This window comes from Ovis canadensis, chromosome 2 (assembly GCF_042477335.2).
Source record: "Ovis canadensis isolate MfBH-ARS-UI-01 breed Bighorn chromosome 2, ARS-UI_OviCan_v2, whole genome shotgun sequence".
NCBI classification, from domain to species: Eukaryota; Metazoa; Chordata; class Mammalia; order Artiodactyla; family Bovidae; genus Ovis; species Ovis canadensis.
In genome coordinates, this window is record NC_091246.1 from 12696164 (window position 1) to 12840342 (window position 144179).

Below are 144179 nucleotides of genomic sequence, written 5' to 3' on the forward strand. Positions count from 1 at the left end.
CAAAAGCCTGGGGGAATGCACCCTTCCGTGACTAGGACTCAGTGGAAGCATTCTTGTAGGAAAGAAGTCCAATGAATGGGCTAAATATATGCTATTAGTATTGCACAGAGAAAATGTGCAGTAGGCAGTTTCTATCTCATTCATTTGGTAGCCCGCTAAGGTTGAATTTGGAACATTCATTCTTTCTCCTCAAGTTCAGCTGGTGCTTCAGCAAGAAGGGAGGGCTGGATCCTGAACCATCTTAAAAGATAGATTGTGTTACCAGGATTTATGTCACACCCACTAGCAGTATGAGGGGAAGTGTTCAACATAAAAGGTTAATGTGTCATGATCCTTAAACAAGATTGCATCCACCACTTCCCAGTGTGGCCAAGGGCAGCTTCTAGCCCAACACTGATCAAAGCACAGGTTTAAGAGTACATTACCTTTACCACTGGGTAGGCCAACCTCTTGGGCTTCCCTGATAGCTCAGTTGCTAAAAAATCCACCTATAATGCAGGAGACCCCGGTTCAATTCCTGAGTCAGAAAGATCTGCTGGAGAAGGGATAGGCTACACACTCCAGCATTCCTGGGCTTCCCTTGTGGCTCAGCTGGTAAAGACTCTGCCTGCAATGTGGGAGACCTGGGTTCACTCCCTGGGTTGGGAAGATCCCCTGGAGAAGGGAAAGGCTACCCACACCAGTATTCTGGCCTGGAGAATTCCATGGACTGTATAGTCCATGGGGTTGCAAAGAGTCAGACAAGACTGAGCAACTTTCACTCACTTCACAGGACAACCTCTGGGATATATTTCATGCTCCACAGCTCCCAGTGAGGTCAAGCTGAGTCACACTTTAGCTGAAACCACCCCATTTGCCCAGTTCCTTTGCTGCCGAATTCTGCTTCTTTCCCTCCCTAAGAATTCCCTCCTTGCCCCCCACCCCACCCCGAACATTTCCTTAAAAAATCAGTGGCACAGGAATCCTCATCTTCGGTGTGACTATTATGGAACCTGACCTAAAACAGTGGCCTGGAAGTGGTACCAGGAAGCATCTCTAGGAATGGGAATCTAGAGTTGCACCACTTGCTAATGGTGTTGAGATCTCCATCACTTGGGGTAGGTGTTCTATACACCAGGGGGGCTCCAATCTCTGGGATTTACTGTCTGATAACCTGAGGTGGAGCTGATGTAATAATAATAAAGTGCACAATAAATATAATGCACTTGAATCATCCTGAAACCATCCTCTGCCACCCAGTCCATGGAAAAATTGTCTTCCATGCAACCAGTGCCTGGTGCCAAAAAGGTTGGGGACCATTGGTACAAACAGCCCTTGGAATGCTATTATATATATAGTTAATACATTTATAATATATATATATAATTAGTATATTTATAATATATAGTTAATATATTTATAATATATATGTATAGTTAATATATTTTAATACATATATATAGTTAATACATTTATTTGTGATGTATGCACAAATTCTCTACCTTCATTGTGCTTACTGCTATTTGAAATGACCACCTTTATGTCTGTCTTTTCACATTTACTGTTTTCCATTACGATGGAAACTACCACCTCCGAGACCTTGCACATTTATTTGTTTCCCCAGCATCTACAACAGTGCCTAGCATTTAGTAGCCAATCAGTGACTCTTAGTCATATGAATGAAATAACAAATTAGTGGGTGGGTTGGAGGAGGAAGGAATGGCTGGAGATTTGTTATTAGGTGTGGTGGTCAAAATATTTACTTATAGGGCCCAGGTACTGACAATAGAAAGATCACCATTCATACAGCCTGAATTACCCCCTTTGCAAGGTGATAACACTTTAGTTAGTAGATCTAGGGAAATAGCCACAAGGGGTTAGCCAAGAAGAATGCTTCCCATGTCTACTCCATCCTTCTTTTATTTCCTATGTTCTGTTTTCTGTCAGCGTGACTCCATCTGCTTTCTGTCTTCCAGAAATGTATCAAAATCTATAGTCCGCTGAGACCCCAGGTGGTGAGGCAAAGACATGTGTTCCGTCTCCCATCTTGAGCAGGAAGCCCGTGCAAACATTGAAAATCCCACAATAATTGCACTTCATATAATTATTAACATGTTAGGGCTCAAGTCTGCCATTTTGTTTGTTACTTTCTGTTCTATTTTTTCTTTCTCTTTTCTTTTCTCACTTCCTGTGGGTTACTTGAACCATTTTTAGAATTCCGTTTTGATTTACCAGCAGTGTTTTTAAGTATATCACTTCATATAATTTGGTTAGTGGTCGCTCCAGATATTCCATTATATGTTTGTATGTAACCTGTCACAGTCTATTGGGGTTGACATTCTACCAGTTCAAATGAAGCATAGAAACTTTGCTTCCCTTCACATTCTTCTAACCTCCCCAGTTTATAGTTTACTTGCCTCAAATGCTTCCTCTGCACACATTTAGTATCCAGTGGGGATAAAAGTCTTAGTTCCTGACTTGAGTCAGATTTTTCCAATGCTACTTCTGCAGGGTTTGAGCCCCTCATTATGGATGGGTGAGAGTGGAAATATAGGCCCCATTTCAGCCTTTGCTGGCCTGGATGGGAAAGGACTATATTTTTTCTGTGGTATAGAGGAAGACTACCGCAATTATTGTTTCGAAGTTCTCTGTCTTAGCCTGCCCTTTTTCCTGGCTATAGAGAGCAGGCTTTAGTTAGGGCCTTTAGAGGTGTATGTGGATTGGTGCTTCTGGGTTTCCAGCTTCTCCAGCTCCAAATCTGAGATATTTGAAGCCAGATGAAAATCTAGGAGACTTACCACTGTGTCATTCCTCCTTCTGAACTGATCTGCCTACTTTTCTCCACTTTTCATAGTCTTACCTTTGTTTCCTATGTGATGTTCAAGGTTTTTAGTTGTATGTAGTGAGTGGAATAGGGAAAAGCATACTTCCTCCATTTTTCCAGAAATGAAAGTCTGCTGTATAGATGTTTATAACCTCTAGAGGCTGATTCATGTGAATATATTATTATTAAAAATAATCCAATAAAAATAATGATGCAATAGAAACAGTTCAAAGTAGCTTGGCTCTTTAGATAAGACATGTAATGAATGAAAATCATTTATCCTATCCCAGAGGAAAATGATATGAAATTAATACAATGAGAGTAAAGATAATGAATATAAAGTTACGCATTCTAAGAGATTCCAAAAAACCTAGAACAGATGAAAGACAATCAGTTGGAAAGAAAAAGAAGTGCATGCTTGACAATTTACAAAATGACCAAAAAAACAGTTGATAAGAATACATGAAAAAAAGTTGCAGTATCTCTAGGAATTAAAAAAATAAATAATGTTAAAGCAAGGAAATAAAGTTTTTCCCTTATCAAAATGGATAAAAGGGACCCTGTATAAGAAGGTGTTACTTACATGTGTTGCTGTTGGTTATGTGAATTGTTGCAAGATTTCTGGACTCAGGGGTGGATTGGCAGGTAAACTCTTTACCCCTGAACCACCAGGGAAACCATTGTATTCTTCGGAAACAGTAAAAAGAGATGTAAAAAGGTATGTGCAGTGATTTAGCTATACTTCATGCTGCTGCTGCTGCTGCTAAGTCGTGTCAGTTGTGTCCGACTCTGTGCGACCCCACAGACAGCAGCCCACCAGGCTCCCCCGTCCCTGGGATTCTCCAGCCAAGAACACTGGAGTGGGTTGCCATTTCCTTCTCCAATGCATGAAAATGAAAAGCGAAAGTGAAGTCACTCAGTCGTGTCCGATGCTTTATTTCATGGAAGCTATACATTTAGCTATGATTCATGGCAGCTTCCTATGTAATAGTAAATACTAGACACATATTAGCAAATTCTTGGTAGTATTTCCTATGTATCAGGCACTTTTCTAAGCACTGTCCATTTTTAACCCATTTAATTCTTCAGCAAGCTATGAACTAGGTCTTACCTTATCAATGAGGAAAGTTGAGGCATAGAAGGATGAAGTTAGTTGCTGGGATTTGAGTCAGTGCCTGAGTCTGTCTTTTGCTGCCATATCTCCTGTCTGCCTAGATAACACTTGTGAGTGTGTTCAGTCGCTCAGTCATGCCAGACTCTTTGGGACCCCATGAACTGCAGCCAGCCAGGCTCCTCTGTCCAACGGATTTTCCAGGCAAGAATACGGGAGTGGCCATTTCCTACGCTAGGGCATCTTCCCGACCCAGAGATCGAACCTGGGTCTCTTGTGTCTCCTGCATTGGCGGGCAGATTCTTTGCCACTGTGGGCTACCTGGGAAGCCCAGATAACACAACATGTATATAATGGTTTATTATACAACCATTAAAATAATGTTCATATTTAAAATATAAAAATATTTTCCCAATTTGTCGTAAAATGGAAAACTGGCAGGCTACTAAATAATACAAGGCAATCTTCAGGAAAAAAAAAAAGTCTACATGGATTTTTAAAATGAAGAATCTAAGTGTAAAAGATTCATGTCAAAGGGTTAATCATTTTAACTTTCGAGCTGTGATATATTAGAGTCATTTTATTGATTGTGCTGTAGATATAATGATTTACCTAGTCATGATAAGTTCTGGGCAAGTGCTAGCTAAATTCACATGTACTGCAACGAGAAAGGAGGCTTTTCAGAAGAAAAACTGAAATCTCTCCAAGGTTTTGAGAAAATTGGCGGAGTAGAGGCATGCTTCCTTCCAAAACTGTCTTGTGTTTGAGAATCGAAAACGATGATTTCATCAAGCTTTGGAAAACTGATCTCATAATTGGACACTGAATTTTTCAGCCATAGAGACTGAGGTAAAGGAGTTTTTCCTAAAAAAATTAGAGGCTTCTTATTAAAACTTAAAAATTATAGTTTCTCAGGCATTTCTTGGTCTTTTTTTTACCATCTTAAACGTTGAATTTACCTGTGGATCTTTGCTTACTCAATGTCACCCCTCTGCAGACCTTTCTTCTTCAGTTATTTTATCCCTCATTGCCTGTCACTGCTGAGCTGAGTTGGCAACTGGACAGAGAAGGCAATGGCACCCCACTCCAGTACTCTTGCTGGGAAGGTCCCATGGATGGAGGAGCCTGGTAGCCTGCAGTCCACGGGCTCGCTAGGAGTTGGACACAACTTCACTTTCACTTTCATGCATTGGAGAAGGAAATGGAAACCCACCCCAGTATTCTTGCCTGGAGAATCCCAGGGACGGGAGAGCCGGGTGGGCTGCTGTCTGGGGCTGTACAGAGTCGGACACGACTGAGGCGACTTAGCAGTAGTAGCAGCAGCAGCTGAGAGTTTGGGGGATAGACTGAAAGCACAGTGATTCTGACTTCAGAGTGCCATAGCAAAGTGACATGAGCAGAGTACTGTGGACAGAGTGATCCTGACGTCTTTCTTCTCTCCTGAGAAAGGTGACTTAAATGAGTGAAGAGAAAATGAATGAGACGTGGCACTCCATAGACTTTCTTAGGTCAGTCAGTTCAGTTGCTCAGTCATGTCCAACTCTTTGCGGCTCCATGGACAGAAGCAAACCAGGCTTCCCTGTTCATCACCAACTCCTGGAGCTTGCTCAAACTCATGTCCATTGAGTCAGTGATGCCATCCAACCCTCTCATCTTCTATCATCCCCTTTTCCTGCCCTCAATCTTTCCCAGCCTCAGGGTCTTTTCACCGAGTTGGTTCTTCACATCAGGTGGCCAAAGTATTGGAGTTTCAGCTTCAACATCAGTCCTTCCAATGAATATTCAAGACTGTTTTCCATCAGGATGGACTGGTTGGATCTCCTTGCAGTCCAAGGGACTCTCAAGAGTCTTCTCCAACATCACAGTTCAAAAGCATCAGTTCTTCAGTGTTCAGCTTTCATTATGGTCCAGCTCTCACATCCATACATGGCTACTGGAAAAACCATAGCTTTGACTAGATGGACCTTTGTCAACAAAGTAATGTCTCTGCTTTTTAATATGCTGTCTAAGTTGTCATAGCTTCTCTTCCTTAAAGCTGGACTTCCTTTTTAGTCTTTAAGCTAGACTTCTTTAAGATCCTTGAATATTGGATTGGCCTAAAAGTTCATTGATTTTTTCCATAAGATGTTATGGAAAAATCTGAATGAACTTTTGGGCCAACCCGGTATAATACATACCAATAATTTAAAAAACCAAAATAGCAAAAGCAGAGTTGGCTGTAAATCATATGTTTGGTTCATCCTTGAGTAAAACATCAAAAGAAATAATAACGAGCATCATACAAACCACTTTGGCACTAACATGGCTAAAAAAGAAATGCAGAAAGCAGTGTCATGCCTACACTTCTAATTTTAATCACAGCTCTAAATAGTCAAGAGCACACCCAGAAAATAACTGTGTGTCTCAGCCTGGAGTGTTTTGTGGTTAGCATCTCTCTGACATAACTTTAGGCAGTGCAGGTGGCTCCCCTTAAGGGCACTGCTCTAAATGTGGAATATACTTTCCAGAGCCTGTGGTTTGAAAGGGGAGGAGCGGCGGCTACTTGCATAATTACAGGTATGAGGATGAAGTGTATAAGAAAACTATCTCTTTTGGATCACTTAGAAGTTTTAATTAAGAAGGACCCCATAAGGAAGACATGTAAAGGCTGAGAAGTCATCATTATTTCTCTCTACTTTAATTTTGTTTTATATTCAGATAACATAATATTTTAGAAGGCAAGGCAAACATCTAGACACACACACATCTTTGTAAGAGCTGCACTGGCAAAGACTTTAAAAATGTAAAAATTTTTAAACTTTATTATTTTTTAAATTATTTTTTTATTGAAGTATAGTTGACTTACAATGTTGTGTTAGTTTCAGGTGTACAGCAAAGTGATTCAGTTACACACGCACATCTATTCTTTTTCAGATCATTTCCCCTTATATGTTATTACAAAATGTTGGGTATAGATCCCTGTGCTCAAAAGCAGGTCCTTGTGGTTATCTGTTTTACATGTGTATATGTTAATCTCAAACTACTAGTTTATCCTTCCCTACCTTTCCCCTTCGGAAACCGTAAGTTTGTTTTCTGTCTGTGCGTCTATTTCTGTTTTGTAAATAAGTTCATATGTATCATTCTTTTTAGATTCCACATATAAGTGATATCATGTATTTGTCTTTCTCTGATGTACTTCACTTGATATCATACGCTCTAGGTCCATCTCTGTTGGTGCAAATGGCATTCACTTTTTTTTATGGCTGAATGGCAAAGACTTCATTAAAAAGCAGACCCTCTTAGCCTATGAGTCTTTCCTGCTGATGTAGATTTCAACTATATCTCAATGCTGTGATGATTCTCATGACTGAAAGTCACTGAGTGGCGCCATTGTTTCTGTGCTGATCAGGACCCAAGTAAAAGTTTATGTGTGCATATATCTTGATATCTGTGCCACTTAAACTTGGTGTCTGTGCTACTCAAATAGATCTAAAACAAGTAAAAGAGTGATGACCTGAAATACATTTGCTGTGAAGATTTGAATCCACAAGGAAGGGCAAATTGTCCCCACAATAAGGAAGATTTTGCTTAAGTGGTGAAATGAGCACAGCATCAAGTTCTTCCCTGCCCAGTTCTCCTAGCATGACAAATAGACCATGTTTTAAAAAAAAATGCAAACATGCACATCAATACTGCAAATCAGGAATGAGAAACCACTCCCTGCAAAAAAAAAAAAAAAAAAGAAAAAAAAGAAAAACTGGTAAATTTCTAAAGCTGCAGTAGAAATGGGAGAGGGTATTGGAAGATACTGAAATGCTTCCTTGAGAATAAAGTACCAAGTCTGCTGCAGTGCCTGGACACGAAGTGTGCTCTCATTTAGGAGAGAATCTGAGACTCCTTGATATGAGAGGAAACACCAAGCTGTGAAGCACTTTTCACATTTGATTGTAGAGCACACACACAAACAGGCCAGAGAGCCAGGCTCTGGGGGGTGAATTTGAAGCTCTCATCTATAATAGTTTGTTAGAAGTATGAGTATGAAACTGGGGAGAGGGGTTTGAGCTAACGCTAAAATATTTGGCACATGGGTGGTATTTATAGCCATGAATGAGACGACTGGATGTGATCATTAAGGGAGACAATACATAAAAGAGAGATCCACCCCAAGGACTGAACTATGGCATGGTCCAATCTTAAGAGGCTGAGAGAAGGAGGGGACACAAAATCAATGAAGATTGAGAAGGCGTGAGCAGGTAATTCCTAAACTGCAACTATTCCAGAGAGGCTTCTTGATCAAAATGGTAGGCTGACTGAACTCCCTCTTTTTCTTTCCTTTCACTGATGTGAAAGTAACTGTGTGTGATTGAGAGTAAATCTATAAACATGCCCAAACCAATCTAAGTCCCATCATGTTGACAAATATTTGGACAGCAGAGGGTATCTAATGTTCTTATTCATGAATAACACAGGAAACCATCAACTGCAGCCTGCAGCATGCAGGAGCCAGCTGTTAGGGAAGATGAGGAGTGACCTCACATGAATAACGACTCCAGGCTCCAAGTCAGCAGATGCAGTGGGCAGGGATGTGCTCTGGGTTGTCAATCCGAGTGATCAGCTCGAGGCTTGGATATAGAATAGGTGGATGGAGAGGCTTCTCTACCAGCTGGAGCCGCAAGAAATTGCTCTCTGAATAGACTGGAAAATTTGCCTGGGAAGGGCACTTGTGTGTTGAATCTAGATACAGAGGCAGGGTAGAATACAAGGAAATCTTAGACTCTTGTCAGTTCAGTTTAGTTCAGTCGCTCAGTCGTGTCTGACTCCTTGTGAACCCCATGAATCGCAGCACGGCAGGCCTCCCTGTCCATCACCAGCTCCCGGAGTTCACTCAGACTCATGTCCATCGAGTCGGTGATGTCATCCAGCCATCTCATCCTCTGTCGTCCCCTTCTCCTCTTGCCCCTAATCCCTTCCAGCATCAGGGTCTTTTCCAATGAGTCAACTCTTCACATGAGGTGGCCAAAGTATTGGAGTTTCAGCTTCAGCATCAGTTCCTCCAATGAACACCCAGGACTGATCTCCTTCAGAATGGACTGGTTGGATCTCCTTGCAGTCCAAGGGACTCTCAAGAGTCTTCTCCAACACCACAGTTCAAAAGCATCAATTCTTCAGCACTCAGCCTTCTTCACAGTCCAACTCTCACATCCATACATGACCACAGGAAAAACCGTAGCCTTGACTAGATTCTCATAGGGGATGAAAAAGTGAAGGAATAATGGCCCTCTCCAGAAATGAAATACACTTAAGTACTGTATCCTCAGAGTAGAGGTTTTTTTTTTTTTAAATCACTTTGGGGATTGTGGAAGTTCTAACTCAGCTTGCCTATGCCCTCCTCGTGAATCACATTCACAGAGCCCACAGGGAGCCATCCTGTTAAAGAGAGGCCATGCTGTGTAAACATTCCAATGAAATTGCAGAGGAACTATACTCCTGCCACCAATATGAGTCCAAACAATCTTCATTTGCAATGGTGTGTGTTAAATTAACCATCACCATACTTTCATGGAAAATAAAAATGTGAGAAGGAAGGAGAAGAAAGAGAAAGACAAAAATAATTTAAAGAACAGAAGAGAACATAAAATATTGTGATATTTTAAATTATATTTCATCCATGAAATAGAAGAGATAAAGTGTTAATGGATATTAAAATATTTTATTAATTACCACTATTTGTGTGGCAATGTTTAAGCATTACATAATCACACTGTTGTAGGTGTTTTGTTTTGTTTTGTTTTCCCTATGCTTAGAATCAACCTACAGTCAATACTCAAATCTTTATTCATTGCAGAAAAAAGTACAAACATTAAAGATCCTGACAGCATAGAAAGAGCTGGACAGCCTAGAAACACATGATAGAACATGGAGGAGAGGGAAAACGTGGTAGAAGCAAGTGTGGAAGCTTTGATTGTATCTTCCATAGTCCAGAGTCAATGGGTAAGCTTTGTTTAAGTGTATTTTTAAAATATTTATTTTATTGACGTATAGTTGATATATGACATGTTAATTTCTGCTGTACAGCAAAGTGATTCCATTATACATATACACAGTCTCTTTCATATTTTTACGGTTTATCACAGGATATTGAATATAGGCTCCCTGCGCTATCCTGTAGGACCTTGTGGTCTACCCAGTCTCCATAGAGCAGTTTGCATCTGCCAATTCCAAACTCCCAGTCCAACCTCCTTACCCCCTTTCTGGCAACCATAAGTCTGTTCTCTATCTCTATGAATCAATTTCTGTTTTGTAGATATGTGCATTCATGTCACATTTTAGATTTCACGTAAAAGTGATATAGGGTATTTTTCTCTGACTTACTTCACTTAGTATGATAATCTCTAGGTGTATCCATGTTGCTTCCATGGCATTATTTTATATCCATTTTATATAAATATATATACATATACACACATATATATAAAGAAGCTATGGTCTGTGCGCACACACACAAACACACACACCATATCTTCTCTCTCCATGTGTCTGTTGATGGACATTTTGGTTGTTTCCATGTCTTGCTTTTGCAAATAGTGCAACAGTGAACATAGGCATGCATGTGTCTTCACTTCATAGTTTCTCCAAATACATGCTCAGGAGTAAGATTGCAGAATCATATAGCAACTCTATTTTTAGTTTTTAAAGAACCTCCATATGTTTTCCATTATGATTGCACCAATTTACATTCCCATCAACAATGTGAGAGGGTTCCTTTTCTCCACATTCTCCCAAACATTTGTTAACTGTAGACTTTTTAATGATTGCCATTCTGACAGATGTGAGGTGGTGCTTCATAGTACTTTTGATTTGCATTTCTCTGATAATTAGCGATGTTGGACATCTTTTCATGTGCCTGTTGGCCATCTGGATGTCTTCTTTGGCAAAATATCTATTTAGGTGTTTTGCCCGTTTTTTTGATTTTCCTTTTTATTGAGTTGTGTGAGCTGTGTACATAGTTCCGAAATTAAGCCATTGTCAGTTATATAATTTGCAAATGTTTTCTCCCAGTCAGTAAGTTGTTGCTTTGTTTTGTTTACGGTTTCCTTTGCTGTACAAAGCTTGTAAGTTCAATTAGGTCCTGTTTGTTTATTTTTGATTTCATGTCTACTGTCTTGGGGAACTGATGTTTAAGTGTATTTTTTAAAGTTATCATGATAAATAATTTAATTAAAATAGAAGCTAAGTAACAATTTAGAAAATTGAGAGGTGTCTTAGTAAAAGTGCTCTAACCTGCTCATTTTTCGTGAAGGGAGGTATTACATACCTTTTTTAACTGATGAATTCAGAAAGAGATTTAAGCATATTTGTTAGAATTGCTGTGGTCATTGTCAGCAGAACTGAAACTAGAAAGGGGTAAAGTAGTTTTTACTTAAGCTGGAACTAGAGATTTGGAAGAGGTGACTTATTTATTTGTATACTTCTTAGGGGTGTTTAAAAGACCCTGTGTATGTATAGCTTTTATTAATAAGTAATAGTTATTTTTAATAAACTTACAAAGATCTAGAAGAAGAAACTCCTAAGTTTTGGAAACTATCATAATCAATGAAACTAAGCCATGATGTGTGGGGCCACCCAAGATGGACGGGTCATGGTGGAGAGTTCTGACAGAGCGTGGTCCACTGGAGAAGGGAATAGAAAACCACTTCAGTATTCTTGCCCTGAGAACCCCATGAACAGTGTGAAAAGGCAAAAGATAGGACACTGAAAGATGAACTCCCCAGGTCAGTAGGTGCCCAATTTGCTACTGGAGATCAGTGGAGAAATAACTCCAGAAAGAATGGAGGAATGGAGCCAAAGCAAAAACAACACTCAGTTGTGGATGTGACTGGTGATAGAAGCAAGGTCTGATGCTGTACAGAGCAATATTGCATAGGAACCTGGAATATTAGGTTCATATCAAGGCAAATTGGAAGTGGTCAAACAGGTCAAACCGCAAGACTGAACATCAACATTCTAGGAATCAACAAACTAAAATGGACTGGAGTGGGTGAATTTAACTCAGCAGGCCATTACATCTACTACTGTGGACAGGAATCTCTTAGAAGAAATGGACTAGCCATCATAGTCAACAAAAGAGTCCGAAATGCAGTACTTGGATGCAATCTCAAAAACAACAGAATGATCTCTGTTCATTTCCAAGGCAAACCATTCAATATCATGGTAGTCCAGTCTATGCCCCAAACAGTAACGGTGAAGAAGCTGAAGTTGAATGGTTCTATGAAGATCTACAAGACCTTTTAGAACTAACACCAAAAAAAGATGTCCTTTTCATTATAGGGGACTGGAAAGCAAAAGTAGGAAGTCAAGAAACACCTGGGGAAACAGGCAAATTTGGGCTTGGAATACGGAATGAAGCAGGGCAAAGTTTTGCCAAGAGAATGCACTGGTCATAGCAAACTCCCTCTTCCAACAACACAAGAGAAGACTCTACACATGGACGTCACCAGATGGCCAACATCAAAATCAGATTGATTATATTCTTTGCAGCCAAAGATGGAGAAGCTCTATACAGTCAGCAAAAACAAGACCGTTAGCTGACTGTGGCTAAGATCATGAAGTCCTTATTGCCAAATACAGACTTAATAGAAGAAAGTGGGGAAAACCACTAGACCATTCAGGTATAACCTAAATCAAATCTCTTCTGATTATACAGTAGAAGTGAGAAATAGATTTAAGGGACTAGATCTGATAGACAGAATGCCTGATGAACTATGGGCAGAGGTTTGTGACATTGTATAGGAGGCAGGGATCAAGACCATCCCCAAGAAAAAGAAATGCAAAAAAGCAAAATGGCTGTCGGAGGAGGCTTACAAATAGCTGTAAAAGAAGAGAAGCAAAAAGCAAAGGAGAAAAGGAAAGATATACCCATTTGAATGCAGAGTTCCAAAGAATAGCAAGGAGAGATAAGAAAGTCTTTCTCAATGATCAGTGCAAAGAAATAGAGGAAAACAATAGAATGGGAAAGGCTAGAGATCTCTTCAAGAAAATTAGAGATACCAAGGGAACATTTCATGCAAAGATGGGCTCGATAAAGGACAGAAATGGTATGGACCTGACAGAAGCAGAAGATATTAAGAAAAGGTGGCAAGAATATACAGAAGAACTGTACAAAAAAGATCTTCATGACCAAGATAATCATGATGGTGTGATCACTCATCTAGAGCCAGACATCCTGGAATGTGAAGTCAAGTGGGCCTTAGGAAGCATCACTATGAACAAAGCTAGAGGTGATGTAATTTCCGTTCAGCTATTTCAAATCCTGAGAGATGATGCTGTGAAAATGCTGCACTCAATAATGCCAGAAAATTTGGAAAACTCAGCAGTGGCCATAGGACTGGAAAAGGTCAGTTTTCATTCCAATCCCAAAGAAAGGCAATGCCAAAGAATGTTCAAACTACCACACAGTTGCACTCATCTCACATTCTAGCAAAGTAATGCTCAAAATTCTCCAAGCCAGGTTCAGCAATACGTGAACCATGAACTTCCAGATGTTCAAGCTGGTTTTAAAAAAGGCAGAGGAACCAGAGATCAAATTGCCAACATCCGCTGGATCATGGAAAAAGCAAGAGAGTTCCAGAAAAACATCTATTTCTGCTTTATTGACTATGCCAAAGCTTTTGACTGTGTGGATCACACTAAACTGTGGAAAATTCTGAAAGAGATGGGAATATCAGACCACCTGACTTACCTCTTGAGAAATCTGTATGCAGGTCAGGGAGCAACAATCATAACTGGACATGGAACAACAGACTGATTCCAAATAGGAAAAGGAGTCTGTCAAGGCTGTATATTGTCACCCTGCTTATTTAACTTATATGCAGAGTACATCATGAGAAATGCTGGGCCGGATGAAGCACAAGCTGCAATCAAGATTACTGGGAGAAATATCAATACCCTCAGATACACAGATGACACCACCCTTATGGCCGAAAGTGAAGAACAACTAAAGAGCCTCTTGATGAAAGTGAAAGAGGAGAGTGAAAAAGTTGGCTTAAAGCTCCACATTCAGAAAACTAAGATCATGGCATCCAGTCCCATCACTTCATGGGAAATAGATGGGGAAACAGTGGAAACAGTGTCAGACTTTATTTTATGGGGCTCCAAAATCACTGCAGATGGTGACTGCAGCCATGAAATTAAAAGATGCTTGCTCCTTGGAAGAAAAGTTATGACCAACCTAGACAGGATATTAAAAAGCAGAGACATTACTTTGCCAACAAAGGTCGGTCTATTCAAAGCTATGGTTTTTCCAGTAGTCATGTATGGATGTGAGAGTTGGACTATAAAGAAAGCTGAGCGCCGAAGAACGGATTCTTTAGAACTGAGTTGTTGGAGAAGAGTCTTGAGAGCCCCTTGGACAGCAAGGAGATCCAACTGAAAGGTGGGGCAGGGTCGGGCACGTTGAGGCATGCCCGGCGTGTTGAGGCGTGCCCCGGAAAAGTGCCGCAGACAAGTCCCGGAGGCGGGCCGACAACCAAGCCGTCCAGTCAGGTGCCTACACGGAGCCCTTGGACACCAATCACCGCTGAGTCCGCGCTTTCTTCCTTATATGGGAGCCCGGCCCTGGCTATAAAGCCCTTCCCCACCCCTCATACCTCGCAGACTCCCTTCGCTTCCTTGCTCACCCACCCCCGGGAGTTCTGCCTGAGAGCGACCGCCCAATAAAGGCCCTGATCAACGGTCCATAGGGGTGGCTCTTTCTTCCCGCGGCGTTTCTTACACCAACCAGTCCATCCTAAAGGAGATCAGTCCTGGGTGTTCATTGGAAGGATTGATGTTGAGGCTGAAACTCCAATACTTTGGCCACCATGCGAAGAGCTGACTCATTTGAAAAGACCCTGATGGCTGGGAAAGATTGAGGGCAGGAGGAGATGGGGATGACAGAAGATGAGATGGTTGGATGGCATCACTGACTCAGTGGACATGGGTTTGGATAAACTCCAGGAGTTGGTGATGGACAGGGAGGCCTGGCGTGCTGTGCTTCACGGGGTTGCAAAGAGTCAGGCATGACGAGTGACTGAACTGAACTAAACTGAACTGATAATACTGATACCAAGCTCTAACAGAAAAAAATGATAAACTTTTAATTCCATGAATTTATAAATATTGATGCAAGTAAATGTTAATAAATCAGATTTGGTAGTAAATCAAAAGACTGATATGACACCCAAAGAGAGTTTATTCCCAGAACATAACAATATTTCAACATTAGAAAATCAATTCTTACATTTCTACATAGTAACTGATTAAGGAAAAAGCCACAGTCATCTCAATAGACTGAAAATTCAACATTCCTTCCTGATTAATAAAATCTTTTACTATCTTAAAAGACAAACAGAAGTGTCCATTTTTAACATGATAAAGGTGGTTGAAACATGTATGACAAAATTTAATTCCTTAATATATACAATGTTTTTATAAAGTAGCAGGAAAGAAATCTACCCGATAGAAAAATAACAGTAGGAGGCAAATCACAGAGTAAATCAAATATCCTCAAAACACTGAAAAAATGTTCAATCTTATCTTATTTAAAGAAATGTAAGCATAAGCTACAAAAAGTAAAAAAGAACACCTTCAACTATTGTACCAGAAATTATTAAAATGCTCACACTCAGTATTGTTGAAAATGAAAGAAAAAGACTCTGTTATCTAGCTGGAAGATTGTTTATTGATAATTCAAGAAGGTAGTTGGTCAGTGTACTAAAAGCTTTGAAAGTATATCCTTTGATCTAGAAATTCTATATGTAGGAGTTATATATAAAGAAATCACTTGAGCTGGATGCTCACAAAATTTAACTATAGGATTATAAAAATACTGAATTTTATAATGAAATATAGAAACGAACCAAATGTCCAACCTTGGAATAATAGTTAAGTAAGTTGTAACTTCATATAACAGAATATTATTTCATCACTAGAAGTGATGTGATACATGAATATTTGTTGATATTGAAGATGTTTGATACACTCTGGTAAAAACAAAGCTTTAACCAATACAACAGTCTGATCTTGTTTTCATTTAAAATGGTTATCTGTCTATATCTCTCTCATCTAGTCATCTACCTTCTTACCTACATGAAAAAGACTGGAACAATATTTATCATGAGTTAATGTTAGTTACCACTAGTGGTGTTTTTTCATTTTCTTTATTTGTATATTATTGCTTTTTTTTTTTTCAAAAAATAAATATGCGTTTTCAATAATAAAGCAAATGCTATTTTAAAATAAAAGTTATATACATATTTTTCTGTTTTGTGCAAAGTATAACAAAGGTTTACTATTTATTAAATAAAATGACTTAAAATCAATCAGAAAATGAACTATGCCATAGAAGAATGACTGACTTATAGATGATTCCCAAAATAAGAGCTATAAAGTGACCTAGAAACAAGGAAAGTGCAATCTTTTTTTTTTTTTTTTAGTTTTTTATTTTTTAAATTTTAAAATCTTTGGAAAGTGCAATCTTATTAGTAATGTAAAAATAAAAGTGAGATCATCTTTATTTATAATCAAGTAGACAAAAGCCTTCTAAAATACAGAGAATTAATTCTCTGTGTATGACAGCATATGTTTAGGGCTATGATATCCCCTGTACAATGCAGAGATGGGAACAGTGTTTCTAGAGAATATGACAACACATAACAAAAGCCTTAATTTTGTGCATGCCATTTGGCTTGGATATTCTCTTTCTCAGAATTTCTATAAGCAAATAATTATGGCATGTGCAAATGAGGATGACCAATGCAGTATTGTTTGTAATAGTGAAAACTGGAAAAAACTCTAATGTTTTCAGTTCAAAAACCCAAATGTTTTAAAAACAGGAAAATAGCTAAGTTATGGTACATCCAAAGAAAGGAATATTATTCAGAAATTAAATTGTACTCTTAGAAATACAGTGAGGGACATAGAACAGGTTTATAATATCCTGCAGACTGGAAGGAGGGCCCCTTTCCTGCTCAATTGTGATACCAGCAAATGCATTCTTTTGGCGCTATGCGCAGTCCCTAGAACTCGTCACATTTAATATTCTGCCACTTAATATCACTTGCGGGTGCTTTACTGATGCTGGTCCTGTCCGTTGATGACAACAGCCCTGTAAATGTCTCTCCTGATCTCTTTTTAAATTTATACACCGATTTTACAATGGAAAAAGAAATCTGTATTTACAAAAGAAAACAATACTGGTAAATACTGGGCCCTTGTCCCTGAGATACAGAACCTTGGGACAAGCACCAAGGAAATAAGACAGTGATCTTGACATAGTCTAAAAATGCATTTAGAGTTCACAAAATATGCACATTCCATCAGTTGGATTTTTTAAAATAAAAGTAACAATGCTAAAATATACATTTTGTTATTCAATGAAAAGAATGGGGTAGAAGGGATATACTGTATGCTTTGAAACCAGCTGCAAACTATAAATCACCTCCGCAGCGTCGAGTTTCAGTTGTTTCCTCTGGAATCATTAGAAGCACCTTGGTTGTGGTGACTGAGAATTCAACCTCTTGTCACAACCTAGGCTCTGCTGCTCTGTGTGATTAGGCCAGTTACACAACCTCTCTGTGCCCGTGTCCTCACCTAAAAAAGGGCATAATGATACTACAACATCACAGGGATGTTGTATTTTAAGTTAATATATTTACTTTAATTGAAATAAATACATATATTTAGAGGCCTTAGAATATATGTGGTAAGTATTCAAGAAATGCTAGCTGATAGTATTACTACAATTATTATCATGAGGTTTCTTATTGCTATTTTAGTTTTCAGTTCCTTTAAATATTTAATAAAATTGGATGGGTTCTATTATAGTTACTTGCTTGTCCACTTATTCATTCACTATATTTACCGGTATATCTATGATTATTTTTGCTTTGAGATCTTGAACACCAGCGCCTAAAGGGCACACAGACAGAGAATCTGTGAGGCTGTAGAAGGCATGAGGAAGAGATGGGGAAAGTAAGGGCAGTTACCCTGCAGTAGGGTGGGAAGCAAAGCAAACTCAAAGTGGCAGACAACAGAACAGGCCAGTGGAAACCCAGCTCTGAAGTGTAACATGACCTCAGCTGTACCAGCCCCATGGCAGGTCCTCCAAGTAACTCTCACTACCCTGACTCTGCTTTCCTTTTGTTTTAAATTTATTTTCAGTTCTTTCATTTGGCTGTGCCATGTCTCAGCTGCAGCAAGTGGGACTTTTAGTTGTGGCATGTGGGATCCAGTTCCCTGACCAGGGATTGAACCCGGGGCTGCTGCGATTGGGAGCTCAGAGTCTTAGCCACTGGACCAGCAGGGAGGTCCCCCTGCTTTTCAGTAGAGTAGCTTTTCTGATTGGTCTGACTTCATGGCTTTTCTTTTATAATAAACTCTGTCAGCTGAGGAAAAAGATGTCTTTGAAGTTTTCAGAGCCTATATGTCACACATGTCACGCCACAGACGTCAGTAGGAAAGTTCCAGACTTGATGGTGGTCCACTCCAAGTTTTCTGCTTTGCTGGCCTCTTGGCCTTCTGTCTTAGACTCATATTGCAACCTCATTCCTCATCTAGCTCTTTGGATGACTGTCTCAAATCACGACTTGAATCGAAGGCACTTCTCAAGGTCTCAGTCCTAACTCCTGGCTTCCTTATTTGTAAATCAGAATTGTGAGTCATATTGTATTGTGAGTCAGTTTGTATTGTCATAGCCCAGGGAATCTTATCTGGCCTGAAATGGGAGAAAGATGAGAGAAGAGATAGCAATAGAGTTTGAACAGTAGGTGGTCACTTCGAAGGGGAGGTGGTGTGTGCAGGAGGGCTTTAGAAAGTAAAACTGATAGTTGACTTGGTGACTATGAACAAGGCATTGCAGATTTTCTAGCAAAGATAACAGAGTTTGCACCTTTGTTTGTAGGTGCAATTGGAGATATCAGGTAGAGCCCTCTGGAGGACAGCTGGAGAATCTACTTTCAAGAATTCAGACCATTTCTCCGCTGTCCTTACTACCAATTAGGTTGAATGAAAGTAAACTGGCCATAGAGTAGACTGCTATTTTCTCTTTCCCGTTTATTTGCTTTTCAGGAGAATCTGTGTTATATAGTATCAGGAAGAAACTCATATCATCCATGTGGCCTCAGATAAAGATATGTTGTATGGACTCCACTGGGAAATCTTGTGCATCAAGAATCTGAGTTTCAGAGAGTTTTGTTTTGTCTTGCTTTTTTCTTTTTAAGAATCATAAGATATAACAAGACAAGTGAATAGTCATGCAGAAAGTTGGTGAATAGCCATATGTTAATCCTGCTACCTATCAAATTGGTTTCTAGAAGGGAAAAAAAATGTCAGAATGAATTAAATCAGTTTGAAATAACTCAGTCACAAGACCATCTTGTGAATTCCCATGTTATAAACTGTGCAATAGTCTGTGGCAATAAAATTAATGAATTACAGCTTTGGAATGGGTGATTTCAAAAGCAGGTACAGAAGAAAATAGTAATAGTAATATACTTTGCAAAAGGTATATATGTAACAGTCCACAATGTTACTTAGAAAGTTACTATTTCTGCCAAGGTTTTTGTTGTATAGGTGAAATAAGAGGAAAAAATAGCCAAATAACCAAAAACAAAGCAAGTCCTAAACAAAGAAAGATGAGACAAAGAAAAAGGTACCAATAAAATTTTCAAAAAAATAAAAGGTAAATAGACACAAAAGACATTTTCAGAAAAAAAAAACCTGTAAGAATAAAGCAAGCAGATTAAATTCATGACACGTGTGCACAAAGGAAAACTTCTAAAGAAGAAACAAAGAAAAAGAGAACTAAAAATCACAATAAGAATATAACCTTGCTGATTATCACTTTATTCCTTGGAAACCCTCTATCAATAAAGTAAACCACAACTTTGTCGAATACAAACAAATATACAAGTGTGCATTAAACTCAAGAAAGAAATTGAATAAAAAACCAACACCCATCTTTGGGTGAGGGGACAATGAATGCTTTTTCCTTCTTTGGAGTTTTCTGTGCTTGAGCTAAATTTCTTACAGGAAGATACACTACTTTCCTAATGGACAGGAATGAGCTCTATTAAAAATGAAGCTCTCAACCGCAGTTCATATTAAAATTTAATACAGCAGAGGCTTATTCTGCTGCCAGCTAATTCAGGAACTGAACAGGGTGGCATTCTTTCCGGTACAATATGTAATACAAGCTTTCCCCGTGAGGAAGAGTAGTTACCTCCGGTTATCTGGCACGTTTTCTCGCCTGCCTTTCCCTTCACTCAGTTTCTACCCAATCCAGGAGTTCTGCCCAGTCTTTTTTTTTTTTTTTTTCTGAGAAATAAGCAGCATGGTACCCATGTCTGCCACTATTCTTTGCTATTTGGGTCTCTTGGGGGCTTGGGCGTTGCACTCCTCTGGGTCCCAGGGTCTGAGAAGAGACTGGAGATTTCTCTTCGCCCATCGTGGACCTCAGACACCCCCACTGCCCTCCGCCCGCTCACACATGCGTTCCAGGATTCGGTGGATGCTGCTGAAACTGGGTCTATCTGCAGGCACCTTGCTCCAACACAGACGCATGAGATTGTACAGCTCCAGGGGGCAGTTCTCCGGGCAGGAGAGGATGTTACCATCCCGCACGTAGTAGATGACCTCCTCGTGGGCCATCCCATAGTAGGGCTGCAGGCCGTAGGAGAAGATCTCCCAAAGGACCACCCCGTAGGCCCAAACGTCAGACTCCGTGGTGTAGCGGTTGTAGAAGATGGACTCGGGGGGCATCCAACGGATGGGGATGGCGTCGTTTTCATTGGCTTTGTAGTAGTCCGCCGAGTAGATGTTTCTAGAGAGGCCGAAGTCGGCGATTTTCACCACCATGTTCTCACCCACCAGGCAGTTCCTGGTGGCCAAATCGCGGTGGACAAACTTGCGCTCGGAGAGGTAGGCCATGCCCGCGGCCACCTGCCTGGCGATGCACAGCTGCTCCGCGCAGGAGAGGGGCGGGGGGCCGGGGCTGGAGGCCTGTGACCCGGGGGACAGGTCGCTGGGACTGAGGCCGCGTCCGGGGTGTGGGGCCATGCTGCGGAGGAACTCATTGAGGTCCCCGTAGGCCATGTATTCAAAGAGCAAGCACATGGGCTTCCCCACTGCGCACACTCCTGCAACCAAAATAGGCCCCTTGTTAGAGGTTGCGTTTCTTAAGTACACATTGGAAAACATTGTCCAAAAGCAAATGACCAGATCAGAGGTGGGGCTTTGGTTTTCTATTGACAGCGTCATAGTCGAACCCTGACCCCCTTTCTTTGTATAAACATCTACTTCTCTTTTAAGATTCAGTTGATTTATCCCTCCTCTGAGGGGGCCTCTGTGCCTGACCTTTCCTGGATCAGATTTTCCTTCCATTATTATTTATCCTTAGTCCTGCATCCTACTTACCAGCCTGTTATAATTATCCATTCAGCTTAGGTTTTTTTCCCCCAACATTTTATCCCTTTAAAAATAGAGATTATGTCTTAAGTCTTCTTTCAATTCCACACACCTACCACGTTCCTGGTGAGCAAGTATTCCATAAATATTAAGCAAATGAATTTATGAATAGATGTTTTCTTTGAGTATGTAATACAATTGCTCTGTTTTTCTGCTTCCTTTCTGAAGGAGCATGGTAAGGAAACTATTTTGTGAAATTTGAAAAAGGGGGAAAAAACAGTCAGATCTCAGATGAAATATTCAGGTTACTGCAGTTAAACATTTAGGTAAATTTACAAACTTTTATTTTCCAGAAAGAAGAAAATGTTAATATAAATAGAACCTTAGATTTAGTACCAAAAAGTTCAGTTCAGTTCAGTTGCTCAGTCGTGTCTGACTTTTTGCGTACCAGAAAGGCATTTGTTAATTCCAAAATTCTTCTGCATTTGAGAGGGAAACTGGTCAACTTGAAATATTAGGTCAGAGGGTCACAATTTCACACCAGCATACAAATAGATTATTAACTCCATGATTTTTTCAGGCAAAAATTAGAAGTTTCTGTTCAAAAAGGAAAGGAAATGAGAATACTATTATCTTGGCTTGTTTCTTTTGGGGTTAGCTTTTAATTCTAGGGACTTTAGCAATTGGTATATTTATATCAACTATATAAAATAAATGAACAATTAAAATATAAAATTGGTAAAAGAAAGTTAATGAAGCGACAAAACACTTCTCAGAAAATTTTTAAAACTCTAATCTTTTGAACTTAGGTGATTTAAGGAAATATTCTACTCCCTGGTACAGAAAATATTCTATAGGGAGGAACAGAGACATCTCTCTGATCAAGGAATGAAAGAAAAAACAGAAGTGAAGTTTAAAGGAGAAAAAACTTGCAAGTCTCTGTTTTCTGATGCATACATTTCTCCACTTGTACCTAAGAGTTCCATACCTAAGAGTTTCACAATATTAGGATTATCAAATTCTGCCATGAGGGCTGCCTCCCTCTGAAAATCTGCTTGCATATCTGCTGAGGCTTCTTCTTTGAGCATCTTCACTGCCACCATTGTGAAAGGTTCGTAGGGAAGTAAGCCTGGAGCCCTGAGAAATACATTTATTGAGCAAGAAATCAAAGATCAGGAGGATTCCACATAGTCACATGATAACTACCCATGTTTGTACACATCCCCCCACTCATGCAGCCTTTCCCAAAGCCACAGAACCAAAGAAAGATGCCAACGGCAGGTCACACTTAAAACTTCTTGATTCCAATTAAAAATCACTAATGTTATTTTCAACACAGATTAAGGTTGAAGATGCATTATTTATAAATAACAGGAAATCAGAAGTACCCAGATGATGATTACCATTGTAATCCCTTAATCTCTGGCTAGAATCTAAATTCCTAGAAGGCAGGAACCGTGACTTTTTCATCTTTATATTTAAAGGCCTAAAAGTGTCCCTTTCAACTTTTTGCATTCATGCTAAGTAGTTTCAGTTGTGTCCAGCTTTTTGTGACCCAATGGACTGTAGCCCTCCAGGCTCCTCTGTCCATGGGATTCTTCAGGCAAGAACACTGGAGTGGGTCGCCATGCCCTCCTCCAGGGGATCTTCCTGACCCAAGGATTGAACCTGCGTCTCTTTCATCTCCTGCATTGGCAGGCAGGTTCTTTATCACTAGTGCCCGCCGGGGAGCCCTTCTTTTTTTTTTTTTTTTGGTTCCCAATAAATATTTGCATGAGATTTTCATTAATCATGTAACCTCCATACTAGGGCCACTATATGTAGAGATAATGTTGTGTCCTGCCCAAGAGCAACAGGCCAAAGTGACAATCAGTGATTAAAACCAAGTCTACATTCTGTGGCCAAGCTGTGTGTCTGTGGAGCTACATGAAGAGAAGTTATGTTATTCCAGCTCATACAAAGACATTAATTGGGCTAGCATTGGCCCTAATACATACTCCTTTCTTGAGCACATTGGTATCTTTCATTTTTACATTACTTTTTTCCCTTTTCTGTCTTGCCATTCTGTGAACATCTATTTAATATCTACGCATGTCAGGCTCTGAGTTCTTAAACTGAAACATTAGTTCAAAGAAAATTTTAAATGAAGACTATAGCAATTTAAAATGGGAGATTTTAGAAATATTATTAAAAGCAATGCAAGAAATTGATTTAAAATGTCTGACAAAATTCTCTTCTGAAAAATATTCAATTTTGCAAATTGCTTATCATCAGAACACTTTATAAAGATTCTCTCCATAAATACAACCCTATTTTCCAGCAAAGAGGGAAAATTATCAAGACTCAAACTACAGTACCCAAAACAATAAGGTGAATGATGTGAAGATTTAGCTAATTTGATAATAAATATTATGCATAATTACATAGACATCAAGTTTATGGCCTGGTAACTATTCAGACACAAGGTGTTTTAGTGGATAGATTTTTTTCTTAAGTGAGCAACTTTACCTTGCTTGAAAGACCCTTCCAAATGCTCCCTCTCCGATATCTCTCACATATTCAATGTTATTCCTGGGATACTCCAGACTGAGCAATTTGGGATTCAAAAGGAGTGGCATCCTCTGGTACATGGGGTTGGGGTGAAGTCTGTCTAGCAAGAGCTCAGAAGGAAGAGTAGTGAGGGTTACTGCTGCCGATTCTCTGCAGGTAAGACAGATAAGATCAATAATGAGCTGAGGACCAGGTGAGAGCTTTGTACTCAGGTTCAACAGAGACATAGGAGTTTAGGAGGAAACAAAAGAAATTATGCTAAGTTTATGAAAGATCCTTCTGTTTTAGAGCAACAAAGAATTTTGGATTGGAGTCTAAAGATACTTTTTTTTTCTTTAGGAATTTTGTCACCATCCAATCTGGTAGTGGCAGTGGGGCTGAGGGAGCTAATGGGGAGCAGGAACAACCATAGTCTTCCAAATTGTGGTTTAGATTCTATCTTCTGCAAGAAACTAACCTTAGGACAAGGAATCCTATGCAAAAAGTCACTGACATTTTTAAAGATTGTGATGGGGGTGCTTAACTTTAAAACAAGGCAATGGGTGTCATAAAGAGACTGTATATATCCTTCCTCCCATCTCTAGCTTCCTCCCATCTCCAGTGAAATAAATAAAAAATTTTAAAGTGTTAAGTGATTAGCTTAAACTAGAAACTCACCTTTTCTTATTTTTCCATTGTTTTCGTCTTCGGCAGCAATAAAGAGAAGTTATGGTAAGAAGCACAAATATGGCAAAGCTGGACATGATGGAGATGATTACAGTCATAGAGTACGTAGGTGAGACAGAGAAGGAGGGCGAGGAGGAGGAAGGCGCATTTGGAATGTCCACACTTGGCTTTGAGGACGTCATTGGCGGGAATGCTGTAAGTCAACAACAGTGTTTTCATTCATTCTTAAACTTTTAAGAAGCAGCTTTTGTATTCAAGTAATCAGCAAACTAAATTTAAGACCATGTATTTATGTATCAGGTTCTCCCTGGTTTTATATCTATAAAGTACAATTGTAAAAACCCAATGAGGTCCAGTTGTAAGTAAATCCAGCTTATGTGTGTTAGCCACTCAGTCATGGCCAACTCTTTGTGACCCTTCAGACTGTAGCCCACCTGACTCCTCTGTCCTTGGGATTCTCCAGGCAAGAATACTGGAGTGGGTTGCCATTACCTTCTCCAAGGGATCTCCTCAACCTAGGGATCGAACCTGGGTCTCCTGCATTGCAGGCAGATTTTTTTACTGTCTGAGTTATCCAGCTTATAGACTCTTAGAATTTTAAAGATGAGACACAGAAAGAACATGTTTTTTCCAAGACAAATGCAGATCCTGAGTTAGTGTTCTTTACACACATCATGTTGTTTATGACCTGACAACAATCATGGAAATTGTTATTAAATAAAATATTTTTATGAAATTAAAGTTAGGATTGTCTGAAGCTGAGCTTTTATACATGTGTATTGTTGATTTACAAAAACAAATGGAAGAATGTGGAAAATGGAAATAGTAGGACACAATGAGAAAGCTGGTTCATCTAACAATCAAACTCATTTCAAACTCCTTTTAAAAAGGTCAGTGCAATATACAAATAAGGTAAAATCTGTATTACTGCTGGAAACCAAAACTGTGTGTGTTAGTCACTCAGTTGTGTCCAACTCTTTGCGACCCTATGGACTGTACCCAACCCCCTCCCCCCCCCACCCCCCACCACCCAGTCTCCTCTGTCCATGGAATTCTCCAGGCAAGAACACTGGAGTGGGTTGCCATTCCCCTTCTCCAGTGAATCTTCCCCACCTAGGGATTGAACCTGGGTCTCCTGATCATTGCAGGCAAATTCTTTACCATCTGAGCCACTGGGAAAACCCCTGATGTCATACTAAATCTCACTAAATCTCTTTTCTATCTGAGCCACCAGGGAAACCAAAAGGTGTCATACTAAATCTCTCCGTTCATGGGGTGCAAAGTCCATTGTATATCTGTTAAAACCACAGTATCATTAAATGGATTACACTATCATATAAATGGATTTAAAATTATATTTTAAATCTGTTTATTTGATTGAGTAAAGACAACATGGATAGAAAATATTTTAATAATTAAAAAGAATGTCTTAATAGTAAAGAATGAACTTTGTATCCTAAAAAGAGAGATAAACTTTATTTTTAAATATTTATGGGATATCAATAGACATAATCTTTTTTGTCAGGTCATAATTACTAAGATTATGAATCTAAATTTCAAAAGAAGAAATTAGGCAGATCTATTCTTTGATCAAAATACAATCAATAGTAGATTAAATAAAATCCAGTAGGACATTTAAAAAAAGAAAAAAATTGATAACCTTTTAATCAAAGAGTAGAAATTAGCCATAGTTACAGATTACAAAATAACTTCCTAACAGTGTTTATGAGATTTGGCCAAAGATGTGCTCAGTGATAAACTCATAGCATTATCTCCTTCCATCAGATTAAAAGAATGAAAGTGAATGAGCTGAACATCTAATTCAAGACACTGGAAAAGAAACAAAATCGACAGAAAGCAAAGAAAAACAGGTGATAAAGTAACAGCCATGTACAAGCAGAAATTAATAAGTTAGAATACACAACAGAAATGATAGACTTAAAAATAGGTCAGTAGTCTTATAAATATTTATAAAGTAGTCCAATCAGTGGCATTTTAATTTTAAAAGAAAAAGAAAGGCACAAACATACAAAATTAGGAATGATAAAGTCATTTTAACAATAGATTCAAAGATCAATAAATATGAAGTAATATATAACTATGGAGTTACATTTTTAAAATCTTGAGGGAAATGATAGAAACATATTAATTATCAAATTGAAGAATGAAAAAATCTGAAAATAGTCATAACCAGGAAATTTAAGTCATTATAGTATTATGATTATATTCTTTCAGTCTTAGAAGAGATACAGTTTTATAATATGTTCCAGTAAGAGAAAAATCTTTCAGGTTGTTTCAGGAAGTTATAATACTAATATCACAACCTGACAATGTTAGCACTGAAGAAAAGTGCACACATAGATTATAGAACATAGATTTAAAAGATCCTAAATGAAATATTAACAATTAACTGCAATATAGTAAAACACACACACACAGTGATTTCATAGAAGGAGCTATATTAATATAACACATCACAAAGTCAAAGGAAAAATTTCATTGCTGTCAATGCTTGAAGCCATTTGAAATAGGATACTTGTAAAAGCAGAGATGATAAGGGATGCCCATGTATGACTTTTTAGTCTAGTTGTGGACACAGTGATTTCTCCCTGAGCACCAACAGCCAAGTAAGTGGGTTTTAAAGCTTATGGAGACCGAGTTCGGTCACCCCTGTGACTCCAGCAGGCACCTAGAACTAGAGGAAGCTCAGCACAGCAATAAAATAAAATAAATAAAGTATCTGTGCAGGACCAATGATGGCATTTCTCATCAAGCGTCACAGCAGTGATGGAGATTACAAGACTTCCCAGGTTCCTCTGTGATGGTTTGAAAGCTGCTCTGACTTTCTTTGGACTGAGACATTCAAAGATTTAAAAAATCAATCCAAGATGAGTGGGAGTGAAGTGTGAGTGAAAGTCGCTCAGTCGTGTCTGACTCTTTGCAACCCCATGGACTATACAGTCCATGGAATTCTCCAGGCCAAAATACTGGAGTGGGTATCCTTTCCTCCTCCAGGAGATCTTCCCAACCCAGGGATCGAACCCAGGTCTCCCACACTGCAGGCAGATTCTTTGCCAGCTGAGCCACCAGATGAGTGGGAAGGGGGATTTAAATTGGAGAGTGAACCTTTCTGCTGATAAAAAAGCGGAAACAATCATTGAAAGAGAGAGGGGACTATTATTGTTTCTGCATTTCACCAGAGCCATTCATACTATATTTAACATGTGAAGGAATGCAATGAAATTTATGAAATTGGCGGTGTAACCTTATTAGTATATAAAAGGGTAATTTTTTATCAGTACTATCAGAAAATGGAGTTAATTGCATAGTAAGAATAAGCCATGATGATTTAGTAAGATTTCTTTTCAAGATGAAAAATTGGCACAGGTTCAACAAGAATTTTATGCGTTTAATTGTTTATGGGTTTAATTGTTTCTTCTTTCAGGAGAGTTTTACTTTCTCAGTTCTTGTTTATTGTTTCTGATTGATTTGCCCTCATCTTCCCTAGAGCAATATCAAGTATCTCGTTGGGTCCACCTTATCAATTTGTCTCCAGTTTCTTTCCTTTTAATCTTTTTCTTCTCTCATCAATTTTCTCTCTTTATCCTTTGCCTTTGAACATCAGAGGAGTCTTATTCACTCATTCATCCACATATTAAAGGACTTATTAAATGAATATTGATTGTTAAGTGTCAAGGACACTGTGGTGGACATGACGACTCTCTATGTTAAAAGTACTTAGCTGGGAAGCAATTAGAAAACAGATAATTACAATAAAATATAAAGAGTGTTACAAGAGTGGTGAGCACAAGGATGCTTGTGAGAATCCAGGGGTAGCACGAGTCCAGGTTTTGGCATTCTGGCTAGGTTTTCCAGAGTAACTTTTAAGTTAAATATTACGAGTGAGTAGGTGTAACTGGTCAAAGGCATATGTGTGGGTGTGGCAGTGGGGAAGGGGGTAGGGGGAGTCAGGAGAGATAGTATTGCACAAAAAAGGAATAGCATGTGCCAGAGCCTGAATCAAGCAGTCCCCCTGCTTTTCTAAAAGGGTACCTACAAGTTTCATTGTTGAGTTGGGGAAGGTCTATAGATAAGACTGCAGAATTCTTTCCTAGAGATTTTGAGATGACTCCTTTAAAACCATTTGATTTGACCCTGTAAACTATATACTGAAAACTAGCTGTTTTTAAAAAAAAACACCTATCTTCCAAAAGAAGGATCAGTTGTCACAAAGAAAGAGCATGAATTGACTCGATGAAGAGAGACTGTACTTTAAGAGAAACTATACTTCTGTCCTAGACATCATGAAATATGGATGTAAATACACGTGTGTGAATCCAGTTACATACACATAAGGTTTCAAGGGCACAAAACACTTTTTTCCTCTATAAAAAATTATGTGATATAAAAATCATGAATGTGAAATCAAAGGGTGATAATTTAAATTGGCTTATTTTATGGCCATAGAAGGGACTCAATAACTTTGGGATGCTCAATAACTTTGGGATGGAAATAGGATTTATACCATTCACTAAATATGGTGCTCTCCATGGCCTAATTAGGAGCTATAAACTGGGATCTCCAATGATCTGCCTTCATGTTCTACCCTGGATGAGTATAGTGAAAAGCCTTTAAGAGAGAGACTGTGCTTTGTCCTAGACATCATGAAATATGGGTGTAAATACGCATGCATGAATCCAGTTACATACACATAAGGTTCAAGGGCACAGACAAAAATACTTACTTGTTAGGTTTTCTTTTTTATAATCTGAAGGGGAAAGGATAAAAATTTGTTTTAGGAACATCCCGATAGCTCCTATGTTCTGTGAGAGAGTGCTAAGAAATACAAGTTCCCTTTCAGCTTTTTAATATACAACGGGAAAACATTTTTTGCATTCAAATGTGAAAGGATTGCGTCTTTGGAATGAATCCAGCTGTTAGGGCTAACCACACAGTTCCTTACAAATGAAGTTCATTAAAGCAACATGCAGCCATTCAGCTTTGTTTCGTGAGATCAGCATTTTCAAACATGTGGCTTATTTTTGCATGCTGAAAAATCTGCTTCCTTGGCCAAGAAAGAGGACTTTATTTCTTTATTCCACTTCTCTGACAAAATATGAGATGTTTCTTAGCCATTGCTCTGCACATTCCAAAAAATGTTACAAGCTGTCATCAGATCTGCTCATGAAGTAAGGTAAGATCTTCAACAGCTCTGAACAGTACTCTTTAATTTCTTTTAGAACAAATGGAATAAATCCTTATGCTGGTAACTGGTGCCATTAGGATAGCAGTAGGATTCTGTTATTAGGTATGGAAAGAAGGCAGAACTCAAAAAAAATTTAGAAATGCCTAGAAATGATAGGAGATTTAAATTCACACCTTAGTTTCCTCAAAATAGTAAATTTCTCTGAACCTCCAACATCTCAAGAGAACTCTGTTACCTAAGTATGGCAGTCTGGTACAGGCCATTGGGTCCCAGTGCATGCTGGGGAGTTTGTTGCAGTCTGGCATGGAGAACAGAAGCATCCTGGATCTGTAGAGTCCCCTGTGGGTCTTTTCTTCCACCACCAGCCATTCTTTTGCACAGAAGAGCTCCTTTACTGCCAAGCAGTATTCTCTAAAATGATTTAAGGAGAACAAAATTTAATGAATCATAGCACGCTGAAGCCAAATTGGAGCCTAAATCCTGTATTTTCAAAGCATCATTGTAGTACATTGTCTGTTCTTGCAAAAGTGTCCTTGTATAGATCCTTTTGTAAATAACATGAGACTTAATGAAATATATAGTATATTATCCTGTGAGATGAAATACTATCTTGTTTATAAAACATCACTAATGCTACTGGAGGAAAGAACTTTCAAGTTCAAAAGGTAAAAAGATTAGAAATCCCCGGTATGTTTTCTCTCAACTTCATATTAAAATCACTACAAAAGTTCAGAAACAAGTTATACAGAATTTTAAAAGCACACACACTATAGTCATGGATCACTGTCAAGCAGTCTCCAGCCCGAGAGATTTTTCTATAATCTCAGGGCTGATGGGCAGAGCTTGAGGAACACAGTCAGTGTCTCTGTGTGCTTTGTTCTTTGAAACAGAGTAGCATCACCTTCCTGGTTGGTTATAGAAGAGCTTGGGGGTCCATACCCTGCCCTACCCTTGGAGAAGCTGAGGTCCTGCCCCATTGCTGTGTGTGCTTTCATTTGAGAGAGCTAGAGTGACGTCCATGTGAAAATGAAGCTGTAACTGTCGTCTCTGTGTTGTGCTATGAGTGGAGACTCTGAAGAAGGAAATGACTACCCAGTATTCTTGCCTGGAGAATTACATGGACAGAGGAGCCTGGTGGGCTGCAGTCCATGGGATCTCAAAGAGTCAGACATGACTAAGAGACTAACACACACACACATGAGTGAAGAGGCTGAAGAAAGACTAGGTAGACTAGTTGGATTATATAGAATCTTGTGGATTAATATTTGTTCAAGTTTATCTTATAGAAAATAAGATAGACTATACAGGAGCAACCAGGTTAGTTCCAAATTAAGATATTTGGGATGCATAATAAGAGGATATTAAAGATAAAAGAAATTAAGGATAATAGCAGTGTTATTCATTCAATATTTGAAGTATAGAGTAGGAGTGTGTGTCCATACATGTGTGTGTGTACCTACATACACGTATGTGTTTTTTTTGTTTTTTTTTAAATTTTTTATTTTTTTTAATTTTAAAATCTTTAATTCTTACATGCGTGTTTTTTAATACTCAGGCCTACACTCGCACTTTTCCAGGCAACCACTTACCAATATGGACCAAATGAACATATGTAAAATGACTGGGCTGTGTTTACAGATGTGATGGGATACAGTGAGGGTCATGAGTATAACAATGAGATGTAGATTCTTAGTATGTCTGCAAGGGAAGGGGAAGCAATGGGGCTTTCAGTCTCCTGAGAAGCTGAAGAACTGTAGAAACCTTGCTTGGCTTGCTTCTAACTATGCTTGGTTCCATCCTTGAGTCACGTAAGCGCATCTTTTTGTGTTCAGATGTTATGATTAAACTGTGCAAAAGCAACATGGGACATATGAGAAAACTAGCCCCACATTATGTGGAGAAAGCAAATACCTGGGCAAGTTGTTGTTTATTTTAAGTTAAAAACACACTAGAGAATTAAAAAAATGTTTTTTTGTTTTCATTGACATGAAGGCTTTCACTGAAGCATGGCCTTTACAGAAGAGTTTTTCACAGGGGAAAAAAATCAAAATGAAGAGGAAAGTAGACTGAAAACTGGGTTAAGTTAAATATGGCAGTGACTGAAGAAAATAAAGACTACAAAAAAGTGACAACTTTGTTTCGCTGAAACGTGAAATCTCCATTGGAAAAGAAATGAGTTGGCAAGATATTGAACAAATGATAGAGGAAAACTTCAGAAATTCTAACTGAATGCAGAAAAAAAGAATGAAAGATAAAAATGGTGGGGAAAGCGATAAGGAGAGCAAGAATCAAGCACAAAATTCAAAGTACAAATTGACGATGTATCCCAACAAAAAACTAGAGCACATAAAAAAGAAAAATGTTCAGAGATACACTATAAGAAAACATTCTTAAAAAGGATATAAATCTGATAAGGAAAATATATTAACCATTATTTTTATATTACTTGTAGGAAAGAAATCTACCCCCAGGTGAGTTTTACAAGTATTTTGAATCTCAAGAATGAAAGAAATAATCTTGCTACTATCTGGCAAGAGAAAAATATTCCCCACAAAGGAACAAAATTCAGGATTGCTTATGTCGTCTTCATTATAGCACAGCCCGCACAACTGGTCAGTATGCAGGAATGTTAAGGGAAACTGAAGGTAGCACAGACTTAAGTACCAGCCAAACACACACGTATGTAAGATTATAAAAAATAACTTTTCACAATAATAATGTGTAACACCTCTATTCTAGCTGAACAAGAGGTGAATCAAAGTTGGGAACTTAACAACAACAGGATTTTTCTATGGAACAAATGACTGAGATCAGGGATAAATAACACAGAGAACTCTTCCAGGTACTTGCTGTATACATGACTATGCAATTATGTAAAGGCTAAGAATATCCCCAAAATGCAAATACAACATAATTGACTAACACTAACCTGGTTTATAATTCCACAAAAAGTTTCAAAAAGCAAGTGCGGAGGATTCAGAACCGTTGCCCTAACTAATTAGGACTACCCATGGCACTCCGTTTTCAAGTTTACCTTTGGCACTTCCTAAATATAACTTCTGGCACTTCTGGTGCACTTCTCCCCTTTCCTGTGACACTTAATACCTTCTAAGGTAATATATACATTGTCTATTTATCACATATCTTGCTCTCTGACTTCTGTTGCTGCAATAGACAGCCCATGGACAAATGCCCTAGAATAGTGCTTAGAGCCCAGTAGGAGCTCAATAAATGTTTACTGAATAAATGAAATTCCTTATCATCCATTGAAAGAGGCTCAAATGATCAAGTTATTGTTTATGATTAGAAAACCATGATGAATAGTGTGTGTTTAAAAGTCTTACACATAAGTAGCAGTAAAATATAATGTGGTTGGAGACTTCTGAACCACCTTGAAATATCAAGGCAAACAGAAACTATTATAAAAGATATAATTCAAGTGCAAGGAGACAAAATGAGAATATCTGAAGAGCAAACTTACTAGTTTTTTACAGTGAGCCCAATTTTAATCCTAATGTTATTGGTACAAAAAGCAGAAGTTACCAGGACTGCAGGAAAATTTTCTTAGAATTAAACAGTTATTGTGGAAGGGTTTATTGCATTGAATCAAACAGGCAAAACTCATTTAACAGCAGAAAGGATCGGACAACTTAATTACTCATGACACTAACACCTATATAATCTATATGAATTTTGTACCTTAAAAGCAGAGACCAAGCCTCTTTAAATGTCTAATTTTTAAACAATTATTAATTATATTTGAGAGAAAAAACAATAACATGTGAAAATTTCTAGACTTATTTTTTGACCCCAATATTAATAAATTGTTTATAAGGATTAAAAAATTGAAACAAGTTTCAGATTAAAAATACTTGTTTAAATAGCAACTGGAATTAGGAAAAAACGTTTAATGGCTCACAGATTTAAGAGATAATTATGCTATTCTAATAAATTTGACATCTCAATGAAAGAGATTTTTTTTCTGAAAAAGAACAAATTTTTTTTTCTAAAAAAAATGTAAGTTATATTCAATCCTGAGAAAGGACATCTGTGGCCTAAGCATGTAAACTGGTCTAGGGCGTAAATGTTGGAAAGTTACTCAATAAATTTATTTTGTTCTAGCGTACGAAGGACACTTCAATTTAATTCTGGTTGTTCCCCAAGAGATATCTAGATGTCATATCTGATGAAAACATACTCTTAACTGAAGAAATAACAAATTGTATTAGTCTTAAAATGTCTCCAAACCTTCAAAATCCGCAGTAAGTTGAAGAATGGAGCACTGTGTTTTAATAACCTCTCCATAGTCCTTGTATGCTTAATAGAGTACTTAAAAACTATTTCAGTATTTAGATAGTTACTGGTTTCATTGAAACAGATGGAAATATTCTATGTTGATAGTCTTCCTGTTTCCTTGACAAGTGAACAACATCTATCCAGTTTCTAATATATGCCATGGATGCAGTTTATCTTTAAATCTTGTCAACTCTATCTTGCGAATGAGGAAACTGAATTTAGCCCAGATGATATACATCTAGAAAATAGTACAAACGCTATTTGAACTTTGTTCTAGTTAGCTCAAAATTCATATAGATTCCTATCTTTGCTATATAAAATGTAAATAGAGGCAAAGATAGTTCTGTTGAATTTGAATTTATAAATTTCAATGCTTAAAGGGTATGGGGGATTTAAAGAAATAAAATGCTTATAACTACTTCCACCCCTCCCATGAGATAAGAGTGTCAGTACTTAAATTAGAATATTAGGTGGAATGTATCTTGATATTCTGAAATGCTCACCAAGATCTCATGTTTATTGACAAATAATATTGAAACACTTTATAGTCTTTATTTTCTCTATCTTGGTTTACCAATGAAATCCATGTTAGTTTGGGATTTTGGTTTTTACTTCCTAGAAAGTAGGGATATCTATGAATATGAAAATGATGTAAACAATAACAAATATCATAGAATATTATACCTTTTATGATATTTTCTAGCTCAGTGTTAAAGCATTAGTTGCTCAGTTGTGTCTGACTCTTTGTAACCCCATGGACTGTAGCCCGCCAAGCTCCTATGTCCATGGAATTCTCCAGGCAAGAATACTGGAGTGGGTTGCCATTCCCTTCTCCAGGGGATCTTCCTGACCCAGGGATCAAACCTAGGTCTCCTGCATTGCAGGTGGATTCTTTACCATCTGAGTCACCAGGGAAGTCCCATGTATAATAATGTATCATCCATCAGGGATTTACAGGGTAAGAATTTTGTCCAATTAATTACCTTGTAGTCTGGACAAAAGCCAGTTTTTGCCTTTACTTCTGTACATTACAACTTCCTCTTTTGAAAACTTTCCCTGTTTGCAGACAAACAGAATTTCCCCATTTATTTATTTGTTAATTTTACCTGCAAATGGGTATAGGAGTAGGTACCACCCCAGGGTTGCATTCTTGGAAGATGTGGTTACACAGCAAAGCTTCAGCAGCTGGCCGGCAGAATGGGCTCACTGCTTTCAGTTCATTCCAGGCAGTATGAACCAGTAGTTCTTGGGCCTCCTCAGGGTCTGCGTAGGAGTTGTTGAAGAAAACAAGAGCGTCTTTTGCCAGGACAGCATTGCACACCTCCCCTCTGTACTGGGCGCAGTAGCCTTTGTTATCTTTCTGTGGCTTGCTGAAAGAAGCAGTGAACAACATTCCGGATCACATGCTGTTTCTGAGCATTCAATCTGCCTTTTTGTTTATTTTCCATTTCCACATCTGCATCACAGAAATAGAAGATGTACTGGCAAATTGGTTGAAATGTTCCATCTGAATATTGTCATTTCCAGCAGCAATTATATTACCTCTGGCTACTCCAGAGGTTATGATGAAGAACCAAATTGATAACCATGTGGAAAGCTTTGGAAACTCTCAAGGCCAGAATGTGTGGGAGTATTTTTTATTATTTCCATCATAAATAAAATGACTCCACATTTCTTACAGATAAGCTGACATAGCAACAAATACATCTACAAAACACATCCATCATGATGATTAATAAGTGACTGTGTGTAGTAATTGGTCTGATCCCAAAACTTGCAGCTTTATGAACATGAAAAGTGAAGAGTGAAAGTCACTCAGTTGTGTCTGACTCTTTGCGGCCCCATGGACTGTACCCTGCCACACTCCTCTGTCCATGGGATTCTCCAGGCAAAAATACTGGAGAAGGTTGTCATTCCCTTCTCCAGGGGATCTTCCCAACCCAGGGTTCGAACCCAGATCTCCTGCATTGCAGGCAGAGTCTTTACCAACTGAGCCTCTAGGGAAGCAAAGCGATAGTTGCTCAGTCATGTTTGACTCTTTGTGACCCCCTGGACTCTAGTCCTCCAGGCTCCTCTGTCCATTGAATTCTCCCTTAGTTTATTTAAATGTTATGATAGGTAAGCATTTTAATTTTGTGGCACACATCTTCAGTATTCAGATCCTACCACCCACACATCTTCCAAACATTCCATTAAAGAATAAGAAGAAAGGCACACAGGGAGGAGAAAGCACTAGACTCTCAGATAAGAGTCTCTATGACTCTCAGAGGAGCTAAGTAGCATCTTCAATTTTGCCATTTTCTCACCAAATGTCTTAGGGAAAGTCATCTGGTCACTTAAGATGCCATATTCTGTACAGTGATGTAAATAATTATCCTGAACCCAGGTTATTGTGTATTTATTCATGGGTAATAAAAGTACTGGCATAAAAATAAGATTAAAAACTTATCTGTTATAATGATTGAAGAGGACACTAAGGAAAATGAAAATACTGCTGATGCTTTCTCCACATATCCACTCTTCCCTTAATGCAGTGCTGAGAATTATAGCTCCTATACATCCTTATGGAGGACAGTGAAGAGGAACGAAAAAGCCTCTTGATGAAAGTGAAAGAGGAAAGTGAAAAATTTGGCTTAAAACTCAACATTCAGAAAACAAAGATCTTGGCATCCGATCCCATCACTTCATTGAAAATAGATGGGGAAACAGTAGAAACAGTGTCAGACTTTATTTTGGGGGGCTCCAAAATCACTGCAGATGGGTACTGCAGCCATGAAATTAAAAGACGCTTACTCCTTGGAAGAAAAGTTATGACCAGCCTAGATAGCATATTCAAAAGCAGAGACATTACTTTGCCAACTAAGGTCCGTCTAGTCAAGGCTATGGTTTTTCCAGTGGTCATGTATGCATGTGAGAGTTGGACTGTGAAGAAAGCTGAGCGCCGAAGAATTGATGCTTTTGAACTGTGGTGTTGGAGAAGACTCTTGAGAGTCCCTTGGATTGCAAGGAGATCCACCCAGTCCATTCTTAAGGAGATCAGCCCTGGGATTTCTTTGGAAGGAATGATGCTAATGCTGAAACTCCAGTACTTTGGCCACCTCATGCAAACAGTTGACTCATTGGAAAAGACTCTGATGGTGGGAGGGATTGAGGGCAGGAGGAGAAGGGGACAACAGAGGATGAGATGGCTGGATGGCATCACGGACTCGATGGACGTGAATCTGAGTGAACTCCGGGAGTTGGTGATGGACAGGGAGGCCTGGCGTGCTGCGATTCATGGGGTCGCAAAGAGTCAGACACGACTGAGCAACTGAACTGATACTCACTTGACAAATATTTATTGAGCACTTATTACGTGCAGGCACTGTAATGGGCTCAACATGTCTTTATGCCTTCCATCAGATGTGTTGTTAACAGTGATGCGAATTCAAGTTGCTTTCTCATTTAGATTTGTACATCTGTTGGAATTTAGCATTTCATTATCTTTATATAAAGGATTTCAAGAAAAGAAAATTAAACAACTGAAATTTATTTAATTGAAGTGTTTTAACTGCTAACAGATCTCATCTGAATTTGAAAAATTGATTCGAAATTATCATCGACTTGTCTTTGAAGCAAATCTATTAAATGATACAACTCATTCAGGTAAAGCAATGAACTTCCATGAAATATTATATTTTAAAATAATGTTTTCTAATATAGAATCATTTTCTAATTCATATTAGCATTTTACTAATTAGTTAACATGAATTTTATTGTATTACTTGTAGTTTATTGGGGGTTTTAAAAATGAAGGTTTTGAATAAGGGAACACAAAACTCCCAAGAAAACCTGGGCCCTATAAGGTTGAGGAAACACCAGAAATAGCTCATGACTCAACTTCTGAGAAACCCAAGGTAAGGGTTTCCTAAGGAAACCTAAGAAAGTTCGAGAGAAGCAAGCATACTGTGCTTTAAGAAACTGAATAATAATACCTAATAACTGGAAGTAACTCAAACTGTTTTACAAAATGTCATACATATTGATAATCCTTCCTTAAAAAGAGAGGAAGGGTGACTATTTTCACTTAAAAAAATGTATCATGTAAAAGTTAAATATTTATTTCTCCTGGTCTGTCTGAGTTGAGAATTAATCATCTGTGTTTCATTGTCATATGAGAACTATTGAATAACACTTCTTTATTTTTTCATTAATATTTTTAAATGAAAAGTTCATGATTTTGTTCTTTAATTACATAAGCAAAACCATTTTTTTTGAAAAAAACATTGGAAACTAAGAAAAATTACACAAAGGAAAAGTTAATGAAAGTAGCCTTAGAGATAAGGGTTATTAATAATGAATTAACCAATTCTTTTCTCTAAATTTCTGCTGCTTTTCTTTTAAAAAGCCCTAGAAAAATCTTTAGAACAACCTCAGTGTGAATTAATAACACTGAGTCCTCATTGATTTTTGAGCACTAGCTACAAAATGCAAAAGAAAAAAAAAAAAGGCAGAATAGGCATTTAATAGAAGGGAGAAGATCTTGGTTTTAATTTTGGTTTGTCTTCATACCAGCTTGACAATAACCAGCCTGTGAAAACCGTTTGCATCCTGGGAAAAACCATACAAAGTGTATTTTCTTGCTAATTTTCTGTGTCTTGCTGATGTTTTGTGAGCATTAAAGACAGCTTTCATAGATTATCATTGCTTTATTAGCCCACAAGACAAGGGATATTTAGCATCAAGTATATATGTGTGTGTGTGTGTGTGTGTGTGTGTGTATACTATGTAATATATCTCCCTTATTTTGGCAACTTATAAACCTCAAATTTTATGTGATGATCAAATTTCTGAGGCCAGATATGGAAGCCAATTGGGCCATTGTTTTCCCCTCAACCTCCTAACCTTATCACTTAAATTTTTCTTTTAAGGAGCTCACAGCAAAACCTAGGGAAAAAGATGAATGCAAAAAATTTCCATTGGTGCCTTCTGCCTTTTGCAAGTGATGAGTCCCTTTTCTGTCCAGCTGAAGTCATGTTTCTCCACATGTAGCTCTTGAGACTGCAGATGGAGCGACAGCAGAGACAGCTGGTCCTGTTGCCCATTCAGCAATGGGACAGAGGTTGCAGGGATCTGTTCACAGAGTGCTGGTCATTTCGGAATAATCTGCCAAACTTCCTCCAAAAATTCTAGTTAATATGGCACTTGCAGTCAGTCCCTCTCTCGCCTCCTGACAAACTAAACCTGACTGACCTCTCTTTCTGTATAGTTTCTTTTTTGGAGTCAGCAACTGATGTTTGATCCCAGCCTTTCTAGTTTCTCTTGTAACAGGCAACTCTCCTTGAGCAAATGAAATATTTGAAGGATTCTTACTGCATTTTTGCTTTTATTTTCTCTCTGCTTTAGCATGTGTGACTCCCTATCAGTAGAATACAGTTGACCCTTGAGCAATACAGGTTTGAATTACTTGGATCCACTTATACACAGTTCTTTTCAATAAATACAACAGTCCTATACCATCCTGTGCGTGGTTAGTTGAATCCAAGGATGCAAAATGTGGATATGGAGGAACCACATAGACATAGGGTAGGCTATAAGATACTGATTGGTACCCCTAACCACTGACTTGTTCAAGGGTCCACTGTTTTAAAATGTGATGTTCCAGTTTCTATGAGAGAGACATCTGCTCCCATTGAATACATTATCCAATGGCACATTCAGATGACCAGCCATGCCATGGTTGGTGGGGACAACCCCACTACCTCAGTGGAAATGCCACACCTTCTTTTCCTGCCTTCCCATGTGAGAACTGTACCTCTCCTTCGATGGTGACATACCTTTGTTATATAGCAACTGCCCAGCCTCTCATTGTACTTATGCGATGGTCAAGGCTCTACGTCACCCTCAGTCTCTAAAGCAAACTGGCATTGTTTTTATCCTTTCATGTCTAATGTCTCTGTGTATGATTGTGTGGCTCAGAGGTAAAGAATCTGCCTGCAATGCAGGAGGTGCAGGAGATGCAAATTGGGTCCCTGGGTCAGGAAGATCCCTTGGAAGAGTGCATGACAACCCACTCCAGTATTCTTGCCTGGAGAACACCATGGATAGAGGAGCCTGGCATGCTACAGTCCATAGCGTGGTGAAGAGTTGGATGCTTAGCACACATGTACGCACATTCTCTAAGATAGGGGTCAGCAAATAGAACCCACAGGTCAAACTTGGCGCTCTGCCCCTTTTTATATCACCTGTGAGTTAAAAATGGTATTTATATTTTTGAATGGTTGAAGAAATCAAAAGAAGTGGAAATTATATGAAATTCAAATTTCAGTATCCAGAAGTTATGTTTTATTGGAACACAGCCCAGTTCATCCATTTCCAATTATCTTTGGTTGCTTTTGTGCTGCCATAGCAGAGCTGAGTAGTTGCAACAGTAACTGTATGGCCCACAAATCCCTATACTTACTGTCTTGTCCTTTGCAGAAAACCAAAGTTCCTTGTGTTATCACAAGTGAAAAATGGTATGGGAGTTTCTGTAGTTAGCATTTATTTGACTATAACCAGTTAAAATTTTTCATTTGCATTTAGTTCTATGTGAATGATTTCTGTCCTTGAGCGCTTAGGGTTTGTGCATGCTTCCATTATTATGTGGTTCTGTAATTTGTATAGGTGTGTGTGTGTATGTGTGCATGCGTGCTTAATCGCTCAGTCATGTCCAACTCTTTGCAACCCTTTGATTGTAGCCCACCTGGGTCTTCTGTCCATGTGATTTTCTGGGCAAGAGTACTAGAGTGGGTTGCCATTTCCTTCCCCAGAGGATCTTCCAGACCCAGTGTGTGTATGTATATGTCTCCTAGTAAAATGTCAATTCCTTGGGTGCAGAGAATACATAAAATTTCTTTTGTTTCTCCACTTTCCAATATAGCGCCAGAATTAGAGTTAGTGTTTTGTTTTGTTTTGGTTTTAACGGCGTAATCGTATTTCTTTATATTTGGCTGCATCAGGTGTTCGTTGTGGCGTGCGGGATCTCCATTGCATCATGTGCAATCTTTCACTGCAGTGCATGAAACTCTCTAGTTGTGTCACGTGGGTTCCAGAGCACATGGGCTCAGTAGTTGCAGCATGTGGGTTGAATTGCTCTGTGGCACGTAGGATCTTAGTTCTCCATCCAGAAATCAAACCTGCGTCCCCTGCATTGCAAGGTGGATTTTTAACCACTGGACCCCCAGGGAAGTTTCCTAGAGTGAGTGGCTTAAAGATGCATAGAGAAGACAGGCGTGCTAAAGGGATGAATGAGTGAAAGATGCCATCTCTTCTACCGGTGACCTGCATTTCAATTTATGTTTTTCCATGTATATGCCACATATCTCTTCAGTAACTATTCAGCTTCTCTATTGTATCCTTCAGGTCAGTATGCTGTCTCTTAGAACTGTGATAGCCACCTAATTCTCAAATAGGTGAAGCCACCTAATTCTCAAATACCTGATAATTTTACTTATCAGGTAAATAAATACATCAAAGCTATATGAATTGGAAGAAAGATTGAGAACACACTAAATTTTCTTAGGCTATGAATTATTATTTATGCTATGAATGATTTCATTCCATGGAATTACAATCAATGGCTTGAGTTGTAGGTCCTGTCTAATGTGTTAAATGGGTTAGCATTATAGTTATGAATCTGTGTTTTTGACTCTGACTATCTACTTTGGCCACCTCATGTGAAGAGTTGACTCATTGGAAAAGACTCTGGTGCTGGGAGGGATTGAGGGCAGGAGGAGAAGGGGACGACCGAGGATGAGATGGCTGGATGACATCACAAACTCAATGAACGTGAGTCTGAGTGAACTCTGGGAGTGGGTGATGGACAGGGAGGCCTGGCGTGCTGTGATTCATGGGGTCGCAAAGAGTAGGACACGACTGAGTGACTGAACTGATCTGAGCTCAGATTGAGGTTTTGTAGTTAGCTATGTGGTCTGGACAGCTCTTTGTGCCTCAGGTGCCTCATATAAAGAAAGAGCGATGGTAGTTCTTGTCCCATAAAGTTGCTGAAATATGAATATGAGAAAAGTGGTGTTTAAAATGTCTGCAGAACTTAACTATTATTATTATTTTAATTAACCATTTTGATGGGGGCTTCCAGGTTGCACGATGGTAAAGAATCCACCTGCCAATGCAGGAGACTCAAGAGACACAGGTTCCATCCCTGGACTGGGAAGATCCACTGAGGTAGGAGATGGCAATTTGCTCCAGTATTCTTTCCTGAAAAATTCCATGGACAGAGGAGCCTTGTGGGCTACCATCCATGGAGTAGAGTACAATCCGAAGAGTAGGACATCACTGAGCAATTGAGTACACACTACTATTCTGAATCTTGATTTCATAATTTGTAAAATTAGGTTTAAATAGATACCACACATCATAGAATTTTTATGAAAGTCAATTTAAATAAAACATTGTAAATTTCAGAATGTTATAAGGTGTTACTTTCTTATATGCAAGATAAAGCTATGAGGGAGCATTTGGGAGTCAATGCTGTTTCTCTTTTCCAAGCCTATGATTTACTTGATGTATGAGTCACTTATAGTCTCCAATTCCAAGTAACTCTCTTAATTTCTTTTCCATACAGTAAGGATAATAATAGTACCTATTTCATAGGGATGTCCCAAGGATAATTTTTTTTAATGTATGTAGAACTCTTAGCATAGTGCCTGATATGTAGTAAGTACTCAATAGATAATACCTATCGTCATCATCACCTTTTTGTGAAAGTATTTAAAGGATTAGAAATTAGAGAGTTTCTGAAAGATTATAGTGCTCAACAAATAATAGATAATAAATGGCATGTCAAACAAAGCAAAACAAAACATTGGTGTAATAACAATACCTTACCTCCATTCTAGTACCAGGAAAGGAAGTTTCCACAGGAAATCAAAGTAAAGGAGAAAAGAAACAAAGGTTAGTACATTTTCATCTCAAGGCTTGTAAGAGATAATTTTGATACCTCTAAGTTTCTGAAAAGTTATCTGCATCTGCCAGGAGGCCAGATCCTACATTAGCAGGCATATTTGGAGAAGGAAAATAAGAAAATATTAAATGTCTTTAGGAACTGAATTCTTTTTAAGATGAGTCAACCATGGCATCATTAGCCTAGGCAGGATCATAGTCCAATTTTCCCTCTGTTTGCCACCCAGGGACTTTTCAACAAGAAAGCAAGGAGTGGAGGGCTGAACAGGAAAAGGAAAGAGGGGATGGGCGGTGGAGCCGTTATTTTCACAGACCCACTGGCCTCACGTGGTCATACAGGGTCTCACACTCAGAAGGGCTCCATGCTTAGTTTAGTGTTCTGCTGTGATCATCTTGAAACACTTAATAATTTTCCAACAAGGGGCCCCACATTTTCTGGGTAGAACAGATGGAAGAAACATGAGGAAATTCTTAAAGAGAAAATGGTATATAATTCAGAATGGGTAAAGACAGAATCTAATAGCAGCTGGACAAGGAAACTTGCTGAAACATGAAAAGACCAAGGTTCTGAATATGAAAAAGCCCTCAATTTAAGAAGAGAGGATTCTATACCATGGAGATGAACCAACACCAAAGGGAACCCAGCCATGGAAGCTGGGAAGAGATATCAAACTTACATAGGCTTCTGTTTCAATGGCAAGTGAGAGGACAAAAAAATCAAAGTTGTTTAAAGATGCTCAGTCTTTTCAAGAATATTAAGAGAATCAAAGGATGATTCACGAGACCTCCACGTGTTTTATACAGAAATTTCTCCAGTCACATTTTCTTTGGTCAGGGGCGGGGGGAATGGGGAGCAGGAAAGGGCTTCAAGAACCTTGCAATTATAAGCAAGTGCTTTTATCTCAAAACTAGTTATTTTTATGATTCTAAAAATTTCCAACAGTCATCAATATTTGTAGTATCCTTTCAATTATCTGGAAAAGCCAATAAAACTTTGGCTGTCTTCTCAAACATACAGCCAATCTAATATGAAAAAGCTGCGTGATTATAAAAAGAATGCTTATCTCTTGGTACTAGCTGTGGGACAGCTGGTAGCAATTTAGTGCAGCTACTGGCTGTTATTCATTTATTCTTTTCTCTTTTATTAAAAACAAAAGCAAACACCTTTAATCAGTTGGAAACCAGATGAAACCACCATGAAATGCTGAGGGATGGGGTCTGTTTTTTTGATAAGAACACTCTCTGCCTATGGTGGGTGGAGCACTGGGGGGGGAGAGGGAGTTGTGTGCTCCTGCTACGTTACCCCAGGTCTCACAATTGTGGAGAACATTGCAAGGGACCCAACAGTGTGACTATGAGACATGACAGAGAATGTGAAACATGGTGGTGTATTCAATTAGCTATGGTTATTATGAAACAGAGTCCAAAGTTATATTTTCTCTGCAATAATGTGAAATATCAGCTCAAAATATAGAAAATAAAAATATGAAATGAATGTATAAAATGTCATCTATATACATACATATATAATGGAATAATACTCAGCCATAAAAAAGACTGTAACAATGCCATTTTGCAGCAACATGGATGAACCTAGAGATTATCATGTTAACTGAATTAAGTCAGATTAAGACAAATATCATATGATACTTATATGTGGAATATAAACTCTGATACAAATGAACTTATTTACAGAACAGAAATAGAATCTTTTGCATGTGGTTATCTTGTCTCCCAATACCATTCATGGAAAAGACTATCTTTTCCCCATTGTCTATTCTTGGGTTTTTTGTCATAAATTAATGGACAAATATATGTGCCAACTCACATATATGTGTGAGTTTATTTCTGGGATCTTGATTCATTTCCATTTGCCTAGGTGTCTGTTTTTATGCCAGTTCTATACTGTTTTGGAAACTATAGTTTTGTAATATAGTTTGAAACCAGGAAGTGTGTTGCCTTCCGTTTATTCTTCTTTCTTACAATTACTTAACTATTGGGGATCTTTTTTGATTCCATACAATTTTAGAATTGTTTGTTCTATTTTTGTGAAAAATGTCATAGGAATTTTAATAGGAGTACATGAAATCTGAGTGAACTCCAGGAGTTGGTGATGGACAGGGAGGCCTGGCGTGCTGCGATTCATGGGGTTGCAAAGAGTCGGATACGACTGAGCGACTGAACTGAATTGATATGAAATCCACAGATAGCTTTGGGTGGTGTAGACATTTTAACAATATTAATTCTTCTGATCTATGGACACAGAATGTTATGTTAAGTCACTTTGGTTGTGTCCAACTCTTTACGACCCCATGGACTATAACTTGTCAGGCTCCTTTGTCCTTGGGATTCTCCAGGCAAGAATACTGGAGTGAGTTGCCATTTTCCTCCTCAAGGGGAATACAGGATATCTTCGATTTATTTGTATATTTAATTTCTGTCATCAGTGCCTTGTAATTTTCAGTGTACAGATCTTTCTCTTCCTAAGTTAAACTTATTACTAAGTACTTTTTTTTTGTTTTGGTGCTATTGTAAATGGGATAGTTTTCTTTATTTCTTCTTCAGATATTAGTGTATAAAAAAACAACTGATTTCCATATGTTGATTTTATATGTAGAACTTACTTAATTCATTGATTAGTTCTAACAGATTTTGGTGGAGTTTTTAGGATTTTCTATGTATAAGACTGGGTCCTCTGCAAACAGGGACAATTTTACTTCTTCCCTTCCAATTTGGATGCCTTTTATTTCTTTTAATTGCCTGATTGCTTGGGCTAGGACTTCTAATACGATGTTGAATACAAATGGTGAGAATGGGCACTCCTGTCATGTTCCTGATCTTAGAGGAAAAGTGTGTAATATTTTGCTATTGAGTATGATATTGGCTGTGGGTTTGTTATATATGGCACTTACTGGGTTGGAGTGCATTCCTTATATCCAATTTGCTGAGAGTTCTTATTTTTAATGTATGTTGAATTTTGTTAAAAGCTTTTTCTGCATCTACTGAGAGGATCATATTTTTATCCTTAAAAATATGGATATATGTACATATATATGTACATACATATATATATAATGAAATAATAGCCATAAGAAAGACTGAAATAGTGCCATTTTGAAGCAACATGGATGAACCTAGAGATTATCACACTAACTGAATTAAGTCAGATAAAGACAGATATTAACTGATTTGTGTATGTTGAACCATTCTTGCATCCCAGAGATAAATCCCACTTGATCATGAAGCATGATTCTGTTAATGTGCTGTTGAATTTGGTTTGCTAGGATTTTATTGAGAATTTTTGCAACTGTATCCATCAGGGATATTGATCTTTGGTTTTCTTGTATTGCCCTTCTCTGGCATTGGTATCAGGGTAATAAAGACTGCTGTTAAGGCTTCTTTAAATGTTTGATAGAATTAATACCTGTGTCTATTTTGATGGCCTTTGGCTCTTCCAGGACTATGCTCATTACAGGGATCATGGGCTGTCTTGCTGGTCTCTGTCACAGGGCTGAGGGTTCTGAGGACAAAGCGCAGACATCTTGCCAATAACATGGCATCCTGGTGAGTTTAAATGGCAACTTGAGCCTTTTGAGGTTGTGACTGAAGGGGAAATGGAACTTCCTGGTTCATAGGGAGAGGATCCAAAAGTTCTTCTGGCTCCTTTTGATGACTAGCAGCAAATGTAAATGAGTCAGAAAAAGTATATCAAGTTTCCCAAATAATGCATATGAATCTGGGCATATGCATGGAAGAGTTGGGGGACAATGAAGGATGATCTTTATTTTTGTTGTTGTTGTTTTCTTTCAAACACTAGAAATATCATTAGACATAATCCTGAGCCCTAGAACAGATTTTTCCATTTCCAGTTTTCCTGCTGGGATAAGTAAATAAACAGATGGAGTAAAAGCTTCAAAGTGAAACCCAGAGAATGTGACAAAAAGTACCGTTGACTGCAAAACATCAGGGGAGGATGGGGTGGCTGAAAAGGGAGAAAGGAGAGTTTGCGGTAAGGAAGCATTGCCAGAGTGTCAAGGGGAAGCATCAGGCTCTGGACCTCAGAGGCTAATGGAGAAAAGAAAGAAAGAAAGTGAAGTAACTCAGTCGTGTCCGACTCTTTGAGACCCCATAGAGTGTAGCCTACCAGGGTCCTCTGTCCATGGGATTTTCCAGGCAAGAATACTAGATGGGTTGCATTTTCCTTCTCCAAGGGATCTTCCCAACCCAGGGATTGAACCCGGGCCTCCCTCACTGAGGGTAACGCTTTACCATCTGAGCCACCAGGGAAGCACTAATGAGGCTAATGGAGAGAGATGCCAAAAACAGAAACGGAGAAAGCAGAAGTCATGACTGAGCCCTGAGAGATGTGGGAAGCATAAGACCATGCTTTGACGTAATTCTGAATTAATGTGGTTCTGTGCATCCCTTTTACACCACAGCGGCCTACTTTCCTGGAATATTGGTTCCCTATTTCCTGAAATAGGGAGCACCCTAGAGTTGAGCTGTAGTTTCCTAAATAATGACAAGGGGACACTTATGAGGCATCTAGCAACTTTGACTGAAAAGAACAGGTTCAGTTCAGTTCAGTTGCTCAGTCATGTCTGACTCTTTGCAACCCCATGGATGGACTGCAGCATGCCAGGCCTCACTGTCCATCACCAACTCTCGGAGTTTACCAAACTCATGTCCACTGAGTCAGTGATGCCATCCAACCATCTCATCCTCTGTCATCCCCTTATTCTCCTGCCCTCAATCTTTCCCAGCATCAGGGTCCTTTCAAATGAGCTTTTCACATCAGGTGGCCAAAGTATTGGAGTTTCAGCTTCAACATCAGTCCTTCCAATGAACATTCAAGACTGATCTCCTTTAGGATGGACTGGTTGGATCTCCTTGCAGTCCAAGGGACTCTCAAGAGTCTTCTCCAACACCACACTTCAAAAGCATCAATTCTTTGGCGCTCAGCTTTCTTTATAGTCCAACTCTCACATCCATACATGACCACTGGAAAAACCATAGTCTCGACTAGATGGGCTTTTGTTGGCAAAGTAATGTCTCTGCTTTTGAATATACTATCTAGGTTGGTCATAACTTTTCTCCCAAGAAGTAAGCGTCTTTTAATTTCATGCCTGCAGTCACCATCTGCAGTGATTTCGGAGCCCCAAAAAATAAAGTCTGACACTGTTTCCACTGTTTCCCCATCTATTTGCCATGAAGTGATGGGACCGGATGCCATGATCTTAGCTTTCTGAATGTGGAGCTTTAAGCCAACTTTTCACTCTTCTCTTTCACTTTCATCAAGAGGCTCTTTAGTTCTTCTTTACTTTCTGCCATAAGGGTGGTGTCATCTGCATATCTGAGGGTATTGATATTTCTCCCAGCAATCTCTATTCCAGCTTGTGCTTCATCCAGTCCAGCGTTTCTCATGATGTACTTTGCATATAAGTTAAATAAGTATGGTGACAATATACATCCTTGACATACTCCTTTTTCTGTTTGGAACCAGTCTATTGTTCCATGTCCAGTTCAAACTGTTACTTCCTGGCCTGCATACAGATTTCTCAAGAGGCAGGTCAGGTGGTCTGGTATTCCCATCTCTTTCAGAATTTTCCACAGTTTATTGTGGTCCACACAGTCAAAGGCTTTTGGCATAGTCAATAAAGCAGAAATAGATGTTTTTTTCTGGAACTTTCTTGCTTTTTCGATGATCCAGCAGATGTTGGCAATTTGATCTCTGGTTCCCCTGTCTTTTCTAAAACCAGCTTGAACATCTGGAATTTCATGGCTCATGTATTGTTGAATCCTAGCTTAGAGAATTTTGAGCATTACTTTACTAGTGTGTGAGAGGAGTACAACTGTGCAGTAGTTTGAGCGTTCTTTGGCATTGCCTTTCTTTGGGATTGGAATGAAAACTGACCTTTTCCAGTCCTGTGGCCACTGCTGAGTTTTCCAAATTCGCTGACATATTGAGTGCAGCACTTTCACAGCATCATCTTTCAGGGTTTGAAACAGCTCCACTGGAATTCCATCACCTCCACTAGCTTTGTTCGTAGTGATGCTTCCTAAGACCCACTTGACTTCACATTCCAGGATGTCTGGCTCTAGATGATTGATCACACCATCGTGATTATCTGGGTTGTGAAGACCTTTTTTTGGTACAATTCTATGTATTCTTGCCACTTCTTAATGTCTTCTGCTTCTGTTAGGTTCCTACCATTTCTGTCCTTTAGCGAGCCCATCTTTGCATGAAATGTTCCCTTAGTATCTCTAATTTTCTTGAAGAGATCTCTAGTCTTTCCCATTCTATTGTTTTCCTCTATTTCTTTGCACTGATCACTGAGGAAGGCTTTCTTATCTCTCCTCGCTATTCTTTGAAATTCTGCATTCAAATGGGTATATCTTTCCCTTTCTCCTTTGATTTTCACTTCTTTTCTTTTCACAGCTATTTGTAAGGCCTCCTCAGACAGCCATTTTGCTTTTTTGCATTTCTTTTACTTGGGGATGGTCTTGATCCCTGCCTCCTATACAATGTCACAAACCTCTGTCTGTAGTTCATCAGGCACTCTGTCTATCAGATCTAGACCCTTAAATATATTTCTCACTTCCACTGTATAATCATAAGGGATTTGATTTAGGTCATACCTGAAATGGTCTAGTGGTTTTCCCTACTTTCTTCGATTTAAGTCTGAGTTTGGCAATAAGGAGTTCTTGATCTGAGCCATAGTCAGCTCCCAGTCTTGTTTTTGCTGACTGTATAGAGCTTCTCCATCTTTGGCTGTGAATAATATAATCAATCTGATTTTGGTGTTGACCATGTGGTGATGTCCTATGAACAGGTTAAGGAGAGAAAAATGACAGGCGTCTCATGGGGTTCACATGTCTTATTCCATCGCATTCATGAGATACCCTTTTTAAATGTGCATGAGGAAATTTTAGGAAAAGTAGAGGAGCTTGAAGTCTCATAGTAAGTGTGATGCAACAGGAAAAACAGATCGGGGATGAACGAATGGGTCTTGTGGCTTTTTATGAATTAGCTGTGTAAGGGAGTGTTATTCAAAAACGGTACCTCATACTTTCCAAACCCATTGACTAAAGTCAAATCATTGCTGGTTTCATTCTACATGAAATTACATAAAGGTGAAATAGGTGAATTAAGGTACACATTTTATAGGTTCCTTTCTCTGGACCAAAGTTCTAGAAGACAGATATATTGATAAATTACACAAAGATAAAGCAGGGGTTTTTCCTACTTAGTTGGGACTCCAGAAACAGAGAATCTTATAAGGGCCCTTTAACCTGACATGAGATCAGCCACATTAGTGCAGAAATGGTAGTATGACACAGTTGGGTAGACAGCAGGACTGAGTTAGTGGTCTAATCTTCTTTGGATTTTTTATAACATGAAAGTGATTCAGAAGTTGCTACAGGCCCCAAGAGGGATAAAGAAGGAGCTGACTTGGAGTTTAGCATGCATGGCATTGCAGAGACAGCCAAGGTGACCAAGGGGCAAAGGTGGCATAACAGACTCTAGAGAGGGAATTGATGAAGGATTTGACCAAGCTGTAGAGGATTGTACTGCTCCAGGAAGAGCCTCAGTGGGGCTGAGCCAGACAGGGAGGTCCTCTGGGTTCCCACCAAGCCAAGAGATGAGCTCACTAGTTCTACAGCTGTAGACTTTACCAAAGACTAGGGTGGTCCAGAGGACACCACTGCATAAATCCAAGACTCCTTCTCTCTTTCCATGTAAGGAAGAGATAGAAGTAGGAAGGAGCGGAAGAGACGTGGCGGGGAATTGATCTTTGAATGCCTGAATAATGACCAGAAATGAAATTAGCATCTTCATATTAGCAACACGTATTTTCTCCTCTAACCAGTGGATGTGTAGGTTAAGCTAGATTAGATCAGTTTATTTTCTTGGATTTGAGTATTCATATGTAATTATTTCTCCCTCTCTCTGCACATACATATATTATCAACATATGGATATAGTTATATAAATATATATTTACTAAACACTGGCTCCTGATCAATTATCAAACAAAACATAAGATAGTGAGACTAGAATCATTCCAAGTAATTTGAAGGCATCAAAAATGTAATCATTTAATTATCTCTTGAACCTTCTCATGTTCTTTTGTTTTATCTGTTATTGTTTGTCCTAGACATTTTCCTTAAAATCTCAGACACATCTAAACTCCTTGTACCACATTCAGACACTTTCAAACCTTATCTTTTCTCACCTGACCTGCCGTCTACCTAATAGGTTGCATGCATCTCTCCTCTTCTCTGTTTACCAGTTGTTGCTGTTGTTGTCCAGAATTTCATAACTTTTCCAGACTCCTAGAATAACCTAACCATGCCATGCCCCCTCATCTTTTGACACCTGACATCTGTTGATTTGATAAAGAATATATCTGACCATATTCACTTGTCTCCTCTAAAAAAATTAAATGACTGCCCATTGATTAAAGAGTCCAGTCAGCCTACTCAGGCATTTCATAATCCAGCTAGATCTCACATTTCAAACCTTTCTTCCTCTCCTCCACCTCATCTCAGTCTCCATCATGACTTGCTATTTTCTGGACTCACTTCAACCTTGTCATCTCTAACTCAAATGGTACCTCTTTTCGAAGGATTCCCTTAAACACTCTTTTTTCCTGCTGTTGTGCTTTGCGCTTCTGCATAGAGCATAGTCTGTGCCGTGATGTCTGTGACTGATAGTCTTCCTTTTTAGATTGAGAGTCCCTGGAAGACTTGGACTCCACTGTTGATGATCCCATTCATGAATTAAGTCTCATCCTTTACCTAATGCAATGGACTGAGCCTAGTGTATTTAATAAATGCACGTAAGAGTGCTTCATAGACAACAAGTGGTATGTGAAGAGTAATCAGTTTATTGTTATTTGTTAAAGTGAGTTGAATTTACTTTTAAGAATCTCACCCTTCTCTGGGAATATGACTTCCCATCAGTGGAAATTCTTGAATAATTGATGTGATATCTCAAGATACAGATATATTCTTGGAGGAGAAGGTGGAAGGAATCTGGTTTTGAAATCTCTTTCCTTCATGGGTATGCCTCAGAGGGCCATCCTTGTCCAATGCTCGCTATGTATTTCTCTGTGTCCTTATTCACCTCATGCTGAAAATCACAAGCATTACTAGAAATTCCTTCATCAGGGAAGATCAAAGAAGTGGCACTGTAATAAGAAATATCAGGCTCTGGGAAACTGGCTCTGGATACAGGTTCTACCAGTGCTTACCTTACATGTGAGGCCAAGCATCTCTCCGCTGACCCTTGGACGGTAGGCATGCTATGAATATTATCATGCCTGGCATTTCCTGATACAGGGATTATTTCCATCTCTAGGAATTCCACAGATGTTCTCAGAAGCCTTTGGGACATGTAAGTTTTAAAAATAAACCTTTATAACTCAACACAAATATTCTAGAAATCCATGTGTCAGCCCTTTTCCTTGAAAATATCTGCAGATCCTGCTATCACTTGCATGAAACAAGAAGGGGAAAAGCCACAAGGTAGATAATATATTTATAAGTAAAAATGCCCTAAAATATAGCCAATTGGAAATTGGCACAAGCATGTTAAATATCTGCCAACTTACTCTTTGAGAGCCTTGGAAAGCTTGATTAACCCTCAGAAAGAAAGAGGAGGAAGAGAAAAAAGAGGAGGGAAAGGAAAGAAAAAGAAAGGGAGGGAAGAAGGAAGAATGCAGGGAAGGAAAGAAGTAGGGAAGGAGGGAGAGAGGGAAGAATAAAAAAAGAAAGGGAAGAAAAGAACATGAAAGAGAAAGATATGGAAAGAAATGAACTCCTGGAAGCTGTTTCATATCACTTAGGCAGGCATTTAAGAATTTAATTTTTGAAGCAATGAATTTCCCCAAATCAATTATTTTGGTCAACCCTTGGAGTTGTCCCTATGGAGGAGGAAATATCCCAAATGGGCCTGGAGTAAGAGATTAAAAAAAAAAAAGAGAGAGAGATGTTCCCTAGTGAAGGATGTTGTGGAATAGTACCAACTCTCTCTTCTCCTCAGTCAGTTCAGTCGCTCAGTCATGTCCAACTCTTGGCGACCCCATGGACTGCAGCACTCTAGGCTTCCCTATCCATCACCAACTCCCAGAGCTTGCTCAAAGTCATGTCCATCGAGTCAGAGATGCCATCAAACCATCTCATCCTCTGTTGTCCCCTTGTCCTCTCCTGAAAGAGTGCAGTTGCAAACAGCCATCCTACCTGCTATACTGATGGTGGCTGCAGCCTTTGCAGTACTGAATTTCTCTCCGTGCTTGTTAGTAGCTATGCACGTGTAGAGTCCTGGCTTGGTGATAAACAGCTGCAGTCTTGAGTCAATTACTCGGTCTTTCACACTTTCTTGAATAGACCCGGAAGAAACCTGGTGGAGTCAGGGGGAAAAAGAAGACAGAATTAGGTCAGTAATTTCTAATATGCTATATAAAGTAGACTGGAAAGAAAAAGGATTAGGATCAAAAGGCATGTGGTAGATTGCGAAAATTGCCAACAACTTTTGTCTCCCAATGCCCATGACCTTACAATGCGACTTTGTTGCTCTTCCTTTCCGAGGTTGCTTCTTTCTTCATGTTTTGAGTCTTGATTGGCTTGTGACAATCAAGCCAATCTGTGTCTTTTCAAAAGACACAGAGACTTGCAAAGTTCTTGCGCACTGTGGCTTGCTTTCTTGTTTCTCTTAGAACCTGTGACCTCCTGTGAACAAGCCAGAGTGGGCCTGATAGAGGATGGCCCACTTATGGGGGCACTTATGGCCCAGTTATCCTCACTGATCCACCTGGCAGCCAATAATAACCCCCAGATATATGAGTAAGGCCATTCTAAACCCACTAGCTCCTAGTCAACCTGCCAATCACAAGATCAGGCAGTCCTAGCCCAAATCAGCAAAACCACCCAGTCGAGCCACGGACTCGTGAGCATTAATAAATGGCTCTTGTTTTAAGTGATCAGGCTGTAGGACATCTGTGGTGTGACAGTAGATAACACAAGCTAGAAAAAAGATACCCTGTGTGTATCTTCCAAGATACGTCTCTATGTCTTAAAGTTAGAGACAGTCAATTATGAGAGGTAATAGAGTTTTGGACTCATTTTCATAATTCTTTTCCAGGTTCCCCCCCTAAATGCACAATAAATAGTGGATGGTTAACAAGAAAGAAAAAAAAAAAAAAGGTTGTGAAGTCAGTCCTGTTTCTGCATCATGTCCCATATCAGAAAATCAAATATCCTTGAAGAGCCAGGCTACCAATGCCGTATTATAGCATATTTGACAGGTTAATGTACCTAAGTGCTCTTTAGTCATCAGCATGCCAGCTCTGAGAAAGACAGCTCCCAGTACATCCTTTTGGGTTGCAGAGTCCCAATTTACATGCTAGTTTGACCCCCAGAGTCTGTGCTTTTAATCTTTATGTTTTCCTGCCTTGCCTAGTCCTAAAACTGAATAGTCATTAGAAAAGAAGAGCAGTAACAACAAAACCTCAAATCAATCATGAACAGAATAAACGTCTGACTTAAATGTCATTGTTAAGGTGGTGACATTTCTTAAACTGGTGATTCTTTCTTCACTGCTTCATTAAGCACTCTACCATTTTTTCCATTTTTTTTTTCATTGTCATTGCTTATCTGAGGGGGAAATTGCTAGTTTGAGAGGCGTGTGAATGGACTGACAATCAGGAATCAGCTAATGGTTTACCTTGAGCAGGAGTAGAAGTACCTTGGTGGCCTTGAAAAAGATCTTTCTGTCTAGTAGTAGAGGATGAAACTAGGAGTAAGAAACTTGGAGCCAAGATATTTTACTGTCCCACCTGAGTGAGGATTCACATTTAGATCAGCAAGGGGGAGGGAAGCCCCGAGGTGAGACCAACTTCCCATGCTTCGGCTGCCAGGTAGCTGGGTCGCCCCTGAAGCAAGCTCTCTCTGTCGCAATTAGGCAGTGAAAGTTTGTCCAGTTAGCTCCTGTCTTTTTATTCTTTATCTTGCACTATGAGTCTCCATTCTTTTAGAAACACTGGTTTATGTGAGCATCAGTTTACCTTAACTGGGGAAACTTCCCAGGTCAGATTAAGTATTGTGGCATTTTCCCCAGATAAGCAGCCTGGACTCTATGAGAAATTGACAAGGCAGAGAAAAAAATATCTTTGAGAGACACACATGCAGCTGGGAATTCGAACCGAATGCATCATTATCATATTTATCAGAGGTGCAAGTTCCTATGGATTTGAGTGTCCCAGTTAGATGGAAAGGACTGAACAATTTGAAACACAATTTGAAAAAATTATTGGGGTATAGTTGATTTACAATGTTGTGTTAGTTTCAGGTGTACAGGAAAGTGATTCTGTTATACATACTCATAGATCCATTTTTTTTCCAGATTCTTTCCCATAAAGGTTATTGCAGAATATTGAGTAGAGTTCCCTGGGCTCTATAGTAGATCTTTGTTGGCGAAATAAAATTGTGGAATCTCCCCAGGTTTTAATACAAAGCAACAATGAGAAAAAAGCTAAAGAGCACAAACCTCTGTCAGTATGTTTTATGCTCTGAGAATATTTTGTTTATAAATATAATCCCTTCCCAGTTTATACATGTGAAATCTGTAGAACAGTTACCTTCCTCCTTTGCAAGTTTGGTGCTGCTTTTAAGAAGTAGATCTGTACTGCCGATGCCTAGGAGACAACTCAGAAATGAGTAATCCCCTAAATGCTGACTAAACTTGCACTATTTTCATGTTCACACCTAAGAAAGTCACTCCTCAAGGTCACTGAAAACATTCTTGGGAGGAAAGAGAAATGAGTTTTAAGTCACCTGACCCCCATCCTCCTGGACATCATCCAGGTGCTGACATACTCCAGCGGGTAGACCATCAAATCCCAAGGCTCACTGCCTGGTGATGATGTGGTTCCTAAGTGCTTTTCCTCCTGTTTCCAGAGGCCTGGCTTGATTCGGTTTGTGACTCATGCACAGCAGGCCTTGTTAGTCATCATTTGAATTTGTTTTTCTTTCTTCATGGAGCAATCTGACCAACAGTTTAGTATTTTTGATGACCTAAAATTCAGAACACCCCTTTGCCCTTCGTTTTGATTATTTGGCCTTTCAGATTTAAAAGCTCAAAAGGATGAGTTCAGATTATGCCTGGGAGCTTTAAGCAAGGTATGCTGAGGCAAAGTGGAGGACTTCATTGAGGTGACTTTATTTGGTATAACAATAAATATGTTTTTCCCCCAAGTCACCCAGGCATACTGACCTGAAAGCACTGGATAAACAGTTCTCTGTTGTGTGTGTAGGGGTGAGACTATGACCTCAGATGAGGCCATCAAACAGGAACTCTATTAAAGAGGCATATTAGTTCACACCTGATAAAATGTATGTAAAAGCCTTCTGAAGGAGACAACATAGGTGGAATACTTTTTACATATCATTAATAATGCTGTTTGGAGAGAATTTATCCCCAGTTATGGATCCTTTAACTTTATCATAATTTGACCTCTAAATGGTATTTGGCTTCTATGACCTTGTCATGCAGCAAATAATCCCAGTTGGCTAGGACTATCTCAGGGAACTTTTAAGATGTGGCCTAGCATGGTCCATGTCTAGGGAGTTGTAATAATGTCTGTTTATGAATCATAGAAAAAGGAACAGGTTGACTGAGAAAATTTCCCATTCTGTTTCTAATCAACATCACCATGAATATTGACCTCTTTCAATCTGGCTGCTGAGATATTCCACATAATATATTCCACTTGCTATATGTAATTATCTTGGGTTTACACAGTAAGAGAAGATGTTTCCGTGGCTCATGTCCTTTAAACCAAAAAAACTGCCTCTTAAAAATATGTATAAAATATAAGTGAGCTTCCCTTTAAGGAAATTCAAAAACCACAATCTTCAATACAGATTTGGCTGTTCATTTTGAAAACTCTTCTAATAAATTAAAATGATTGAACTTTTAACATGTTTTAGGAGTTATAAATATATCTTTTGGACAAAGCAAGAGAGATGTGCAAATTTTTTATTTGAATGCCAAAATAATAGAGTTGGATTTAACTTCAAGTAAATCTGGTTATCAAAATATGAGGATATTTTCTTTTAGAAAAGTAATCTCTGCTGTAGCCATACCAAAGTATTATTTCCAACGTTGTAAAACAAAAGGGATATTACTGCTCACTCTGAGTTCATCTAAGACTACAAATTTTCATGAAAAATGAATGATATCTCCATAGGAAGAAAGCAAAAGAATTTTTTACCACTTTGTGGCAATTTCCTTGCCTCTCTCTTGTTCTTTGGCTGTAAGCATTCAGGGTTTTAGTTTACTGGCATGTTCATATATGGGGATGAAGGCGCATTCACATCTTTTAAAGTACTTATTGTACTTTAGTGTGTTAGTGAAGTTAGTTCACTGCCTTATAGTCAGTTAAAGGGCACAGTTCAAATCCTGTCTTATTCTGTGCCAAATTGCTCCTGGCTCTGCATTTGTCTTAATCCTGCCCACCCAAAATGATCCCAGGTCTGTGGACTCTCCCCTGTTCTCAATAGACTTCTCTGGTTGGCTACTTGTCTGACATTAAATGCCTAAAATTGCCTCCATTTCCTGTGATTTGCATCAACACAGGGCAGTCATCTCAGTTTCTAGTTGGACTTGGATAGTAGCACCAAGAACAAAACTTGGCTGTAAGAGCAAACCCTCTCTGACCATGAGAACTGCAGATGTCCTTTTGCTTTCTTTCTGGAAGAAAGTCACTGTTCATTTATTTTATTCCTTAGAATCTCCCGCAAAGAATCTATTTTGCTTTCTGTGTTTTTGTGAATCACATCTTGAAAGATGAAGTTGGAGTCTCAGTAAGACCAAAACTAACTCAAACCATCTGGCTTTTAAAAATTACTCCTCAACTCCAACAGAGAATAATCATATATCTTCCAGTTCTAAACTCATACAAGCCTTTTAAAGAGTGAGACAAATTAGTAAAGTCGTAGCGTCAGTTCCCAAGTGTTCTTAGGGCATCTCTTTACACTACTTTGAAAGGCTTAAGACAGCTCCTACAGCTTCATGGAAAAGCCACAAAATGTACTGTCAAATAATATTTGATTTGTAAATGATACCTGAAGTTTAATTAGAGAGCTAAAGAAGAACAAGATTGCAAGTTACTTTAACAAGTTTAAGCCAATCAAAGATTGGTAGTAGCCCTTGGTCCCTAGCAGAAACAAACAAAAACTCTCTGGAGAAAAGAACCTTTATCTAGACCTCAAATTAACCTCTGACATTTTTTTATTTTCTCAAAACAATGAACAGGTAGTCAAAGATAACTAGGCACACAAGGAAACGAAACGCAATGAAAGAAAGTCAGCAGTAAAACAGACAACAGAAACAGATCTACAGAGGCATTCCATTCCACCCAAATACAGTCAAATGTATCCATGACCTAAGTAAGCCTGTAGGATCACTAGCCACACTGACCTACTTGCTGTTCCTCTGACATACCAGGTGTACCCTTATCTCAGACACTTTGCCTGGTTGTAATCCCCCTGTTATGTACATAGCCTCCTCCTTCAGCTCTTTGCTTAAATATCTTCATCTTAATAAGGCTTCTCTGACCACTTTATTGAAAACAGAATCTTCCTCCTGAGGTTGTACTTTCTCACTTTCCTGCTTTATTTTTCTCCGTGACATTGGACACTGTTCACACAGACTATAGATTCTACTGTCTGCTTATTTTATTGTTTTGTTTTGTTTTTTTCCCATGTTAGTGTAAGAAACTTGAGGATAGGAAACTTTACTTGTTCTGGGTGAGCCTGTATGTACAATGTCTAGAATAATGCCTGATGCCCAGGAGATACTCAATATTTGTATAGTGAGTAAATGAATGCTTTTATGTAAAGTGCTTGGAACAGGGCCTAGTCATAGCAATCACATACTATATATTAGCTACTATTACCAGTATTAGAAATGAAAATAAAATGTTGCACTGACAGACATGTATTCTAATTGTGGATTGCTTTTCATCAAATTAGGCTCCAGCAGTGGACTAATTCTTCAGCTGATTATTTTTGTGTGGGAAGGAATTATTACCACTTCCCTTTTGCACAAAAGTGTAAAGAATAAATTTGGTTTTATACTATTCCCTATGATATAAGGAAAGAAGTAAACCTATGAGGTTCAGTTTCTAGGCAGTGACTTCTAGAATGAAACTATTGGAAGATTGTGAAAAATGGAGATGCAGGTGAGACCAATGACAGAGATCATGGTAACTCTACAAATATGTGCTCTGCCCTCAAATTCACCACCAGCGGGTCTTCCCCAGACAAGTCCCCATACAGATGGCACTCACAGAATTTCCATTTTCAATCCAGGTGATGGTGGGGACCGGGATGCCTGTGGCTGTACAGCGCAGGGTCACAAAGGAGCCAAAGGTGACATTGTGGGATTCAGGAGCCCGCAGGATTCTGGCAAAAACTGTTAGGAAAAGAGAAGTGGTGAGCGACTCTCCCACTGGGAATGGTCAAGCTGGGGTAGTCTTGAAGAAAAGCAAATCAGATCAGATCTCCTGTGAAGGATCCTCTACATTCCTTCTGTCTTAAGGATAATACCAAATGCTGTGCCCTGGCTTCTCAGCCATTTATGCTGTGACCCCATGCTTCTCACCACTCCAGGACACACCAAGCTGTTCCCAACTTAGATGATGCCCATGTCATCTCTCGGCCTAGAGCATGCTTCCCGTACATCTTGTGGTAGTTTTCTTATATCATCTAAGTCTCCATTTAAGTGATACTTTCAGAGAAAGGCCCTCCTTGACTGCCCAATGTAAAGTCTAACCTTTCTCCCATTCACTTTTCCATCATCCCATTTCATTGTCTTTATAGACCTTAACCACGATCTGAAGTTATTTATTTTTATCTATTGTCTGTCTCCCTGCAATAGATTGTGAGTCGTCAGCAACCAAAAACCTTGCCTGTTTTGTTCAGTACCTAGGAGAGTGCCTACCAAAGTAATAATATTTAGTTGAATTAATGCTTTACATCTTCAACTATATCATGGCAGAATGACAGACAAAATCTGTTAAACTTTTACGAGAGTGAGATGAGCATGCAGGGTCAAAAAGAAAAGGAATATTTTAGACAAAGATGCTCAGGATAATGAGTAATTTTATTCTTTTCTAAGGCTGAATGCCCACTTACAAGATAAGAGGAAGTTCTTTTGATGTGAAAAGAAATTTTACCTTTGATTAAAGAGTGGAAATGAGGTTCAGAATGTACAATAAATTCAAGGATACTTAGAATCACAGAATCACTAATCTTAAGAGAGACTTCAGAAATCAGCTAATTTCTGCTCTTATTAAATAGATGTAGAAATAAAATCCCAGTTAATTTGTTTCCCCAAAGTAATAAAACTAATGGGTGAGAAACCTGAACTCAAGTCTTCTGACTTCAAATCCAGTGTTCTCTAGATCATTATGTAATCTTTTTAATTACCCATTGATTGCAAGTATAAGTATTTTTTTTGCTCTGGCCTTTTGTTTTCTAGGACTTAAGTACAAAACATAATATTAGACTATGAAATTCTCATTAATACAATGCTTTGATGCTTAGTTCTTCTAAACTTATAGAATTTGTGGATTTTGGATTCTAAAGGAAGGTACAGAAGAGACAGTAAATACTAAACAGAAGATGTACAGGACAAAGAAAGATCAAATTCAACTGTATTAAAAGTTGGTCTGATTTTTTAATAGCTCTTTAGAAGGGTTGTATAATTCAAAGAGATACAGGAGGGCATAATTTGTTTGACACTTGTATGCTTTTTGCAGGTTCTGATTTCAGATTTGCCTGCTCAGATTAACTCGCTTTCCTGTCTTTTGATATGGAGGACTCTATGAGATGAAATCTGAAAGAGCATGCTAGAAATACAAACATTGAACCCAAAAAGCCAGGAGAAAGAGAAAGCAAGGAAGGCGCCAACCTCATTGCAAAAGTGCCAACTTTGGCACCTTCCATTCGAAGGTGCCAACTTCAATCAAAAAATAAAAAAGAGTGGATTTACTGTTTAAAATGAAGCTGAATCTTTCCCTTGTGCCCCACGTAAAAATGAAATTGAACCTGATTTTAAGTACAGGAGTCTAATTACCAATATACAAAAGAATAGAGGGTTGAGGAACATGTCATACAACATTATGAGAGGACTTCCCTGGTGGTTCAGTGGTTAGGACTTGGTATTCCCAATACAGGGGGCACAGATTCCATCCCTGGTCGAGGAGGATCCTGCAAATCACATGCCATGTGATACAACCATAAATAAATAAAGTAAATAGAAAGAGTATTTAGTTCTCTTAAAAAAGCCATGATGAAGATACAATTCAGTCATATCCCAAATATGGACAGTTGAACAGGGCAAGATATTCTGTTTCCCCCCAAAACAAATAACACTGGAGAGGAAAAAAAAGAAAATGAGGGGACTATTATAGATTGAGAAAGATTTAAGAGGCATAGCCCCGAGTGTAATGTGTGGATTCTTGTTTGGATTCTAATTCAACAGATCAGATATAAAAAGACATTTTAGAGACAACCGGATAAAAATTGCATAATCCCAGTAGTAAATGGTATTAAGAAATGAGTGCTAATTGGGGATGGATGGTAATGTGACTGTGTTAAAAGTCCTTAAAGTACACGTGTACTGATTGAATTTATATCTGAGATTTGCTTTAAAGCAAACTAGCAGCCATAAAATGGTACTTGGTTAGATAAAATGCTAGACTATTGACCACTGTTGCTGTTGGATAATGGTACTGTGAGAGTTTACTATATTACTGTGTCTACTTTTTTTACAAGATTAGAAAGATTTTAACATTAAAATTTTTTTTAAGCTGCAGTGGAGCCTGCCCCACAGCTCCAGAGAAACATGTCAGGGGACACATACTTCTTCTGCCACTGAAATAGTTAAGTTACTAGAAAACCTAAAACCTGAAGAAGGGTAGAGTTCTGAGGAGAAACACTGGACACAGATCTCAGTCCTGAGAGTTCAGAAGTAACTGCAACAGTTTTTCTTTTTTAATTGGAGGATAATTACTTTACAGTGTTGTGGTGCTCTCTGCCACACATCAACACGAATCAGTTATAATTTTTTATATATATATACCACTCCCTCCTGGGGCTTCCCAAGTGGCTCAGTGGTAAAGAATCCACTTGCCAATGCAGGAGCCAGTGAGTTCAATCCTTGAATCAGGAAGATTCCCTGGAGGAGGACATGGCAACCCACTCCAGTGTTCTTGCCTGGAAAATGCCATGGACAGAGGAGCTTCACTTCAGTTCAGTTCAGTCACTCAGTCGTGTCCGACTCTGCAACCCCATGAATCACAGCATGCCAGGCCTCCCTGTCCATCACCAGCTCCTGGAGTTCACGCAAACTCATGTGCATTGAGTCGATGATGCCATCCTGCCATCTCATCCTCTGTTGTCCCCTTCTCCTCCTGCCCCCAATCCTTCCCAGCATCAGGGTCTTTTCCAATGAGTCAACTCTTCGCATGAGGTGGCCAAAGTACTGGGGTTTGAGCTTTAGCATCATTCCTTCCAAAGAAATCCCAGGGCTGATCTCCTTCATAATGGACTGGGTGGATCTCCTTGCAGTCCAAGGGACTCTCAAGAGTCTTCTCCAACACCACACTTCAAAAGCATCAATTCTTCAGTGCTCAGCTTTCTTCACAGTCCAACTCTCACATCCATACATGACCACTGGAAAAACCATAGCCTTGACTAGACAGACCTTTGTTGGCAAAGTAATGTCTCTGCTCTTTAATATGCTATCTAGGTTGGTCAGAGCTTTTCTTCCAAGGAGTAAGCGTATTTTAATTTCATGGCTGCAGTCACCATCTTCAGTGATTTTGGAGCCCCCAAAAATAAAGTCTGACACTGTTTCCACTGTTTCCCCATCTATTTCCCATGAAGTGATAGGACTGGATGCCATAATCTTACTTTTCTGAATGTTGAGCTTTAAGCCAGCTTTTGCACTCTCCTCTTTCACTTTCATCAAGAGGCTTTTTAGTTCCTCTTCACTTTCTGCCATAAGGGTGGTGTCATCTACATATCTGAGGTTGTTGATTCCCAGCAATCTTGATTGCAGCTTGTGCTTCTTCCAGCTCAGTGTTTCTCATGATGTAGTCTGCATATAAGTTAAATAAGCAGGGTGACAATATACAGCCTTGACATACTCCTTTTCCTATTTGGAACCAGTCTGTTGTTTCATGTCCAGTTCTCACTGTTGCTTCCTGACCTGCATATAGGTTTCTCAAGAGGCAGGTCAGAGGAGCTTGGCAGACTATAACCCATGGGGTCACAAAGAGTCAGACAAGACTGAGTGACTGAGCACACACATGGTCCCCGCCCTCTTGAGTCTTCCTTCCCCACTGTACCACCCCTCTCAGTTGTCACGGAGCACAGGGCTGGGCTTCCTGTGTTGTGCAGCAGCTTCCTGCTTGCCATCTGTTTTACATGTGATCATGTATGTACGTCAGTGCTACTTTCTCAATCTGTCTTAGCCTCCCCTTCCCCTGCTGTATCCACTAGCCCATTCTCTGTATCTGAGTCTCCATCTCTTTTCTATAAATAGGTTCATCGGTACTATTTTTCTAGATTCCATATATATGAGTTAATATATGATATTTATTTTTCTCTTTCTAACTTACTTCACTCTGTATAACAGGGTCTCGTTTCATCTACCTCACTACAACTGACTCAAATGTGTTTCTTTTTATGGCTGAGTAATATCCAACCAATCCATTCTGAAGAAGATCAGCCCTGGGATTTCTTTGGAAGGAATAATACTAAAGCTGAAGCTCCAGTACTTTGGCCACCTCATGCGAACAGTTGACTCATTGGAAAAGACTTTGATGCTGGGAGGGATTGAGGGCAGGAGGAGAAGGGGACGACTGAGGATGAAATGGCTGGATGGCATCACTGACTTGATGGCCATGAGTCTGAGTGAACTCCAGGAGTTGGTGATGGACAGGGAGGCCTGGCGTGCTGCAATTCATGGGGTCGCAAAGAGTCGGACACGACTGAGCGACTGAACTGACTGAACTGAATATTCTGGTGTGTGTGTGTGTGTGTGTGTGTGTGTGTGTGTACAACTTCTTTATTCATCTGTTGATGGGCACCTAGCTTGCTTACATGCCCTGGCTATTGTAAATAGTGCTGCAGTGAACACTGGAGTACTTGTATCTTTGTATCTTTTTGAATTGTGGTTTTCTCAGGGTATAGGCCCAATAACCACACCAGTTTTAGATCAGAGCTCTGTGGCAGATGATTACAAGTTAAAACAAAATGTAGGCTTGAATTTTTTTTTTTTTTACTGGGTTTCCCTTGTAGCTCAGTTGGTAAAGAATCTGCCTGTGGTGCAGGAGACCCAGGTTTGATTCCTAGGTTGGGAGGAACCCCTGGAGAAGGAAATGGCAACCCACTCCAGTATCCTTGCCTGGAAAATCTCATGGACAGAGGGCTGCAGTCCATGGGGTTGCAAAAAGTTGGGCACGACTTAGCGACTAACTCTAAGGCTTGACATTTTTTATTTTTTTTTACTAGCAGGCAGTATTTACAACCTGAAAAATTCCATAGCAAGAAAAATAGAAGTCATCATGGTGGTCAGTGGGGTTAGTTTCAAGAGCGAGTCACCTGTATATTCTCCCAGGGCCCCATGCTTAGAGGGCCCCATGCTTGGCTTATTTTTCTTCTGCCTATGTCTTTAAAAATTGTAAGTGATTTTTGAATGAAGGGCCCTGTATTGCCGTTTGCAACCAGTCCACAAATTATGGAGCCAGTTCTGAAAGCCTGGTAGTCAGGGCTAAAAATGCTTGCTTAAAATCAGGAGTGAAGGCTGCGCTTCTGCTGGAACTCCAGAAAAACAAGGCTCTAAGGTGAAATGGGAAATTAAAATTTGTAAATATGCTGGATTGGTTTATAGGAAGTGTCAATCAAGACTAGATGACAGAGGCTATACCCACGAGAAGGTCCAAATATCTCAAGAGGACAAGCCAGCTAGGAGGCAGCGTACATTGCCTTCAGAGTGACAAAAGCAGTACTCCATCTGACCACCTGGTTGAGATTTCTCCCAACTTGGTCCTAATTCACAGGCTGTGGACCCCTGGCAACTAATACAGAGTGACGGGCATCTGAACAAGAGTCCACCCAGGGATTCTCTTCCTTTCTGATGTTTTCACAAGAATAATAAAGACTTAGATTGCACAACATAATTGAGTCCACATTTATCATTTGGCTGAAATAGCTCTTGTAGAGCTTAGGGCTATACTTGTGTGTCCAGAATTTTGTGAGTGTGAGACTACTGTGATGATCATTTTATAGGTCCCATTGTCTCTGAGAATCTGGAAAGAAAAAAGGCAGGATCCTTGAGAGGTTAAGAGTAGGATTATTTCAATTCCATGAATTCTGGAAAAGTGTGGCCAGCAGCTCTAAAGATGACGCTAGTCAGTGTACCCTTGAACCTGAGTGAGAAGCTTCTGGCTGAAGATGAGAAGCATAAGAAACTGGAAAAGTATGAAATTTAGATTTTTTTCTGCTTTAATTTTCAAAGGCAATCATTTTCATCTGGGACTTTAAGTTCTTCCTGGAAATTTAGTAATAAGGGAAGGTTTATTTATTTATTTATTTTGTAATTTATGGCTTTTGCTTTTATTTTTGGCTGGCATTACATTATTTGGAATATCATTCAGGCTCATTGCAAAACCTCTGATGACCTATATTGCACAACACAGCTAAGAATTATGTGAGATGGTAAGTGAAACAGTCCATTATCATTCTAGAGGTCAACATAGCCTTGGAGTTCATTTAATTAATGTGCTGCCTTGCCCCATATCAGAAACTTCTGGTCCAGTGAGGCATAGGAGGGTACAGAAAAGATCACTGCTGGCACTGCAAGTGGCTTCATGAATGTAGGGTTGTGTTGACAAGCTGTTGGTCTCCTTCTCCAGAGACAGATATACCCTTGGTTGACCATGGGTTTCATTGTTGAGCCTTGTGGGATAAGAGGAGGGGAAAAGGCCAGGAAGTAAAGGAAAGCTGGTCTCTCCTGTACTCCCACCTTCTTGCCAAAAGATAAAACAGAGTGAAAGTGAAGTCTCTCAGTCACGTCCAACTCTTTGCGACTCTATGGACTGTAGCCTACAAGGCTCCTCCATCCATGAGATTTTCCAAGCAAGAATGCTGGAGTGGGTTGCCATTTCCTTCTCCAAGGGATCTTCCCAACCCTGAGATCCAACCCCGGTCTCCCACATTTCAGTGAGATGCTTTACCATCTGAGCTACCAAGGAAGCCCATGACAGTCGTTCAATCGTGTCTGACTCTTTGAGACCCCATGGACTATATAGTCCATGGAATTCTCCAGGCCAGAATACTGGAGTGGGTAGCCTTTTTCTTCTCCAGGGGATCTTCCTAACCTAGGGATTGAACCCAGGTCTCCCGCATTGCACGTGGATTCTTTACCAGCTGAGCCATGAGGGAAGCCCAAGAATACTGGAGTGGGTAGTCTGTCCCTTCTCCAGCGAATCTTCCCGACCTAGGGGTTGAACCAGGGTCTCCTGCATTGCAGGCGGATTCTTTACCAACTGAGCTATCAGGGAAGCCCATATAAAACAGAAACTCGCCTCTTTTTTCAGTATTGAAGGATAGCTGTCACTTTTCTTCCGAGTTTCCCTCTCTCAAAGAAGATGGCAAACAGCTTTGGGGTTTTGACCCAACTGTCTTCTTCTCATAATGTTTTCTTGGCCCATCACCCTTACACCACATCATAATTTGTTTTGTTTTTTACAGTTTTTTTTTTTTGCTTTTTTTTTTTTTAGTTTTAAAAAAATATTTATTTTTAATTGATTGATGATTGGTTTACAATATTGCTTTGATTTCTGTCATATATCAACATGAGCTAACCATGGGTGTACATATATCCCCTCCCTCTTGAGTCTCCCTCCCACCTCCTGCCCATTCCCATCCCTCTAGGTTATTACAGAGCCCCAGTTTGAGTTCCCTGAGATGTATAACACATTCCCCCAAGCTGTCTCTTTACATATGTTAATGTATATGGGTCCATGCTACTCTCTCCATTTATCTCACCCTCTCCGTCTTCTCCCCAACCCTTGTCCATAAGTCTGTTCTCTGTGTCTGCATCTCAATTGCATAATTTCTGTTTTGGCTATCTCTTCTCATGGAATGTAAGCATCAGAAGAGTGGAGCTTGCTTTATTCATTAATACAGGCTGATTGATAGTTAGATAATTGATTGATTGATTCACTGAGCAATCGATCCTGAACCCTGTGTGGTACATGGCGAACACTCAATAGATATTTGTTGCATGACTCAATAAATGAGTGATTCCTCTGATTAGTGATATTGGAAAAAAGGACTTGTCTACGTGATGAATATCTCTATCCTCTTTGGGCCATCTTTCTCCCAGCTATCCAGTGAACAAGAAGGGTATAGGGTTAATGTCCCATAGATAAGTTCCCCAGGTCAGGTTTCTCCATCCTACAACTCCAGGTAAAATGTGGAGGCTGTGGGGAGGAATCGGAAGTTACATGAATCTAATTTTTGGATGAAAGGAGAGAAAGCTTTCTTTTTCAACCTAGCTTTATCAGCAATAAAGCTGATATTTTTATACCCATCAGTATTTGTTACCAGTTCCAAGCAGAAAAGGTAATGGGATGGGGAAAGAAATTTCACCACATTTATCAAACATAAAAAACAAAAAGCCAGTTGCCATTAAAAATTAGTGTCAAACTGCTCCATGGATAACAATACACCTGTAATAATAAAATTAAACACAGTTCAATAATAAACTTCAGCAGTAGCCACAAACTGAAAATTCATTTTAAGTCATCCATTTTAAAAGTAATGTGATAGGTTTCATTTCAAATAAATGTCCCCTGAATATCGCTATTTCACCTTTTCTTTGCATGAAAGACAATATAAAAGTGCTTTGTTACAGAAACAAGCTGTTTAGTAGAAAGGGCATGGAATTACTTGGTCATCTGAAAAATGTTGATAATTGTTTTGATATGGATTTTTAAAGAAAAAATTATTCAACTCTTCTTTCTATAGATAGTCTTATTGTCATCCTCCCATTCACTGTGAGCTGTTTCCCGTTTGCTTTCCTGTGGGCAAGCATATTACTATTCATCTGCAACATGTAAAATAGACCTGGCAATCTATTTATCCTTGGGTTTTCTTTCATGGTGTCTAGTCCTGAGTTTGGGGCTTTATTTTCTCTGGGATAAGTTTACTTTAATAACTTTAGGTTGAGAATCCTGTATTCAAAATGGGACTTAAGCAGCCAGTGATTCCAAGTCCTTTATAACATAGCCATATTGTATTCTCATTTCCTTTATCTCTCTGTCTCTTTTTTTCCTCCCTCCCTCTACCCTGCTCCCTCTTTCTTGTTCCATTTTTCAAAATACTTTCAGCTATATAATAAATTTTGTCATTGGTTGTCATTTTAAGGGGTAATCTGAATTTGTAATAAGGAGATGGAACATTATTCACTCTGAAATTTCACTGGTGGTGTAATGGAAAGCCTAACAGGCAGGGGACCCAAATTAAATCTTGATATTAATAAGCAGTTTGGCTTGAAATGAATTGCCTCTCTTTTCTTGGAAAGGGAGTAGGACCAGAAGAATATTTAAGGCCCTTGTAAATTGTATTTCTGAGCAATTACTTCAAAGGATGTAATGAGCTTGCATGGATTTGCATTTTTTTTCCCATTCCTTTCTTTCTTTCTTATTTTCTAGCCTCTCTTAAAGAGATCTTTTGTTACTTGATTCAAACCAGCACTGAGAAGAGTCAATTGAAAACGAACAAAAACTGGAACTAAAAATAAACAAAAAATCCCTCAGAATCATACAGATGCAGGTGAAATGATTTTATCTAGATTTAGTTATAAGCAGCGTGATGTTTAAATAGGAAAACATCTCAGATACCTTATTTGAAATACTTAGATAAGAAGGGGCTGTTTCAAAGAATACCAGCCTAGGGTTTGTTCCTAAAGCCAAACTGTATTATATGAGAACTTGTGAATTTCATCCAAACTACACAAAAGTTAGAACAGTTTGATTGATTTGGTTTGGTTTGGAGCAGTTATGTAATACTTGTCCACTTGAAGTAATAACAATAAAAATCTCAGCTGGCACCTTGACATTTTTACAAGTCTCCAAAGACTGTAACACCCTCACCTCCTGGCCCCCCACCCCCAAGGCTTTTGGTCAGAGGAACTTTCCATTCTAGTCTGTGTGACATTTATATTCTCAGGCTGATTTATGTCATTTCATTTTGTTTGCATTTTCAGAGTCTAGGATACAGAGTTTATTTCCGTTCATTCAAGGTTTTCTTAATACACATAAATCCTCAATAACTATATTATATATAAAGCAGCCCATCTCATAACACTGTTAAATGCTGAATTAATATTCCCCATACATTGTTTGTTATTTCCTTATAAAATCATGGCACTCAGAGTTGTTTGTAAGGTCAGAGAAATAAACAGTTGAATAGAACCATACGTTTCTAAAAGAAGCAGTGCAGAAAGAAAAAAAAATACCTTTAGTATCTTGCTCAGGTTCACTCTCTTCTATTAATAGGAACAAGACAGACAAACACACAAACAAAAACAACACATCATGAAAAGGAAAATCTTTGAGCACAGAAATGTTACTGTACAAGATGAACTAGGACCTGCTTGTTTCTTATTTCAATAAGAAACAAATGCAATCAAGGGAAACCACTGACCTTTTAAAAGCAAACTATCAAATGACATAAACTTTCAAACTATTGCTTTTAGTCAGGCAGCACCACACAGAAAATGAACTACAGCATACCCAACAACATAGCTCATTCATGCATTTTAATTTCATCGTTGACAACTGCCCTTTCTTTCAAGGCAACAAACTGCCTACTATTCTGATAATAGTAGTGCTGATTGTGTTTCTCCTTGTTAGTATGGCTTCTCCTCTTATGAGGCCCTGCTGTGAAGGCAGTGATGTTGAATCTGGGATCTCAGCTATCATTTCTATGGCAATAGACTCCTGTTGTGGTAAACAGAGGATTAGGGGGTTTCTGCAGAACAGAGCCTACAACCAAGAGAGATTCTCTCCTCTGTATTGATTCCCAGAGGCTGCCCAGAGAGCAGAGAGGAGCTCATCATTATCTTTCAGGGAAAAAGAACAGTAAAGCAAGCTACAAAGAAAAATATAAAAATGTCTAAATTGGGTGTATGGAACTGAGAATTTTTCAGTTTTTAAAAATCCTAGAAAAGAGACATCCACTAAATTAATTGTTCCATAATGTTTAATACAACCAAATCAGAGATTGATCCCACATGAAGTTTTATCTTTCTATTGTGAAGATGTATTTTGTGTCAATTTAGACCTTTTTTTTTAATTGATGTGTAGTTAGAATAGACCTTTCTTTGATTTAGTGATAAGCCAAGTGCAATATTTGTTTATAGTATAAAATAGCTATGCTCTTGTTAATCTGCTTTTAGAAATAAGAATACATTGGTATAGTTCCTTACAGATTATGGGTATTTTCACACACATTGTACATTATCTCATTTAACACTAGCCGTTTCCCTGTGATAATACATACCTGATATTATTAAGCCCATTTTTCAGACAAGGAATTGGAAACTCACAGATTTGCTGCAGATGCAGAGCCAGAAATGCCTCTCCAGCTTTCAGACACAAAGTTTTCTGTTCTACCTAGCATCACAGTGAGAAAGCCTCATTTTTATATTTAATGCCCAATACTCTAAAATTTAGGAGAACTTATTTATAACTTCCCAGTTAGATTGTACTCTTTCTGTCAAGTCCATGACACGTTCTCATTTTATTTTTTAAATATCAAGGTCATATTGGATAAAAATGAGATTTTTCCATACTAAAAACTGGTCCATCTGGACACTAGAAAACTGCAGAGAATCCCTGCTTGGAACAAAGACCTTAATCAGAAGAAATAAGTGAAGGTCCATAGTTAGACCAAATTGGGCCTGAAAAATTATACCTGAATGTCTTTGGGCTGAGCATGTCTTTAGAGTTCCTTATCACAATTGTACTTATTTCCAAGCCTGCGGGGGGTAGGGGTCGGTGGGGGGGGAACAACTGTTTTTTTGGAACCAGCAAAATAACTATGGGTGCCTGAGATGGGCAGGGGACTTAGATGGGAACGTCAAAAATCTGTGTTATTTGACTGCTATATCTCCAAAATTTTGCTCCACTAAAGTTGAAGGGCCTCAGTAGTTTTGAGAACCTTATTTACTCATCTCGTATACTACTCTTTTTAGGGTTCTAGAGGAAGTGCAGGTAAATCCTCAGCCTCCTTGTAATTTTACGCTAATGGTCTTTTACTGGACTGGACTATATTTTGAAGTAGACTCTGCGGGCAATGCTGATTTTTCCTTTGCTGCTTTTCACTTTGTTGTTGTTATTGTTATTATGACTCATTTTGCTTGATTTGTTTGGAATTGGAAGCAGTCAAACGAATGCACCCATTTCCTCCACTGCAGATATATATAACCAATTCAGGGGATCAAAGCAGCTCTAAGATTTGCCGTTTTCCTAAAAGGAAGTCTGGAAGTCCCACCAGGAATTAAACTTTCGTATATCGACTCTCAAAATTTCTTTTTCCACACAAAATTCAAATACGCATCTCATGTGTTGTTGTTCTGGTTGTGTCCGACTCTTTTGTGACCCCATGGACTGTAGCCTGCCAGGCTCCTCTGTCCATGGCATTTCCGAGGCAAGAATATTGGAGTAAGTTGCCATTTCCTTCTCCAGGGGTTCTTCCCAACCCAGGGATAGAATCTGCGTCCCCTGCGCTGCGGGCAGATTCTTTATGTATATAAATATACACATATTTATATACGCTATGTATTAATATGTACACATATGTACACACATTCACACACATGCATACATAGTTGAGGTTACTTTAAGTTAGAAAAATTGCACGCTATTCGAGTTTGCACACAGTCACGCAGTGTATGAGATTATTTGTTATTTCGAGGTCAAACTGTAGTCCTGGTTTTACTGTGTATCCTGCTTGCCTACCCTACCGCCATCCCTCTTGACTTCTGAACCGACTGTTTTACCTCTTAGCAATTTTACATATATTCTGTTTCATGGTCTTTATGTCTACTTAATTGATAAACTCTCTTTTAATCACTTTATGTGTAATGCATCGGTCTTGTCCTCCAACGTGATTTGTAATCTTTGTGGGGTGGAGGAGGGAGCAACAGAGCATGCTTTATTTTTGTTGTGTCATTTCCCCCCCCCCCCAAAGTCTAGCAGAGCCTCTTGTGGAAATACTTTGAAAATAGTGTTGGATAGTCATTCATTTTCCTTCTCTACTTTCTTGGGATTGTTCAGTAGAACATTTAGAATGGAGAGTCTGAGATTTCTCATATTGGAATAATCTGAGATATAATCAACATCCAAGTTAAACAGTATATCCATCATTTTCTTGAATAGTTTGATTTATGGAGAACTTAGTTTTAACCCATTTTAAACAGCTGTGTTTAAAAAACAGGTACATGTATATATCCTGAATCAAACCAAAATCAGTCTCCTTATAATTACTACCCACAAGACCCAGTTCCTACTTCTACCTACTGGGCAGAAATGAAAATAAAATCCATCACATGTTTTCATTTTTCCAACATGCTAACCCCAGTTTACCGTCCCGACTTCTCAATTTTGAACTGCTTAGCTTCCCTTCTTTTCTTAAGTTATCCTCTTATCCGTGGTACCTGAAACTAAAACTAACATACCTAGAGTCTCACAAATTCAGTGAATAGTTAGACTCTTTCTAAATACTCTGCCTCTATGAATACAAATTTGCACAAGTTTTTGTTTGCATTTCATACAATGATGCACTTAGGTCACTGATTCCACTAAAAGTCATGAGTATCCAATACTCATTTTTATGTTTGCTCTTATTAAAGTCTGTCTCCTCAGTTTTGACTGTATATCTGTGTGACTACGACTTGATTCTAAAGAGGTAAATTAAGTTTTTCCTACTCAATTTACTGTATTAGTTGATGGAGAAGAAAGCTGGGGGACGGGGGTGGAATGTCTTGGTATATGGGAGGAGGGAAAGCCATCAAAGTTCTCTAGTGGAGATAAAAGGGATACATTTAGTAAATTAATACAGGTCGCGTAGATCTTACAGAAAGAAAGAAATGAAACCAGAAGAGAAAACAGGTGCACGTGTGAGATGATTTCCATCCTTCTGACTGCAAGAATGAAGAAAGTCAAGGAATAACAGGAATTTGGCTACCTAGAATTGAAGTCTCAATGGAGGGTGAAATAGTACATTATTTGCTTTTTGTAGCATGACATTTATAATTTTCTTCTTGGGCAATATCCTAAGAAAATCTCTGACCATCTGGTACTATAAGAATACCATTTTAGGACTTTTTCTAAGAACATAATCAGAAATTGGGAAATCAAAATAATATTTCCTTTCCGTTGTGTACAGTACCCCTTATGGGAAACCAGGCAGGAGGCTCTGAGTTTGGGTCCTCCCTCTACTGCTTACTAGCTGTTCGATCTGTGCGACGCTGGACTTCAGTGTCTTCTTGCAGAAAATGCAGAACCTGTTAACCCCTAACTTGTAGGATTATGGAGAAGATTAAGTAAAATGATCTGTACAAGGAAGTTAATATAGCAACTGACACATAGCTAGAAAGTATTGAAGGCTGACTTTGAAGCCATCTCCTCTTGCTCTTCCTCCCTCCCTCTTTCCCTCCCTCCTTCCCTCCCTTCCTTCCTGTTTCTATCTCTATGGTGTCTTCCTGACTGACAACAGCTGTTCTTCCAACTAACTTCAAAGGTAGAAGGCTATTTCATCTTATTTTAAATTTCGGTCTTCCTTAGCAGGCAGCGTCCCATATATTGTAGGTATTAAAAGCATGAACTTAAATCCTTTCCTCAATTGTCTGAGAAGAATCACTCTAGAAAGAGAAATTCATTCTTCAGATCCTATTTTAAAACATAGATGCTAATCAATATTAGACTATTTGAATCTATTCTTAAATAGGTTAGATGTCTCATCTAGCATCGTATTTTCAGAATTATGGAGTCGGAGATGCCTGTTAGTAGAGAGCCACCACAGAGAACAAGAAAGATCATTTTAACTTTTAATTTTTTTACTTAAAAGTGGCTCAAGGGTGGTTGAAAAGTAATCATAGTGAGACTCTGGGGTACTTTGTTTCTGAACAGATTCTTCTTTTGTCTTTCAAGCATTAAAAGAAAGCTTGACAATAGTAATGATAAACCTAAGTAAATACCTGATTTTCCTTTCCTGACTTCTTGATGGCTAAAGCAAAGAAACTTGATCCTGGTGTGCTGCCACTGTTTACATTTCTGTCCCCTTTGAAGCTGAGTAATGCATAAAGAGGTCTGTCCACTGTGGCTCCATCTCTGAAGGAACTGGAGCACAAGCTCCTTTAAAAAAAACATCCACAGTACCCTCACAAACAGTGACTCCCACCTCATAATCAGGCTGGCCTGCCTCTGTGACATTCCTAGTCTCTAAAGTGGCTTGGGTCGGGAACATTTCTGTGGCCTTTGAGATAATAACATTTTCTTAGCTTGTAAATATGGATGGTGAATAATGACTGTGAGTAAGACGTGTTTACCAAGGAAATCAGGCAAGAGCCACACAAAGTCCACTTGTTTTGATTTCAGTCCTAGATGTAACGAGAGCAGCTATTAGGACTATTTTTGTTACAATGGTCCTGAAAAAATATATTACAAGGTTAACTGTAAGCCAAGGAAAAAGTTGAATCTCGGCTCTGATCCACTTTTTTCATTCTTAAAATAATTATTTTTTGGTTTTAATGGGAGGAGATGCTGAACTGCTTAATGATGAGGACAGAAGCCTTTTTGAGTTTACCCTTTCCAAACGTTTTTATTTGGGGATAAATTTAGATTTACAGAAGAGTTGTAAAGGAAGTGAAAGAAAGTCCCCAGGTACTCTACATGCAGTTTCCTCGACTGTTAACATCTTACACATAGTGTGCACACTCAATTGTGTCTGACTCTTCGCGACCCCATGGACTGTAGCCCACCAGGCTTTTCTGTCCATGAAATTTCCCAGGCAAGAATTCCGGAGTGGAGTGCCATTTCCTACTCCAGAGGATCTTTCCAACCCGGGGAGTGAACCCAAATCTCTTGCATCTCCTGCATTGGCAGGCAGGTTCTTTGCCACTGGCACCACCTGGGAAGCCCCATTAACATCTTACATAACCACAGTGTATGTATCAAAATCTTAGTTTACTTTTAAATAACACGTTGACCTAATCTTATGAAAAGGAAGATACCTGAGCTCTGACAGCAGGCACAGAAGCTGAAGTTTAATAAGAACCAGAATTTTCAAAACATTTATTTATTTATTAGCTAGCCAGAAATTTTTAATGGGGAAAGAAACAGTAGTTATAACCTTAATCTTAAGTGACACCATAATATCCCGGTTGTCTCAAGTGGCTCGGTTTGGGAACATTTTGGTAGGCTTTGAAATGGAATTCTGGATGCCCCAGTCGGACCATAGGACCTCCAAACTATAGGTTCCCACACCAGTGAGATGGTAGATATGGAATCATTTTAAAATTATGTCCAATAAAAGATGACAGAGAGTATCAACTCAAATAGCTTGTGAGTCAAACTGTAGCTCGTTCTGGTTTTCATAGCACCGCTGGTAGGTACCAACCAAACTCTCTAGACCACCTTCGACTTCCTAGTTCGGAGTTGGTGTCAGCCTGTGCTTGCATGATAAATCTGCATTTTTTCCTCTCTCACTGACACATGGTATGTAGCATGAGCTGCTGTTCATCAATCAAAGATGGACCTCACCTCTCAAAGCTTTCCTTGGCTTCTCACTGTCTCCACTGTCCTCTGTGTATATCTTGCCCAAACTTCTATTGTTGCAAATATATTGAACTCTAATTACTGTAATTCTTTGCTTGCATGCCTTTCTCACTAAATTTGGACACTTTTCAAGAAGTGAACCATGTCTTATTTATCTGTGTGTCCTTGGGCTGTGTGTTTAGTCGCTCAGTTGTGTCTGACTCTTTGTGACCCCATGGACTGTAGCCTGCCAGGCTCCTCTGTCCATGCGGATTCTCCAGACAAGAATACTGGAGTGGGTTGCCATGCCCTCCTCCAGAGGATCTTCCCAACCCAGGGATCAAACCCAGGTTTCATGAAGTGTGGTTCATAGACTACCTATGTGAGGATCATCTGGGAGGTTGTTAAAAGGCCTTAAGAGAGATCCATCAGGTCTGAATCTCTGGGGAATGCAACCTAGAGCTGTATCTTTTAATAAAATCTGTGGTTGCTTCTCATGTGCACTGATGCTTGAAAACCACTACCTTCAAGAGTTCCGTCAGTCCATCAACTTAGTTATTTCCATCTCTTTCCGTAGAGGTTTTTGAAGTGAGCATAATCGATGATGTGACAGTACCTTAAATAACAACACGTTTGTCTCAAGAAAAGGAGACCTCTTGTTGGTTTAGTGGAACAAATATTATGACAAAGCTTCAAATTGTATTCTGAAAAACATGCAAGGTGGGGCAAAAAATAAAGTATACAGTTCTCACTACAGGGAGGAGAGCAAAATGCCAGTTTCTCAAGAGAGACCATTTATTTTCTCCCCAGGTAGAAAAAATTTTTAAAGCAGTTTCTCACTTAAGATGTTTTTCAGAGCAGTGAGTGACGGAATGATCAATATTTTCAAGAAGGTTTTTGGCAAACAGCTATTTCTATAGTGAGCAAAATATGATGTAAGCTTGGGATATTGCACTGAGCCTGCCTTGGCTTTCATGTTGTTACACTATTTGGTAAGGGACATGCTGATTCTATATAGCCTCTTTCCAGTTTGCTGGTAAAGGCATATCTTCATATAGCACCTTAGATAAGCATCCTTATGTCACTTGTCACAATAGGGCTAAACCAAAGTTATTAATCTCTAACAAGTATCAAGAATGCAGAGACAAAGCATTGCTGATTGAGAGGAGATTTATATTCTCTGGAAGCAAGAGAAGCAGTTGGTAATGTTGACATTCTATTTGTGAAACTTGAGAAGACTAACCAGCAATATTCTCTGGATAGAAGTCATCCAGCTTCATAACAATGTAAACAACAGACAACAATACCAATAGCAGTCAGTATTTATCAAAGAGCTGGTAGACACATACAGTATCTACGTGGTATCCCAGCTCCTTTTACGAACCCTACACTCCAAGTCATATTGCACCCATTTCACAAAGAAGAAATAGACTCAAAGAGGTGACATAAATTACCCAACCTCACATAACTAGTAAGTGGCAGAGTCAGAATTAACCCTCTGGTCTATCTGATGCTAAAGCATGTCAATGCTCCAGAATTCTCATCTATGTAACATAAACATAGAGAAAGAAAAGACTCAAGAATGGGGTTATGAAAGATGTCCTGGTTTACGGTGTAAGCCATCCTTGTTCTTGGCTAACTTGGGTAAAGTAATAAAGTAAGCATTTTTCTGGTCTCAAGTTTCATTAACTGAAAATTAAGGGATTGAGCTATAACTTCTAGGGCCCCTTTCAGGTTTTAAAGTGTTTGGTTACTCTTCTAATAAAACCAAAGTTAATACAACATCAACTCTATTTTAAATAAAAATTTAGTTTTTGCAATTGAACTTGATTGCGTCTGCCTCAAAGATGAAGATGGCATGTGAAATAAAGAGCTGTCAATGTCTTCCCAAGTGCTTAAGCCATTGCTTTTGTTGTACCAAAGTTTCATTAGTCCTAGAACTACGTTGATGACTATTATTTATTTGAGTGATTACTCTGTGCCAGCCACTCTTGTGAGAGCTTTAAATGTAGTATTTGGGTTTATCCTTTTGCAACTTATGAGATAGGACATAGTGTTCACCTTATTTTACGGGTAGGGTACCTGAGGTACTGTGAAAGGAAGTAACCTACCTGAAGTTACACAAGGGTAAATGCTGGAGCCAGGATATGAACTTAAGCAGCTGCTCTAGACTCGAGTCCAGACAGTTTTCTACAACCTAGAGCCCATGTTATTAGCCAGTATACTAAGCTCCTTAACTTTTCAATTTCATTTCAGACAATATACTGTCAACATTATATCAATTCCATCATCTTAAACAACTGAAGAAAAATCTTTGAAGCACATTTCTTCAGAGCAATTGAGAATCTAACTGTTCTTTACCTTGAAGTATTATATGTTCAGTGCATAATAATACAACTTTTTTATCCTTAGAGAACATCACTGACAACTCTTCAAATAAAGGACCGTGTTACTATTGTTTCTTGAAAGCACTACAGAACTTTTCAGATGAGAATACAGCATAATCTCCCCTAAAGTGGAAATCAATGGGTCAAACCCTTTTCTGAGAGCATGCACCGCATTAATCATGCAGATTTAATTTTCCCTGTGATAGCCCCAGGAATATCAAAGGTTTATGCCTCTTTCTTTTCTTTGGTTTTTAAATACACAGTATAATCATGACAGCAAATCAAACCTGTTAGTGGCATCAATCAGATAGAACTGATGCCGGGAACAGGGCCACTGCAAATTTTATTAAAACTGCAATCACTGAGAGCACAACACACACTGGGGGTTTAAATACCTCTCTCTGTGGCGTTTGTCATATTAAGAGCTGCAGCATAAACAAAGGAAAAAGGCAATCAAATGTGTGTAAACATTACATGTTCCCTTCCACTTTTCTAGATGCAGTAAGGAAATCTGATCTCTGGCAAAGAAGATGGACAGAAGTCTAACATTTCTGAAAACAGTTCTGGTCTTTTAGATCTCTTGACATTTGCCTTGGGGTCATCCTATGTACATATGTATTTGTTTGGTCTTTTAGAATTCTACTTATTTTAGGTACTGTGTATGTCTGCAAAAAATCAACAACAGAAGCTTCCCACAGAGCAAGTTATTCCTAAGGATATACGGTGAAGCTTTTCAGACTGCAGAGAAAGGGACAGACAGCAGCAATAAGGCACCCTGACCAGTGTTGGGAACTCTTGCATGGGAGCCAATTAAATTTGCCAGGTGGCTCACCTTTCCTCCTTACTCCCCAAAATGCCTCTCCCAGGTGTGGAGACATGGGTCTACTTTTGAGGCCTCCTGCAAACAAGGAGTTGTTTAAACATTAGAGGAGCCTACAATAACCCTAGACCTAGACGGGTTCTGTTTTCTTCTAGATCTGCTCCGGGCCCTCATCCGCAGCTTTGTACTGGTGCCGAGTACCCTCTTCCCACTGGTGGTCACTGACTGAGAACCCTTGGTTTTAGCCTCTCTTCTGCCCAATCTTTTCCTTAATGGCTTAAAGCTCCAAGGGAAAATGAGGTAGTAATAGAAAATGCCATCACCAGGGAGCCCAATCCATTCCAATATCCATGTATTTTAACTGGGATCTCAAATCTTCTACACTTAACCAGTTTCTACACACAACGTTTGATTTGTCTGAATGTTATAGTCACAGAATGCATAAGATCAGTGCTCATCTCCAAATAAGGAAATCATTTCATAATAGTTAAATTGAAGGATATAAAGGAAGTCTAAGGGAAATATGTAAGAATGTAAGGGGAATATAAGAAAATTAGCTATTTGTAATTTTTAAAATAGATCATTCCTAATGATTAAAAAAATCTCAAAACAATAATCATTCTGTCTATAAAAAGACTAATTATATTATCATCTTAAATGCATTTTATTTCTGTGATGCTTATGAAACACATTTTTTAAAGGAAGGATATCCCTCAGGTCAAAATCAGGAAAGTAAAATAAGACTGGTACTTCAGAGGTCATTCATAGCTTCCCTTGATGGCAGCCTCTCCTTGATAACTCCAGCTCTATCACTCAGATCATCATACTTCAAGGTGGTATCGCTCTGCCACTGAGTACTCAGAAGTACTGAGTGCTCTGGAGTACTTGGGAGTACTGAGTACTTGGGAGTACTCAGGGGAAAACTGTTTTAAAGACATGTAGGAGAAATGATAGGAATCATTCTTTGGATGCTCACATGCCTAAGACAGAACATGAAGTAGGTTGGAAAGGGAGACAAGGCTGTCTCTTGACTTAGAAGGTAATTATTTCTACAGGGCCCTGAGAAGTTACCTTGTCCATTTTCAATCAAACGAAACTAATGCAGTAAGAATCCTTGTTCAGAGGTGGCAAGTGGGGGTGAGGCTACATGGAATTATGCTGCTGAAAAAGATATTTTTACCTCTGTGAGGAACTAATTAAAAGAAGTGATCTCAGCAGAAGCAATATTTGAAGTTAAATATAAGGAAATCTTTCTGGGAAATATGATTGATTTATCTTTGTTCTATAATTGTATATGTATTCTCATATTTGGAGACAGCTAAGAGGAACCTTCTTAGCTAAAGGGCAGAAGCCACAAATGAAGTAGGATTGCCTCTAAGCTGGGTGAGACAAATCTCAATTCCTGATATATTGAAATGCATGATAAAGAAACAAGAAATTAGCCAATGCTTGTAAAAAAACCAATGACTGGGAATTCACTCCAAATATGGTAAAAATTTTTGAAATGAGCACTTAGAAAATGGAACTTTCTGTGAAACATGATATGTTTCATATATCTCTGGCCCTCATCTGTCCTGCCATGAGGCCTGTCCTAAAGCCCGTTGTCACAGAGGTACCTGAGAGAGGGGTTAACGTTTCCAGAGGAAGAGCCTCCAGAGTTGTGAGGTTGACATCTCTTTTCTGCCTTCCAGGTGAATATGGGATCTGGGAAACCAAAGACTTCCCTACCACGGGCAAGTCAACATACCTATGTAGTTCTCACCCAGGAGTACTTCACTTTTCTATGGAAACTTACCTTTATTTTACCTATGAATCAATAACACCTAACCAAGTGTAGAGGATGTTCACTGAGAAATCAGAATCCAAATGGAATTTTAGTTGGGATCCTCCAAGCCACTATAGAATCATAAACTTTAGGTTTCTGCTCATAAGTAAGAAAGTAGAGTCAAACAAGAAGAGAATTCACTGCAGCTGCCACTCTCTGAAACTTTTCCCTTCCCACTCCATCTAATTGACTCCCTTACTTTCTCAACTTACTGTCTTTATGGATTAATTCCTCCCCTAAGGAAATGGCAGTTTCCATGGTCTGTTTATTATGACCCCACCCTGAACAGTCTTTGGTTCAATACCCCAGTGTAGTGAATATATAATCAATATAGGAATCAGTTGCCTTTGACAAAACTTTTTCCATCCCTGAATTTGTTCTAAAGCAGAATGGAGCAACAGAACTACAAAAATAGTATATCAAACCAATGAACAGAAAGGTTGATGTCACTTGATTAAAATAGTATATTTGGAAGAAGTAATTTTTTCCAAAGCATAAGTACAAGCTTTCATTCTTTCTAATTATAAAGGTCTCTGTATAAAAGTTCAGAAAGTCTAAAGCTATAGAAAGTGTATGATGGAAGGTAACCACCCCTCATGTAATTCTGTACAGAGATGATGACAGTTAACAATCTGCTACTTCTAGTCCAATGTATGAAAGTGAAAGTCGCTCAGTAGGGTCTGACTCTTTGTAACCCTAGGGACTGTACAGTCCATGGAATTCTTCAGGCCAGAATACTGGAGTGGGTAGCCATTCCCTTCTCCAGGGAATCTTCCCAACCCTGGGATCGAACTCAGGTTTCCCACATTGCAAGCAGATTCTTTACCAGGTGACCACCAGGGAAGCCGAACGTATAATATATAACATACTGTTCTTTGACTTACTTTTTTAACTTATGAGCACATTAATATTTCTAATGGGTTAATATTTCTAAAGAAATAAGATAGTGCCTTGTATATGGTCGCAAAGAGTCGGACACGACTGAGCAACTTTCATTTTCTTTTTCACTGTATACGGTAAGCACTATATAAGTATTAATTGTTATAAAGACAGCTGATAATTATATCATGCTTTCTGTGTGCCAGTAATAATTCACGTAGTCACTACAACAACATAAGAGGTAGGTGCTATTTTTACCCCTGTTTTATAGTGAGGAAACTGAAATTCAGAGAAAGGAAACATACCCAAATTACATATATGGTCATCACATAATGTCAGCCTCTTATTGATGCAAATTTAAATTATATTTTAAAATATGCTATTATAAACAACTTTGTGATAAACTTACTTTGGGTAGTAGTTTGTAGTTTGTCGCTCAGTCGTGTCCGACTCTTTGCAACCCCGTGGACTGTAACCTACCAGGTTCCTCCCTCCATGGGATTTTCCAGGCAAGAGTACTGGAGTGGGTTGCCGTTTCCTTCTCCAGGGGATCTTCCTGATGCAGGGATTGAACCCGAGTCTCCCACATTCCAGGCAGACGCTTTAACCTCTGAGCCACCAGGGTAATATACCATTATCCATCCACTGAATTTTAACTTTAGTCTTTATATTTTTCACTTGTTAAAATTATATTTAATTCTTTATCAGACTTGCCTTCTTCCTAATGTATTTTTCTTTTTTGTTGTTCTTCCTTTTGTGTGTTTCATTTTAACATATTCATTTGAGAGTATTTATTATATTGTGTTGTTAATTGGATTTCCTGGGGCTTAAATCTCTTTACATATTGTGTTAGCTACCTCTCTCTCAAGGCAAGTGGTTTCCTGTGGATGTGATAATTTTGCATTGTGAATGCACCCTCAGTGTGGCATTATCTAAACCCTAACCTGTGTAAAGTGTTTTGTTTTTCAGCTTTTTTGTTGTTAAATTTTTGACTTGAGACTAATTTTTTCCTTGAAATTATAGTTTATTTACAATATTGTATAAGTTTAAGGTGTGCAGCAAAGTGATTCAGTTATGTTTTCAGATTATATTCCGTTAGAGGTTAAAGATAGCGAATGTAGTTCCCCTATGCAATACAGTGAATCCTGTTGCTTATCTATTTTATGTAGTTTGTTAATCCCATACTCCTAATTTGTCCCTCCCTCCTTCCTTCTCCCCCCCCCCTTTTTTTTTAACAATAAGTTTGTTTTCTGTGTCAGTGAATCTGTTTCTGTTTGTATGTAGATTCATTTGTATTATATTTTAGATTTCACACATGACTCATATAGTGTTTGTCTTTGTCTGACTTAACCTCACTAAGTATAACATTCTCTAGATCCATGTTACTGCAAATGACAATTATTTCATATTCTTTTATAGTCAGGTAATATTCCGGTACGTATATACCACATTTTCTTAAGCCAATTATTTGGGGACTTGGGTTGCTTCTGTGTCTTGGCTATTGTAAACAGTGCTGCTATGAATGTTGGGGTGCATCTTTTCACACTGGAGTTTTCATTTTTTCTGGATACATGCCTTGGAGTGGAATTGCTGGATCATATAATAGTTCTATTTTTAGTTTTTTAAAGGAAACTCCATACTCTTTCTCCATAATAGCTGCACCAATTTACAGTTCCCTCAAAAGTATAGTAGGGTTCACTTTTCTCCATACCTACTCTAGACTTAATTATTTGTAAACATTCTGATAATAGACATTCTGACCAATGTGAGGTGGTACCTCATTGTGGTTTTGATTTGCATTTCTTTATTCATTAGCAATGTTGAGCATCTTTTCATGTGCCTGTGGGCCATCTCTATGTTTTCTTTGGAAGACCTAGGACTAGTTTTTATGTGAATTTCTCTAGCTGGGGATTTCTTAACTGGCTGTGCTGGCAGCATGAATTCAAAATCAAGTATAACTGAGATATAGTCCTGAGTGTTGGATAGTCATTCATAAGAAGACTTCTCTTTTCTTCTTATGGGGAGATAGACAAGCCTCTGTATTGCCTTTCTTTGCTGATGGGTAGAGTTTTGCTGACATACCTTTTAACTTTTATGGTTCTCAGCTTTATACAAGGGTATCAATGCCAGCTTCCACTTCACAGGGGCAAAAGACTTTGATTTCTGTCGCTTTAAGAGTCTTAAAAACTGACCTTACACATTAAAGAAATGGGCACCTGTCTTATTACATGGAGGACAAGGTCCAACCGCCCCATGATCTTACTGCTCTGCTTTTCAAATTTCTATTCATTCCTGACTTCAGAAAATTTACATTGTTTCCTGATGAGTTATACAACTAAGCTGGCATTTCTGAATGTTTGTAGTAGGAAGATTTTCATGTTATCTTGTCTATCATGTTGCTGGAACTCTGTGTTTGAATCCAGGTTTGTGTATTTAGTACATAAAGATTCTGTGAGTCATCATTTCAAGCATTCTCTCACAATATTCTCAACTTTCTTGCCCTCTTTTCTTTACTGGCAAAGCTCCAATGCTTAATCTTGCCTTTGGATTTGGCTTTCTACTTTTTCCGACTTATGCTGCTGTGCAACCCTGCAGGAAAAACCCAGAATGAAGCAAATTGCTGCCAGTCTGTATTCCTAGTCCTGTTCTCTGCTGAAACCTTCATGTTGCCCAGCAAGCTTAGTTTTCCTGTGACTCATCTCCCCCATTACCCACAGCTATTTAAAAACCTCCTCATCCCTTTGCCCCCCTTTATAGGAGTATTTTCAGAAGATAATCTTACTTCCTACTTCCTACAGGAAACAGAACCCATCAGAACAGAGCTTTCTCAAATTCCATCCACCTAATTTATGAACTCATTTATACCAGAATACACCCCCTTTCTCCTTTCTCCCTATTACAAGGAAGAAAGTTTCTTTTTCCTGTCTTAGCACAATAATCGTGTAATTTACCATTGAAGCCAGGGTATTTTTGAAAGTAAAAGAGAGACTCTATTAATAATTATTCTAGGATGACAGGTGTAAACCAGAACAGGGTAAACTGGGTCATGTGGTCACCCCCATAAAATGTTTGTTGCTGCATTCATCTCTTTCACCTTCTCCAGTACCACAGCCCCTTGAAAATTCAGCCTCTCTACTGTATATTCAGATTTTTCTTCTCTCTGTGTTCCTTCTCATTAATATTTTAACATTGCCAATTAAAAAAAAACACTTCAATCTTTTTTAAAAGAGAAATTGTGCAAAACCACACTACCTGTGTGCCAATGAGGCCTCCAACTACTGCTCACTTTTTGGACTCATCTCTTTTCTCTTTATTGGGAAAAAATAAATCCGCATCTACTATCTCCCTCCTTCAACTCCCATTCTCCTTCATTCACAGACTTTTGGCTTCTTCCCCCATCCTCATTCTGATCCTAATCTTGACGATGTCACACATGATTCTCCTGTTATTTAACAGAACAGGCTGTACTCGGCATTACTTAGGTGCCTCTGTCTGTGCAGCCTTGAGTGAGTTAGTTACCCTGTGTGTTCCTCGGTTTCCTAAAATGGTACAATGATAGGCCCTTCCTCACTGACTGTTAGTGAAAATTAAATGAAATAATCCCTGTAAAGCATTAAGTGTTTTAAAATGTTAGACATCGCATTGTTCATCCTTTTAGAAAGATATCCATGTTTGGTCATGGTTAAACTGGATTGTTCCATCAGTAATTTTGCATGTCACTCTTTGAACCTTTTAAGGCAAGGCAGAAAGGTACAATCTTTTTTAATAGGATAGCAAAGAGCCTGTTTTGTTTTGTTTTGATTTATTTGACTGCGCTTGGTCTTAGTTGCTACATGTGCAATCTAGTTCCCTGACCAGGGATCAAACCCAGGCCCTTGCATGGGGAGCACAGAGTCTTAACTTCTGAACAATGAGGGAAGTCCCCTAAAATATCTTTACATTGCCATTCCAGTGACCCAACAGCCTGAGGATGGCAGTCTAGACAGGGAACTTCACGTGTCCAAGGGTATTTCTTTCACCTTTATTATGGCTGCTAAGGTTTAGTGAACACACTGTACCAAATCTGTATAAACTGGCAAGATTAACCTCATTAGACGCTCACGACAGCAGACAAACCCTATCTTTTCCTGGCGTACCTATTTGCCATAAATGTAGCCCAACATCAAATAGCTCTTACAAGGCTCTCGTTCTGATTTGCTTAAACTAATTTGCAGCATTACTGACACAATACGTAACAAATGCTCATCTGTCCTGAGTGACCCTGCTTTATCTTCAGCCCTCACAGTCGCCAAGACAGCAGGCATTTGCAGGCATATTGGGATTCTTCCAGTGACTTCTTAGTTGCCTTTTTACTTGCTCTGAGTTGTTGGTTTAATTGACCCTTTTTTTAAATAGGTTGTGTCTGTGTTATATCTTGTGGACATGCCTCAACTGTTTCTTTAAGCGGAAGCCAACCTCACAGAGCTTCAAAAGCCCAAACAGATTTGTGGCAATATTTATGTTCTAAAAGTAATAATTTTAGTTGATGGTATTTACTAAATACGTAGTATATACCAACAGTTGTGTTAAGCATGTCACATGTTTTCGTGTATATTGACTACTTTAATAGGGACTAGAATGAAGTAGAAATAGACATGTGTGCTAAAATGAGCTTATTACATCCTGGTAAAGTACCTTTAAATGATATTATGAGCTTTCAGTACTAGCAGCTTGAATAAAATGTCTTGCATATACTAATTGTTAACACAATGAACATGACCGTTTAAATGTTAGGAAGGAGAGCATTCAGTTTTACTGATTGATAGGCATGATACAAAACTAAATGGCAAGGCAAGACTAAGCTGTGTAATTGAACTCCAACTAATGAAATCTGTGATAATTTTCTCTAGGCCAAAACTAAGGCAAATTGTTCCATTATCTTTGAAGACAGTAACCTAAACAATCAATGTTTTATGTCATGAATCAGAGGGCTCATATTTCATGCCTTGAAGAGAAAAATCTTCATGATATTATTTATAAATGGCTAACATTTGTTCTGTATCCCTCCACACATAGTTCAAGGAAAGACTGAATCCAGGCAGGCATTCATTGTGTCTGAAAGTGTGACCAAATGTGTTTGTATGTTTATTTAATTTTCACTCAGTGAGTTACATCAGGTAGTGGTTGCATTCTGAGCTTAAATAGCATTGATCATTTAAAAGATATTAAAGTCTAGCAGCTGTGCTAAAAATATATCCTTTTTATGTCTGACAACCACAATTTCCTCCAGTTTCATTTCTTTCCATGAACAGTTAATAGAAATAAGATCATTAAAGCTGTGAGAATATCTAGCTAGGCAATAAAGATAATCTTACAGGAGCTAATAGAAAACTGTGATTGAGAAGGAAGAAATGTAGCAAGGGGTCAGTTTTGGCTCAAGAGAAAGGTGACATCAAAGTAAGCTAGGGGAAACTATGAAACCTTTCCCAATGGAAATATAATTTGTGTCAATGTGTGATAATCACGTTACTGATCAGATAACAGTAAAGCAGAAAAAGAAGTGATAATTCTTACAGTCAACATTTGTCGAATGTTTATAAAGGGCCAGACACTGCGCTAAATACAACCAGTAACTTATCTCACTGAATACTCAGAATGAACCCCACTTTGCAGATAAGAAAATTGGGAACCAGAGAAGTTAATTCTAAGGCTTAAAACAGGAAAAGGTGGAAAAAGTTTTGCACTGTTTCCTCACCTAGTATAGGCATGCTGAAAGTTTCTCTTTTTAAGCAAAACTGATATAATTTCAGGTCAAGAGGGAGCTGATGACCAAATGGATAGAATCCCTAGCTCATTCTGGATTCTGATTTCTCAGTGAAGATCTTTCACAACCAGCTGTTGAATTCATTGACTTCAAGGAACATTTTAAAAAGTGTAAAATATCTTGACAGTATAACTCATAGAAGTAGGACCATATGGAGTTATACATTTTGAGTCAGTATTTTTATTTTTCTTAACCTTTGTGACAGAACAGAGTCTGGAAAGAAGTTACATTTTTCTTTTGATACATTTTAAAGACACATCTTTTATGCTGAGAAAGATGAGTATCTTCAAATTGATAAGCAAGGGAGAGTTGTCCAGGCCAGGAAGATATTCTGAAATGGTATCCTACTGTTTTGGTAATATAGTCTGTTTCAGTCAATTGATGGGATATAGACGGAATATGACCTACTAAACAAATGAACTTTTTTCCCCTCCTTTCAATTTTTGAGTGTTGACTTGATGGCCTAATAGCTGGAATAATTGAGGGCGCTAAATTCCCTACTGCCTGTCTGTCTTGCAAGATGAAGTACAGCCTTCACAGTAGAACATGAGGCCTTCTGCTAACACTGTCATGAGGAGAAACAAAGCTTCTTACCCTCCACTTCCAGCTTCACCAGTTTGGAATATGCTGTCCCAAGGCTGTTTTTTGCCACGCATCGATAATGTCCTGCGTCTTCCTTTTGTACATTATGAATCCTTAAGCTCCCAGATTCAAGAACCGCAGTCCGGGAATTTTCCTGCCAGAGATAGGTACATGAATTTTGCATGAACATGAGTCTGTCAAGGATACATTTGCTATATTTCATCAAGTCATCATTTTCACTCATCAGAAATATTATTTTAACATTTATTTGACATTTATTATGGATAACATAGAATAATAAATGAGATGGTATAAGATTCCCTTATAAAAATAAATTTTAATAACAATACTGTAAGATATAGTTATTTTTATTTTCTTTCAATACATGAGGACCCCATAGCTTATTGGATGTCCTAAATCAACAAGCCTTATTTTAGATTTTGGTATCTAAATATATCACACCCAAGTTTGTTTGATTAAAAGCATTGCTCTTAATAAGCGTACTTACTGCCTATATGGGATCCTTTTAAAAGTTGGAAAACTCTACAGAAAATACAAAGACTGGTCTTTATAATTAAAATATTACATCTATATTCTCTTTGGGGATCTAAATTCAGTAGTATATATAGAGCCACTCCTTCTTTTAGTGTAGAAAATATAACAAAAGGAAAGCCAGAAAATTATATAGATTATCATAAAAATGAAAATTATTTGTTTTATTTTAAATAAAACAAAGCTAATTGAGATTATGTTGTATTTCAATGCATTGATAGAGATCAACACCTATGTATCCCCCCATGGAATACTCTGAGTATAGTAATATGGAAAACATATTGTCTGTGACCTCACTGAGTTCATAGTAGGTTATGCAAGGATGGAAAGAGACAATGATGATGCAGAATAGTAATTTATCAGTAAATGTAGGTACATACAAAAGCAGTACAAAATAAGGATGTGAATAATGTATTTCAAGTTTGACTACTGTATATGATTGAGGTCATTGTCAAGGTCACCAGTCTTGAGTCTTGATGCTCTAACTTCACTCCAGAATATTCTCGTTCCTTTTCTTGAAGCTTAGTTCCTTTTCTAAAAAAAAATCTCTTGAGTCTCAAAGATTCAATGTTAAAAGAAAAAATAAATGATTCAAATACCAACCAACTGGCCAACCAGCAAAGAAGACTCTAGCTTAGCTTTGCTCTGCCTCTTTTGTCATCCTTAACACTACTGGTCCCTATCTCTTTTCTCTCCTCTCAGCCCCAACTGGATGCCTTACAATTTGCATATATATATATATATATATACACACACACATATATATATATAGGTTTGGTTACAGTATTGTACATGGAAAATATTTAGATTTGGTTCAAATATTTAGGTTTGGTTAAAATGTTGTACATGGAAAATATTTTATACTAAAAGTTTTTAAGTGTGTGACTGAAAATTTGCAAAGGATTGTTGTATTTGAAAATATGTTGTGTATACATGTTTTAACATAATCATCACTTACCCTGAGAGCACTGTCCCCCTTGATCCATGACACTGATGGTTTGGGATTGCCCATTGTAGTACATGGTAGAACTGCCTTTAATCCCTCTATTATTTTTACATTTATGGGAGGACGAGTTATTTTAGGTTCTAAAGGAAAATAAAGGAAAAAATTAAAAAGGCAATTTGGATTCACTAAACTTAGAATCTCTAACTTTATGCTTAATTCTTAATATCTATTAAAAATATTCTTAGGTGTATTATAATACAGAACTCACCAAGCGCTGAGCCATGTTTTTAGTGGATATCAAGCAGAGATATTTTAAAATTTAGATTACCTCTGTTTCATCTTATTTGAAAAAAATCAATTCATAAACATATTAGCATGAAATTATCATAGTGATCTGCACTTTTAAAAATAGTTAATAAAAAGTTGATTAAAATAAGCTGTTGCTGTAACAACTCACATTAATTCATAGCAATAGACGTGAAAACATGAAAATAAAGGTTTGATATGTTTACATTTGTATACAGTTCTGAGTTATGACCTACTGTCCCTTTAGTTTCCATCTTAATTTGACCATTAAATTTGATGATTAAAAATTAGATACATTTGTCCTCTAGAAAATAAATCAGATATTACTATATTTATAATCAGAGAAACTCTGTAATACAATTCAGAGTAACTCTACTCTGCAAAGCAAACTTGTATGTACTGTGAAACACTCCTAAATTAATTTTTTCAGAAGAAATAGTTTATGTCAGTTAATTTTTAGTCTCCAATACTGAGCTTTCAAAGGAAGAAGATATTAAATCTAATGTATAGAAGAATTGACAAGTTCAGGATGCCAGTTATTTTACTATGTGAAACATTCATAAAATAGTGAAAATTAAATTTATTTCCTTAGGGATTTTATGTTACAGATATCAAATAGAGAGCTATCAAATAGAGTCTGTCTAGCAGGATAGACTACTGAGAAGTGGCTGCGTTTTACTTCTTTCAGGTCACGTGCCATAATCAATGTGTTGCTTTGACATAGAAGAGTAGGAAATAAAGATTTTTTTCCTCTTCTACTTCAACTGTGTGTGTGTGTGTGTGTGTGTGTGTTGAGTGTTGAGGGGACATGGTTTGGTTGGATTTTTAATCTAGTTACTGATTGCCATTTATAGGTGGTATGATCCTGCATTCTAGCAAAAGTATATGACAAGCTTTAAACATGTTTTAGGAAAATATCATCTTTGTTACTTTGCCTGCTATGTAAAGCATACAATGCTCCTTCTTATCAATGACAATGAATATGCACATTTAGATAATGACTAGGCACCTTGATTGTGGGTAGAGTTGTCATACAGCTACTGATCAAAGCTTAGCTTGGGAGTTGATATGCCTGTGACATAATCAAAGACATACATTCATTCCTTTCACTGGGCTCCCTGAACTGATCCCTGTGGCAGACCCGAGTCACAGATAATGTCTTAGGCAGAAAACCTTTGTTTAAAGCAAATAACTACTATCTCCCTCAGTGAAGAAGTTATCTTTGCCATCTGTTGACGAGAGGTCAGGAGAACCTTTGTGAGAATTGGTGATGAAGTAAGCTAGGAATGAACTGAGTACTGATGTGGAGTGATGGATTCCCCACTCTAAGGGAGCATGATTCAGGTGGAGCCAGGAGCATTGACTAATCAGAACTGGTTATTCTGTTGAAGTTGGATGCTGGAAGTGTCCTGCTATGCCAAAATTGAGCCTTTCGTTGTTGGACCATAAAGAATCTGGGGGCAGGAGCCCCTAAGGAGGTCCTAGGTAGTAGGAGTAACAATGGGGTAGGGACCTTGAGGGTCTCAGGAAACAGCTCCTTAGCAAGCAGTATAGAAGCATTCCAAAATAACAGTTGGGATGGCCACACCAGCATGTACCCACACTAGGCGAGCTTTCCCAAAGAGAAAGAAGAGACAGAGAAAGAATAGGAGAGAAGAAGAAAAGGGGGGTTAGGATGGAACCCAAATCAAGAACATTTACTGCCAGAATGAACAATATGCGAAGGGAGAGTAGTACCACAAAGCAGTCAAATCCTGAAGCATGCTCTGTCTTTGGAATCACACTTTCATTCATCAGCAAAATAGACCCTTCTTCCTTACTTGGTATTCTTTCTGCCCCACATACTGAGAGAAAGCCTATTTTGGGGGTACATCCTGACCTACTTACTCTCAGAATCTCCAGAACAGCTTTTCCCATGATGTCCTCATGGTAACTTACCTATTACAGTTAATCTCGGACATCATTTCTAGGTGTGATGAACATAAAAGATTAACAGGCATCTGAGAAAGACCATGAGCATGAAGGAAAAGAACCAAAATAAAATCAAAACTTAGCATGAAGAAAACAGAAGCAAAGCAGGGGGAAAAATGGCTTTTAAAAATGTATAAATAGTATCCTTAGATAAGTGAATATTACACCATGCAACACATAGAGTTGGCTATGAAAAACAGAGCAATCAGGGAAGAAAGAACACCTGGAAGTTAAAAATATGGGTTTTTAGGTCAAAGTATTTAAAGATAACATCAGAATAGCAGCATATATTGAAGATCAAATACATGAAATAGAAGGAAAAGTCAAGCAAATCTCCTAGAACGTAGAATATCAAGATAGGTATGTAGAAAATATGAGGATAAACTTGGAGTTATAAAAAACTGAAAAAAGAAACCTAATATTGGTTGATTAAAAGTTTAAGAATGAGATCAATGAAGAGGAAGAAAATAGAAAAAAGGTGTAGCTCACTTGGGGAGGAAAAAAAAAACTTTGGTTTTTAGAGCAAAATGGCTCACCTAAGACTACGTAGAAATAACAAAACACAAGCCTGTTGTATGTTTGTCAGTTTGAAACATTAAGAATTCAAGAATTAGAAAAATCCAAAAAAACTTAGGATAAACATAGGGTGTATGTGTAAACAAATAAGAGAAAGATTTCTTATCTTCAACCTAAAATGTCATATGGCAATGAATAATTGTCTATTAAAACCTAAAGGAAAACCTTTTAAAACTCCCTTCTGTACTGAGACAAATTATTTACTCAAGATTGGGGGCAAAATAAAGACTTTCAGCCATGCAAACATTCATAAAATACATCTCATGTGTTCAGACTGAAAAGAAGCAGCAAGTGACTTCCTCCAGCAAAACAATAATAACAAAACTGAAAGATAAAAGATGAAATAAATAGTGATGAAAATCAACAACAAAAATTCACAATAAAGGTCACAGGTGAACTGGATTCCACCATCCTTTGTATAGTGCTAATATGCATATTTCTGTGATTTTTCCCATCAATAGTGTGATGTCAGAGAGGAGAAAATAAAGGTTATGTCATTATATGGTTAAGAGTTTAGAAACATCAGGTGTTGGGGCACAGGAGTTCATGAGATTTAAGGATGCTAGTAAGGTCTGCTGAGCAGGCAATGGCAACCCACTCCAGTACTCTTGCCTGGAAAATCCCATGGACGAAGGAGCCTAGTAGGCTGCAGTCCATGGGGTCGCTGAGGATCAGTACAACTGAGCGACTTCACTTTCACTTTTCACTTTCCTGCATTGGAGAAGGAAATGGCAACCCACTCCAGTGTTCTTGCCTGGAGAATCCCAGGGACGGCGGAGCCTGGTGGGCTGCCGTCTATGAGGTTGAACAGAGTTGGACACGACTGAAGCGACTTAGCAGTAAGGTCTGCATGATGACGCCACACCAGGTAGGAGAGAGAGCGGAGTGAAGAGAGAACTGACTGAAGTGTCCACTGGGGGGTCAGTGAAACAGAGCAGAGAGGAGCAGGAGCATAACCATGATGGTGACGGTTTGGAGTGGGAAGAAGGGCACGAGGGAGCTGGACTCTGTTCTTAGCTGAGAGAGAGACTGATAAAGTTTGTCCCTTCTGTTTGGAGGCAAGTCCTGAGTGTGAGAAACCACTTCTCTCATCAGACAGAGCTGGAAATAGAAACGTCCATGTTCAGGATGTGACCTAATGGGGTTTACTATTTGAAATACAGCCTATTTCCTGGGGTACCAAGATCATAGATTGGATAGACTGAAAAAGAGTTAAGGTTAACATCACAGGACTTGCAAAGGTCAAGAGACTATAGGATGAAGTGAATAGTGGTTCTGTTTCATGGCTGATAAAATCCCTTAGGATAATGGCAGGAGTAGCAGTGGATAGAAAGATAATAAATCTGGAATCAAAATCATTGAGAAATATGGGAGAGGACCTCAAAGTGAGTAGATAATGAATAGAGTTAGAGGGATTGGTCAAAATGGTATAAGCCTTCATGAACGGAAAAGTTATGCACAGAGATACAAAATATAATGGCTTAAAAGTAGCAATGAACCCCCAGTACCTGCTAGTCTTGTTAACTTGAAGTGGGTAAGAAATAAACAGCCTCCCTTTAAACAGAAAAGTCATTCAAGTTTAAAAAGTCACTCAAGAAAATAAAGTTTGAAACAAGGCAAAAGGGTAGGATAAGTGTCTGCAAAGAGGTTAGAGATTAAAAGGGTGTCTGGTTGTAATGAAACTGTTTTAAATTAAAGGTATAGGGTAAAGATTTTAAAGAGGAGTTCCTGGTGAAAGATTTCATGGTGGTGCAAATAAAGAGTCATAAAAAAGGCTAGAAAATGGGAGAAGGCAGAAAATGATGAGGCTTGCCTGTAGGCTGGTGGGTGATGGCAGGAATAAAAAGTATGGAACTGTCTCAAGGTTGTGATTTGAACTTGAACTTGTCTGGCTGCCCAACCTCCAGATATGCAGGAGGCTCTGTTTACTCTCTGCTTCAAAGTGTACCAAGTCAGCTTAGAAATCAATGGATGATTCTCTTTCCCACTCACTCATCTTCACTTGTAGAGCGCCACAGCTCTCGGCAGCTCCTCCCACACCATTGTTGGCAATGCAGCAATAAATGCCATCATCACTGTCTTCCACGCTCAGGATGGTGAGGAGCTGACCATTCTCCCGAATGCTGTACCGGGTATCAAAGAGCCTGTGGGTCACAGACAATTATGGCAGGTTAGGGCCCCATCTGTGATTTTTTTTTACTATGATTATATGATCCAGCAGATGATTTACCAGTGGATGAAGCAGATTAAAGGGAAGAGGAAACTTGAATAAGTTCTGAGTAAAAGAATAAGCTTATTTGGGAGTAGAAAGCTAACATTTTTTAATCTTTCCTAGGCTGCAGTAATCAAAGCAGTGCTGAGTCCTTCAAAAATAATTTTGAAAGGTGATGTCTATTGATAGGATCCACCCAACATAAAATTTACTTTATTTAGGAAAGTATATCATTACCCAAGATATGAGTCCTCTCCCATATTTACTGGGAGTAGCAGCTAGATAATGAACACACAAACACACACATACATGTGACTTGCAGAAAGGGATTAACAGATACATACTACTATATATAAAATTGATAAACAACAAGGACCTGTTGTATAGCACAAGGAAATATATTCAATATATTATAATAACCTATAATGGAAAAGAATCTGTAAAAGAATATACACACACACACACACACACACACACACACATACAGAATCACTTTGCCATACACCTAAAACTAACACAACATTGTAAATCAACTATGTGTGTGCTGTGCTCAGTTGCTCAGTCATGTCCAACTCTTTGTGACCCCCTGGACAATAGCCCACCAGGCTCCTCTGTCCATGGAGTTTTCCAGGCAAGAATTCTGGAGCAGGTTGCCATTTCCTGCTCTGGGGGATCTTCCTGACCCAGGGATTGAACCTGCATCTCTTGTGTCTCCTGCATTGGCAGGAAGATTCTTTACCACTGTGCCACCTGGTAAGTCCCAAGTCAACTATACTTCAATTTAAAAAAATGGAAAAAAAGGGAAGGGTTAAAAATATATATATATATATATTGAACTAACTAACAAACAGTTGACTAAGTATTTGTTCACTTATTAATCAAATGTTTGTTGAGTGCCTAACAAGTGCCAGGCACAATTCTAGTTCTGTGGGATACATAGGGAGCAAAAGAGGCTCAAACCGTAAAAATTATGTTTTACATATATTATCTCACTAAATGGCATGCAACCTGATAGTTAAAAAGGGAATTAGGACAATGGAAAGAAATATGAGGGGAAATGTCAACCTAAAAGTGAGTTTTATGACCAAATAAAAATGCTTTATGCAACAACTATATATTAAGCAGAGTAAACCCCCCCTCAAAGATCCATGTCTTAATTCCCCAGAACCTGTGAATATGTTACCTTACATGGCAAAAGGGATTTTGCAGATGTCAAGAATCTTAAAATGGAGTATCATGAATTATCCAGATGGGCCCTATGTAATCATGCATGCTTGCATGCTATGTCGCTTCAGTCGTGTCTGACTCTTTGCAACCTATCGACCAGGAGTGCAGCCTGCCAGGCTTCTCTGTGCGTGGGATTCTCCAGGCAAGAAAACTGGAGTGGGTGGCCATGGTCAAGCCCACATCTCTTACGTCTCCTGCACTGGCAGGCAGATTCTTAAGCACTCGTGCCACCTAATAGCGAGGGTCCTTAAAAGATGAGAGAGGGAAGCAGGAGGATCAGAGAACGAGATGCGATGAGACTGGAGTTATGCAGTCGCTGGCTTTCAAAATGGAGCAAAGGGCCAAGAAATGCAGGCAAGGAATCAGATTTTCCTCTCGTGCCTCCAGAAAGAATGCAGCCCTGTCAACACCTTGATTTTAGCCCAAAGAGCCCGATTTCAGACTTCTGAACTCCAAAACTGTGAGATAATAAATTTGTGTGTGTCAAACCACTAATTTTATGGTAATTTGTTATAGTAGAAATGGGAAAAAGTAATATAACCTGAAAACAAAAAATGTAAAGGAAATGGATTCTTGATTTTGAATTCGATGAATGGTCCCTATCACGCACTGATCTTAAAGAGGGAAAAGAGATATAGTAATTTTTGGTCTATGTGACTAAGGATGATATAATCACTGGGTAGTTCATTAAATCACATTAAATAACTGGGGATAGCCATGATACTAGCTCTCATGTAATTTTTGCTTTGCTTTTGTTTTTTGCTATGTTTAAGTTTGCATGGAAAATGTGAATATTGGAATGTTTTGCAGATGTGCTTGTGGACTAAGAGTCCAGCCCCTCTGTGAAATAGAAACTTTCAAGATTTATAATCTGTTGTATCATTGCTGCTTAAAGTATATAAATTGCTTGTAGATTGTGAGGGACATAGTATTTATAATTTTCAAAATATAAATTATTTTCCTCTTTCTTATTGAAGTATAGTTGATTTACAGTATTATATTAGTTTCAGGCGTATATAGCCTAGCGATTCAGTATGTTTACAGATTATACTCCATTAAAAGTTATTACAAGATAGTGGCAATAGTTCCCTGTGCTACACAGTATGTCCTGTTGCTCATTTATTTTCTACATAGCAGTCCCAAGTGGCGCTAGTGCGAAGAAGCTGTCTGCCAATGCAGGAGCTGAAAGAGGTGCAGGTTGGATCCCTGGGTCAGGAAGATCCCCTGGAGAAGAAAATGGCAAACCACTCCAGTAATCTTGCTTGGAGAATCTCATGGACAGAGGAGCATGGTGGGCTGCAGTCCGTGGAGTTGCAAAGAGCTGGACATGACCGAAGCGACAGTACACACACACACACACACACACACACACGTATCTCGTAATCCCATACCCCCAATTTGCACTCCTCTTCCCTCTCCCCTTTGGTAACCATTAGTTTATTTTCTATGTGAGTCTCTTTCTGTTTTGCACATCCATTCATTTGTATTACTTTTTAGATTCCGTCTGTGGGTGGTAGCATACAGTCTTTGCTGTTCTCTGACTTATTTCATTAAGCATAATATTCTCTTAAGTCCATACACCCTGGTGCAACTGACAGAATTTCATTCTTTTTTATGGCTGAGCAAGCTTCCATTATAAATATATACCACATCTTCTTTACCTGTTCACCTGTTATGGACACTTGGGTTTCCTCCATGTCTTGGCTATTGGAAATAGTACTGCTATGAATTTGGGGTGCATGTACTTTTTCAAATTAGTGTTTTCCTTTTTTTCTGGATTATACCCTGGAGTAGAATGACTAGATCATATAGTACGTGTATTATTAGCTTTTTGAGACGCCTCCATACTGTTTTCCAGAGAGGCCACACCGACTTGCATTCTCATCCATAGTGTGTAAGGGTTTCGTTTTCTCCACATCCTCTCCAACATTTGTTATTTGTAGACTTTTTGATGATAGTTGACCCAACTGGTATGATGTGATATATCATTGTTGTTTCTCTAATAACTAGTGATGTTGAGCATCTTTTTTTGTGCCTGTTGGCTGTCTGTATGTCTTTGTGAAGGATGTCTATTCAGCTCTTTTGCCCATTTTTTGAGTGGGTTTTTTTTTAATTTTTGGATATTGAATTGTAGGAGCAGTCTATGTATTTTGGATATTAACTCCTTATTGGTTATATAATTTGCAAATGTTTTGTCCCATTCTGTAGGTTGTCTTTTTGTTTCATTGGGTATTTTAAATTGATTTAATAAACTGTATTTCAAGCATCTTAATTTGGTTTATAAGCCTTCCTATTCCAGGATTTCTGAGATAGCCTGCCTTATAGAGTTACTTGAAGTCTTCCATAGCCCAGGGTAATTTCCCACATTACAGCACATATAATAGGAGGAAATACAAAATTTCAGTTAGAGTTTAGTGAAAACAAACACATAATTTTTCCCCATCCAAGTTCATGGACCCCAGCCTATGGAGCAGTTAAACACTCTAGCCCTAACTCAAGGTATGTGGCCTTCTAGAAAGCTCATGGTTCCCTTTATTACAGATATTTTGGAGTATTTTTGGTCAGATAGCTATTGTAATGAGGAAAGGATAGTATAACCTTTATATGCCCAGTAGAAATTTTACTGTTTGAGAGGTTACCTCACTATACACATCAGGAGTCCTTTCTGACTTTCAAAAGAAAAAGTAATGGTTACCTAGAGGTCAGATTCCTAGACAACATGCATGACTTGACTGGGATATTGAAAGTACAGGAAATGAGGCTGGTCCCTATTAACTCCCCAGAATGTTCTGGAACATGTACCCCCAGAGTTAGGATACCATGGTGTTTTCTAATTACTGTGAAATTTCCTCTAGGACCTAACCTGACTCTGCCATATCAGTTAAATCACTTTACATTGGACAACTCCCTTAACCTCACTGATGTTCAGATCTTACATTTATGAAATATGGGAGTTACACTTTAAATATTCTAGAAGATGAACTTTAGTACTGCCAAGAGCTGTGATTGCATTTACGACAAAGATAAATCCCAAGGCAGCCTTGGTCATTCTTGGTGAAAAAAGGCAGAATACTTACTTAATGAGAATTTTATTTCTGGTCCAGGAAATTTCAGGCTGGGGATAGGATTCCACCGCACACATGAAAGTAGCAACTTCTTCAACTAAGGCATCCACTGTTTCAAGAGGAGTGGTGATGACAGGGGCTGAAAGGAGAGGAGAAGTGAAAGGAGAGCATTCTGCAGTGCTGCTTCCTAACCCTTCTGTACGCAGTCAGGCTTCCCTTGTGGCTCAGCTGGTAAAGAATCCACCTGCAATGCAGGAGACGTGGATTCAATCCTTGGGTTGGGAAGATCCACTGGAGAAGGGAACGGCTACCCACTCCAGGATTCTAACCTGGTGAACTCCATGGTCTATATAGTCCACAGGATCACAAACAGTCACGACTGAGCGAATTTCACTTTCACTGTAAGCAGTCAGAGGCCACAATGGACCTGAATAAGAATGATGTTGCCCCGTAGCAAAAATTTGCCAAAAGGGAGGAAGAATTTTATACAGAGGATTTTGTTGCTGCTTTCAAACTAAGCATTTGAGAATCGAAAGAGGAGGCTCTCAGGAGAGTTGGGCTTAGAATTTATTATATATGAGTGGAGGCAGAGCCTGGTCTTGTGAAGCCCAGAGTTAATATAATTTAGATATCCTTTTTAGGAAAAAATATATAAAATTATGTATACAAAATATCTATTGCCTCTCTCACATCAATCAACTGGAAGAAAAGTGTCACTGATGGGAAGTTAGTGTGAAAAGAGGAAGCCATCTTAACAATTCCTGTTTAAAAATCATTTTTCTCAAATTTCAATAAAATACGTTGATGTATATTATTCATTTTGTATTTTATTCAATAGAATACAATATGAACACTTTGCTAGAGACCATTGGAGGTCTTCAAAGGGAGCTCTTGCAAATGAGAGGCTTTGAAGCTGAAGCTTCATTGGATTTATAGAGGATCCACATAGCTACAAACAGATTAAGAAAAGACTCAGTAATATAAAGGCAAATAATCCAAAATAACCCAAACAAAAAAAAAATGAGCAAAGAAGCTGAATCAACCTGTCTCCAAAGAATATATACAGATGGACAACAAGCACATAAAAAGGTACTCAACATTATTAGCCTTTAAGGAAATGCAAATCAAAACCACTCTAAGATACTACTTCACATACTGTAGAATGGTTATAAATCAAAAAATACATAACAATAAATGTTGGCAAGGATGTGGAAAGATTAGAACCTGTGTGCACTGTTGGTGGGAAAGTAAATTGGCACAGCCACTTGTGTAAAGCAGGATGGTGGTTGCTCAAATAATTAAGCAGAGAATTAATATGTGTTTTAGTCACTCAGTTGTGTTTGACTCTTTGTGACCCCATGGACTGTAGCCCACCAGGCTCCTCTGTTCATGGAATTAATATATGATCCAGAAATTTCACTTCTGGGTATACATATGTCCAAAATAATTGAAAGCAATGACTCAAATAGATGGGGCTTCCCAGGTGGCACTAGTGGTAAAGAATGTAGGCGATGTTAAAAGATGAGGGTTCAGTCCCTGGGTCAGGAAGATCCCCTGGAGGAGGAAATCGTAACCCACTCCAGTATTCTTGTCTGGAGAAAACCATGGACAGAGGAACCTGGCAGGCTACAGTCCTTTTAGGGTTGCACAGAGATGGACACGACTAAAGTGACTTAGCACGCATGCACTCAAATAGATATTTATACACGGATGCTCAGGTGGCGCTAGTGATAAAGAACCTGCCTGCCAATGCTGGAGACATGAGACGCAGGTTGATCCCTGAGGCGGGAAGATCCCCTGAAGGAGGGCATGGCAACCCACTCCAGTATCCATGCCTGGAGAATCCCATGGACAGAGAAGCCTGGCAGGCTACACTCCATAGGGTCACAAAGAGTCAGACATGACTGAAGTGACTTAGCATACACGCAGAGGGCGAAAACTCCACGAAATAAGAGCAAACTGGCACACTGGGCATAGAAAATGCATGCCTAGTGGCTGTATCAATTTACATTCTCACCAACAGTGCAAGAGGGTTCCCTTTTCTCCACATCCTCTCCAGCATTTATTGTCTGATTTTTTTTGACAATGGCCGTTCTGACTCGTGTGAGGTGGTACATCATTGTAGGGGAAAAAAATGCATTCAGTTTCTAAATGAAACTTATCTTCTCAGTAAACTCAGAGCCTGAAGGTCCCATTTAACCCATATCTCTTTTGTGAGTGTAAATTTTTTCACAAGGTCCAGTTCAAGTATCGTCTCCTCCCGATCTCCCTGACTTGCTAGATAGAACCAAATACCGTTTTCTTTAACCTTGGGTCACCCTATTTATGTCACTCTTCTAGCACTTGCCACACACATGCTCTTAGAATGATGTGTTTATGTTTCTGTCCCATGCTAAGTTATAAAAACCTTGACCTTTGGGTCAGGAACCATGTCTCAGACCTCTCTCTATCCGGAGGGCTAGCACATTGACTAATGTATTGTTTAAATGAACCAAACTCTATTTCTGAGACCTTTATAAACGGCATAAATTTTCTTTAAAGATTGAGAAGAGAATAACTGAAAGAAGAGGGAAGAATTTTTAGGTGAGGTGACATCTTTTATGTTTTATATCTAGGCTTTGAGGCCCACCCTCTCCTCCAACTTTGCACTAAAATAACCATTAAAATATACAGAATGCAGTACAAAGAAATAAAGAATGAAAAGTATTAATAGTTAAGAGACATAAAGATGGACAAAAATTAATAAACTTCTAATAGAAGTCCAGAAAAATAAAATAGAAGAAATAGCATAGAAGTAAAATGTAAAGGGGTAAATTGCTGATTATTTTTCAAACTTGAAAAATAAAGTAGAATATTCAGGTTGAAAGTTTCCATCAAGCATCAAGCCAGATAAAGAAAAATTAATTCATTCTTAGATACACTATATTAAAACTGTAGAAAATTAAAGATAAAGAAAATCTTAAACCTTACTAGAAAGAAAAGATCAATTACTTTAAGAAGAATGCCAGTTAGGCTCACTTGGTGTTATTTGGCAATAACTGATACCAAAAGGCATTGGAGTAATAGTTTTAAAAGGTTGAGAAAAAAAATCACTGCTAGCCTGGAATTCTATAGCCAACTTAGATAATCATTTTTTAAAATGAAGACAAAATAAACATGCAGACAAATGTTTACCACTGAGACCTTCTCAGTTACCAAAAGTATATAATCTCTGTAAGAAGTAACTTGTACCCAAAAGAAAGGGGCCAGGGACAAGAAACTATAGTAAGCGTTTGTTGTTGTTCAATCATTAAGTCATGTCTGACTCTTTTTGCGACCCTATGGACTGTAATCTGCCAGGCTCCTCTATCCATAGGATTTTCCAGGCAAGAATACTGGAGCAGGTTGCCATTTCCTTCTTCAGGGGTCTTTCTGACCCAGGGATCAAACCTGCATCTCCTGGATTGGCAGGAGGATTATTTACAACTGAGCCACTATAGTAAGCATGCTGCTGCTGCTGCTGCTAAGTCGCTTCAGTCATGCCCGACTCTGTGCAACCCCATAGACGGCAGCCCACCAGGCTCCCCCATCCCTGGGATTCTCCAGGCAAGAACACTGGAGTGGGGTGCCACTGCTTTCTCCAATGCATGAAAGTGAAAAATGAAAGTGAAGTCTCTCAGTCATGTCCGACTCTTAGTGACCCCATGGACTGCAGCCTACCAGGCTCCTCCATCCATGGGATTTTCCAGGCAAGAGTACTGGAGTCGGTTGCCATTGCCTTCTCCACATAGTAAGCATTCAGTTCAGTTCAGTCGCTTAGTCGTGTCCGACTCTTTGCGACCCCATGAATCGCAGCACTCCAGGCCTCCCTGTCCATCACCATCTCCCGGAGTTCACTCAGACTCAGGTCCATCAAGTCCGTAGATGGTGGTAAAATATAACTGCAATTTTAGATACTGTGGAATATATTTTTAAAAGGCTCAATAATTTTTATATTAAAAAAATGGAACTAGAATTCTAGGTAAACAATTATAAGATGAAAATATAGGGGAGAAATTCATCAGATTGTCAAAACACTCTAAGTTCTTTTCTGTAAGCAGGAAGATGACAAATACTGAATAACTACAAATGTGGGAAGATAATATAAAGTTAGAGGCATACTGTTAAAATTTCATTATTCTTACCATCAAAATAATAGGTTAAAAATCAAAATTTCCAAAGCAACAGGAGAACAAAAGGAACTAAAACTGTATCAATTAAAAAAAAAATGAAGAAGCAGAAAAGGAGGATAAATGAGTCAAGAACAGGTATGGTTAACAGAAGATACAAATTAATTTGTAATAAACATGCCCAAATACATCTGAAATCACAGTAAACACCCATGGTATGAACTGATCTGTAGAAAGACAGATATGTGATTAAAACCCACAAAAGACATATCTAATTATTTTAAAACAAATGTTGCAAATAAAGAGAATGGAAAATATATATGAAGTAAACACTATTCAAAGTGATAAAGCAGTAGAGTAATAGTACTAATATAAGAAGAACTTCAATATAAAGTGATAAGCATTTGAAGAGTGAAGAAAGACTTCTTAATGATAAAAGAAACAATCCATCAACAAGATAACAATCAAGACATTTAATTATTTAAAAATACAGACTCAGGACTTCTGGTAGTCCAGTGGTTAAAGAATCCGCCTTGCAATTCCAGGGGATGCAGGTTCAATCCTTGGTCCAGGAACTAAGATCCCACATGCTGCTGGGCAGCTGAAGCCCATGCGCACCACAATTACACTGAGCCTGCAACACCACAGCTATAGAGTCCACGGGCTGCAATGAAATGTCCCAAGTGCCACAGCTAAGACCCAACACAGCCAAATTAAATAAATAAGTAATTTAATAAATATAGACTCAATATAAACCACTCAAACTTAAATTAGTATTACCAGGAGATATTATAATGAAGTAATAGGCTCCAATGGAGAAGGCAATGGCACCCAACTCTTGCCTGGAAAATCCCATGGACGGAGGAGCCTGGTAGGCTGCAGTCCATGGGGTCGCGAAGAGTCAGACACAACTGAGTGACTTCACTTTCACTTTTCACTTTCATGCATTGGAGAAGGAAATGGCAGCCCACTCCAGTGTTCTTGCCTGGAGAATCCCAGGGATGGGGAAGCCTAGTGGGCCGCCATCTATGGGGTCACACAGAGTCAGACATGAGTGAAGTGACTTAGCAGCAATAGGCTCCGAAAATTTTAAAGAAAATTATACACACCTACACACATAGGAGAGAATGGAAAAATGGATGAATTCCAAGATGTTATTATCATTTATCTCCTAGTTGTAAGCATTATGTATAATTTTTTATCTTTGTCTTGCTGTATCTTACAGCAAAATATTATGACATATTATATATTAAAATATATAAAATTAATATATATTATTGGGCTTCCCTGGTGGCTCAATAATAAAAACCCAACTGCCAGTGCAGGAGATGCAGGCTCAAATCCCTGGGTCAGGAAGATCCCCTGGAGAAGGAAATGGCAACCCACTCCCGTATTGGATATTCTCTTGCCTGGGAAATTCCGTAAACAGAGGAGCCTGGCTAAAGTCCTTGGGGTCACAAAGAGTTGAACATGACTGAGCATGGAGATGAATATATATTATCTTCATAATAAAAATTATAGGACATAATCAGAATGCCACAGAAATGTTAATTTTCCAATGCAATGGAAGCAAATTTGTAATTGGTAAAAGTTTTAGAAAGTCAACCTCTTAAAAAAAGGTAGATTTTTCTAAACAACTGATGAACAAAATAAGTGATCAATTGCATAATCACATACATAGTGATTAAAAACATCATATGATAATAAGGTTGTAGGTAATGATGTACCTGAAGGATAATGGATAATATTGAATGCTTTCATTGTTTAAAAAGAAGGACAGACTACTGAGGAATTGCTTCCCTGGTGGCTCAGTGGTAAAGAACCCGCCTGCCAGTACAGGAGATGTGAGTTTGATCCCTAGGTGAGGAAGATCCCTGGGAGAAGGAAATGGCAACCCGCTCCAGTATTCTTGCCTGGGAAATCCCACAGACAGAAGAGCCTGGCAGATTACCATCTATGGGGTTGCAAAAGAGTCAGGCATGACTTAGTGACTAAACAACAACAACAAAACAGGAATTAGACAGTGAGAAGCTCTAGCCCAGGGATTGAATCCAAATCCCTGCTCCATCACTTCCCATCTCCACTGGGTCACTTAACTAGTTGCCTTAGCCTCTTTAGCTGTAGACAGAGATAACGATAAAACCATTGCATCAGCTTGACATCAAGAGCTTCTTGATGAAAGAGGAGAGTCAAAAAGTTGACTTAAAACTCGGCATTCAGAAAACTAAGATCATGGCATCCAGCCCCATCACTTCATGGTAAATAGGTAGGGAAACAATGGAAACAGTGACAGACTTTATTTTCTTGGGCTCCAAAATCACTGCGGATGGCGACTGCAGCTGTGAAATTAAAAGACGCTTGCTCCTTGGAAGAAAAGCTATGACCAACCTAGATAGCATATTCAAAAGCAGAGACATTACTTTGCCGACTAAGGTCTGTCTAGTCAAGGCTATGGTTTTTCCAGCAGTCATATATGGATGTATGGATGTGAGAGTTGGACTATAAAGAAAGCTGAGCACTGAAGAACTGACGCTTTTGAAGTGTGGTGTTGGAGAAGACTCTTGAGAGTCCCTTGGACTGCAAGGAGATCAAACCAATCAATTCTTAAGGAAATCAACCCTGAATATTCATTGGAAGGACTGATGCTGAAGCTGAAACTCCAATACTTTGGCCACCTGATGTGAAGAACTGACTCGTTTGAAAAGACCCTGATGCTGGGAAAGATTGGAGGTTGGAGGAGAAGGGATCAACAGAGGATGAGATGGTTGGATGGCATCACTGACTCAATAGACATGAATTTGAGCAAGCTGTAGGAGTTGATGATGGGCAGGGAAGCCTGGTGTGCTGCAGTCCATGGGGTCGCAAAGAGTTGGACATGACTGAGTGACTGAACTGACCAAAGCTTGACATGATGATTACATACAGTAAATAAACGTACATAATGCATTTAACATTGTTCTTGGCTCATAGGGAGTAGTCTATGTTATTTTATTGCATAATTTAGAGACAGAATCCTGAACTATTGAGTTATTCTCCTGGTTTCTGTGGCTCAGCGGGTAGAGAATCCACCTACAATGCAGGAGACACAAGAGATGCAGGTTTGATCCCTGCATCAGGAAGATCCCCTGGAGGAAGAAATGCTAACCCACTCCAGTACTCTTGCCTGAAAAATCCCATGGACAGAGAAGTCTGATGGACTACAGTCCAAAGGGTAGCAAAGAGTCAGACATGACCGAGCAACTAAGCATCCCCCCAAGAAAATCTCAAAATGGAAAGGTAATAGGTGAATTTCACTGCACAAAACAGCATAATTGTACTCCTAACTGTGCAGAAGTGGAAGAAGAGGCTCACAGCTTCTGTGGTCTGCTGGAACTGGCTTATACTGGCTTGCAACTGTCAAGTGTTAATTTTTCAGAAATTTAACAAGGCAATTGAATAGAGCCATTATTTAAAACTAAATTATATAAATTTACGTTTAAAATAACTATGTTAAAAACAAAGAAGTAATACTCAACATTTATCACTTCCTGATTATTTTACTACATTTTTCTATTATCCATGTTATTGGGGTTATTTACATCTAATATCTGTAGAAATTACATACACAGCTGTGCTACTGTACATCTCCCAACCCAGTCTTTGTTCGTACCTTGAAGTTGGCTATGATTGAAGCATTTGCACTACAGCAGTCAACAAAGGCAACCTATCCGGACCTTTTTTTTCCTCAGAGAGGCACTAACCCAGGAGCATATTCTACATTATCAATATCTTCAAATCTTACCATTTACAATGACTGTATAAATAGCATCCTGTTTATATAAAGTTCCTGGTAGGCAGCAGAATTGCATAAACAATCTTATTATATCTATTTTTTAGGGTATTAATGTGTTAATAGTCTGAAAGTATGGGTGACTTTCTCTCTTAGACTTTTGCATATCTTGTGTTTTCAGTTATCATTCTTAATGCCATGTATTATTTTTACTAAAACCCCCAAACTTGATTCATTAGTTTCTTCTCATTCAATATGCGGATCCAGAAGTGACAGAAGAAGCAGATATACTATAAATATTATCTTTCCAGGGAGGTTGCACAAACTCTGTTGAGGTCAGTTAAAATCAAAGAAATAAATCTTGGAATGTCTTGACAAGCTGAAACGTGGAGAAATATATGCGTTATCACTAAGAACAGCTTCCCTTTGTGTTCAGTGGCATGATGGTTTTATGTGAGGTTTGATTGTGTTTTTAATAAGGTTAACATCTAAAATTAAGAACCTGCCATTAGCCACGAGTTATACTTTTCATTCATGATCTTATTTATTTATCACAATAAGCGTAAAGGCAGATACTATTATTATTCTCATTTGCAGTTGAGGAATGAAGGCTATGCAAGGTTCAGTAACTTATCTAAACAAAATAACAGCAGGAAGTGATAGAACTGAATTTCATGGGCAAGGTTGATTTAAAATTCTTATCTTTTAACTCTAAGCTATACCATGTCTTCAGTGTAGTACTAGTTACTCACAGACAAGGGAAAAAATAAGACTGACATTAATATCAACTTCTATAAGCAAAATATTGTTGGTTAAGCCTACCTTGCCCACAGTCCAAAATTATCCAAACCAATCGCTTTTAACTTTTTACTGACACAATCACATAGTTGTATTTAATGATATTTATAGAATCAGCAGACTGTCTCTGCTTTCTTTATACTGTCCAGCTTTCATCTCAGCCAGGGCCTATTTAAACTGGGACACTATTTCTCCCCTCTTTCCAAGGACCACATGAACAACAAATACATAAAAATGAACACAGTGCTTTTCTGTAAGCAAAGAGTAACTGAACTCGAATACGGGCTGCCGGATGAGACAGTTGTAATGTTATCCTTTTATGGACTGTAACACACGGTTGTTGCCATACCAACTTCAGATTGACCATTTGTGGATTGACATAACCAAATAACTGAGTAAACAGTCGGGTGTATTTGCTCCTTTCTGTTCTAGTAAAACTAGGGCTCAGACTTGGAACATATTCATGCCTTTCTAGCATCATGAATACAGTATTGTTTTTTCAGTATGAGAAAACACATGGGTATTAGAAAATTTTCAAATCCTGCACAGAAAGAGGATATTCAGTATTGCTCATCATTTGTCATATCTTAGAAAAAACACATACTTCTGGTGATGTAATCAAATATGTTATTTTATTATGAAGTCTCTGAAACTTATATTAGGTTCATTGATAATCTCAGTAGTTACTGGGCTGTGTTTAGTCACTTATTAATGGCATATCATTAATTCTTTGTCCCAGAACATACTCTTGGTCTTTGCCTTCAGAAATGACACTGAGGACAGGAAAATAGGAATTCTGGGTCAGTCTGTTAGAATTTCTGAATGAACTCTCCTAGGGGCATCCCTTCGGTATGAAGGCGTGATTTCATAGGGACTCATCTAAAATGTGCCTGTTCCCCAGGAGGGGTCATTTCACCAGTCATTGACAGTCCTCAGCCTAGGGTATAACATTGTAAGCTGAACACTGGTAGGTACTTCATCCTAGGAGAAAACTGAGGCTCACAGTGAGGGTGTCTTTTCCTGAAAGAGACACCAAAAGGCATTGGGGACTAGAAAAAGGAAGTTGATCTTAACATTCCTTTCAAGGTCTGAAGTATCCTCTTCACTTTCTGCATTTTTTGGCTTAGACCGCATGCTTTGTTGCCATATCATCTCAGCTCCCTTACCCTCTAGTCCTTTAGCTGCACTGACCCTGGAAAGTACCAGTCTTGAACTAATCCAACCAGCTGTCCTCACTGCTCCTGTGTTCACAAAGTTATCGTTGAATAAAGTAATACAAGGGTGAAGATCAGGACCACTTATGGGGGTGCAGTCCCCAGCCCCAGCATGGACATGTGGTCCTGCTACATTCTCTCATCTCTCACGTCTCTCCTCTCTCTGAATGGGATCACTTCCTTTAGGGCCTCTATTCATCCTTCACTTATCACTTTCCCTCAATAACTGCATGTCCTGTTTCACCAAGAAGTTGCCTACTTCACCACTGGATTTGTGGTAAAAATTTTGCCGTTTCTGCACTTTGTTCTTTAAAGTCAATAATATTTAAAGCAACTGTTGTTTCCCCAAATATGGAATGAGTTACTCTTTCAGTGTTTGTCAATATAAAACATTCATCCAGTACTCGGTGTCCCGGATTTCAGTGACAGCTATGCCCATTCTGACTTAGTCATATGTCGAATCTGTGAATCCTATCCCTGTGTACATATGATTTAGAAGAAATTACTAACATATATCTAAAGATAAATCACTTAAGACTCAAGAACTTCTAGGTATGATAGTAATGGGATAATTTCAAGAGTGGAGTTTGGACAGGAGTTCTTTGTGCATAAAACAGATTCAAAGTTGTTTCACGAACTCCTACAGAAAATCCCACTCTACACTTAGTACTTCCTGATAAAGTGTTAAATATTTTTGAAAAATGTGGTTAAGGCAACTGTTCAATGAAATGTTGGCTATTTTCATACATGACTGTTTATAAAATCCTCCTCCTTGTGGTTTGATTGAAAGTATCACCAGAAAAAATGATTCAGAAAGACAGTGAACTTTCCCTTTGTCTTTGAACATTAGGAATCTAAATTAAACTAAAACTATAATAATAATAAGCTATTCTACAAAGTTGGTTATTAATTTTCTTGAAGAAATCATATGCTGATGATTGGAAAAGAGTCCACAGAATACTCTTGCACTATTTTAACTGTGTCAGTTTACTTTATGATATATTATAGTGCAGATGTCTTGATTCATTCACAATAAAGGACTTAGGAAAAGGGGGTACCACCTAAAAAACCTCTTCGCATTATTGCCTTCTGCCAAGAATAGAGAAAACAATAGATATCTACACAAATTTGTGTAGCATAATTTCATTACTGTTAATAGTACTAAAATAATCACATATTAATGTGTTCTTTGTACCAACATATTCCATGCGCTTCAACATGTAAAATATTAAGGATTGCATTTTCATGATAGTGTGTATTCTCAGAACTGGTAAGTGTAGTTAATAAATGTTTGCTCTTCCAGGCCTGGTGTTTTTGCTAAGGCTGATGTTAAACCCATATTAATTTAGTTTTTTCAATAATACTCAAATACTCTCTTTGAGTAGGATAGGCAAACATACTGCTTTAATTTTTTGAGTTTACAATCTAATTAAAGCAGTAAATAAACTATAAACAAATAAACAAAGTTAGGGTAACAGTCTGGCTATTTTATTTAGAGCTCAGGATTTTGGCTTTGTTATGTTTATGCCACTATATTTTGTGACTTTTCAAAATAGAAACAGTGTGCTTTACCTATAAAGTTTGAAAACTACAGATCATCTCTTTCTAGATAGAAATTAGGAGGTTGGGTTTGGTTTTTCTCACGCATGGGATTCTAATTTGAATTAGAAAATCAATTGTTGTGTTCCTTGTAAGACTGGATTTCAGTACATTTTAGCATCTAACCATGTCATTTATATGTAACTTTATGGTTTAGAATAGCACAAATAAATTTACAACAATCCATAAGTCCAAACATCCAGGTGCTGCCCTTCCGGACATCCATTGTATGATCAGGAAGCATTAAAATAATCTGAAGCCAATGTTAAGTCTTTCTGGCTATTATTAGCTATTTGAAAAGATATAGATTCTTTTTTATCTGGAGGTACCTTAAAGTATTAGTTGACAAAAGTTTAAATGCATTGAAAGACACCCTTTTGTGCAGATAAAATAGAAAAAGAAAGCAATGAAACAACATAAATCTATGAAATCAGACTGTTGGTGAAGAAAGCTCTATCTTCTTAGTATGTGAATTTTGACCTTGTGGTTCCAAAAATTCTAGTGAACCACAAAATCTACGCTATGTTTTCTAACTAACATACAGTATGACTACCTTCGCTTATCTATACAATACAAACCCATTCAGTTCTTTGGTGAAGTAATATGAAGGGAAAATAATTCATTTGAATGTGTCATAAATTCACAGAACTCTCTTTACTCTACTGTAACGTGTTTAATTCCCTAGTGGCTCAATGGTAAAGAATCTCCCTACCAATGCAAGAGACGAGGGTTCCGTCCTTGGGTTGGGAAGATGCCCTGGAGAAGGAAACAGCAACCCACTCCAGTATTCTTGCCTGGAGAAGCCCACGGACAGAGGAGCCTGACTGGCTACAGTTCATGGGTTCGCAAAAGAGTTGGACATGACTGGGCTGCTAAACAACAGTCCATTTAATCAGAAAACTTTGTAATGTTCCTCCATTTGCTTTCTCATGTCTTTGTAAAAAGACTTCAATGAAGCCCTCAGTCACTTTGCAGATCACCTATTTTCCTGTCTTTCTTCCTGATTTGAAATACACTAGTCTCAGTTTCATAATACGCTGGCCAGAAACTGTGGACATTCTTGCTACTGCAACAGGTGTTTGTCAGTTTCTTAAGTTGCTTTCCTTTCCCCTGAGGTGGTGTTATTTCCGGTACATTCCAAAGCCTCTGAAAAAAAAACTTTTCACGGTCTCTTGCCAAACCAAATCATGACTCCAGCCTCCTATGGAGAACCCATTGTTCTTCAGACTTTTATAGGCAACTTGTGTGCGTCTTTCTCTAATTTTTATTTGGGAGGAAATCAAATATTGATTAAGAGTTTTGCAAAGCTGAAACTGAGAATGGAAGCGATTTCTGTTCAGAAGCAAACACTCTGGATGTCTGGGAGTGGGACTGATACATTCCTGGCAAACCTGATGTAAAAAGGTTTTCATCATCCATTTAGACCACCCTGAAGTTTGACATATGCATAAACAAACTGACCTCAATAACTTGCAGTTTTTACCTGTTAATGTTTCCCTTACAAGTGAGGACTCTGTATGCACTGAATGGCTAAACTTTTTATTGTCGAGCTTAAGCAGGGGATGGATAGCAGTAGAATGGAGACCATCCATCAATTGCTTATTTATATAGCTTTCTCCCTCTCCATATACTGCACCCCCACTTCACCAAGTAAAACCCAAGCCTGCCCTCATGAATCAGTCACGATAGGAACACACGCATGCACCTTAGAACGGCCACAGGCAACAGGAGACAAGAGTGCTGAAACCAACCTTTTGGAAGTTTCTCAGTCCCGCTGAAGGCAACCAAAGTAAGAATATGTACCAGTGGAATGTTGACGAACTCTCTCATGATTAATCCAGGCTCAGGCAGCAGAAAGTTCTTTCTGGACAACGCAAGGAAAATGCCTCCACCGTTTACATTTTAAAGCATAGTTTGTTCCAAAAGGGTCGTCTGCTAATGACTGTTTGTGTCAGCAGCTCCACTGGCTCTAAGTATAATCAGGAATTCTCAGACTTAGCTGTAATGATAGACACGGCCAGCTGGTGAGTATCCCCTTAGGCCAGTAATGCAAGTGTAGGGCTGGAGGAACAAGGGAAAGAAAATCCCTCTAGAATCCCTTTTAAGACAGTAGCAGAAGGACAATACCAGATGCCTTTTGTAACCATCGTATTCCCTGAGGTATAGTTTCCCCGATCTTCTGAGTCAGCTCATCATCTCTCCTGCACTTATCTCAGAACTCTGGATGCATCTGAGCATGATTCCTCCCCAACTCTCACTCCCCAACCTGCATCCATCCCATAATTAATTCCTACAGATTGTACCAACCTGATATGCCTTGATTTCCTCCCCTCCTTTGATTCTCACTGTTCTCAGCCTATCCCAGCCTTCCTTTCAGACGTTCATCTTCTTGGAATGATGGTGGTCACCTCCTATCCGTCCTCTCTGCCTTGTGTCTCACTGTCCTCTCGGGCTACCCTGGTGACTCAGAGGGTAAAGAGTCCGCCTGCAATGCAGGAGACCCGGGTTTGATCTCTGGGTCGGGAAGATCCTCTGGAGAAGGGCATGGCTACCCACTCCAGTACTCTTGGCTGGAGAATTCCATAGACAGAGGAGCCTCATGGGCTATAGTCCATGGGGTCACAAAGAGTCGGACACAACTGAGTGACTAACACTTTAACTAATCTCTTTTTAGAACACCTGTCCTACTCAAAAGTCTTCAGTGGCTCTTCATCACATAAAAAAAATTCAAATCTCTCTAATATAACAAAAGAAGGCCTGATGGACCCTGCCTATCTCTTTAGCCTCTGTTACAATCCCTATCTCTGTTTTGATATGTAGCAACCTACTGATGGTTCACTGAATACAGCTTTCAAGCCTCCATGAATTGTTCCTACTGTTTCGTCCTCTTGGAGTGCTTTCTCCTCCTCTCTACCTGGTTCCTACCTATCTTAACTTGATCACCATCTCCTGGGAGCTATTCCAGACTAAAACTCCCACATCTTCCCAGAGCTGCCTTAGGTTTGCCTCCTCCCGGCTTCTCTGTTCTATTGTGCATTTCTCTCTCATTGCACTTACCGCGTGGTTTTAAGAGTTTTTCTGCTTGTGTTGGTGTCTCTCTTATTCTTTGGTCTCATGAGTCCACTGAGTCAGCAGTCATGAGCTGTCAGTTGTAGAAGATCCTTCCAAAACATTCTCCTAGGCAAATGGCCTTTTCCCACTGAACAGTATGTCTTGGAGACTTTTACATGGTTAATATATAGCACTATCTCATTGCTTCTGTTGGCTATGTAGATTTCTAAATCATGGATCTATAATGGTATATTTAACCACACCTCAGGCTCAGACAGTAAAGAATCTGTCTGCAATGGGGGAGACCTGGGTTCAGTCCCTGGATTGGGAAGATCCCTTGGAGAAAGAAATGGCTACCCACTCCAGTATTCTTGCCTGGAGAATTCCATGGAAATAGGAGTCTAGCAGGCTACAGCCCATGGCGTTGCAGAGTCGGACACAACTGAGCGACTTTCACTTTCACTTTCAGCAATGTATAAGAGAATCCATTTCCCCACAATCTCATCAACACTTACTGTTGAATGTTTACGTTTAAGTAGAATAAAAAGGGTATGGTGTTGTTTTAGTTTACTTGTGTTCCACTCTTACTGTTGGTAATGAGAATTTTTCATATATTTGTTTTTCATTTTCCTCTTCTGTGACTTTTGTCTATTTTCCTCTTTAGTCATTTTTTTTCTTATTAATTTATAGGAGTTTTAAAAAATACTCTGAAGGAAATAATTTATATTATTGATCCATTGCATATTTTGCAAATATTTTCTGTGTAGAATAGCTCTACTACCTAGATATAGTGATTGCTTCAGAAATGGGCTTACACCTCAAGCTGGCACATAGCTCAAGGTCTCCCTCTTATTTTACTGGACGTAATACAAAATAAGCTCCTTCTTTTTAGATCACCACCTGTGAGGACTAGGTAAACCAAGGTTATTGGAGGCTTCCTGATTCATTAATAGGAAATAATATGCAAAGTCAGATGTAGCCACTGATTTTCCTTGTTTTTGGAGTTAATAAATTCCTTTATTCTTTTTGGCTTGGCTAATATGAATTTGATTCCTTAAATTTTGACTGAAATGATCCTAATGTAATTTTTAATAGAAAAGATATAAATTTGATGTGGTTTCTGTTCTGAGAATATCCTGTGAATGCCATGTATCTCATGGGAAACTTTGACATTAGCTGAATGAGCACTTTTTTACTTTAATTTGAAATTTAAGAATCAGCAGGATGAAAAGACTTCAGCCATTCCCACAAGCAGCACTAGGGAGAGCACAGATTTCTGGAGGTTTGGATAACTGTAGATTTGCGAGCTTAAAGTTAAACTCAGGATCACCACCAGCCATTAAGAAAGGTAAGTCCAAGGTGAGCAACTTAGGGGACTTCTTTCTTCAAATGTCCAGGAGGAGGATTTGGGAATGAGCGCTCTTCATTCTCTTTCCCTTTTCCCTAAAATACAGAGCAAGCATTGATGGTGCTCATTCTGATCCAGTAGGAATTGCATTCTCTAGATGTGTGACCCTACTTCAGATTCCACCACGACCTGAGCCTGAAGGTGACAATAGTACTGTGTGAAACTAGGGGGAGACCAAACTCTGTTGAGGGAAAGCCAGAATGTGTGGACGAGGGCTGGTTTAAGATGAATCAATCTATTTCTGTTTTGTACAGAAGTGCAACTTGTTTCATTTTTATAGATTCCACCTCTAAACAATATCATATGATATTGGTCTTTGGCTTACTTCATTTAGTATGATGATCTCTAGGTCTATCCATGTTGCTGAAAATGGCATTATTTCATTCTTTTGATGGCTGAGAAATATTCCATAGTATAAATATACCACATCTAAAAAATGATACAAATGAACGTATATACACAATAGAAATACACTCACAGACATAGAAAGCAAATTTATGGTTACCAAAGGGAAGTGGGGGAAGGATAAATTAGGAGTTGGGATTGACATATGGAAACTATTCTATGTAGAATGGATAAACAATGGGGACTTACTGTATAGCACGGGGACTTACACTCAATATTTTGTGATAACCTATAAGGTAAAAGAATCTTAAAAAAATATGTGTGTGTGTATCGAACTGAATCACTTTTCTGAATACCTAACCTAACACAACATTGTGAATCAACTATCCTTCAATTAAAAAGTTAGAAAAAACAAAAAAATAAGTAAAATTAATCTGTTAGTTAATCGGTTTGCTAAGAGAATCCCGTGAAGAGTGTGGCTTAGAGGTGAACACTGCTTCAGACCCCCAAAATGTTGTAGTTGGAGCCTGTCAGCTAATTATGGTCCTTGCAGCAGTTTCTTGGACCCTGGATGCAGAATGGCCTTCCATCCTACAATACAGGCAAACCTATTCCTTATAAAGTAGGCTCATTCAGCCACAGAGAGTGGAGATGGGGTGGCAGTCAGTTATTTGACTGCTTTTTGGAGCATGTGGAGAGACTATGGGGCTGGTGGTGAGTCTTCCCTTTCATAAAATGCACTCAGCCACCAAAAAATTTGCCTTCCCACCTCTGCTATCTCTGCTTCTTCATCTCAAGGGCTGGCCGAGACACCAAGTAGCACCATGCTGAGCCATATCTTGAACTTGACATGAATTCAACCACGCAGCAGCTGATGAAACTGGCCTCATTCCTGCTAGAATCAACACATCACCAAGTTAGTGCTCCTGGTCTGCACCCTGCTCTCATACATCTGGTGACTTTGGCAAGGAGCCCCTTCTAAGGATCACAGAGGGCAATGACCTAGTCTTCTGCCTCACTGGTCAACAGTGGGTCAGAAATGCCATATGGATTGCTCTTTCTAGAAAACTCCTGGGAAGTCAAAGAGTTCTGTGTTCACAAATGAATGTAATGTCTGATTAATTATCAAGATGGCAGTTAGAGGTACATCAATGTGTTGGAAACCCATACCTTATAAAATTGGGAAGGACTCTTAAAATGATTGTTCAGTGAATGAAGGGATTATATTGACTACCTGCTATAGACTGAACATTTGGCAGAAATCAATGGAGCAAGAAAATATGTCTGGTGGTGGAGTTAATATTATATGGTTGCATCAGTAATTAGTTCAGTTCAGTCGCTCAGTCGTGTCCGACTCTGCGACCCCATGGACTGCAGCATGCCAGGCCTCCCTATCAATCACCGACTCATGGAATTTACTCAAACTCATGTCCATTGAATCAGTGATGCCATCCAACCATCTCATCCTCTGTTGTCCCCTTCTCCTCCTGCCTTCAATCTTTCCCAGCATCAGGGTCTTTTCACATGAGTCAGTTCTTCCCATCAGGTGGCCAAAGTATTGGAGTTTCAGCTTCAGCATCAGTCCTTCCAATGAACATTCAGGACTGATTTCCTTTAGGATGGACTAAAGGAAATCATTAACTAAATAATAATCTAGAGAGATACGTTATGCTGTGAAATCATAAAAGAATTGAGCCTGATAGTCTGAGAGCTTGAGAAATGCTTCTCTGAGAAAGTACTAAGGAGGCTAGATCTTGCAGAATAAGTAGAAGCCAGATAACTAAACTAGGGAGGTCTGGGAGTGGACCCTAATATTTAGTGGGTGAAGAATATGGAAATGACCCGGAACATGGTGATGTGATGAGCGTGTTTGGAGTATAGAGTTAGGGTAGAACCTACAGAGGCAGGTAGACAAAGTCATTCAGGATCTTTTATGTTTCAGCAAGGCCTTCATTCTAGGAGCAGGAAATGTCATAGGAATGTAGACCACACTTAGAGCTATAAAATGAATCAGCTGATGCTAAGGGGAGAGTGTAGATGAAGAGGAAGCCCCAGAATTGAGCCATGAAATAGCCAACTCTTTAAACGTCAGTAGAAGATAAAGAGTTAGAGAAAAAGACTGGCAAGGAGCAGCTAGTGAGACAGAAAAAAAAAAAGAAAGATGAGTATAAGCCTACTTTCCAAGAGTGTTCAGAATGCTACTAAGAGGTCAAGTAAGAAAGGCTTCCATTGAATTTAGCAGCATAGATGTATTTTATGATATTGATGAAGGGTAATCTCTGGGATCTGGGGAATGAGGTAAGAAATCAGAGTAGTATACAGTGATTGAGAAATGAATAAGAGGTGTGAAAAATGAGACAGTATGTGAATATGATTCTCTCAAGATGAGTGATGTTGAAAGAGTAGAGAAAGTAAAGCAACTGGAGGGAGAGGTTGGATGAAGACAGAATTTTTACTTTTCATTTATTTTGAAGGTGTGCTGTGAAGTATCTTGTAGAGAGAAAGAGGTTAGTTAAAGACACAGGCTAGAAAAGAGATAATAGACAAATCAAGGTCTCAAGAAAGGCAGGTGTGATAGGATCTTGTAATAGAAGATGATGAGGAAGGGGTGTGTGTGTTAGTTGCTCAGTCGTGTCTGACTCTTTGTGACCCCATGGACTGTGGCCCAGACTCTTCTGTCCATGGGATTCTCCAGGCAAGAATACTGGCAAGAATACTGGAGCGGGTTGCCATGCCTTTCTCCAGGAAGGGGTAAATATGGAAATTTATAGGCAGGAATGACAAAGAAGTTACTGAGCCCTCATCTGATGACTTCTATCATATCTATCAAATAGATGAGGTTGTGAGTGAAGTCGCTCAGCCATGTCCAACTCTTTGTGACGCCGTGGGCTGTAGCCCACTAGGCTCCTCCGCCCATGGGATTCTCCAGGCAAGAATACTGGAGTGGGTTGCCATTTCCTTCTCCAGGGGATCTTCCCGACCCAGGGATCAAACCCAGGTCTCTTGCATTGCAGGCAGATGCTTTAACCTCCGGTTAAAGGAGATTTCAGTTATTCTGGAGAAGGGAGCACACAGTGAGGTTGTTCATATAGAGTTGTACTGATTCTCATATACGCTGGTGTAATTATTTTCTCTAGCACGTCTCAGCTTTCTGCATAACAGATGTTGAATGGTTTAGGTTTATTTTGGGGATGGGGGGAGGAAAGGGTATCTGTCAGTGATATATTAACCCAGGGAAGCAGCATTCCAGGAGACAGAATGAAGTATTATAATAGGCAGCAAGTGGAGGTACTGAGTGCGCATCCATGCATGCTGTGTTGTTTCAGTTATGGCTGACCCTTTGCCATGACATGGACTGTAACCTGCCAGGCTCCTCTGACCTTGGGATCCTCCAGGCAAGAACACTAGAGTAGGTTGCCATGCCCTTCCTCAGGGCATCTTCCCGACCCAGAGATTGAACCTGCGTCTCTTGTGTCTTTTGCATTGGCAGGCGGGTTCTTTACCACTAGCCCCACCTGAGAAGCCCCATAATAAGTATAGACATGATCAGTAAACAAGTGGTGATACTTTGCATAACAAAGAAAGTAGGAAATGGACAATGGGGACAAGCAATGAAAAGGGAGGTATTCAAGAATGTAGGTAGGTAGGTTTAAACAAGTTCACCTTGGGAACTTAGCCCATGACCTTGGGCCATTTTGCTTTATGTGTAGTTAAGCTCATTTTTTAGAGCAGAGACCAGCTCTGAAGCTGTTACTATTCACATGATGGACAAAGGTTTTAACAGTATGGATGGAGAGGAAAGGATAGATTTAGGACATGTATGGAAAGGAGAATCAGATGGATTTGTTCATTAAGACAGATTTCCAACTTGAAATAATTGAGTGAATATAGAAAATGGAGTATTTAATTATATACTAGTAGACATGACTGAAGCCACTTAGCAGCAGCAGCAGCAGCAGCAGCAGACATCTCAAGAAGAAATGTAAAAGGCAAAATGGTTGTCTGAAGAGGCCATACAAATAGCTGAGAAAAGAAGTGAAAGGCAGAGGAGAAAAGGAAAGATATACCCATCTGAATGCAGAGGTCCCAAGAATAGCAGGGAGAGATAAGAAAGCCTACCTAAGTGATCAGTGCAAAGAAATAGAGGGAAAAAATAGAATGGGAAAGACTAGAGGTCTCTTCAAGAAAATTAGAGATACCAAGGGAATATTTCATGCAAAAATCATCTCAATAAAGGACAGAAATGATATGGACCTAACAGAAGCAGAAGATATTAAGAAGAGGTGGCAAGAATACACAGAACTATATAAAAAAAGATCTTAATGACCCGGATAATCATGATGGTGTGCTAACTCACCTTGAGTCAGACATCCTGGAGTGTGAAGTCAAGTGGGCCTTAGGAAGCATCACTACGAACAAAGCTAGTGGAGTGATGGAACTCCAGCTGAGCTATTTCAAATCCTAAAAGATGATGATGTGAAAGTGCTGCACTCAGTATGCCAGCAAATTTGGAAAACTCAGCAGTGGCCACAGGACTGGAAAAGGTCAGTTTTCATTCCGACTCCAAAGAAAGGCAATGCCAAAGAATGTTCAAACTACCGCACAATTGCACTCATCTCACATGCTAGCAAAGTAATGCTCAAAATTCTCCAAATTAGTCTTCAACAGTATGTGAACTGAGAGCTTCCAGATGTTCAAATTGGATTTAGAAAAGGCAGAGGAACCAGAGATCAAATTGCTAACATCTGGATCGTAAAAAAGGCAAAGAGAATTCCCGAAAAATATCTACTTCTGCTTCATTGACTAGTTAAAGCCTTTGACTGTGTTAATCACAACAAACTGTGGAAAATTCTTAATGAAATGGTAATTCCAGACCACCTTACCTGCCTCCTGAGAAACCTGCATGCAGGTCAAGAAGAAACAGTTAGAACCAGATATGGAACCATGGACTGGTTCAAATTGGGAAAGGTGTACATCAAGGCTGTATATTGTCACCCACCCTGCTTATTTAACTTCTATTGCAGAGTACATCATGCGAAATGCCAGACTAGATGAAGCAGAAGCTGGAATCAAGATTTCCAGGAGAAGTATCAATAACCTCACATATGTAGATGACACCACCTTTATGGCAGAAAGTGAAGAAGAACTAAAGAGCTTCTTGATGAAAGTAAAAGAGGAGACTGAAAAAGCTAACTTAAAACTCAACATTCAAAAAACTAAAAGATCATGGCATCTTGTCTTATCATGGCAAATAGATGGGGAAACAATGGAAACAGTGACAGACTTTATTTTCTTGGACTCCAAAATCACTGCAGTTGGTGACTGCAGCCATGAAATTAAAGGACGCTTGCTCCTTGGAAGCAAAGCTATGACCAGCCTAAACAGCATATTAAAAACCTGAGACATTACCTTGTCAACAAAGGTCTGTATAGTCAAAGCTATGGTTTTTCCAGCAGTCATGTATGGATGTGAGAGTTGGACCATAAAGAAGGCTGAGCACCAAAGTATTGATGCTTTTGAACTGGAGAAGTTGAACTTTTTTTTTTTAACTTTTGAAGTTGGAGAAGACCATTGAGAGTTCCTTGGACACCAAGGAGATCAAACCACTCAATCCTCAAGGAAATCAACCCTAAATATTCATTGGAAGGACTGACGCTGAAGTTGAATCTCCAATTCTTTGACCACCTGATGTGAAGAGCTGACTCACTGGAAAAGACCCTGATGCTGGGAAAGATTGAAGGCAGGAGGAGAAGGGGACAACAGAGAATGAGATGGTTGGATGGTATTACCGATTTGATGGACGTGAGTTTGAGCAAGCTCAGGAGATGGTGATGGACAGGGAAGCCTGGCATGCCACAGTCCATGGGTTCACAAAGAGTTGGATACAACTAGCAACTGAACAACAAGGCAATGTATATCTTATATATCTTGGGATGCTTGTCTGAGTCCCAAAACAAAACAGGTGGCCCACTCAAACAGAATAAAGGAATATGTACAAAGGTGTAAGATGTTGGGAAACCACAAGTATTAGTGTGGAAACTGTAAACCACTAACAGGTAGCTGCCCTTTGCCATCTCTAGGCCTTAGGGCTTAAGAGGCATGAAAAACAGGTACTGGAACCTAAGAGGCAGAGATGCCTGTGTTGAGAGAAATCTTCTAATAGGAGTGAAGACCTTTGGTTGAGGGATTCAGCCAGCTCATGAGGGTGCCTTTGATTTTTGTTAAATTCTTGCCATCGGCCAAAACCAACAGGAAGTAGGAGGGCAAGAAAGCCCACTGGTAGAATCCAGAGAAATCGGTTTCCACAGACACAGAGCAGGGGAGAAATGGATCTAGAGAAGAAATGGAAGGACAGTCAGGTGGCCTCTTGAGGAAACCCAGCTTTTCCTGGAACACAAATGGGATAACCAGTAAGTGAAGTATGATGCTATTCCCATTTGTTGCAACAGTTTCTTTTTTGAATCAATCATCATGTCACACTTTCACCCACCTCTCTACTTGTTCCCGAAGATTGATTATACTGCTTCTATATCAAATACCCTAGGTCCATTTGAAATACACTTTCTGTACTCCAGTGTGTTACAGGAGTTTTTCCAGATTATGGATCTACTTCTCTAGCTTTTCTAGACTATGGAACAAAAGTATTCTCTGGGGCTTCTAGCCTGTTCATATTCTGAATTTAGCACTTCTTCTTGGTTCATCTAATCCCTCTGGCAGCATCAAGAGATAAGTCTGAAAATCTATAGAAAATTCTAATATGGCGACAGTTCAAGGACTCTAAAGTTTCTATATATGACTTAAGTGGCATTGGGAGAAGTCTTCCACCCTGCCTACTGGGAATGCCAATTTCATCAGCTATCTGCTAGAGAAATGTATGGAGCTGCTGTTACTCTTCAGGTTTTGTCTACCTTGCTTGCCTCAGTCTTCTGCCATAGGCTGGTCAACCCCTTAATCCTGCTGCCAGTGGGATTCTCAAGTACTTTAAATAATTATCTACTGCACGCCTATTGAAATGGCCAAAATCTGGTGAGGATGTAGGGCAACAGGAACTTACATCCACTGCTGATGGGAATGCAAAATGGTACAGCCGTTTTGGAAGACTTTGTGTGGTTTCTTGAAAAACTAAACATACTCTGATCATATGACCCAGCAGTTTCACTCCTTGGTATTTGCCCAAAGGAGCTGAAAACTTATGTCCACACAAAAATTTGCACACAGGTGTTTGTGGTTCATTGTCCAGTCACTAAATTGTGTCCAACTCTGTGACCCCATGAACTGCAGCACATCAGGCTTCCCTGTCCTTCACCATCTCCTGGAGTTTTCTCAGACTCATGTCCATTGAGTTGATGATGCCATCCAATCATCTCATCCTCTGCTGCCCACCCCCCCACCTCCTCCTGCCCTCCATCTTTCCCAGCATCAAGGTCTTTTCCACACAGGTGTTTATAGCAGTTCTGTTCATAATTGCCAAATCTCAGAAGCAATCAGGCTGTTCTTCAGTAGGTGAATGGATAAACAGTGGTATATCTAGATGATAGAATGTTATTCAGTGCTAAGAAGAAATGAGGTATCAAGTCATGAAAAGACATGGAGGAAACTTAAATGCATATTACTAAGAGAAAGAAGTCAATCTTAAAAGGCTACATAATGTATGATTCCAACTATGTGACATTCTAGAAAAGACATACTTTGGTGATAGTAAAGAGATCAGTGGTTTTGAGGGGCAGGGAAAGGAGGGAAGGGATGAATAAGCAGAGCAACAAGAAATTTTGGAGTGGTGAAGATTATCCATATAATATTGTCATGATGGACATGTATATTATCAGACATCTGTTCATTTAATGTACAGCATGAAGATTGAACCCTAAGGTAAGCTACGAACTTTGGATGATTACGATGTGTCAATATAGGTTCATCCTTTTTCCAGAAAAAAATTATTTATTTAGTTTTGACTGCTCAGGGTCTTTGTTGCTGCATGCAGGCTTCCTCTAGTTGTGGTGAGCAGAGGCTACTCTTCATTGCAGTGCGTGGGCCTCTCATTGTAGTGGAGCATGGGCCCTAGAGTGCGCAAGCTTCAGTAATGGCAGCACATGGGCTCTGGAGCTCGGGCTCAGTATTGCAGCACATAGCCTTAGGTGTGCCTTGGCATGTAGAATCTTCCTGGACCAGGGATTGAACCTGTATCCCCTGCATTGGTAGGCAGATTCTTATCTACTGCATCACCAGGGAAGTCCTAGAACCTACTCTGAAAATACCAAGTCATAAAAAAAAAAAAGAATTTATGTAAAGAGTCAAGTATAAGACTATTGTGTTTTGAATAAAGTGATAAATATTAAAAAATGATAACTGTAAATGTCCTTTTATGACTAGGTACTAATTGTAAAAAACATCTTCTGCATGAAAGATATTATCTTCTAAAGTGAAATTTTGTTTTCGTTTTCAAACTCAGTATTTGAACCTCTTTCTGTGTTTGTGTGAATTCTGGTCTGAGGCAAACCTCTGCTCTCCCTGAAAGAGCTAAGAAAAATGAATACTTACTCCTGTGAACCCTGCTAGCTGGATATGGATAAGTGACCTAAGCTTAGACAGTCAGACGCCTTTGCTGGGACTGTGAATCTGGTGCATGTCTCACAAAGAAGGAGGTAGTTAGAATTCATTCCAGTGGTGGTGGCATCAAGTATTCGGTGGCAGGAGTGCCAAGAGCAGCATCAGCCATGGCAGTGCCTCAGCAGTATCCAGTGTCTGGCAATGGCGGTGCCAGCAGCTATGCCCATGTTCAAGTGCAGAGCTGTGTCACCCTGACCAGGCTGTTCCTCTGCTGAGATCTTGGCCTGAGTGCTTGCCACCTGACTGCCTTAGCTTCCTGCCTGACTCTTCAGTGTTCCCAGGGATTCCATAAGCTACTCAATATCCTTCCCCTAAATTCCTTTGCTCCTAAATTAACCAGAGTCATTTTTTGGTTGATTGCAACAATAAGTGTCTACTTTGCAGATAAGAACATTAAAGCTTGGAAAGGTTCAAAATGTGGCCAAAGTTTTGCAACTAGTGAATGATGGAGGCAGAATTCTAATGCATGTTTGTCTGGCTTCCAAGTATGATACCCTCTCCAGCCCTCAAACCGCTGCATCTACATTGTAGATAGAGTACATACTTCATATGATGGTGGTGTTTTAATGCCCAGACAAGCTTAGAGGTTAAACTAGTCAAGGTTAAGTGATCAAGTTAAGGTGATCGTTATCTTCTCTGATGAATACAAACTGAGAAATCAGGGAAACAGCAAACATGGTTATCCAGTGGCTCTGGAAGAAGGATGGAGGTGGCAAATGCTGTCCCAAGACCACTTTAGATGTAACCTGCTGTATGGAGGCGAGTCATCCAGGCTTCTTTACAAATTGCTGTGAACAGTCATGGCTAGCAGGCTGGCTCAGATGGTGACCCAGTACGTCCTCATAACTACTGATGAGATCAGTCAGGTTTCTGGTGGGATTCAGCCTAATAAACTTGAAGGCAGGTAAGTATAGGGATTCTCCTCTCTGGGACCAAAAGTAACTTCCTTAGCAGGCAAAGCTGAAATATTCCTGAACTTCTAGGAGACCAGACGATTCATGCAGGGTTTTCATCCAAGTCACTGCTTCCCTTCTACTTCCTGGTGCCTTGTTAAAAAAACAAAGCAAAAACAGTACTAACTGCCTTCAAACCTAATCTCACCCTGCAAAGTATTCTAGTTTTCTGGGGAGATGCAGGAGGTAACGACTTCCCTGTAAGAACAGGAGATGATAGCATCGGAGATTATTGGCCCTAGAAACCTGGGAGTTTCTCCACCAAATTGCTGTCATTTGTGTTTACTCATTGCTTTTGTCACTCACAGGATTATGAATGGGTGACTTGGTTATTGGATTTTAACTACTTAGCTCATCACCAATATTGAATATGAACTTCTTATGCATTTACCTATCTTGGTGTTTTAGGGAAACCAAGGGCATTGACAATAAACTAACCTGCCTTCACTGGATCAAACTTAATTTTTTTTTTTTCAAAACTCACATTTCCTTAAAGCACCTTGTAGCCTAAACAATAAAATCTTTGCCCAAGCTGTTTTTTCAAAAACCTGGAGTCAGCTGTGTCTGGTTTGAGCTCAAGCCAGTTAAGACTGGTTAGGACCACTGACATGGGCATGCGTGGGTGTCTGCTCAGTGACATTTTGGCATCAGAGAACACGGAGTGCCACCCTCAGAACGTGCCGCTGCCACCCTTCTGAAGCTGGTAACTTAGTTGGCACCTGCGCAGAACAAGGAGTACCTCACCTCTTTATTATCTCCAGTCGCCTTTTCCCATGTTCCTCATGTGCCAGCTTTATCCCAGAAATATCCTGAGCCCTTCAACTTTGCCAAGACAGATTGGAGATTTGTTCACCCATTTCCTCATTTGGCTGCCTCCTAAATAAACCCTCTCTTGGCAGCAACTTTTGGCACCTCAGGGTCTGGGTTATTGCACCCAGGGCAAGTGAACCTGGTTTGGTAACATTAACACCTATGATGTCAGGCAAGCACACAAATGATGGAGAGGTTTGGAGGTTTGTTTTGTTCTTGTAGAGAAGTGTGTATTTCCCCTCCACTGGAACCTCACTTTTACATCAGTCCTATGCCTGTACCCTTAGTTCCGGTAATCCTGCTTAAAGCTGGAGGTCTAAACTTTAAAGGAGAATTACTTGTAATAGCATTTCACTTATTCCTACTGCAGTTTGTCTAGAAGAAAAAGAGCAAGTCACAGTTTTAACAGAACAATTACTCCCCAAGATAGTGTGTGGCCTCTACCTTTAAAATAAACCCAATAAAATTCCAATAGTATTTTTAGAAGTAGAGAACTGATTTAGAATCCATATATAGAAAAATGGTCAAGTAAAATTGTGAAAAAATAGACTAACAAGGGGTAATTTGTCTAAAAGTGAAAGATATTGGAAAGCTATAATAAAATTGTATGGTACTAGACTATAAATAGATAAATGGAAAATTAAAATGATAAAGATGACGTTTTAAGTCAGTAAGAAAAGATGTCAACTGGGTAGCATATAAAATTATTAATTAATTATATATATATATATATATTTCATGTATTATACCAAAGTAAAATTCTAGAGCAAGCAAAAGTACTAGATGAATACATGGGAAAAAATATATGTGTATATTTATGTGGAAAAGTCATATGATACATAACCTACAAGTCATATAAGGATGAATACATTTGATTACATAAAGTTTTCAAAAGGCAAAATATAAAAAAGAAAAAACAAAACTTGCTAAGCTAATAGTTATCTCGGTATGTTGCTTGAATTTTCCTCAGCATTTGACAATACTGGGCAGTTCTTTTTACTTGAAGGTTTTTTTTTCCCCACTTGGTTTTTCTGTGTAGTGCTCTTTCTTGTTTTTCTTGCCATTCATTGGCGTCTCCCTCATTAAACCCTTTCTCTACCATGTAGGAATTAAATATTGATTTTTCCAGCATCAAGTCCTTGGCACTCCTTTTTTTGCATACATATTCTGAGAGTAGTTTTAACCATTTTACAGCATTAGATAATAACTATGCACGTACGACTCCTTCACCTGTACCTTTGAATTAAATCTCTTTTGGGGGACATTTGTATATCTGGTCACTTATATGACTTATATGACTGAAACTCAACGGTTGAGATACAGGTTTTTTTTTGTGAGATGCAATATTTTTAATCTTAAAAACATTTAATATACAACTAGAATTAACAGTGAGATCAGAGAGGACAGAAACCTTCAGACTTTGCTTTCTCTCCTCATCCCTGCAAGGGGCTCTTTAAGACAAAACTGTCATTTATAGGCCATATCTCCATAATGGCTTTCTACTGTTTTCATTGGGCTAAAATATTCCGGGAAACCCACACATCTGCAGAAATAAGACTTAGTTCCAAAGTCTTATAAATGAAGATGTCAGTGGAAATTTGGAGAATATGTGTTTCCTCTTATTGGTGAGTTCTATGAAGGCAAGTGCTTTAGAAGAGTGACTGGCATATAAAATATGTCTAATAAATAAGAGTTGAACATAAATTAAGAACTTTTTCAGGCAGAAATAGAGATGCAGATATAGGAAATGGACTTGGACCTGGGGGAAGGAGGTGGGGGGGGCAAATTGAGAGAGCAGCATTGATATATGTATGCTGCTGCTGTTGTTGCTGTTGTTGCTGCTGCTGCCACTAAGGCGTGTCCAACTCTGTGCGACCCCATAGATGGCAGCCCAGTAGGCTCCTCTGTCCCTGGGATTCTCCAGGCAAGAACACTGGAGTGGGTTGCCATTTCCTTCTCCAATGCATGAAAGTGAAGTCGCTCAGTGGTGTCCGACTCTTAGCAACCCCATGGACTGCAGCCTACCAGACTCCTCTGTGCATGGGATTTTCCAGGCAAGAGTACTGGAGTGGGGTGCCATTGCCTTCCCCGTCTGTGGTGACCTAGATGGATGGATTTTGGAGGATGGGAAGGCAGTTCAAGAGGAAGGGGATATATGTATAAATATAGCTGATTTACTTTGTAGTACAGCAGGAACTAATAAAATATTGTAAAGCAATTATACTCCAATAAAAATTTTTTTCAAGTTAAGGTGGCTCTAAATTACCTGTAAAACATGATTTTCAATGTTAAAGTCTCTTTAGAGTAAGTTAATGAGAGACAAAGAGCTAGTCCTATTCAGCCGTCTGTATCTTTGAATAAGATAGTCTCCATTGTTTGACCCCTTATATGCGCCAATCCCTATTGGAGTAGTGGGAAGTTATTTTGGGGATTGTGGGAAGATAGCTTGGGAAGGTATTATGATTTCAGAGATGACCAAATCTAATTCAAAACATTTTTACAAAGCTCTCAAAACATGGAGTCTAAATTCCTACCAACCAAAAGATCTGTCTTTAATTTAAATCAATCCAAAATCCTAGTGACAGAGGAAATTGGTCCTAAGTCCCCATAACATCAATATGTCCAATACTAAACTCATCATCTTCCCTGAAATGTGGGAACTCCTTTATCTCTTGTTTCGGTCAGTATCACCATCTTCTACTTAACTTTCCAAGTCATTAAGCTGTGAATCATCCCTGACATCCTGTTTTTTTTTTTTTCCTTTAACCTTAAATTGAATGTGAGACTTACCAGATTTACATTCTGAAGGCCTTTCTAACTTGTCCCTTTCTTAATGCCCTCACTGCCTTTTAAATTTATTATCTGTTCACCACAGCAGCCCCCTAATGGGTCTCCCTGCCAATCATTTCTCTCCACTGATGTCAGAGTTCCTTCTAGTATACAAAGTTGGCCACATTATTTTCCTGCCTAGAATGTTTTATGGCCTCCCACTGATTTGGGGGACAAACTTCACATCCCCTAGCAACGAAAACCTCCGTTCACCTCTCCTCCCCTCCTCCCTGCCTCCCTTCTTCACACTCTTTGGGAAGTAACTGTAGTACCTTGAAATCACCGCATTCTTTCTGGCCTCTGCTTTTGACATGGCTTCCTTTCCTATGAAATGTTACTCTTCTGCTTTCTATTTTTTTTTAGCCAATCATGACTTGTCTTTCAAGAATCCACCTGGTTCTTATCTCCCTAAGAAGTCTCATTGGATGACTCAACCCAGGTAGGATCTCTTCTCTGTTCTCCTTAGTGCTCCAAACCTGTGTTCCCCTCTCTGTCATAACACACTGTACAATAGGATTTTTATCTGCTTGTGAATGTGAGCTTATTGCAGGCTGATTTTTGTGTATCTTTTATTTGTATTATTCCTATGCCTAGCAGAGTTCCAGATGTATTGTACCCTCTGGTACCTATTTTATGATGAGAAATGAATAAATAAAACAGTATCCTCATTTCTCCCTAGGAATATTGGCCTTGGCAGTAGATTCTTTTGATTAGGGAGTGAAGCATTAAGAGGGATTTCCTTTGCTTACTTTTATAGATCTTAGTTTTCTCTTTCTTCTAGAGTAGTGTTTGGAGTGCTACGCCATGCAGAATTGCATTTTGCAGCTTGAGAAATGATGGTTTGAAGACATACTCAACACCAGAGAAAAAAGTGCTGAAGTCCTCGGGCTGGATGCTTGAGTCTATACCTTTTGTAGAAAAGAAAGATTATGTTATTTACCCAGATCATTGGGGAAATGACAGGGAGGAATTCTAGGCATATATTCTGTGTATAGGAAAAGAGTAAATTTGATTTGGGCATTCCCTGGCCTTTATCATTTGGGAGCCTGAGGATAGTGGTAAACAAATGTCCTCCTTCAGTTCCCTTGTAATAAAGCTGGTACTTGAGTGCCCTGTAAGCTGCCCTCTGTATCCTCATCTCTTCTGCTTTCCCCAGTCTTAACTTCATCTGGAATTTCCTGAGACAGAGAGATGCAGAGAAGACCAAAACCCATCATCTAAACCCCTTGCAAGGATAAGAAAGTAATTCCTATTTCTCACCACTTGTATCCTTCCTTCTTCCTCATCATTGTAATTGGTGTGTCCCAGATTCCTACCATATATTCCTCAAAAACATTAGATCTGTTTTCAGGGCCCTGTGGAAAAGATTGGAGAACGCTGAATTAGATCATCTCAGAAGGAAATTCAGAACACTAAATTAGATTGCCTCCATTTTATAAGCTTCATTTCTCTGTTGAGTTCCAACCATCAGCACTGTTTACATATTCTGACCATGGCTTAGAGACATACAATTCAATTCAGTTCAGCAGGTCATTATGGGGCCTCATGCCAGGCACTGGAATCCAAAAGAAACATCGACAACTGCTTTCACTGAGCCATGTGGCAATGTAAGGAGAGAAGCTCTTGGCAGAGTTTGGAGCACTGAAGAAGAATCAGAGCAATCCTTACCAAGCCTGGCCGAACAGCGGTGGAGTGTTTAGACAGCCTCTTAGATAGCCCACAAACGTGGAATGCCCCTTGGTAATCCCTTTTCCTTGAGTGTGGTCTGGATTTAATGACTCACTTCTAATGGATAAAACACAGCAGAAGCAATGGTATGTCACTTCCGATATCAGGTTATAAAAAGACTGCTCCTTCATCTGGGGTGTGAGAACATCAGGATTTGGTGAATAGGAGGAGGAACAAAAGTGATGTTCATGGTTTTTGATTGAATAACTGGGTGGATGTGGTGTCATTTACTAAGATGCTGAAGACTGGATTTGTTTTTTAAAGGAGAAAAGCAGCTTAAGAAGGAAAATATTCTTATTTATGATTTTTAATTTGAATGTGAAGTTTGAGTTGTCTGTGTGATATCCAAATTAAAATGTCTGCTAAGCAGATTGGATTTAGGGCCTGAGGCTCAGAAGAGAAGGTTGGGCTTCCATATGAATTTGGGTATTTTCAGCATGTTGATGTTTATTCATTAGATAGCAGAGATTGTCGTGGGAAAGCATAGGTGGAACATACTTGAGGCCCCAGGACTGAACTATTAGGAATGCCAACTTTTAGAGGCTATATTGAGAAGAGTGAGTTAATGAGGCAGAATAGAGTGAGAAATGATTGCCAGACAAGCTAGAAATCCAGACGTATGTATTCTTGTGGGAAGAGGGAAGTTCCTGAAGCCGGTGCTCAGTCGTGTCTGACTCTTTGCAACCCCATGGACTGTAGCCCACCAGGCTCCTCTGTCCATGGGATTTCCCAGGCAAGAATACTGGAGTAGAGTGCCAGTTCATTCTCCATGGGATCTGCCTGACCCAGGGATCGAACCCACATCTCTTGTGTCTCAGTATCGGCAGGCGGATTCTTTACCATTAGCGCCACCTGCGAAGCCCTCCTCAAGCAGAAAGGAGTGGTTAACTTGGTCAAATGCCGCTGGGAGTGAGGCAGTTTAGGGATGGGAGGTGTCCATCTGATTTGGCCTTGTGGTGCTTGCTGGTGACCTTGTCAGGAATATTTCAAACATGCAGATTTAAGTGCTAACATGAGCATAAAAGAAAATTTCAGACAATTCTTGTGCTAAATTCTTAGGAGATCTCTATGTGTATTAAATTCCCATTTGATTTAATCTGATTTATGAAATCCTTGTTTCTGAAAACAAAAGCATGATATATCTGAACTGTTGACACCATACTTAAAGTAGCTTTGGCATTTGCTTCCCAAAATTACTAGCCCTTATTTTTGCCAGGTGACTAAACAATCAAAAAAGGAATATAGTCAGCTTCTCCCTTCTCCTTGCCTAGCAATAATTGCTAGTTGTACACACAGACCATGAAAATGCTTCTCTATGTGATTGAATTCAATCATTTTAAACGAAGTGGACAAGATGCTAGATACATCTTCCAGCATTAGCATTTCTATAAACAACACAGTACCCTTATAGTGATGTACTGGATAAATAAGGGCTCAGGAAGTGTGTACTGATGTCCAAGTGGCCTGGAAAGAATTTTCCAGTTCTGAAAAACATACCACCCCAGGGAAAGAGAAGCCTTCATTTAGCCCCTCAGCAGCTCAGCAGCACAAAATAACACTTGGAAAATTACACTGCAAACTGAATCATGATGTGGTCAATTTATTCATAGTCTATTTTTGTAGTGATCTCTTTGAGCTGATGCAGGATTAATAAATGTGGCTTATGCATAACCCTGACACTCTCAGGAGATTTCATTTAATAAAAATATAAACCCACAGATAAGTCTTATTTTGTAATGTCCTGGTAATCACCGGCATTAGGGTAGACAAACCAACTGTACCTATGGCCCTCTTGCAAAACGTGCATGTGTGTGGCCTATGGACCAGAGGAGAGGTTACTTTTGTTTAGCTCAGTGCAAGGGCCAGACTGAACTGCGCAGACTAGGGCAAGTTCTGGAGATTCTGAGCAGCAGTTTACACAGGACTTTAGGAGTTGCTATCATACATACTCAAGGAGACATTTTCAGCAGTTTTTTAGCTTTTGTGTGAAGTAAGATTTGGGGGATGTTTCTTTGTCAGTGGTTGTACTTCTCTGGATTATGAAATATTTGAAGACTGCAATAGTCTGATGTGATTTTGAGATACTTTGCTGCCATTTTCTTTTTGAAAATCATTTTCTATTTTTAGCCATTTGTAGCACAAAAAAAAAGAAAAGAAAAGGAAAACAATGATAAAACCTTGAGAACAATAAAAACAATAGTTGATCACTTAATAGTACTTCCCAGACTTAGCAAACAAACATTATGGCCATGTTTATACATTCATTTCTCAACTTCTTTCATATTACATGTTATAGAAAATATGTTAACATTTGAAGGATACTGCATATTGTTTTGTGTACATATCTATGAACATTGATTATTACAGATTTTATTTTAATATACAGATATACTGTCATCAGTGCAATCATTCCCCCATTTTTTTAATTTTCAATTTCTAATCCTGGAAGTAAAATATCAGCATCTCATCCATTCTTGTTCATGTGATCCTCTGGCCTTTAGATAATGAAACAGCATAGCTGAGTCTAAATATTTATGAAGACTTTGATATAAATTTTAATATTTCCTTCCAGATATTTTTGCCAGTGTCACCAATTTTCACTCTATCATGGTATCATTTTTGAACTATCTATGATAATTTTTCTTCCAGTTTTCTTGAGACATAGTTGACATACAGCACTGTATAAGTTTAAGGCATACAGCATAATGATTTGACTTACATACACTGGGATGTGATTTTCACAATAAGTTTAGTGAACATTCATCATCTCATACAGACACAAAATAAAGGGAAAGGAAAAAGTTTTTTTTTTTTCCTCATGATGAAAATTATTGGGATTTACTCCCAGAAACTTGCATATATAACATACAATGATATTAATTATGTCAATCATGTTGTACATCACATCCCTAGCACTCACTTATAACTGGAAGTTTGTACCTTTTGATCATCTTGATCCAACACCCCCAGCTCCCCCTCTCCCCACCTCTGATAAGCACAAATATGCTCTTCTTTTCTGTAAGTTTGTTTGTTTTTGAAGAATAATTGACCTATAATGCTATGTTAATTCCTGGTACATAACAAAGTGATTCAGTATTTCTATACATTACAAGATGATCACCAAGCTAATTCTAGTTGCCATCTGTCACCATCTGAGGGCATTACATTATTATTGACTGTATTCCACACATTGTACATTTCATTCCCATGACTCACGTACTTTGTAACTGGACGTTTGTACCTCTTAATCCCCCTCACCTATTTCTCTCGCCCCGCCACTCCCCTCCCCTCGGGCAACCACCTGTTTCCTCTCTGTGTCCATGACTCTGTTTCTGCTCTGCTATGTTTGTTCATTTGTTTTAGAATTCCGTATGTAAATGAAACAATAGGCTCTTTGGCTTTCTGTCTATGATAATTTGATGGATAAAATAGGTATTTTATGGTTTTTTTATGTGTGAAATGTAACCTTTTGCAATATGTATATTGGTTGTTAATACTTCTATTGTAAATTATGTGAGTTTGTTCTTAGTCTATTTTGCCTCTAGTATGTTTGTCTTTTTCTAATTTATAAAGACTTGTAATATAGTAAAAACTTAAGTATTATATGGGCTTCCCCTGTAGCTCAGCTGCTAAAGAATCTGCCTGCAATGCGTGAGACCTGGCTTCCATCCCTGGGTGGGAAGATTCCCTGGAGAAGGGAAAGGCTACCCACTCCAGTATTCTGGCCTGGAGAATTCCATAGACTGTATAGTCCATGGGGTTACAAGGAGTCGGACACAACTGAGCGACTTTCACTAAGTATTATATACATTACCAAACTGTCCCTTATTTATTTAGCTTGCCTTTTATGACTAATAAAAGATTTTAATTTTTATAAAACCTAATCTTAGCAAACATTTTCCTTAGGCCTTCTACTGGGTTCTGCTTTTATGTTTGTATCTCTGGATCCCAAGAAAAGATAATAACCACCTATATTCTCTTCTAGACCAAATAGGAGTTTGTTATCTTTATATTAAATTTTGTGATCAATTCAGAATTATTCTTAGTATGATGGAAAGTGGAAGTATATTATTTTTTAAGTATCAATTATTAAATGATTTCTTTTTAAAATAATCCATTTATTAAATAATAACCTCCATTTAGTAAATTAAATTGAATAATATATAATAATCTCCATTTATTAAAAAGTAATCTCTTACCCCTCCCATTTATCTGAGATTTCATCTTTTTATTGTATTCAATTCTTGAGGACAGTAAGATGTTGGGGAAGGAAAAGGTGAAAAAGAATTACCCTGAGGGGTGAATTGATGATTTCACAGAGTACTATGTTAAACATATTCTGTAACAACTTCAGGATCAGGATAGAGGGCCATGATTGATTGCCAAGGTCCCCCATGAGCACATATGTGAGAGAGTCACAATATAGATGCCTTATATTACATTGTGTTTCATGAATGTCTACCCATTCTTCATCCACTGTCATATATTGTAGTGTCATGCACCTGATATATACATATTTTATATAAATAACATATAGCATATGCATAAGTTACATAAATATAAAGCAAAAATTTATAGAATTACTATGAAAATTGGCAAATCCACATCCATTGTGGCACCATTCCAACCATTGTGAAGATTTTAACACATCTCTTTGAAATTGATAATTCAAATGGAAAAATTGTAGGTTTTTTCCAGCTTTATTGAGATATAATTGAAAAAATTATAATTATTTAAAATATGCAATGTTATAATTTAATATATGTATGGAATGGCACCCCACTCCAGTACTCTTGCCTGGAAAATCCCATGGATGGAGAAGCCTGGTAGGCTGCAGTCCATGGGGTCGCTGAGAGTTGGACACGACTCAGTGACTTCACTTTCATGCATTGGAGAAGGAAATGGCAACCCACTCCAGTGTTCTTGCCTGGAGAATCCCAGGGACAGCAGAGCCTGGTGGGCTGCCATCTGTGGGGTCGCACAGAGTCAGACTCGACTGAAGTGACTTAGCAGCAGCATGCAATGTGAAGTGATTTTCATTACCAAGTTAATTACATATCCATTACCTCACATACTTACCACTTTTTTTCGATGAGAAAGTTTAAAACTTACTCTTTTAGCATATTTCAAGTGTACAGTACAGTATAGTCATCATGCTGTAAATTAGATCCTTATAACTGATTCATCTTACAACTGAAAGTTTGTTCTGTTTTACCAGCTTCTTCCCATTTTTCCACCCCTACAAGTACAGTATTTTTCTTTGCCTGACTTACTTTACTTACCATAATATCTTCCAGGTTCATCCAAGTTTTCAAAAATGGCTACATTTCTTTGTTTTTTTTTTTTTTTTTTTAAGGCTGAATAATGTTCCATTGTCTGGAGAAGGCAATGGCACCCCACTCCAGTACTCTTGCCTGGAAAATCCCATGCACAGAGGAGCCTGGAAGGCTGCAGTCCATGGGGTCGCTGAGGGTCAGACACAACTGAGCGACTTCACTTTCACTTTCATGCATTGGAGAAGGAAATGGCAACCCACTCCAGTGTTCTTGCCTAGAGAATCCCAGGGACGGGGGAGCCTAGTGGGCTGCCGTCTATGGGGTCGCACAGAGTCGGACACGACTGAAGCGACTTAGCAGCAGTAGTAGCAGCAATGTTCCATTGTATGTATATAGCATATTTTCTTTAATCATCCATTGATGGACGCTTAAGTTGTTTCCACTTGTTGACTATTTTAAATGATGCTGCAATGAACATGAGAGTACAGATATCCCTCTGACATTATTTTGGATGTCATTAGACATTCTTTTGACATTCATTTCTTTTGGATAAATATCCAGAAGTGGGATTGCTGGATCATATGCTTGTTCTATTATGAATGTTTTGAGTAGCCTTTGCACTATTTTCCACAGGGATTGCACCAATTTATATTCTTACCAACAATGTAAAATTGTTCTCTTTTCTCCACATCCTTGTTGGAACTTGCTATTGCTTGTTTTTTTGCTGATAGTCATTTTAATAGATCTGAAGTGATATTTGACTGTGGTTTTGATTTGCATTTCACTGGTAATTAGTGATGTTGAAAACATTTTCATGTACCTGTTAGCCATTTGTATGTCTTCTTTGGAAAAATGTCTGCTCAGTTCTTCTGCTAATTTTTTAATTTATTTATTTTTACTGAGTTGGATGAGTTCTTTATATATTTTGGGTATTAACCCCTTATCAGATATATGATTTGCAAATATTTTTTCCCATTTGGTAGGTTGCCTTCTCATTTTGTTGATGATTTCCTTTGCTGTGAAAGTTTTTAGTTTGATGCAGTCCCGTGTATTTATTTTTGCTTTTATTACCACAAAATAAATCCATAGGACTGTTGTTCAGTTGCTCAGTCATGTCCAACTCTTTGTGACCCCATGAATGGCTGCACACCAGGCTTCTCTTGTCCTTTCCAAAGTTTTCTCAAACTCATGTTCATTGAGTTGATGATGCCTTCCTACCATCTCATCCTCTACCATCCCTTTCTCCTGCCACTAAGGTATCAGGGTCTTTTCTAATGAGTCCACTCTTCACATCAGATGGCCAAAGAACCAGAGCTTCAGCTTCAACATCAGTCCTTCCAATGAATATTCAGGGTTGATTTCCTTTAGGATTGACTAGTTTGATCTCCTTCTTGTCCAAGGAACTCTCAAGAATCTTCTCGAACACCAGTTTAAAAGCATCAATTCTTTGGTGCTCCTTCCTTCTGATCCAACTCACATCCATACATGACTACTAGAAAAACCATAGCTTTGAGTATATGGACCTTTGTTGGCAAAGTGATGTCCCAGCTTTTTAATCTTTTGTCTAGGTTTGTCATAGATTTTCTTCCAAGGAGCAAGTGTCTTTTAATTTCATGGCTGCAGTCACCTTCTGCAGTGATTTTGGAGTCCAAGAAAATAAAGTCTGTCACTATTTCCATTTCCCCCCATCTGTTTGGGGAAATAGATGAAATTAGGGCTTCATTTTTTGAATGTTGAGTTTTAAGCCAGCTTTTTCACTCTCTTCTTTCCCCTTCATCAAAAGACTCCTTAGTTCCTCTTCACTTTCTGCCATAAGGGTGGTGTCATCTGCATATCTGAGGTTATTGATATTTCTCCTGGTCATCTTAATTCCAGCTTCTGCTTCATCCAGCCCAGCATTTCACATGATGTACTCTGCATATAAGGTAAATAATCAGGGTTACAGTATACAACCTTGACGTACTCCTTTCCCAATTTGAAACCAATCCATTGTTCTACATCAAACTAAAGGTTCTGCACAGCAAAGGAAACCATCAACAAAATGAGAAGGCAACCTACCAAATGGGAGAAAATATTTGCAAATCATATATCTGATAAGGGGTTAATATCCAAAATATATAAAGAACTCATCAAACTCAGTAAAAATAAATTAAAAATTGGCAGAGGAACTGAGTAGACATTTTTCCAAACAAGACATACAAACGGCTAATAGATACATGAAAATGTGCTAAACATCACTTTGTTTTTGGTGTCAAATCTAAAAAAATCATTGTCGAAACTGGTGTCAAGGAGATTTTCTCCTGTGTTTTGTGTGTTCCTGCTAAAAGTCTTACGATTTCAGGGCATACATTTAAGCTTTACTCTGCTTTGGGTTAATTTTTGTGTATGTTTTATTCTGATTTCATTCTTTTTCTAAAAGGTTATGTATTTATTGGCTATGCTGGGTCTTCGTTGCTGCATCTTGGCTTTCTCTGGTTGTGGGGAGTGGGGGCCACTCTCTTACTGTGGTGCACAGGCTTCTCATGGCCCTGGCTTCTCTTGGTGCTTAGCACAGGCTCTAGGGTGCTTGGGCCTCAGTACCTGTGGCACATGAGTTAGTAGTCGCAGCTTCCAGGCTCTGGAACACAGTCACAGTGGTTGTGGCGCAAGGGCTTAGTTGCCCACTGTAAGTGGGATCTTCCTGGATCAGGGGTCAAACCCATGTCTCCTCCATTGACAGGCAGATTCTTTACCACTGAGCCACCAGAGAAGCCCTAATTTCATTCTTTTGCATGGAAATATCATTTTCCCAATGCCATTTATTGAAGAGACTGTTCTTCCCTCATTGTGTATTCTTATCTCTTTTGTCAAAAATTCTGAGTATATGAGTATGGATTTATTTCTTGTCTGTCCGTCACTGGTAGATCGATGATTTCCTTGGTTCTTGCCCTCTCAAGGGAAAGAATTGACTTGAGAGGCATAGAGCAGTTTTAAGTAGCAAGATTTTTATTAAGCGGGGTGAAAGTACGTTCCCAAGAAAGGATGACAGAGGCTGTTTGGAAACCAGAGGCAGCTCCCCAGTGGAGTAGAGTTGAGTGTTTTAGAGTGGTGGTCCCTCTCTGTGTTTCTGTGTCACTGGACTGATAAATTTATTGACAGCTTTAGGTTATATAACATTTCTCCCGGCTTACCTAGAAGCACTCAAGCAAAACCCACAGAGGGTGGAGGTGGGAGCAAAAACACAATGCTAATTTATTACAAATACAGCATTATGAATCCTGGGTTACTCTGAGCTACCTTTTAGATCTTGAGTGTGCCTGTGCCAAACTCTACCAGCAGTTTTTTCTTGCTTGGTCCTGATATGGCCAAAAATTTAGCAGTGGTCCTTGACTAGAAGAGGGAGAATCTCTGTGCATGCTCTGATCACCAGGGTCTGGGTTGGGGAGAAAAAGATTACCCTGTCCAGGATGGGGCAGGACCCACTCATGTTCAACTGACTACCTAACATGTTATTCTGTTCCATTGATCCCTGTTTCTGTTTTCATGCCAATACAATACTGTTTTGATTCCTATAGATTTGTAATATAATTTGTGGGATGCCTTCAGCTTTACTCTTTTTGCTTGAAATTGCTTCAGTCATTCAGTTCTCTTGTTGCATATGAATTTTGAAATTGTTTTTTTTTTTTTCTATTTCTGTGAAAATGCCATCTGAATTTTGACAGAGCTGAACTGAACCTATAGATTGCTTTGGGTAATATGAATATCAATATTAACTCTTCCAATTCATGAACGTGAGCTATCTTCTCATTTATTTTGGTCTAATTTCTTTTATTAATATTTTATTGTAGTTTTGTTTTGCTTTGCTTCTTGTAAGAAGAAACTCAGCAAAGAAGATCTTTGAGTTTGGTCCAATTCTGAGATTCAGTGCCCTGATTTAGTCTGTGGAATATTCATGATTAAAATCTTAAGGACTGAAAACAGCAGAGTTCCTATATGAGAGAATAAGAAAATGAAGATTCCCAACATGGAGAAAAGGGACAAATTAAGGCTTAAATATAGAAAGGCATATCAGAAAGGCCTGATTTAGCAGGCCTGATGGTCTGCTAAACCCAAATCAGGAACTTTAACTTCCTTAAAATTAAGGGAGGAGCAGGTTTTAATAAATAAATGTATTTTCAAGTAAAAGTACTCAGTTGTACATGAAAATAACATGAAATAGCCCTTTGAATAGGACCTACAGCTAGTGATCAAAGGATACACTTCATGTGTATATAGAGTGAGGGGGAAAGACAGCTGTTTTAGCAGTGCATTCTCGTACATCATTGTGTGAGACTCAGACAACCAGGAAAGGTTTGCCTTTTAACATTATAATATATAGTTGTCCAATATGGCACATACCCCTGGTGTTTATCAGTAAAACCTTTAAAACAAATGAATACGGTAATGATTACCTCTGTTGTAACAGAATTTAGTGTATTTATTTTGTTTTTCCTCTTTTCTTCCTAAATTTTACACAATGTTCACCTTGAGTATTGATGTCCATAATTCATTGTTACAGAGGTGGCTATTCCAAGAACTCAGAAATGAGAATAATTCAACTGCCATTAAAGTTAAGCTCTGTTGCCCATGCATAGTGGATCAGCACATATACACACAACAATGTGAGAAGATAAAGCAAATTCCAGGCTGGAGGGGCTTGGATATGGCTTGTTTTAATATATCCACATATTTAATAATAAAGGATTTTTAAATTAAAAAGATGGTCTGCTAAACCATGGAAACATAAATACATATCTTCAGAGATTAGTATTGATTACATATGCTTCCCAATAATGTCCCAGGGACATTGAGTCCATGTCCCAGGGCTTGGATATGGCTTGTTCTAATATATCCACATATTTAATAATAAAGGATTTTTAAATTAAAAAGATGGTCTGCTAAACCATGGAAACATAAATACAATAAATACAATATAAATCTCTTCAGAGATTAGTATTGATTACATATGCCTCCCAATAATGTCCCAGGGACATTGAGTTTTAGCAGCCAATCTTTCAGTTTTTCCTAGAATTGTCTTTTGAAAGAAACTATCAAGAGCTAAGTCTGCTTGAGTGCTTACTGTGCCAGTCCATGTGCTGAGTAATTTACATCTGTTAACTTATTTAATCCCCACTAGGATGCTGTGAGGCAGGCATGCTCAGTGTCCTCATTTCACAGATAGGGGATCTTCTTCTGTAATTTGCTCAAGCTCCCATGGTTATTAAGAGGCGGAGCCAGCATTTCAATCTAGGGAGCCTGAATCCAGCACCTGTGCTCTTAGCTATGACTCCACGCAGTGTGGGGATGAACATTCATTTATTCATTTAACAAATATGTACTGAATGCTTACAGAGGTGCTGGGCACTATGGCTGGTGCTGAGAACCTTGTAGAACTCAAAACAAACAGGGTGCCTGCTCTCCTGGAGTTTACAGTCTACAGGTAGACCGGACTTAGAGCAATAAATAAGTAGATAAGCACAAACTGAGGGAAGGGCTATAAAAAGAAATTACAGAGTGCCCTGGAGTGTACAGTGAGGCCCCTTCCTCAGATAAGAAGACCAGAAAAGGTCTCTCTAAGAAAGTGATAATTAAGCTAAGATTAGATGGATTAGTAAAAGTCAGTGAAGAATGGGGGAAGAATGTACCAGGCTTTGGGAAGAGCATGGCAAAGTGTTTCTAATCTCTTTAACAAGACCTCATAGGAAAATGGACATATCAGGCTCTCATTGCCATTAATAATCAATTTCTCCCTGTCCCCTTGTTCTGACTTTATGCCCATTAAATATATTATTATAATTTAGCTTCACATAGAACTTAATAATACAAATAGAATGCACTGATAGGTAGACTTTTAGTGTTTTGGTTATTATCAGAGTCATTTCTCCTTGTAAATTAATAAGTTCACATGTATATCAGTCTTCAGTACGTTCTCTTCTTGTTACCAAATCTGTCAACCTCAGACCCTGAGCCTTCAAAGCAAAAACCCCAGATCCGCAAATGGAATGATCTGGATTCTGTGTGAGTTCTTGCCCAACTTCCTGACTTTCCTTGGACAGTTCAGATGTATATACCTTATCGCTCTTATTGTGAAGTTTTATTAGTATTTAATATTTAGTGAAATGAAAGAAAGATGAATGCTCTAAGGAAAAAAAAATGAGTCCATGATCCATGATTATTCTGATTAGTGTTACTGAGAAGAAAATTCATCTGGGAAATGGTCTGAATGAAATCACATTTTGAATATTTAGGGGATAAAACAAACACCATTTTGTCTTAGCCGTCATGTGCTGAGTGAGTAATCCTGGTATTCTTTTACGAGATTGTTTGAGTATAAAGCTGTAGTAAACCATGCTAGTAAGTGTTTCCCCACTACAAGCCTGGAAACGAGACTTACTCATAATATTTATTTCTTCTCCAGAGTGCTTTTACAGACCTGAAACATCTGAACTAACAAAAGGCCTCCAACTTATAATATAACACAGCTGCTCCGAGGACTGCGTGCGTGCATAGTGTGTATGCATGATGTGTTTACTCATTTATGTGCCCTCTGGAGCAGGGGCAAGCTCAGCCCAACTGGAATTTGAAGTGTCTTTTACTGGGCATTTGTTCGACGTAAAAAGTTGGCTCATGTGTAAAGCATCTTCCAGGCAGGGTGCAGCTGAGAACCATAAAAGAGAAGATTGTATATTGTTTAGGAGCCTTGAGGCTGATGGGTAGCTCTTACACAGCAAGACAATTCGTTTTCCTAATAATAAATGCAGAAGAGTGCCTTTATTATAAAGAAATGGGAATTGTATAGAAACTGTTATCAAAGACTATGTTTATAGACTTTATTTGCTCTTGGTAACTATTTACAATGTGAACCTCTTACACATGCATTCTACTTTTAACAGAATAAACAGAAATAGTTATCAGCCCCGTAATCTAGCTCTTTCTTCTTTTTTCTTCCCATTTGTCCTCCCAGACTGGTTGAATAAAGTGTGAGAGATCTTGCATGTTACCAATTTAGGAATAGTCTAGAGGTTCAAAGAAAAGTTTTCTTCTTGTCTTTGCTATCTCTTTCCCAAACCTGTTCATTCATTTCACTAACTCAACTTGACCTTGGGGATCCAGCAACCAGTAACTCGAGCAGAGAGTTCACAGTCTGACTAGGGGGATGGGTTAGTGCATGACAATGATGATAGGCATGAGAGAGGTGTGTTTAGAGCACTGTGGGGGGCACTCTGCATGCTGATGGGGGTCACACAAATGGTGAGGCCATTCTGAGATCATCCCTCAAAGAGGAGAGCTCCTGAGCTGAGCAGTTGTTAATTAGGTAGATGGGAGAGCAGTAAATCTCAAGGGCAACCACCTCTCCAAGATGTGCGGGTATGAGAGAAATGCACTACTTCTTTTCTCGCCTCATTCATTTTGGCCTCATACCTTTTTAAGAATGCCAAGAGAAAGCAATGAGACAAGAACTCAAAGGAACAGGTGAAATGAAATATAAAAAGAACAAACAGATCTTGTTGCCATCTGTGGGAAGGTAGCTACTTGACAAAAGATATCTAATTTCTCTTCCCAATAGCTAGTGAAATGAGCAAAGAAATGGAGAAACAGTTACATTCGCATCAAAAATCAGGGCAGGTACCATCCAAATGTTAGAATTTTTGTTAATTATGACGCATATGGGAGCTGCTTAAAAAAAGATAATCAGGACTGCCTTGCAAATCTCTTTTGTTAGAAATTAGAGGCTTTCAAAAATGAAGAAGAAATCCTAAGTTCCATAAATATACATTAGTTTATATGGTCTAGGGCTTGAGTGGAAATGAACCATCAGGTCATAGGTAAACCCTCTTCCTCGTATGTCTTGGGCAGCTGCATTGCCCAGAAATCTCAGAAATGAGGTTTATCTACCAGGACTGCCCACTGCCTGGATCTCTCTGCACTCAATTTGGGCTTCTGGAGGAAGAAGCTGGAAACTGTCCTTCCTTACGAAGACCTGGGAGAGTTTGGGGAAGTCCAGATGTGTGTAAACACCCTATTAATGGGAAGATATACCAGGCCCCTGTCAAAAAAATGAGTAAACAAAAAAAAAATTCTCTCACAAAAAGTGGAAAAAATTAGACCTTAAGAAATGGACTTTTAAAAACAAATTATTGCAGAAAACAGAAATAGATGTTTACAAAAAAATATTCAAAATGTTTAAATTTCAGGTATAGATATTCATTGTTGGTATATTTGTGTGTGTGTGTGTGTACACGTGTGTATGTGTTTTGCTACCTAACACCCAGACTCCTTCCCCTCCTCTTCTCAACATCTTGCTAAGGCATCAAGACCGAGCTTTACATTAAAGAAGCCCAAGTTTCCAGACTCTCCCCGACTTGCCTCCAAACTTAGGTGGGCACGTGACCAGGATCAGTCAATCAGATGTTCCTGACCATGACTTCCGGTCTTAAGTAAATCAGCGAAAGCCAAAGGCACTGGAGAATTCACTCACTGACATGGCACACACAGCCACAGTAGAGGGTAGAGGTGCTGGAGCAAAGACATCACCAGAGCCCAGTGCTTCTGCGGTATGGCTTTGACAC

At 38.9% G+C, this 144179-nt stretch overlaps 1 protein-coding gene and 1 long non-coding RNA gene across 3 annotated transcripts; one reads left to right on the forward strand and one right to left on the reverse strand.

Moving 5' to 3' along the window:
- Positions 1-9738: 9738 nt before the first annotated feature.
- Positions 9739-42965, forward strand: LOC138433229 (uncharacterized). Its single transcript, XR_011254212.1, has 4 exons — positions 9739-9884; positions 24579-24746; positions 42173-42258; positions 42933-42965. It is a non-coding gene; the product is annotated as an uncharacterized lncRNA (long non-coding RNA).
- MUSK (muscle associated receptor tyrosine kinase) lies at positions 19315-112555 on the reverse strand. 2 transcript variants are annotated; one of them, XM_069575456.1, is made up of 15 exons: positions 112336-112555; positions 99069-99195; positions 94545-94696; positions 89712-89839; positions 88214-88355; positions 59352-59476; positions 53242-53401; positions 42922-42928; positions 35160-35423; positions 29993-30168; positions 29296-29319; positions 24543-24744; positions 23844-24035; positions 22324-22472; positions 19315-21067 (listed from the first exon to the last, which is right to left on the reverse strand). In XM_069575456.1, exons 1-15 carry the CDS (start codon positions 112412-112414, stop codon positions 20385-20387), a joined length of 2610 nt encoding a protein of 869 aa, XP_069431557.1. In that variant the 5' UTR covers positions 112415-112555; the 3' UTR covers positions 19315-20384. The 2 variants fall into 2 exon arrangements, with proteins under 2 accessions (XP_069431557.1, XP_069431558.1); XM_069575457.1 differs by lacking the exon at positions 29296-29319.
- Between the last annotated feature and the right edge of the window lie 31624 nt (positions 112556-144179).

Coding starts and splice junctions, on each gene's coding strand:
- MUSK (XM_069575456.1), bottom strand. CDS start 112,414: ATGAGAGAGTTCGTCAACATTCCACTGGTACATATTCTTACTTTGGTT. Junction 89,840..94,544: donor CGCTCTACAAGTGAAGATGA/GTGAGTGGGAAA, acceptor ATTTTCCTTTAG/AACCTAAAATAACTCGTCCT. Junction 21,068..22,323: donor TAATATTGTGAAACTCTTAG/GTATGGAACTCT, acceptor TTTTGGTTGCAG/GAGTGTGCGCAGTGGGGAAG.